Source organism: Parambassis ranga, chromosome 7, assembly GCF_900634625.1.
Source record: "Parambassis ranga chromosome 7, fParRan2.1, whole genome shotgun sequence".
Taxonomy (NCBI): domain Eukaryota; kingdom Metazoa; phylum Chordata; class Actinopteri; family Ambassidae; genus Parambassis; species Parambassis ranga.
In genome coordinates this window covers 6,765,922-6,876,178 of record NC_041028.1, presented here as the reverse complement: position 1 = coordinate 6,876,178, position 110,257 = coordinate 6,765,922, and the positions used below count along the sequence as shown (strand labels likewise).

At 41.6% G+C, this 110,257-nt stretch overlaps 6 protein-coding genes across 8 annotated transcripts; 4 read left to right on the top strand and 2 right to left on the bottom strand.

Moving 5' to 3' along the window:
- The first annotated feature begins 587 nt into the window (after positions 1 to 587).
- Positions 588 to 13,438, top strand: LOC114438031 (sodium- and chloride-dependent taurine transporter-like). Its single transcript, XM_028409056.1, has 14 exons — positions 588 to 827; positions 2,286 to 2,515; positions 2,597 to 2,731; positions 4,614 to 4,848; positions 5,197 to 5,329; positions 5,845 to 5,979; positions 6,131 to 6,234; positions 6,376 to 6,500; positions 8,045 to 8,157; positions 9,263 to 9,400; positions 9,850 to 9,952; positions 11,118 to 11,218; positions 11,297 to 11,467; positions 11,754 to 13,438. The coding sequence occupies exons 1-14, from the start codon at positions 817 to 819 to the stop codon at positions 11,907 to 11,909; spliced, it is 1,890 nt and encodes a 629-aa protein (XP_028264857.1). The 5' UTR covers positions 588 to 816; the 3' UTR covers positions 11,910 to 13,438.
- A 5,503-nt stretch (positions 13,439 to 18,941) lies between these two features.
- Positions 18,942 to 46,288, bottom strand: LOC114438436 (glutamate receptor-interacting protein 2-like). The gene is made up of 24 exons (XM_028409779.1): positions 46,117 to 46,288; positions 41,117 to 41,197; positions 40,033 to 40,171; positions 38,144 to 38,289; positions 37,582 to 37,665; positions 37,428 to 37,503; positions 36,618 to 36,763; positions 35,130 to 35,277; positions 34,868 to 35,037; positions 31,451 to 31,579; positions 31,119 to 31,280; positions 30,201 to 30,387; positions 27,515 to 27,660; positions 27,358 to 27,438; positions 26,947 to 27,010; positions 26,458 to 26,603; positions 25,952 to 26,096; positions 25,526 to 25,665; positions 25,086 to 25,268; positions 24,845 to 25,004; positions 23,604 to 23,718; positions 23,054 to 23,278; positions 21,187 to 21,333; positions 18,942 to 20,390 (listed from the first exon to the last, which is right to left on the bottom strand). The coding sequence occupies exons 1-24, from the start codon at positions 46,286 to 46,288 to the stop codon at positions 20,187 to 20,189; spliced, it is 3,396 nt and encodes a 1,131-aa protein (XP_028265580.1). The 3' UTR covers positions 18,942 to 20,186.
- Positions 46,289 to 47,583: 1,295 nt separating this feature from the next.
- Positions 47,584 to 50,141, bottom strand: rpl32 (ribosomal protein L32). Its single transcript, XM_028410253.1, has 4 exons — positions 50,072 to 50,141; positions 49,312 to 49,412; positions 49,016 to 49,197; positions 47,584 to 47,749 (listed from the first exon to the last, which is right to left on the bottom strand). Exons 2-4 carry the CDS (start codon positions 49,405 to 49,407, stop codon positions 47,620 to 47,622), a joined length of 408 nt encoding a protein of 135 aa, XP_028266054.1. The 5' UTR covers positions 49,408 to 49,412; positions 50,072 to 50,141; the 3' UTR covers positions 47,584 to 47,619.
- A 188-nt stretch (positions 50,142 to 50,329) lies between these two features.
- Positions 50,330 to 55,121, top strand: ssuh2rs1 (ssu-2 homolog, related sequence 1). 3 transcript variants are annotated; one of them, XM_028410250.1, is made up of 13 exons: positions 50,330 to 50,667; positions 50,746 to 50,807; positions 51,315 to 51,419; positions 52,467 to 52,542; positions 52,650 to 52,779; positions 52,915 to 52,975; positions 53,174 to 53,295; positions 53,377 to 53,439; positions 53,518 to 53,600; positions 53,690 to 53,782; positions 53,871 to 53,976; positions 54,339 to 54,446; positions 54,729 to 55,121. In XM_028410250.1, the coding sequence occupies exons 1-13, from the start codon at positions 50,645 to 50,647 to the stop codon at positions 54,867 to 54,869; spliced, it is 1,173 nt and encodes a 390-aa protein (XP_028266051.1). In that variant the 5' UTR covers positions 50,330 to 50,644; the 3' UTR covers positions 54,870 to 55,121. The 3 variants fall into 3 exon arrangements, with proteins under 3 accessions (XP_028266051.1, XP_028266050.1, XP_028266053.1); XM_028410249.1 differs by having other exon boundaries at positions 50,743 to 50,807; XM_028410252.1 differs by lacking the exons at positions 50,330 to 50,667; positions 50,746 to 50,807 and adding an exon at positions 50,818 to 51,080.
- A 711-nt stretch (positions 55,122 to 55,832) lies between these two features.
- On the top strand, positions 55,833 to 68,871 carry dcaf1 (ddb1 and cul4 associated factor 1). Its single transcript, XM_028410244.1, has 25 exons — positions 55,833 to 56,021; positions 56,753 to 56,873; positions 56,963 to 57,039; positions 57,319 to 57,392; positions 57,532 to 57,645; positions 58,040 to 58,177; positions 58,318 to 58,914; positions 59,481 to 59,582; positions 59,661 to 59,819; positions 59,924 to 60,103; positions 60,196 to 60,405; positions 60,551 to 60,720; positions 60,849 to 60,973; positions 61,790 to 62,025; positions 62,460 to 63,532; positions 63,616 to 63,814; positions 64,090 to 64,172; positions 64,904 to 64,988; positions 65,083 to 65,316; positions 65,491 to 65,584; positions 65,974 to 66,078; positions 66,163 to 66,236; positions 66,316 to 66,411; positions 66,498 to 66,780; positions 67,539 to 68,871. The coding sequence occupies exons 2-25, from the start codon at positions 56,761 to 56,763 to the stop codon at positions 67,592 to 67,594; spliced, it is 4,677 nt and encodes a 1,558-aa protein (XP_028266045.1). The 5' UTR covers positions 55,833 to 56,021; positions 56,753 to 56,760; the 3' UTR covers positions 67,595 to 68,871.
- Positions 68,872 to 72,176: 3,305 nt separating this feature from the next.
- Positions 72,177 to 107,184, top strand: LOC114438410 (dedicator of cytokinesis protein 3-like). Its single transcript, XM_028409725.1, is given in 52 exon segments — positions 72,177 to 72,213; positions 78,394 to 78,477; positions 78,657 to 78,697; positions 80,253 to 80,308; positions 81,803 to 81,899; positions 83,298 to 83,446; positions 85,049 to 85,133; positions 86,496 to 86,537; positions 87,809 to 87,963; positions 88,107 to 88,188; positions 88,269 to 88,329; positions 88,400 to 88,547; positions 89,544 to 89,632; positions 90,621 to 90,746; positions 91,722 to 91,846; positions 91,944 to 92,106; positions 92,198 to 92,304; positions 93,049 to 93,220; positions 93,302 to 93,399; positions 93,704 to 93,787; positions 93,876 to 93,976; positions 94,056 to 94,137; positions 94,448 to 94,618; positions 95,265 to 95,457; positions 95,553 to 95,680; positions 95,879 to 96,025; positions 96,117 to 96,215; positions 96,305 to 96,399; positions 96,606 to 96,681; positions 96,757 to 96,857; positions 96,932 to 96,990; positions 97,088 to 97,236; positions 97,328 to 97,413; positions 97,507 to 97,533; positions 97,620 to 97,715; positions 97,802 to 97,862; positions 97,966 to 98,059; positions 99,132 to 99,280; positions 100,825 to 100,911; positions 101,198 to 101,302; positions 102,024 to 102,165; positions 102,431 to 102,597; positions 103,653 to 103,739; positions 103,911 to 104,090; positions 104,175 to 104,258; positions 104,345 to 104,461; positions 104,736 to 104,857; positions 105,103 to 105,443; positions 105,569 to 105,684; positions 105,758 to 105,842; positions 106,204 to 106,286; positions 106,502 to 107,184. Coding segments are annotated over 52 exon segments (6,240 nt in total). The 3' UTR covers positions 107,111 to 107,184.
- The last annotated feature ends 3,073 nt before the right edge of the window (positions 107,185 to 110,257 follow it).

Genomic DNA, 110,257 nt, shown 5'->3' with positions numbered 1-110,257 from the left:
CTCATGCAAAGTATTAGTCACCAGGTTACTACAAGCAAATTCAGAGCACACTGACTGATATATGATGTGTGATGACTGATGTGTTGAAGGTTCTTGTGTGAGTGGCAGCTTGTCATCAGCTGATCTTTGTCCCTATTTAAACCGTGCAAATCCTGCAGTGGAATCTATCAGTTTGTAATTGACTGTTACATGCCAGCCATTGTGAGCTCTCTGAGCAGTGAAGAGTATATCTGAACGGACCACAGCCAAAGCAGAGGAGACATGTTGCCTTATTAGGCAATTGTGAGAAGCTGATACTGTACTCGTTTACATTTCTCAGATAGCAAAACACATGTCATGAAAAGGATTGTGGACAGTGATTCAGAACAGTGAGTGCTGTTTAAAAGTGTGAAAAAAATGAGACAGAAAAACTCTCAATGCTGCCTTCAGTTTGCACCAGACCATAATTCAACCCCAGCAGCTCAGGCTTTCTCTGAAATGTCCTCATGAATAAGAAGCATGTGCATGTGTTGTTTGTGTGACACACACACACGCACACATACTCATCCACCCACCCCACCCACTCAGCTGTGTGTGTGTATGTTGTGGCAGGCAGTAGCAGGGAAGCAGTGGAAATTTACAGTCTCCCATGTAGGTACCTGAGTAGTGTGTCACAGCGAGGCTGCGTCCAATCTCTACTTTGGATTTAATTGTCTTTAGCCAAGGGGCGGGCTTTGCTGTCAGCTCTGCTTCTTGTGACCCGTGTCGGCATAAAGGCATTCAGTACAGAGGAATGGTGACAGCTGAGAAAGAGGAACACTATACATAGTCGCAGCCATGAAGGAAATGTAAGTTTTCTGAATTGCTTTGCTGGAAATGAGACTTTAGTTTTTGCTGCATTTATTCATGATTTTTTTTTTGTTAAATGGGTTTAAAATCTTTAAAATCAAGAACATGAAAATGCTTTGTTTGAACCTATTTCTGTGTTAAATTGTAAGACACACAGTAAAAGGACTGCACATAGGCTTTATTGTTGAGACGAAACAGAAGAACAAGGCGTGACTTTAACTCAGGTTTTTATATGTACAAAAGCTTGAGGAACTCATTGTGACGTATGCCTGGCTTGAATCCCAAGGACAGTTTGCATTAAGTCTTATCTGGAGGGCAGACAGCTTCCTAACACCACTCACACAGGCAGGTGAAAGCAGACGGGGCCAAAAGACAAGAGAGGGAAAGGGATAAAGAGAGAAAACAGGATGAGAAACGAGAGTGCAGGCGAGAACTGATCCAGTTATGTAAGCAGGTTGGAGAATCCAAAGCAGTTGAAGTTGACTTGTCATGCATAACAGGGAGAGAGGAAACGCTGGAAAATGATGGAACACAGTGAACTCTGTGTTAATTAAATGATGAGATGCATTGTTTCCAGTAGGACTGTACGAGATATTTTTAAGAAATCATCTTATTCAAATGAAAATGATTGATCACAGTCGAGATTAGCACAGGCCTTTCTCTCTATAGCATTATTTGTCTCTTCATGTCTTGCTCTTGTTCCTCTTTTGTTTGTTGATTTGTACTTAAATTATATCCTGACACGTCTTATGCAGTCATTACTGTCCTATTAGGGTTACGTTACGTTTCTCCTCTTTGGCTCATGTGTGGAAATTGGATTCCCTGGTCAGTAATAACAAATCCTGTCTTTCTTGGAAAGCCGGGTTTACAGTGTAAACACTCAAGCAACATCAAGCCGCCGTAGCTTCCTGAGGGCAGCAGGCGCGTTACGGCATGTAGAAAGATCATTCCTTTGAACTTTGATAGTGTGTGACTGATTTGTTTGTGATGCATAAGAAGGTAAAACTTCCCCTTTGGGTTTATAGGAGATCTTTGAGGCAAGCAACTGTTCCCTTCCTTTTCCTTCAGTGACAATGTGCCCCCCTCTGAGCAGAAGATCCACCCTGAGACACAGAGTAAAGTTGGGAAGCAGAAAGCATTAGTGCAGCTAATCAAAGACACTGAGGTGTGATCCTTGTTTAGACCTGATGTGCAGAATTTCTCACTTCCTAATTTACTTATGCTCTCTCAATGCAAATCAATGTCTTCTGTCTAAATGACCTCCATGCATCAGTTGCTCAGATTAGCAAGATTAACAGCATTGTACTGTGTATCATGTGCACACACAGCAGGCTGTAACGTGTTCATGGGACAGCATTATCTCCCTAATGCTCCTTCCTATCTGTGTGCTGATGTGTTATCCCTCACGCTTATGTCTGTCTTTGTCTCTTCATCTCGTTCTTTTTCACTGACCACAGCATGGCACAAAAAGAGAAGCTCCAATGCCTGAAGGACTTTCACAAGGACACGCTCAAACCCTCACCAGGGAAGAGCCCAGGCACGCGGCCTGAGGATGAGGCTGAAGGAAAGGCTCCTCAAAGAGAGAAGTGGGCCAGTAAGCTCGACTTTGTCCTGTCTGTGGCCGGCGGCTTTGTTGGATTAGGAAACGTCTGGCGCTTTCCTTACCTTTGTTACAAGAATGGTGGAGGTAGGAAGAAGAAATCCATCACGTGTATATGAAGAATTATTTTAAGTAGATTTACACTTTGATTTGATTTATTTTTCCTAGGTGCATTTCTCATCCCTTACTTCATCTTCCTGTTTGGGGGTGGCCTGCCTGTGTTCTTTCTGGAAGTCGCGCTGGGCCAGTACACCTCTGAGGGAGGGATCACCTGCTGGGCCAAGCTCTGCCCCATCTTCACGGGTCAGTCCTAAAACACACACACACACAGAAAGGGGAAAGCTGAACAACACTTTTAAAGCCTGTTTATCTTGACAGACATTCATTCAATATTCAATGCTGAAGTAAAGGCCTCATTAGTCAACATGTTGACCTAAATTTCTACCTGTTTATCATTTGAATATTATGTTCAGCTGAGGCCTCCCCTCCTCCTTCTCAGTGTCAACAGTCTTGCCTCACTGGTGTTGTGTTGACATCACATGGTAACATGACACAGGAGCTAAATCATGGAAAATCCCTGAAAATGCAGGCTCATGGAGAGTGAGTGATATTTATTTACATTCATCACGGTCACCATGGATACCCAAAATCATTCTGAGATTGCAGATTTGGTGCTTGATAGCCTGAAGATTTCTTGGTTGCCGTGGCAACAGGCTATGGTGGGGGAAAATAAAAAGTCGCCTAGCAATGCGTACAGTCTGGTGCAGCAAGCCTCTGTTGACACAAACATAAATACTGTATGTGCAGTCATGTTTCTTGATCTGAGATCACCACAAACTAATGACACCCTGAGATGCTCCTGGGCCTCTCTTATGTGCCCTCTGTTACTTTTGAGTGGCAGCTGTAGACAAGTTGTGAGGCACCGCACCCTCAGCAGCTGCTGCGACACCCTTACTCATGTTCACACAAGAGACGTCACATGAAAAGAGAGGAAACTGCGCAGCACCGGATCTCTAGCAGCTGCAAGAGGTCCCATTCACAGAACGCTTAGGCTGCTGTCTGTCCATCTGCTGCAGTGTCTGGCACAACAGAGAATGGTCCACAGGTGGCTGCAAAACTGGACAATTTCTAATCTCCTTACTGTTTGCACTCACTCTCCTCCTGTCCCTTACACATACTTTGATGTGTCTTTTATCACACACGGTGAATCAATGACTTTACTCACGGTTTACCAGCACATGCTCACACACCTGTCACAGCATTGACTTGCATTTGGTATGTGGGGAGGTGGGGGTGACACAGATGATAAGTTTAAAAATACTCTGGAGTGGTGGAACAGTACCAGTGATTTCTGTGTCCACGTTAGTGGCAAAGTCATCTAATAATAGCATGAAAACACTAAGGACAATATAACAGTAGATAGTCAGGAAAAGCTTTAAATGTCTCATCCCCACTTTACCTGCTATAACCTGCATTTAAAATAAAGCTCTCCCAGCTAAATATTGTCGCTGGGTGTGGTCAGAAATGTACCCTCAGCTGTACCTTTAGGCCCCGTTCACACTGGAGAAAGTCATCCAGCTAGAGTAGGATTGAATCTGGATAGCCTTTAAGCTGGATACGTTCAGACGTATTTTTTAAAATCTGGCTATCCCACACGCGTGTCTGTGCTCAATCCAGCCTAATCCGGAATCATGTTGCTCAGACTAAGAAAAAAATCTGGATATATCCAGATACGGCCCAAATCTGGATTGATTCCCAGTGTGAACGGGGTCTTACTGTCTATCAACTCTTTGGGATCCTGTTTTGTTCCTCTCACTGAGGTGTTTTTGGCCACAGCTGACACCTTCCAACAATCATAATGGAGATTTTTAGCTTACTAGATGCCAGATAAACCAAATATGGGCAAAGTGGTACCTATCTGTCATCCAAAACAACCTTATAGATATAGCATTAAGCCATTAAGTCTTTATATATAAAACTAAAACAGCTAAATTGTACAACATTTACTCTAGTGAATTCAGTGAACATGGGGGCATGACTCACATTCACATTTATATATTGCAGTATTTGTCGCTTCTGTCTGTCCTTTTACAGCTTCACAGATTGTCACTTGGTAAATTATGCTAATCATGTTTGCCAGACTGAAACAAACTAACCCTAATATGTTTGTTCTTCTTATCTGCAGGTATCGGCTACGCCTCTATTGTGATTGTATCTCTACTGAACATCTACTACATCGTGATCTTGGCCTGGGGACTCTACTACCTGTTTCAGTGCTTTCAGCCTGAGCTTCCCTGGGCAAAATGCAAGCAACCCTGGAACACAGAGCACTGTGTGGAGGACACGGTTCGCAAGAACAAGACCCTCTGGCTGGCTGCCAATATTACCAACTTTACCTCCCCCGTCACTGAGTTCTGGGAGTGAGTACTCACGTACACACGTTCTCACGGCCACAACAAATACACTAACGTAACACTGCCCCTTTAACTTGCTTACATAAATGAAAACACAAACCCCCTGCCAATAAAGTAGTAGATAAACCTTATTTGGTTACTACATTTCAGAAGTTACTGCAGCTCAAAGTTTGACCTTTAATCTGAAATCACATGAGGACACCAGTTTTTGTTATTTTCCTTTACCTTGCTTCTTTCATTAAATCTGACATAGTCATGAACTCGTTTTGTCACATCCTTGTGCATTTGAAAACAGATTTTATTTTGTCCAAAGAACTGTTGTGAACCTGTTGTATGTTGCTGTTTCCTCTGCAGACGCAATGTCCTGAGCCTCTCCACTGGGATTGAAGACATAGGTCCCCTGAAGTGGGACTTGGCCCTCTGTCTCTTGGCTGTGTGGGTTATCTGTTTCTTCTGTATATGGAAAGGAGTCAAATCCACTGGGAAAGTGAGTGCCAAAGTGTAGACACATCCTTTACTTGTTGTGTTGCCTGGTTGCTGATTGGTCTTTGCCTGCCTCTAACAAAACACTGTTGCTCAGAGAAAACCCACATGCTTGGAAATAGGGTTAATATACTTGATTTAGAGACACAAGCTTTCACTCTGTCCTGCTTCTTGGCCAGACACACTGTCGACTGCAAACAGTTGACTGCTGCTCCTTAGCACTGTCTTTGTTTTTGTTAGCAGAACAGAAGCTGGGCTAATGCCAACAGGAGGAACACTTTGAGGAAAAAGTTAACTGTTAATGTGTTTATTTCTACATGTAATACAAGGTCTGTAAATGACCTAAACTGTACCATCTGGGGGACATATGGAAGTAAAAGCTTGTACACAAACCTTATATAATCACAAAGACCAATGTTACCTTTTGTCCTACAGAAAGTAAAAAGGAAGTTTATTCCTATTATTAATGACTCGGAACAGTTGCTCAGTTTTGGCTAATACGTTCTCTGTCCTGTCTAGGTGGTGTACATTACAGCAACTTTTCCATTTGTGATGCTGATCATACTGCTGGTGCGCGGTGTGACCCTGCCCGGGGCGAGTGAAGGGATCAAATTTTACCTTTACCCTGACCTATCCCGCCTACAGGATCCTGAGGTATGATCAAAAATACTCCTGCTATAGTTCACTTCATGATAAGTGTCTCCAGGGATTAATGGAGAGGTGTCAAATATTAATGATTGACATTGTCAATGGAGTCTTTAAGCTTGTTGTTTTGGTTTTATGGTCTACAAATGAATGGTTCCAGGTGTGGATTGATGCGGGAACCCAGATATTCTTCTCCTATGCCATTTGCCTGGGCGCCATGACGTCACTGGGGAGTTACAACAAATACAAGTACAACTGCTACAGGTGAGTTTCTGCCAGGGGAGGGAGAAATGGGACTGTAGTAGAGACAGCAACTCGTGTCAGAGACGGTTGCGTGAAAAGAAAATGGGAACTTCGGTTCCACCTGTGTTCATTAACAACCTCCATGACATATGTGTGACATAGGGACTGTTTGCTGCTGGGAGGCCTCAACAGCGGTACCAGTTTTGTGTCTGGCTTCGCAATATTTTCCGTCCTGGGCTTCATGGCACAAGAACAAGGGGTGGACATTGCCGATGTGGCAGAGTCAGGTACGAGGGTCTAAGGTGATGGCAGCAGTGATGGTGGGCGCTGTTGCCATCACCCAATGTAGAGATATCGGCAATTGCACACTCCTTGATTTAAAAAAAAAAAAAAAGCCTCAAAGAAACAGAATTGTTACGTCAGCGTGCAACATGCTTCCTGAGGACAGATTACATTGCATTGCTCAAGTGCTGTGTGTTTTAGCTGCACAGTGAACTGCGGTGTTATTAGAGCTCCTGTATTTGGGCCATCTTCATGTTCAGGAACGTGCTTATGTCATCTTAGTACCTTTACATCTTCCTGACCACGGGGCATTGCTAAGAAGATAAGGCACCATACTGCACAGTGATATTTCTGACCAGCAGCACTGCACAGTTCTGTTAATAAGCTGTGGATCTCCTGAGGTGGACGCCACCGGATCTGTTTCTGTCTTCATTTTATTTTCTATGTTGACTTAGAAGGAGATGCGGCTTATTTTCAGCATGCTCGCTCTGTTCAGTTAAAAACAAACTCTCTGCTTTCTTTAATATATTTATATGATATCAAATTCAACTGATGATAATGATGATAATGTTTTTACAACAGCCAAAAATCATCAAGCTTATTTTTAAGAGAAATGAAATGCATTCATGCAGCTGTTAAACTGAGGCTCTAGTTAAAGTGATTGCTGAGTCTGTGTTTGATGCTTCTACATATATCCTGTGTAACTGGCCCGGGGCTTTGCTAAATGCCATGTCTGCTTTGTTTAGATTTGTTAGATTCAGCTTTATTGAAATAATTAAAATGTAGCATAACTTTCACAAAGACCAGTTTCTAAAGAGCTGTCATACAAGCAAAACAATACATAAGCAGCTTAGACATGTACAGTAGCTGCACAACCTATAAATAGTTAAACGGTTTGTTTATTTTACAGACAGTGTAAAGAGGAGGCGGTTACATAACATGAGCAGTTAAGGACTGTTGTTAATCCTGTAAGCTAACAGATACAGACAGCAGATACAGGGACAGTTCACCTCAAAATATAGATGTGGCCAGCAGTGATGTTTGTCCATCCAGACAATGTTGTACATGTCACCCATAAAGATTTTTGTTTTTCTTCTGATACATTGAAAACAAATGGTGCGTCTTGTTCTGAGCAATTTAAAGCAGAGCTCTTTTCTTCTTGCTCAACAACAAGATTTGTAGATTTCCTTGAGTAACTGGGTCTTGTGATTGAGTATTTATTGCCACTATGAACACCACAAATTGAGTCCTATTTACTTCCTCCAGATCTAGATGCTTAAATAGCATGGGGCATGGGCAAATAGCCAAAACACCAGGGCATTGGAAAACATTAGCATTTGGATTGAACTGTCCCTTTTTTAACAGTTACGACCAACAATAAACATGTTGGCCACATTAGAATCTGTTTCCTGCTCAGCTTCTCTAGTTCAGTTTTCACATTATATTTTCTGATCCCCTTGCAATGTGTCGTCCAACCTGAAGTCAGATAGAAATGTTAACTCTGCTCTCCGCCCCTTCTCCCCTTCCCTGCCCTCTGTTTTCCTTCCAGGTCCCGGATTGGCCTTTATCGCCTACCCCAAAGCTGTGTCCATGATGCCCATGCCGACCTTGTGGGCCATCCTCTTCTTCATTATGCTGCTGCTTCTGGGCCTTGACAGCCAGGTCAGTGTTTTCACAGTCAAGCTATGAAGTCGTTTGGTGCAGTGCCCAATAATTTTCTGACAGACAACTCCTGGGTCCCATGAGTTTGTTGGCTCCTGCCAGTCCCAATGTGTAAAACACATTTAGGGTCTCTCTGATCCATATCTAAAGTCTCCAAGGTATCAAATAACTGACAGACAAGAAAAGCAACCCATCCCCACAAAGGCACTTTGCTTCCACACACAGCACAGGCACTGTGTGAGGATTACAGCCATATTAATGCCCTGTAATCCCACAAATTAACATTTTTAGAAGTTGGTGGATGCCTGCCAAACATCCTGGTTGCAAAAGTCATTATAACAGCTTGCATGCATGCCATGGTTGCTTTGATATGTGGCAGAACTTTGATTAAGACAAGATAATCTAAGTAGACAAAACACAAGAGTATGCCTGAGGGATTCTCCGGCTGTATCACATTACCTGCCTCCAAGTGTAATTCTACTCCTGTGCTAACTCAGTCCTGTACATGGCCAGCTACCCTTCTCAGCCAACTGCAAGATCAGGCCGACGCTCTAAATTTGAGTACATGTAAATACTCATGCAAGTGCAGCTATTTCCATGAGAGAAATGGTGCCAGTGTGTATGTGGGGGCGCATTTGTCAACCATAAATTTCATGCAGATTTGTAATCCTGAATGCTGTATATTGTTGACATCGCTCACACATACATGCCACAGTTATGTAAGAGTTTTTTGTCTGATTATGTGCAACAAAGGAGCGTTTTGAAGACATTTCACTTTGATGAATAGGGACCATTTCATAATTTTGTTATGACATGTAGCTTATGAGGCAAAAGGAGGGGGGGTTGGACAGAGACAGAGGGAGAGAGTTCCACAGTGAGACAGAATGAGAGGGAGACAGTGATTCACTGTTGTTTTCGTTCCTGTTGTGTCTTGGTTGTAACAAGCCAGTGTGCAGAGAGGAGCCTTGTTGCAGTTCTCATTACTGCTCAACAAAGACAGCTCTCATTCTCTAATCACTGGTTTGTGGAAGCACAACAACGGCTGCTTGCACACAGAAAGAGATTTATTCCTCTGAGAACCTAATAGTTGCTTCTGTCCCCACAGTTTGTTGAAGTAGAGGGACAGATCACCTCAATTGTGGACTTGTATCCAGACCTCCTCAGGAGGGGTTACCGACGAGAGATCTTCATAGCTGTGATGTGTTTCATGAGCTATCTTCTGGGTCTCGCCATGGTAACAAAAGTAAGTCAGAGTCTCTGCACTCACTTCTCACTGCTTATCCTGTTTAGAAAAGGAAAAGGGACTCACTGCATTTGGATCAACAACAGAGATAACGCCACAGATTTTCCACATGCCTGTTCTGCTGCTGCATTGTCACAACCAAATATGGCTTCCTACCACACACGCCACTCACATCCTGTTGGGCTGAATGGAACAATTTGGAATGTGGTTTTCCATTTAGCAGTTAACCGTGCTTCACTGTTGTCTCGGCACCTGTTGAACTCTGCCTCTATTGGTAGGGTGCCAGCATTCTTGTGCCTTGCTTTCAGCATCACCACCCACTCTGCTTTTATGGCCCCTTCTATCTCTGTGACTTTCTTTCTCTTTCAACACACGCACGTGCGCACGCGCACACACACACACACAGCAGAGCGATAATTAATGCAGCTTTCTGTCTTTGGTTTTTACAGGGTGGCATGTATGTGTTTCAACTCTTTGACTACTATGCAGCCAGTGGTGTGTGCCTTTTGTGGGTTGCATTCTTTGAATGCATTGCTGTAGCCTGGGTTTATGGTAAGTGTGATTGGTTTCTATACTATTTTTCAAAGTAATGAAAAAAAGCCCTAATGAACTCTATGGCTGTAAACAAAGGTGTCCTTGTGAATCAGCAGTAAATACATTTAACGGCAGGGAAGTGTGTGGTGGTTTTAAAGGGAGGCGTGGATGAAGTTAGTCCTCTGCTAGATTGTGATTGGCCGTCTAGAGTTGCCTCCTACCAGATGATATCCTACCATTACTAATGGGAAAAAAACAATTAGGCCAAAGAGAAAAACATTGAAAGGGATGGCACAAATTCTCTGCAAATGCAGCAACAGCTGAATTACACACAACAGAAATGAGAAGTGTATTGCATTACAGCTTTTACTTAAGACACAAACTTAAATGCACAAAGTCCTTGGGTGACCATTCCAAATGCTAAAATACACCTGAGCCTCAGCTGCTGGGATGGAGAAGAGCATCAAAAATTAACACCACAAGCATGAAACACTGCCTATATACACGTCTATGCATTATTTTCTGTAAAACTTTCTGCACCCGTGAGGATCTGCAGGGTATGGATGTAAATTTTGACATCTGAGAGTTAGTTTGAGCTAATGGATGTCTGAATATCTGACAGTTGTTTGCATCTGTGGGAATAATTTCATAATGCCATTTACTAGGTGAGCACCAACTGTGCATGGAAGAATATAAAGACAGGCAAATATGCACATACAGCATAACGCCAAGCTTTGTGAAAAGAGGGCTGCGTGTGTCACTGCAATAGACCAAAGACACCTGTGCCTGTGTGGAGCACGGACTCCAGAAGGACGTTAAAGCAGCATAATAATGCATATGTTTGTTCTGTCGGGTAAATGGAGAAAGTATAACACATATCAATAAACATTAGAACATAACAACAAACAAGGTAGGACACACTAAATGACTGCTGTCGGTAGTCAGGAACGATGACCCACTACGATAGCTGCAACCATCAAGGCCAGGACTACTGTTTATACTATATACTACAAATAACACATGACCCAGTGGAAATACTACATGCTGCAAACATCACAGATAAGGGTTCATAAAGCTGCTAAAGCGAAGGTCATTCTGTGATTAGAAACAATCGCACTGATGCTATCTCTGTGCCAGAAATATGAGTTCTCACTTTACTCTTTCTCGTTTTTGTGTTTGATAGGAGTTGATAACTTCTATGATGCAGTTGAGGACATGATTGGCTACAGACCAAACCCATGGATGAAATGGAGCTGGACCATAATCACTCCTGTGCTCTGCATGGTGAGAGATCAGAGTTATACTGACAATAAAGACAAGGATCAAACTTGTACTAAATGCAGCATGTGTTTGTTTTCCCAGGGCTGTTTTGTCTTCTCCTTGGTGAAGTACAAGCCCTTGACCTACAACAAGGTGTATGAGTATCCTGACTGGGCCATCGGTCTGGGCTGGTGTTTGGCCCTGGCCTCCATGATTTGCATCCCAATGGTGATGGTCATCAAGATCTTACAGTCTGAGGGACCTCTGATCGAGGTGAGGCCATAGATATGCACACACATATATCAGAGGCTAATGCATAATAATAACATTACTGGCCCTCTAAAATGGGCTTTGTTTGCTAATTGAGACTGTAGCTCTACATTCAAGTGCTTCTGTATCTGCACTGAAGCATTTCTCACTGTTTAAACACTGTTTAAAATAACCATGCACAGCTACTGATGTTTGCCATCATAAAATTAATGAGTGTCACGTTAGAGTCTTAAACCGCCCGAGTACTGTGACGATCATTAGCCTAAATCTTGTCTCCTTCCTCCCTCAGAGGATCAAAGCAGTAGCAGCCCCGGCAAAGTCAGGCGTGAGCTCTCGCCCGAAAGAGTACAACTTGAAGGGCAGTGAGCTGACACAGCCCCTGGACCCAAACGGGAACAATGGCTTGATGAAGCCCACTCACACCATTGTAGAAACAATGATGTGAGCGCTCTCTGTGAGAGGAATAAAATTGATGTGCTTTCTGTGTTATTATCATATTTGCTAACTTTGATAATAGTAGGTTTACATTCTCCAATATATTGACGTTAGACATACTCTGGTTTGATTTCTATGAGGAGAGTTATATATTATTGTTGTAATTTTTTTTTGTTTAATTTTTCTCTTGTAATTTTTTTTTACTATATTGATGTTACAAATGTTGTTGCTGTAGTTGGCACTGATCTCAGTGTAGGCAGTATTTAGATACGTTCAATGTTTACTACCTTTCTGTTGATTCTGGCAAGATGAGGAATTTGCTTTGTTTTGGTGTAATAGAATTAAAAAGGAAATTCTTACCTCTTATAAATTGAGTAAACTGAAAGCATAATTAACCATGAAAAAGGTAGAAAATGTATGAAATACCACCACGTGGTTGTGGTAGTCTTGTTGCCCTGGGCTAACCTCTAATCTCTTGTTGTTTTATCCATAATGACAATAGATGTACCCTTTTGCTAGGGGCAGACACGAGCCACCAACATCTCAGAGTACATATCCATAATAAATTAAGTGGCAATATGCGATGTATGATGTTGATCTTGCTTGACATCCAGTAAAGAACAATTTAATCTAGGCCTTGGCCAAATACTGAAAGAAATGCATTAATCTGATCATATATAAGGGGACAAAAAAGTAAGGAGAAAACAGAAGGTATTTTTAGAGTATTTGTACACTGCCTGTGCGACTACTCAGTCGCACTCGGACTCAGTCCCAGTGCATTTATTGAAACCTATCTTTGCACTTTATATGTCATTTCACTTTTATTGTAGTGTTTGTTTTTTTTGTTGTTGCAAGGTACTGCAACACATTTCAAGAGGAAATATTTTTAGCTTCTAACTTTTTTGATATACAGTACCTAGTTGTCTGCTTGCTAAGACAATGACAAAATAGTGTAGAAATCAAACATCAGATGTTCAGATTTATCATGATTATTACTGGGAACATCAGATGTTCAGATTTATCATGATTATTACTGGGATTTTTTTTTTTTACACAAAATAACCTGACAGCTCTCTCTCTCTCTCTCGTGCTTATTTTAGTAGCAGGCGTGTTCTGCAAAACTACCACTGGATTCTAGTTTTTAAACTGTAGTTATATTTGTATTGTAGAAATTGAATTGTTTGTAACTCACATATGCCTTTTGTAACAATTTTATACTGTATAGGTTACATCACCTGAACACCATCACTGATTGATTATTTTACTGAAATCTCAACATTTTTTCAATGTACAATATTCAGTCAAACTGTGACGTTTCTGCTCATTGAAATAGCAACAGTAATGAAAGAATTTGCACAGTTAAATATGAAATTTAAGGGAATATTTTTCCTGAAGCATGCACGGTAGCCACCACCATGCTTCCTCTATGTTAATCTGAGAAGTTCAAATGTACCAAAGTATTTTTATCTCGCGGTTGTCCCCTTTCTAGATGCACATTGCATCATTTCTATATAGATTAAATAAACATATTTTTCTTCGGATTTGTTTGTGTTGTTTTTTCTCTTTTAACATGAATGTTGAACTGTTCCTCTGCAATCACTCTCCAAACAGCGTCCAAACAATGTCTCCTGTGTGACATTGTCAAATAAATGTGAGACAAGCCTGCAGTCTCAGACAGATAGATTGTTGTGCGATGTGCCAGACATCGTCCTATTAGCATCCGCAGCTAGTGATTGTTTGTTGAATGTTTCATCAGAAGCTTTATCACCATGTTGTCACTTAATTAAATTAATAAAACCCTGAAGTTTATTTATTAATGATGTATATAAAGGGGGATGAATAAGTTTGTCCGCTAGTGTAGAAGAAAAATGAGTCAAACACTTATTGTTAAATGCACCTGCAGCAGAGTTATAATTGAAACACTCATTGACGTTATATATATTTTTTGTGGACAGTCACCCAGCACCGTAAAATGGAATGCTCAAATTATTTAACTAGTGTTATGTGCTGGTATGAGGCTGTGGTGTATTAACTCAAAAATGTGTACTTGTTATTACCAATAATAATCAATATTATCCCACACAATAGCATTAAAATTATACTGTTAACATACATTTTTGGTTACCGTGTCATGAAAAAATAAAAATATAGATATAAAAAATACCTCTGGAATAATCAATAACTACAAAAAGCCTTGCGTTTATATAAAATAAAATAAAATTGTTTTCACCAGAAGTGTCAACGTGATTTTATTTTGAAGTTTTGTGTGCACTTCCTCTTCTGACCGTCTCAGTTCAAACCTCCCGCTGCGGCTGCAGAGCGTGAACATCGTTTAGGCAAAGAGTTGCCTGAAGAGCAGACATGTTTCTCCACTCAGTGACCCTCGGTTAATTGTAAGTATTTGATTTAAGATTAAAACATGTCGCACGTTACGTATTTGTATAGAAGTTCAGCATGTTTTTCATAGTCAGACAACTTGAGGTACGTTAGCCACACAGCTAACAGTTTAGCTAACAGGCCAATAGAGGGTATGCACGTGACGTCACGAGATGCGGAAGTCACTCACGTTATACGCACTGTGTAGTGGCAAAAGGGGTCGCTGAGCAGCAGCGTTTTGTAGAAAACCGCGGCCCATAAATATTCAGAAACACTTCTAAAAGGAAGAGCTGTTGTACGACCGACTGTGGACAGAAATCAACAAGAAATCAGAGGTGTTTTGATAATTAAGGAGAGAAGAAGCTAAAGGTTTGATGCTGAAGCCAGCAGCCAAAACTTCAGGCCAACATACTCCACATGATAATATTGTATCTCATTTATCTTTTATAAGCCTTAAATACAAAACAGCTGCAATAATGAGTCAATTGTTAATTTAAACAAAGGGAGGGACATTTAAATGTTGTCTGATGTTATCAATACATGCTAAATGTTGATGAAGATTCTCAGTCATCCAGGTCATCATACGTAGAGAAGATTGAAGCAAGGCGTCTGGACTTGTAGAGTTTTCTTGAAGATGTTTCACTGCTCGTCCAAGCAGCTTCATCATTCTAACTGTTTGGTGGAGAAACATGGTTTATATGTGGTTGCAGACCTCAGTGGGTGGGTCTGGTAAAACTTAAAAACTTAACTTAAAAAAAACAATAGCAATAAATGTTTCTATAATTACCTGTGATGATCTGGCTGCCTGGGCCAGGTGTGTCTAACGACTGGCTAACGACTATAAAACTGCCGGAGGGGGACTGGTTGACAGCCCTTTGTTCTAGCTGTGAGTACTTCCTGGGAATGGATGGAATCACTGCATTGTATGTGGTAGAAAGATGATGTCTGAGGCCACCACCTCTGTTAAGGGAATGTTTTTCCAGCTTAACATAGATGGCTTCCTTGACAAAAACTTCCAAACCACTTTTCCTCTCTGTCTAGGATGTGAACATTGTTGTCCTCAAGGGATTGTCCTTTCTCTTTAAGGTGGAGGTGAACAGCTGAGTCTTGTCCTGAGAAGGTGGCTCTCCTGTGCTGAGCCATTCTTCTGTGGAGTGGTTGTTTAGTTTCTCCAATGTACAGATCAGAGCATTCCTCACTGCACTGGACTGCATCACATTGCTGTGTTTCTCCCTGGGAATCTTGTCCTTCCGGTGAACCAGTCTCTGTCTCAGTGTTGTCATTGGTTTGAAATGGACCGGGGTGTCATGGTTGTTGAAGATCCTGCGGAGTTTCTCTGATACTCCTGACACATGTTGTGGCTTTGATGAGTGCCCACTTGGGGTAGCCATAGGTTTGCAGGGCCTTCCTGATGTGGTGTTGCGCCTTCTTCTTGCCCTCTGAGCTGGTTGGTACAGTTTGTGCTCGGTGCTGCAGGGTCCTGATGACTCCCAGTTTGTGTTCCAGTGGGTGGTTTGAATCAAACAACAGGTACTGGTCTGTGTGTGTGGGTTTCCTGTACACTTCCACATTGAGGCACCTGTCCTCCTCGATATGTACTGTGCAGTCCAAGAAGGCCAGATTGTTGTCCCTGGTGTCCTCCCGAGTGAACTTGAATGTTTCCCCACCAAACAGTTAGAACTGATGAAGCTGCTTGGATGAGCAGTGACACGTCTTCAAGAAAACTCAAGTCCAGACACCTTGCTTCAATCTTCTCTACACATGCTAATTGGAAATACATTAATATTCATTACTATTAAAATTGTGTTTGTTGCATTGATATAGGTACATAAGAATCTGGAAATTATTATTCTAGGCTACATGTCAAAGTCTATGGACCCCTGGTTCTTTGGTGAAATTTTGATGGTTGCTGTCTGGTCCGACTGCCTTTAATTTATGGAGCGAATTTTTTGTTTTGCTTCAATTTTCAATGGTTTCCCCGTTTAAGATGGTCTGTGTTAGCAGCTTTTTGCCACACAGTCTGAGTAAGAGGGTGAAAAGTACATGATGATTAAAGTATTTGTCTTTTGCAACTGAAACTATTTTTTCTTAGGTGCAGTAGATGCTAAAATGCTAAAAAAGAGTTTCAGTGAATAAGCAGCCAGAACCTGCCAAATCGTTTCTACAGCAAACTAGATTGTGACCCCCCCCCCCTTGTTTGCTGACCCTTTTCAGACAGAAGGCTTCCAATTACTCCTGGCACTTAGCATGTTGTTACATTTATCTTCAGATATTGTAGTGGCTGGGACTGTTTGGCATCAGGTGTTATTAGTATATTTTTCTCTGACTTTACACTATTTCTCCTTCATTCTGCCAGGATGATGTGGACGAGCCAGATCTTGCATCAGTGACCCTCCTTATACTGTCAGGGACAAAGCCATGAATCCAGTTCAGTACCACCCTGTGAAAACCACTCACATCCCAGAGAGTGATGTCGTGGTCACCCTCCCCAGACTTGCTGATGCTTTCCTGGTAATGTTTGACCTCATCTGTGCACTACATCTCAGCTGTCCAAAGGGCACACGTCTTATGTGCGTAATTCTGTTGCTACCCTGTGGTACAGGTTTTAGGCGTCACTGCCCTAGGTGTAAAGATGCCCAATGTAATGTGCACAAATTTATTGTTTACTACTTCATTCTTATTTTATTTATATAATACTATTTCAAATATAATTAAAGAATGGTAATTCACATGAAACTTGAGATGTTTTGCTTTGTTTTTTAAGTTAGTAATGGAGGTCGACCAATTAATCAGGGCTGATAATTGGTCATTTTTTTCATCAGCTAATGCCAGAATATATAAGGTTAGATGGGCAGGCACATCTGTGAGCAGCAAAGACACAATTGTGTTGGAACACACACACTAGCACTGTTAGAATAGTAAGCCGTATATCAGCCGTGTTTACAGGTGGGGTGGGTCCCTTTAAATTCTTAAAGGCTTTTGTATTATGTAGCAACGACGTTATTGATAGCGGAGAATTTACTCTTCTCCTGAGGCTGCATGTAGAGCGGACATGCCTTCTCACTCACACATGTGCGTGCTGATGCAGAATCGTGTGTCGCTGTGTGTGAGAGAGAGACAAGCTGAAGGGGCAGCATGTGTGAAAGGCAGAAAAAATTTAACTTATATAAGAGTAAGGATTACACTTTACTGGCGTTAATGCCAACAATGCTTGTTTTAAGTGCAACAAGTTGTTTGAAAATGAGGGGGGGAAACATGTCATCACTACTGGACTGTGTACATGCGGCCTGTGTGTCAATGCAGCAGATATGAGTAGCAGACAAAGTAGGCCTCATATGTGTAAATAGTGTTTTATTTTTGTGAACACATCTGATTACAATAACAAATGACCCCAGTTAACTTTGTTTTATGTGCATTAAAGAATGGCATTACTGAATATTTTTTTAATTATTAACCTTCATCAATACCATGTTTTATCTTGACCTCCTGCTGCTTGTCCAAATCAAAACACATCTTGATTCCACTCCTGAAATAGCTTTCTATATTTATTCAAACAAGCCAGCAGTGTCACCCTGACTCCCCCTGTCTCCCCCTGTCCCCCCCTGTCCCTCTGATGGCTCATTGACACCTGTCCTAAATTTTTCAGTGTCCATCTCGTCATCAATCTCATCAAGTGGCAACTGCATTGACGTCTGACTTTCAAAGATGGAAAAGGCTTATATGGACATGTCTTTGGTGCACTGAGCCTATAATGACTTTAATTCACCTTTATGATTTAATCAAGTGCCTGAGTAACAGGGGGTGGAAGAAAGACCTCGTATTTCACTTCAAATTTAATAGTGATCATGGTTTTGCCTAGCTAATTCAAGTCTAGTGAGAAGACCTTCAAATGGCAAATAATACACCAAACTTGGTCTCTCCAAGTATTTTTATTTTTGATAAATTATCATTTTCTGATTCTGTTGTAGAGTCACCAAACTTAACAGTGTGACATCAGAATTTGACTTAAATTTAACAAAAAATGTAATAAGATATGGTAATTAACTTTGCCAAGGCTACATAGAGCTATTAGCCATCTAGTTGTCAGAGAAAAGAAAAGGAAAACATAAAAAAAGACAGGAAGCAATGTTGTCTTTCAGTGTGTCCTCCTGCTGGTGCTGAGAGGTGGCCATTGCCCTCTATCAATGCAATGGACCACAAGCTGTATATAAAGATGGACGACATGACATCACTATGTGGTTAGTTGCTTCTTTTGCCTTGTTTTGACATCAGTCTTTATACAGTTTATGGACTCGGATCAATCTCAGCACAGTGAGGGGGTGGCTCATCAGTTTGCAAGCCGTTTCATGTAGCTTTACAATAGAAACAAGACCTAATAAATTTTCTCATAACTTTATTCAGATAAAAAGACATTTGTTATGTTATAATAAATTAAATAACAAAAATAAAATGATATCCAGTAAATCTTTCAAGTTCTTTTGAACTGACTTCTGACCAAATAAAATGCACATTCAGTTTCACAGCTTACATGAAGAAACTACACTGTATGTGCATGTACTCTCTAAATAAATAAAAAAAAAATGAAGCACTGCATACCATTACAGTAAAATAAAGATGATATACAGCGAGTGAATATAAAACCTTAAAAACAGGCCTCTGTGTACAACATGACATTTAGTAGAAGACAGATCTGGTTATGGTCCCAAGGATTGATAAGCTTCTGCACAACATGCTTACATCAGCCCACATGGAAAATGAAACAAATGTTTTGTTTCCTCAGATTTAGTCAGATCAGCAGCTCACATTTCCTACACAAACAGTTTTATAAAAACACCATGTCATGATTAAAAAAAGGAGTACTCAGTAACTCCAGTACACTTTTATATAATAACCTTGAAGAACTACTGACGGGGAATAAACTCTTTGCATACTCAACATGCCAATTAATACTGCCAGGACACAAACCTATTGCAAATAGAAGAGCTAAACCTAATGAGTGAAAACCTTACTGCTGTGATGATTTGGTGAGAGCCAGCCCTCGAGTCCTTCTGGTGCTAAGCTGCATATGAAGACAGACTCATACAGTGAAAGTGTAACTCATAGACAAATGTGGTTGCATTGGAAAAACCTCCCCAAATGTGAAACTTAAGACAAAAATCATTGTACCGTACATGTGCACAAAAAAAAATCCACTAAGCCAATATAAAACAGAAAGAGTGTCCTCGCAAGCATCTGTGGTGTTTACATATAAGAGCCATTAAAATATAGTTAATGTTTCTTGGCAAGTATCAAGAGAGCCTTATGTCTATTTGGAGGCACTGTCCCTTCTCTAGGGCAGGCAGCAATGGAGGAGAGACTGGAAACCAGGGCAGTGAGCCAAATGATGGCTGGAATTACTCAAATCGGTGCAACATGCCTTGAACTGTGAGTCCGCTAACACCCTGTGTGCATCTGTGAGAGTGTTTTATACAGCATGTGGGTCAGCTGAGTGTAGTTGAGTGCAATCGTGAAAAAGAAAATTGCATTTATGTTTCTTGAGTGAGAGCGCATAGAGAGAGTAATGGTATGCAGTTGAATGTGTGCAGCATTTGATTCTCTCCAGAGCTCAGGCATGTGTGTTGACATCCTGGCTCCGTCAGAAGCTATGACTCCCCTGTTATATAACCACTGCATGTGGCTTTGCCTGTGGAGACTAAAGGGAGGTTGGGGGGGTGGCCTCGTGTAAACTGCATCATGTGAACAGTGACTAAAACTGGCAATCATGAACACGTGCACTTGTAACTTTGTGAGAGATGCCGTTAGGCAGAGAGGTCTGCCTAACAGTGTGAAGGTCTGGTTATAAGGTACAATGTGACACACGTAACCACGTGTAACCGTGTGTGGTCCCAACAGTCGGTGTCTATCTTTGTGATCACAGGGCAATGCTGTTGGTTCTGTGGTTGGTAAAGCAGAACAGTGAGTTTGAGGTACCGTCACAGTCATTGGCCAACTCAGAGTCTACTGCTACCGTTGCCAGTGGATTCCTGCTAATGACCAAGTCCAGGCTGTCCCCGGCCTCCATAATTAGGGGCACAGTTAGACAACAATCCAAGTCCCTGGTCCTCACTCGGTTCACCTAGAAAATCACAACCAATTATGAATGCAACCAATTTTTGTCTATAAATACTGTATGAGCAGAAGCCATGTGGTTTCCTGAGGATAATTACTAGTGAAATGCAATGCACTACCTCATCTACCACTGACTTTTATTCCTTTTAACTGAAGGAACAATAACACACCTGAAACATAAAAACAAACAAGTAGTGTTTAAGCTAGGATTAAGAGTACCGTACTAACAGCTTCTCAGTTAGGAGCCAGTATTGGTTAAATGATATGGTCCAAGAAGGTAGGTCTTTGTAGGTTTTCAAAGGTTAAACTGACCATAGTCATAGACACACTGTGGCCTACAAAGAGCTCCCATAATTTCCCAATTTGCCTTACTCGCCATTGCAAATGATCTACCGTTGACACAGCTGCAGTGACACATAAGGAACTGTTCTCCTTAACCACTGGCTATGCTTAAAACTTTAAAATGTGCCCTATTGCACAAAAACACTTGGGTTCAACATGGAGAATGTAGGATTTTATTTGTAGAAGGCTTGAAATGGGACAGTATGTATTGTTGGTCATCAAATGCAGCTTTTAAATTTACCACAGCTATGAACAGTTTCTGCTAGCCGTTGCCCCTGCCTCTAATTTTAAGCTAAGGTTACTGCTGGCTGGCTATATTTAATGTCAAGTCTTATACTATGCTAGGCTAATTGGCTCCAGTTCATACTGAATAGACATACAGTATGTAAGACAAGTATGGATCTTCTTGTCTAACTCTCATATTTCCCAAAATGTCAAACTTTTGCTGACTTTTACAGTACCTGAAGAATGCGGTCGAAAGGTTTTAACCCAGCTTGGTCAGCTGGACCATCTGGCCGGATCATGTTCACAAAAACCCCTTTTTCCAGGAGCCCATCTGACACACTGAAACCAAAGTCACGGCTCTCAAGGTCCTTTCTTATGGTCACCTGCAAACACAGAATAAAAGATAGAGAAAATCCTGTATGCAGAAATAATAAATAACAAATCCAGTTAGAAAACTATATACCCTAAATCAGGTCCTGGACAAAAATATTGAGTAACAAGAGTACGCTGAGAAATACCTTGACCTGAAAGGTTTTACTTTACAGTATATTTACTGGCTGAGCAGAAGGCTGTAGCCTGGCTTTGCACAATACATCTGTCTTTAATGTGTCTGCACCCTTTATAATCTCTACAGCTACAGTAACCACAGCCACATACCTCCCTGTCATTCGTTTCTGTTTGGATTTGGATGTTCCCTCTAACAAGGTCAGCAGGTTTAACCATGACAGAAGAAAACCAGCATTAAGGTGGGAGTTATGATGACTTTCCATGATATCACGCAAGTTGTGTCAACTGACAACATTGTTCATTTCCACTCTGCAGGACTGCATTGTGCTCCATCAGCGCAAGCCAGTGAAACACAGCAAAGCAAGGTGCTTAGATCACACCAATTGGGCATCTAAGGGTGCATGCAGGCGCAGTCCGGGGTCAGAGCATGTGCAGCTGCTAGTGTTGTATAATGAGTGTTTGTCTTATATCCACTGCAAGTCCTGACTGGCCATGTATCCACTGGGTCCAGTTACTCTGTACAGATAGCACCAACGAGTCAAGTGAAGGAGGTACGCAGGGATAATAACTGCATGTGTTCCCACAGGACACTGTTGTTTGTGCCACGTTCAGCTAGTGTGATCAGATTTCTGCTGAAATGTTTAGGTCCTGCCTGAGATCGTACGTATAGGATATCAGTAAAATATTCATAGAGTACCAATGAGCAGTATGTGTTAGTACAACAGAGGAGGAAACTGCACTAAAGGAACATCTTCTGTTTTTAAATGAGCAAAAAAATACAAATGGTTATAATGCCAGGTAAAAGTGAAAGATGTGTGAAATAGTTAAAGATTATGTATGATGTGATTATATTTCTGTACGTTAGAAGTTTAAATTCTTGCTTGCCTGTAAAAAGCCAGCTCAGACTGCTAATCAGCTAATCTGTATGATCAACACTAAAAGCTGAAGTATTATACTATAGTATTACTTTGGCCACACCTTACCCACTTCATTATGCTACTTGAAGATACTCACGCTACAAAAGTCATCACTAGACATAACTTGCCATGTACAGAGTGCAGCATTGGTACATGACAAATAAACGTTAATATCCAGCAGTTGGCTGAGCTCAAAGATTTTTAAGCCTGACAAAACAACAGATATGACATGTTTCTTCTCAATTCAGTTCATTTTTATAGTGTTGTTTACAATCACAACTGTCTCAAGGCGCTTTACAGAGACCCAGAGCCTGACCCCCAAGTAAGCACTGGAATGCAAACAGTGGCAATGAAAAGCTCCCCTTTAATGGGAAGAAACATTGAGCAGGACCTGGCTCATAAAAGGGGGACCCTCCTGCTGATGGCAGGCTGACAGGACACTGAAGCCAACATGCTAGTAGACTACATACCACAAGTTAGCTGTGTGCTTTTCCACTTTGTATGATGATCAAATGATTTGCTTTATACACATTCCTTACTTTCTACCTTTTGTGTCAAACATGAGTAGGTGTAAATCCTATTGCAGACATCATGCTACAGGCTAGACTCCCCCTAATTTGGAATGTTACTGTGCATGTACTTTTTAACTAACCAGTAGTTTAAGGGTTACATTTTTCACCTTGTGTAGTGCCAGGCCTGTAGGGGACAAGACTTCAGAGGGCTCCCCTTTGAGCCTGGATGGTACGTCTTCGGCTCCAACCAACTTGTTCAGGCTGTTTTTATGTTTAATCTCATTGATGGTTCCTTCTTTTTTTATGGGGCTAATGTCAGAATGAAACATTGAGTCTTCATTGGTTTTGGTCTCCTCTAGGTACAGACTGAGAGCACTACCTGTCATGGATGCCTAAAAGATAAAAGGCCTTGTTAGAGCACATGTGTTAAAAAGAAAAAACAGACCATTACCATTGTGAACACACATATTATTTCTCATGCAGCATACACAGATTAGAGGCCAAGGCATTGTACAAAAGCTTTCCTCGGTCACTATGGCAGCAGGTGCTCAGCTTGTGTTGTCAGTTTTAATAACAGATTACAGGCTGATGATTATCATAATGCTTCATCTGGCATATTAATTTAGGCCAACACCAGTCTGTGAATACATGAGTAGGACAAAGCAGTAGGAGAAAACAGTTGCAGGAGGGTGGGGTGGAGATGACAGGCAGGCCTACCTCCAGCTCCCTGAGAATCTCTGACTGGCCGCAGGTCTCGAGGTCTTGCAGAGCCTGGGACCAGAAGCTGTCTTCCTGGTTCAGGGTACCATGGCAACGAGGGGGGCTGATGAATCTATGACAATGCAGGAACCAGAACATGAGAGCAGCCCTGTTGTTTGGAGGCCGGTGCTGCGTACAAAAAGCAGCATGGGAAATGCAGATTTTTGGGCTGCCAAGCTGGAGAGTCCTTTCGGAAAATCTCTCAGGACCACAAACTGTAAAATTCTCTCGTAACAGCTCAAAAGCTGGGGGGGTCCACTAGATTAGACAAAGCCTTATAAGAGTTCAAATTTATAAAGGTAACGTCACTCTCAAAAAAGCAGGTAATTGAAAGCATGTGACACAAAAGTTCAGGAAAAAAAAAGAAGTGTGAAGAGACAGATAAGGCTGACGTATCCTTGGGCCCTTTGGATGCTGTCTGAGGAAACCTTTTTTGTGTGTGTGGACGGGTCACAGAAAAAGACGGATCTATGTGAAACACCAAAGAGCTCGTGCGCAGTTAGTAAAGCAGATGAGAGAGAGAATACCTGAGAAAGAAGAGAAAAGGACAGTTTGGCAAAACATGTATGAAAGCATGCGACAAAATGACAAAATAATTTAAAGGGCTTTGGGCAATGAATTTAAAGAGCAAATAATTAAAAGCATTTGCTAAAGGACAGACTATTTAACCAAAGAATAAATTAAAAATAAATGACAAAAAACACTTATAGCTGCACTGACATAAAACAGGATGTTGCCAGAAGGGAAAGGGCTCTGTTCCAGAAAGCAGGTAACAACCTTTTGAATGAGGCGGTGGTGGATTTAGCATATGGGCCAGCAACATATACCAAATATCATTGGGATATATTGGCAGATGGAGATTATGCTGACAAATTCATTGGCACATGATTCTAATGTCAATATATATCAACGCCTGTCATCTCATATTCAGAGTCAGTTGGTCACAGAACATAAATTAGAATAATAATTAGAAGTCACTTCACTATCACACATGATATGGAAGCTATTGAACAAAATATTGTTTATTGAAACAAATTAAATTGTAATATTTTCATAAACTGAAATATAAAATAGAAATACAATTTAAAGGGGTGTGTCCCATTTGTCTTGTACAGCTCATCTGCAGCCCCTTCCACAGCTAAAATACTTTCTGGAATAGAAAACACTTTTCCCAAACTCTCTGAACAGACTGCACCTACCCTGGTATCTTATCCCACTCATCTTCAGTGAATCTTCCATCATACAGGGTTGTGTGGTGGACTAAGCCTGCGGAGGCGGAGCTGGTTTGGCTCCTGTGCTTTGGTCGCCTCCAGTCATGTGGATTGAGTAGTATGTCTGATGATTTGTGAAGATATGTCCCTGAAAAAAATAAAATCACAGATAAGTCATAAGGAGAAAGTAACAGTGACTGTTAGACTACACGTAAACAGCAGATCTCACCTTGGCTGTAGTAGCCTGCATCAAATGCTGAGCTATCCCAGGAGCTCATGGCAGAGTCTATACTGGGCACAGTGGCTGAGTAGATCTCAGAGTGTTTGCTGGTCTTGTGGGAGTCTGTCAGTTCATCCTCAGTGTCGCTTAAAAAGGAAGCTTCTCTGTCTGCAGGCCTCCGGCTCTCAGACACTGGGAATAAAGCGAGTTTCAAGTTAAACAAGAAATACAGTTTTATTATCGACAATATTTTCTCTTGCTTTCGTAGGGTGCTTCTTCTGTCTCTTTTCACCTTTCTACTCACAAGCGGCATGTTTTAGGCTGTTAAACAGAAAGGTGAATATTTTACTTTAATGTGGATCCGTATTTTATTTTTTCAATTATGCCTTATTTTTGTGACCCTATTTGAAAAATATCAATCCAAAAAAATAATAAATAAGCATATGTACAATCAGCTTGTTTCTTGATCTTGAGGGTGACGGACTCCCCGGCCATCTGCAGGAGGTGTATGGCTTCGCTCAGTGGCTTTCCTTTTAGGCTGACTCCATTGATGGCCAAGACCCGGTCTCCTATATGAATGGCCCCAGTCCTGTAAGGTTAGGAGAGCAGAGGAGAGATACCAGATTATACCAGACAGTACTACAACAGGCATGCCAGGAAGCCTGTCAGGCTGCCAGCGCGCTGACCGAGTCGGAGACAAAGAGGCTTCTTGTTATGAAATGAAAAGACGAGACATCCATTGTTTACTGTTTCATTTATTTTGAAAGAATTCCACTCAGGACTTTAATTGGCTTCTGCTTAATGTGTTGCCATCTTCTAAAATTATTACATTCACTGCCAGCCTGCCATTCCTGACTCTCACCCCAAACTCTCACCTCTCAGCCAGACCTTTCTTGGTGAGGCCAGAAATGACGATGGGGTCGAAGGGCTCTTCTGTGCCAGATATTGTAATGCCCAGCGGTCCATTATATCTCTTTAGCTCTACTGTGTATATTATGGAGCCGGACATCTCCAACTCATCTACAACACACACAAAAATTATATCAAGGTTGACAATAAAATTAATTATAAAGTTAGACAAGGAGTGTTAAACAGAGCAGTATGTTGTAGATCACATAATGTAAATGTCTGATGAGGGTGCTGATAACATAAGATTGTTTGTACTGATGCTACAGCATGTATGCAGCCTTTTATTTAATTGGCGTTACTTTTAACTAATTTACATGTACTTGTTAATTTTAATGCTAATGTAATAGATTAGATGTATTTCATTACCCTAGTTTGCTTAGTTTATTTAGACATTGCTTTTGGGATAAACTTTCCAGTACTGCGTGTGAACGGGATAAAAGGTTATATTTGGGGTTTTAAGGTATTTGTGTACCAATGTTGTCCTCATCTTTCTGGATTCGTAGCTTCACCATGTCCTCAGCCTGTTGGAGGACATGCATGGCGTCCTCCATGGTGCAGTTCTCCAGGCGCACAGCATCGATGGCCAGCAGCCTGTCTCCAGGCTCCAGAGTGCCTGTTCTGTGTCGGACATAAGAGCGAGAGAGGATCATAACTATTAAACTGGGACCAGAAAGCTGCTGCAGCTCCTGACTCATCATTAGAATCCTATTAGCCTAGTGTCTCAGTGGGATCCTTGGGGGTGACCGTAACCTCACCCTCAACCTAATAAACACTGAGTCCTTCTGTGATGTAGCTGCTCTGCCCTACTGATCCAGTTTTGATAGCTCAATCCAATTAGGCTTTTGTTACACAGTGGACATAACATTTCTCACATAAGGCAAGAAAACCTTGCTCCCCCTGAACCCTGAGATAGTGACAAAACATGATCTTGTCATCTGTCTGATGTTATGATTGGACATACCTGTGTGCTATGCTTCCCTTCCTGATGTCTGAGATGATGAGGGGCTTCCCGGGTTTCTTACTTGCTGGTAAAACAAGACAAAGATCAAATGTTTAGCCTTTAATTCAGTGTCACAATATCCGAATGAAACCATGTTCATCTCTGACTAAACATTTTAGCTCATTCTTTTTACTAAACTGCTTATACTTGGCTTCCGTTTCATGTTTTTCCAGAGTGAGTTAGAACACACAGGGTGATGATGAATGTTAGTACAGGCCAGTATTATTCAGAGATAATGAGGTATGCGCCTTTCATGCTTTTGTAAGCCTCAGTTTTATGGATCACAGAACACTGATTCAAGGCAGAGTTAAATATATCTAGTATTATTGAGCAATACTGCCCCCTGCTGGATATCACATTGTTGAGGCTCACCACTGATGGTGATGCCCAGTTCCACTCCTCTCCGCTTGGGTAGTTTAACATGGAAGGTGCCACTGCTGGGAACTACAGACTCTAACAGAGACAGAGGAAAGACAATGTCAAAGCAGGAAGGCAAAGAATAACCAGATATTATTTGTTCTTATGATACCTGCGACATCAAACTCGATCTCCACTGTGACTTTATTAGCCAAAGCTGAGTCTCTGAGCAGCTGATGAGCCTCCTCCAAAGTACCATCTTCAGTAGGGATCCCATTGATAGACAAGAGCCTGTCTCCAACCTGCAGCAGCCCACACCTTCACACAAAATACAAAATACACAAGACAAACAGTCTGACTTTTTTCTCCTGAAGAAATAAATAACCTAATATTTGGGATAAACAAATCCAAATGACAAAATGTAAAAACAAAAGATTGTAGACATATTTTTTAACCTTTTAACATAGCACACACAGAGCACATAAGCTTTTCTTTAAAAATAATTTACTTTCAATCATCTTTAACAATAAAGCCAGATTTACAGATGACAAGCTTGTCAAATATCATGGCAGGACTAATAGTTGCAGTAGGGGATGTAATGCTTGGCATGGCCGTTTGTCTGTAAGCATATGCCTCATATTAGTAGCCTTTAGTTGACTTCACCTTTACTTTGTTTACCATGCTTACTGTTGTATGTGTATACCTATGCTGGAACCATTGACAGTAAAAACTATGGACAGAGCTTCCGTGACGTCACCCGTTTGTTTCTGAAGAGCCGTTTTGAGGCTCGGTGGGAGGTTCCGGGACGTGATGACCGCCGCCATGTTGGCAGCGTCACGTCCGCCAAAACTCTCAAATATGGACAAAGAGGGGGAGCACGAGCGGGGTTTAGGGGGCGGGCGATCGTGGGAGCAGGAAACTCACGCTGTGATACGTCAACTGTCTGTCACTCAAGCGGCAACGCCCATAATTAGGCGTAATTTTAAGTCCGAATACAATTGAAACGAGTGAGTTGTAAAAAAATTCACCCCCCGTACAACTGACACTAGAAGAGAACCTATCATCTGAGACCACAGTGATTTTTTGTACCAGGCTGTAAACATGTTAATTTCTGCTGTGAAGTCGGCCATTTTAACATGGGAGTCTATGGGAAATTACTCGCTTTTGGAGCCAACCCCCAGCTGTTGCAGCGTGAATTACAAGTTTTGACACTTCCGCATGGGCTTCAACTTTGTTCCCCGAAGGTTGCCGCTTGGCTGGAACAGGTACACAAACATTTCACTATGCATTATACTATGTACAACTGTGTATGTGACACAACACTTTAAAATGGCAAAACATTGCTCAAATGATCAGGATTCATTTCAGCTCCCTGCGACCATCAGCATGTTAGGTTGTTGGACTTTGATGGGCGACCCCGTCATTAACTTTAACACTGTATGTCACAAACAGTGAGTGTTTAAAAGGCCATTATAAAATGAAAGTGGCCCCTCGGCTTGACAAACAAAGACATTTTGACTGACCTTTTTTGAACTTTGAAATTACCTCTGTGACACATAAAGAAGAGGAAAGAAAAAAAAAATCACATGTAACACGTTTAATCAGACCCCTAATTGTGAGGGCCAACACTGAAGCACTGTCAACTGACATTAATTCACTAAAGCACTGCTGCTCATTAACCTTGTGCGGAGGCTGAGACACCCACATCACAGTCGGATGCTGCACTTGAGTCACTCCTGTCCAACTGCTGCTGCCGGACTCATTATGTTACAAGACCCAGGGGACACGGCCCCACACTGCCGGCAGACACCTTCATTAATCTTGCAAGACAGCAACTGACTCTGGCCTTGTCTGAGCTTTGCGTTAATTAGACTGCAACATGTAGGCTCAATCAATACAGTACAGGATACTACAAAGGGATTTTAACCATTAAGAATTCAGTAGCTGTATCAACACCTCATTTAGAATGCGTGATAAATGGACTTCCACCATGACTTCATTGCTGAGCTTCAAAGTTTACCAAGAACACACAACAAACTTAAGTTGCTGACCTTATCAATATCTGACAGAGTCTATTGGATTGTCTTTTAAAGATGAAGAAAAACAAGATACTATAGAGGAAAATTCAACTTGTGAGCAACGGGCCAAAAGCAAGTTAGGAAAAATCTCCCCTTTCCCTTCTTTAGTGTCAAGATTTAGAATCTGTGGTCTCATTCTCTCTCTCATTGACATGAAGAGATAGGAGACCCGTTGCTAGCAGAGAATAATCAAAAATGAACACCAAAGACTTATTTTATTAGTGTCACCCGAGTTTTTAAATCACTGCAACGCCTGTTTAGCAGTCCTCAGTTTGTTGACTGCGATGTTAGAAGTAAATGAGAAATACTGGTATCACCTCATATTCACCTAACTGCATAACTTCTAATCAGACAATCAGACAAACTCAGACAAAAAAACATCTGAACAATCCAAAACACATCACAAAACCCCACAGACACATATAGGATTGCATTTAGCCCTGCACACAGCACTGTTTTATAGGTTTGGTTGCAAAATATACAGCTAAAAAAACTGTCCAGTCAAGCTGTAAACCATAGAGGTAAAATAGGCAAAAATGCAAAATGTCCTGAACCTTAGTTTACAGCTCACTATAGAATAATGTGTGTTTTATAGTGAATGAATGAGAGAACACAGTGGTGATTTGAAACACTGCCACTGAGACTGCAAGCTAAAATTAGCCTTTTCTTTCCACATGTGTTGTTTCATTGCCAGGCTGAATGATTAGCGCCAGGGCCCTCCAGATGAAGGTGACTCCATATATGATATTTGTTTATTCGTTAGGTGTCTCATTGTGTTACCTCTCAGCCGGGCTGTCGGGCTCAATAAAGCGGATGACTGGGGGAGCAGACAGGGTTTCTGTGGCAAAGACACCCCCCTGCAGCTGGATCCCAAAACCTGTGAGCGGATCCCCCCTCAGGACGACCTCGCTCGTTTCCACATGAAAAACCTGCCCCCCTGGGCCGACAGAACTGGACGCTAGAGATACTGAGGGGAGAATAGAGGGAGGGGAGGGGACACATCAGAGAGAGATATCAGTGCAGAAGTGGCAGATAAATGGAGCAAAGAGAGGGACTGTGGGAGACAGAAGAAAAAAAAACATGGAGGAGGGTGAGGTGAAGAGACATGCGCCCACAGAGACGACATGAGAACGGAAAGGGAATGAGTCACTTAATCGGAGTTTACGTCAGTCATGTTGACGTCAGTGATCAGTCAAATCTGTTCACCCACTGAGAGAAACAGGAGGAGAGGTGGTTTGCATTTAAAGGGCTCAACTTTAAGGGATGGTTCACCCTAAAATGGAATATTCCTGTTTCTCATGTGGCATGCAGTGCTTTTCATCCATCCTGACTGCTTCTCTGTCAGATTGTCTGGATTTTTGACTGACTTCCGAGAAGAGATATTGCTTATTGAGCTTTTCAGCTGCAGTTTTTTAACCCAGTATCTCTAAAACACACATGCAAATAATCTAGATGTGTGTGTGTGTGTGTGTGTGTGTGTGTGTGTGTGTGTGTGTGTGTATATATATATATATATATATATATATATAAAGGCTGCACAGGATGGTACAGTTTAAGGCAATGTATTACATTGCTGTCAAGCAGAGCTTAATCACAGAATGATTACTTAATCCATATTTTGCTGATTTTTTCTCTGTATTTTGACTGAATTGAGTCTTTAAATGTAGCAGCAAATGGAGGAAGACACATTTGTCATACGTGAGCTCTTGTGGTCCTTCTTCCTGTTCCTCCTCTTGCCAGTGGAGCTGCGAGGGCTGGTGGGGGCAATGGGAGGGATGGGGCAGGGTAGTGTATTGCTCCCCTGACTGCTGAAGCCTGACGTGGCTGTGGAGGAAGGGGAGAAGCCACCACTGACCAAAGCTGAAAGGAGACACAGCACTTCATGTATGAAAAGGCAGTGCAGGCAGAGCAAAACGTAGCAGCATACACCCATGGGAACGTGCAGCAGAAAGATTTAACAATCGTATTGAAGAAAAGGCTCCTGCTATGGTGTCTCGCCAGCAGCAGTGCTGTCACAAATGATAACTTACATTTGCAGTGGTCCTGCTGGTTGTGTGGGTGGCTTGGGCTGCTCCATGTCTTGCTGTGGCTGGCATGTGGGGGATGGCAGTAGTTGCTGCTTTGGTCCCAATGATGATGGTTGCTTTTCTGCACTTTAACTGCAGTAGTGGAAAAAAGGAGGAAAACACATCCATTAAAACAAGACAGACTCACTCTGCTGTTGGGCAGTTCTCTGGAAATCTACCCATGAAATCACACTTTCTAAATTAGAACCACACCACAAACAGAGCCTGGAGGATGATTCAGAGCAGAGTAATTGATATTTAATGTCTTTGTCATGGTACACTAAATTAAATCCTGTGGTTTAATGTATTTTGATGAACATCAAAGACTCAGTTAGACACAAGGAGCTGTATGGGAAAGCAAAATAATCTTACTTTTACTGGCAACCTTCCGAAAAGCTGAGTGCAAACTGAAGATCATTTTTTTCACTTCATTTTCTAAAGAGCCTGTAGGTGCACAAATAGACAGCTGACCTCCGGGCATGATGAGGAAGTCTGATAGGAGGCATGTGGCCTGACCCTGATTGGACACAGCTGAAAGACTGATTGGTGTTAATGCAAAGTCTGGCTCGGCATCTGATTGGCTGTTTGAATGTGTTTTACTTTCATCCATTTTGCTCTTGACAGTGAACGAAATGGAGATATTCAGAGTTGTTGTTTATGCTGAAAGGCATCTTATCTGTCATGTTAGCCTGTGTACTACTAAGCATTCAGTCAAACTATGTTTCTAAATCCTTCAAAAGGAAACAGCTGACCTACTGTACGCGACACACCTCAATAATTAGCTTTCTTTTACACATTCACACAGCTAAATTTGTCACTGAATGTTACATGTGACAGTAATCCTTGCTGCTTCATTTGCAGGGGTCTAATCTCCGACAACTTGATCACATGAATGGAGGATTTGCTGGAAACATGGATGATGGCTGTAGCGCCTGCACACACACACAAGAAACCTGGTTTCATCCAGTTGTATATAAACAGAACACATGTAGGAGAACCTATAGACCCCTTTCCATGAAAACCAGTTCCTATCTGACTCAATCAAACCTGCAAAGCGCTGGCTCTGAGAGCTTATGTTAAGCTCACCTAAGGGAATCTCTCCAGGAAATGATGCTTTCAATCTATGATGGTAGGAAAGGAAACATTAACTCCTAATCTCTTACTGGCCATATCAGTCTTATTAAATCCCCTGAGCAGATTAGACAAATTGCATCTCATAATCATGCCTAATCCCGAGGGGGAAAGAAGCTGTGAAAATATTGTCTCATCATAGCGCCTCATTCAAGAACTGAATTGGAATTTTAGAGGAAAGCAATGTCTTTGCTGCAATTTGAATAGAGGCAGTCCAGTGATCCACAGGAGACAATGTAGTTCAAAGAAGTAGCCAGAGAATGTTCTCCTTTGTAGTTCTGTGAAATACAGTGCTGTTTATCCATTTATATTTGTATGTTTTAATGTGGGTTGCCAGTAAGGTCCATCATCCTAAAAAAAAAAAATCAGAAATCTTTTGCGGTCGATATCTCCTAAACTCACACTAAAGCTATCTACTGCTGATGGATAAACAGCACTGCAGGCCACAGTAAAAATATGAACACATGATTTTTGGGTGAACTGTCCCTTTAAATTAATCGCTGCAGTATGTAAAATGGTCCTACTTCACTTCAATCCCTTTTACTCCAGACTACACATTGTTTATGTTAAGAATTTAAAGGATTTAACTATAAATTATACGAAATACATCAGTAATAATGATGACAATAGGACACTGCCAGCCAAAGCTAAAAGAGGCCAACAGAAAGAATTCAATGATCCTGTGTAGGATTAAACTCCTGCTTATATTCTTGCTGTCATGTTCTGTGGTTCCTCCCATGCCTACATGTTAAGGAGTCCCTGCAGCTGCTGACCCAGAAATAAGTTTGCAGAATGTGGCAAGAACATGATCTCTGACAGAAAAAGTGTGTGTGTCTGTGTCTGTGTTTGTGTGTTGCTTGTTGGTATGCATAAGAGGCCAAGCGTGTACCCAAAGCCAGAGGGATTGTGGCCGGCTGTGAGTCGTGCACACACATGAACACACACAGGCTGATTCAGAGTGCATGTTAGAAGGCAGCTGGGAGGCAGCCAGGCTCTTTACAGCTGTAGGTAAAGTAGCTAAAAGCAGAGCAGTCATAGCATATGTTGAGGACAATACACTGGAACTGCATGCAAGGAAGACATCGGCTTTAAATCACTTTGGCTGGCTGAATGTGAATTAGTTTTAAAGTGTTTGATGATGCTTTGATATAGACTTTGATGGTCTTATTTAAAGAGATGGGGAGTCAGGCTCCACATTTGCAGTCATGCAGCCAAGTTCTGCTAATGATCAGCACTTCATGATTTGATCAAAAGGTGTGTGTTAACACAATGCCAAGAAGCAAAGAAGTAAGCAATGGAAAGCTGTTTGTAAAGCATTTAGGACAGGGGTCCGTCCTCCCAGTACTGGACATCCGAGCAAATTCACCCCAAGGTCAGATTGTGCATTGGTCAGAGAGAAAAAAAAACAAGAGCTACATCTCAGAGCCTACAGGCCTCACTGAGCATGTTAAATGTTATATGTTAATGTCCCTAACAGCACAATTATAAGATTACTGAACAAGTAGCCTACTGCTTTTTTGGAAGGGCTGCCAGGATAAACCCTCTTCTGTCTAAAAAGCACATGGAAGCATGACTGAGGTTCACAAAACTGCATCTGAACAAAGCAGAACACTTCTGGAACAATGTCCCATGCACAGATGACAACAAAGCGGAGTTATTTGTCATTTTCATCAATTATAATGTTAGGTAGTTCTGGGACAGATACGCAGCTTACAAATGACTAAACTGCAAAATTTGCCAGGTTACTCTGAGTTGGTGGGTGTTCACGTAGACTTTCCCAGTTGGGCATAAATGTTTCTGACATGAACATGACACATTCTGTCCTGGTCATCTGTGGCTTCATTCCAGTGTCCACACTAATACTTTTTACTTTTATTACTCATGACAGCTGCCCTTAGAAAGCACAGTGGTGTCTTCACCTTTGACCCTGTTACTCACGTAGTGTAAAGATGAAAGTGTGTGACTAAAGTGGTTTGTGATAGTTTTCATTTATCTGATAGACAACAAAACAGCACTTCTGCTGTTGTTTTATAATGATGTCTGCTCTATTGGCTGCTCAGTCATGTGATTAATCTCTGTCTGTGAAAAGGATTGTGAGTAATAACAGCTAGAAAAGTGTGCTGGCTAGAACACACTATGAAATGCAACTTTTGGGATATAGCACCTGACATGGTATGTGTTGGGACACCTGTTTTTGCTTGGTGCTGATTGTTCTGCTAGCTTTGTAAGAGACTTTTTTGCAGATCATACCGGTGTCTTGCGGCCTGACGAGAAGTCTGCTCTGACTGGCTGGAAGAATCTCTAACTTGACAATTTCCGAGGTGCTGGCGAGTAGCTGTGTCGCCTCCATGAGAGAGCAGTGCTCTGTGCTGGTCCCATCTATAGACAGAAGGATGTCTCCCACATGCAGTGCTCCACACCTGAAGAGAGGGTGGCAGCAGAAGAGAGGCGGATTATGTCACAAAGTTTTCTGTCAGGAGAGACGGTAATGCTTTGAAAGTTTTGTTGTCACCTCTCCACCACGCTGGCTGGCTTGATCTTGTCGATGATAATGACTTGTTTGTTCCTGTAGATTGTGGTGGTGAGGCTGATTCCCAGGGTGGATGAATGGCCTTTCACTATCTCCACCAGCAGAGGGCCTGAGGCTTGCTGCACAGCCTCTGAAAGAAATAAAACACACAAATACATCAGAGTGCAGTCATAACAGGGAATAATAAAAGCTTATATGTGACTAGATTTGGTGTGCTTCCCACAGCTGCTGATGGTCAATGTATGCTCCCATACAAACATCTGCCATATATTTAACTTTATAGTATATAGTTAACTATAACTACTTCCTGTGAAACAAGAGGAATTTTGACCTTGTTGTGTAACTGAATGTATTGTAAGTCCCAATGAGAAATGACGTAAAGAAACATAATTCATTGTCCTGTCATTTTGACATTTAACTGTCTTGACTTCAGCAATGACAAAGGGACACGTCATCTTGTATATATAGACAGAAAAAGTTAAATGTTTTGAGTAAGCGATGATGTTTTGTAGGACAAAGTGTTGTACTACTCAGTGTAAAGACGATGTCTTTGCTGTGACCAAGCAATTAAAACACAATGAACGGACTAAATATCTCGTTTGGATTTCTTAGATTTTAATTGTGGAATGCGTTTTCTTATCACTGTGAACCCTTAGATGAGTTCAGTTTGGAGGCAGGAGGTCTGCATGCTCAATTCCCCCACACAGATAGATAATGTGTGTCAACTGTCCTTGGTGACCTGCCCTATTTTTTGCATAGACTAGTGCAAAGTGTGCAATCTTGAGAATTAGTCACCATGACGAAATGGAGGTTATAATTAGGCTTTTAGTCATGTAGTGAGCTCCACTGTTTGGTAGCAAATTTTTATTCCTTTCTAACCCAATGATGAGGATATTACGCTCTCATGCTGACTTATTTATCTTTATAGACATGTTCTATTGCCCCTTTAAGTTCACCGACCAGTGTTTCTGTTGTTACAAACCTATGCCTTGCATCCAGACCTTCATCAAACACACACTGAAAATAGATAAAAACTTACTTTTAAATAGTTGTCAATGTTTCCAAAGACTGTGTCTGTCAAACTAAAAGTTCATTTTAATATTTAAAGGGGTGCAAAAGACTTCTAGAGTATTTCTTTTTGATGAATCCATATAAAAAATGTATGGTTTCATTGTATTCATAGAGGATATAGTGCTACTTTTTCTGGCTCATGCGTAAACTTGATAATGTAAAGCCTGAAAACGTACTTTTTAAATATGTTTTATGATTTTGGAGTATAAATAATAGAATATGACCCATCTACCCCTTTTCTCTATTGAAATGTGCCCTCGGGCCCGTGTGACTCCCCTGGTGGCATCTCCAACACCGACACTCAGTCACATCCACGCAGCCAAACGGCTGCAATATTTACCCTCAGAGCAATGCAGACCTACCATGCCTGCACATGCACGTGTGTGGGTGTTAGCTCACCCATGACAGAGATGTCATACTCAATCAGGAACAGAGCTTCCTGGCTGCTCTGCATCAGCATGGTCAAAGCGTCAGCATGCCTCTCTCTGTTCAGAGGCATCCCGTCTATGCTCAACACTCGGTCTCCGGCCTTCAAAGTGCCCTCTCTGGAGATGCACAGAAGGATAAAAAAAAGGAAAAATAAATAAATAAAACACAGTCAACCAGCAAAAAGATGCTCATGCAAGTGTTTAAGCACCAGTCACAGTAAATGATTAAACTGTTCCACATGAGTGTTTCCTCCCAGGTGAGATGAAGGATAAAGGAGATAAACGGCTGTAAAGTCTTTGATGGTGAATTATGTTTGCTCCAGTGTTTTGGAGCTTTTGGTTTTCATGGGGAAAAGTGCAGTGTTGTAGTCGCCTCGGGATGAGCAGTGCCCTTTTTGCTTTGAAGATAACATACTCTATATGTGTCACAGCCACAATTATAAGCAGTGGCCTGAGCATGAGCTCATAGAAAATAAATAATAATATGCGCATGTAAATGTTCTTCATTTTACATCATTTAGATGCATTATTCTTAAAAATTCTTAAAATATTCCACATGAATATCAGCAGATGATTTAATAAAGCAATTAGTAAAACACATCCACGAGGCCATACATCTGCATTCACACAATACAGCAACATGCATGCATGCACACGCACAATAATGTAAATAGGCTCATTCAAGCATGCTGACATGCATACAAGTCACAAAAATAGCTACACTTGTATATACGTACACAAACACTATGTCTAGTGGACACTGCATTGTCCATATCCTCACCTGTCAGCTGGACCCCCGGGCCGGACGTACGTAACCACCAGAGGACGTGACCTGCGCCAGTCTTCATGGAAGCCTCCTGTTAAAAAAAGGGAAGAAGCAGTAAAAAAAAGACACAGTGTGCTATAAAATAAAATAAAACATCCCATTGACTCACCTCTCATCACAAACCCAAAACTGTTTCCTTCTTTGTGTAAACACACCTCTATGGTTTTGGTTAGGACTCCTGAAGGTGTCTGAACTAAAAGAAAATGACATAATTAGTCACTTCCATAATCCCACAAAGCTATAGATAGAAGCAAATACTAGAGATATATAAAAAGCACCAGTGTTTGATTTTACTAACATTTGAGAAGTGCTGAATGAGGCGAATGAACAAATTGTTGTGGAGATATGATTTAATTAAGCTCTGTGGGTAACTTGATTCTCTGTGTTTGACCCATTCTAATGATTCAGAGCGATGGTGCAGCACCCGGGGACAGACTCTGTCTATGAGGCCCAGCAAGGAAACCCAATAAGCATCGATTTAGTAATCTGCAGGTGGAAAGATGTTGAGCTTGAAACCGGGCTGATTTTGCTGAAAAGTTTTAGGTTCAATTGTTCTTTAGCAAGGCTGAAATTTCACACTTTTACTTTAAAGATACTCCCTGAATATCTGACCATTTTCTCTAAATGGTAAAATTGTCAATCAAAATCATCATCTTGCGGACTTCACTTACCAAAGGGAGGCAGCTCATACTCTACCTCCAGCACAACTCTCTCCCCAATGTTCTTCAGCAGGCTGATAATCTCATCATGCCGAAGCTTTGACAGGTTGATGCCGTTCACTGACTTGATGTAGTCTCCTACATTCAGCTGGTCACTCCTGTGGAAAATCATGCACAGACCATTAGGATTCATCTACATTCAGTAGCATACTGAAGGAAAGCAGGCAGCTCCAGCACAACAACTATGGTCCCCCCGAGGTAGCACAAGTGAAAATGGAGCCTCACTGTTGTATCAGCTAGCAGATATTATCACGCTATTGTACATAGTTTGATATACACAGTTATACAGTGCAGAAAAGGATGCTTGGAGTAACTTGGGTTTCTTAAAGAATCATAAGCTCAGTGTGGTGGCTCCACATATCTCCATTGTGCTAGCCGTTTAGTTGACTTTCTGCTAATCCATGATGGGACTCCCACAGTTGTCATTATCAGGAAAGTGTCTATACAAACCAACTCTGTCTTTAATTGTTTTGTTTTAACATGGAGTTCTGCGTGGTGGACTGAGTCACAATTGGAGCCAGCCTCAAGAGGCCACTTAAGGAACTGCACTTCCATGTTGGCCTCATTTTTCAGCCCCAGAGATTGCTGCTTTATCGCCATAGATCTCTGTGTCATCAGAAATCTCTGGCCGTGGTGGTGGAACACAGAGCATAATAAGAGTAAGATTGAATTGCTATTTTTTAACCAGAAATTGGTCCAAAAAAAACAAAACAAATATATATATATTGAATGTATCATGGAATTTACATCTTGCCCATTTTCTAGTCATCTTAATCAGGAGTCTATTTTAACACCTACAAACATGTGTAAAGTGGGAGAGCTTTTAAGCCACTTTGAGTGACTTTACGACACGTCTGTGTAATCTAAATTAATGTTTAAATTATATTTACAGAAAAGATTATAGTTGTTAAATCTCTGTCAAGGATTTTAGGGCTCCAGTATAGAAAGCACCCAGGATTCAGGAGTGGGATGACTGAAAGCTTCCCCTCATCAAAGGCTGTCAGGGATGGTGTCTCACATCACATTCTGAGTAAATGTGCTGCTCATTGGAGAGCTAATTAATTAAATAGATGTTCTGCCCTGCTTGCCCTTCTCACCTTTGGGCTACTGCCAATCAGCAGTGACAGCAGACAGAGAGATGTCTTAACCAGCGGAGGCTGGACGGCCTGTCATCATGGTCCACTCTCGTCACACTTTATGTCATTGCCCAGTCGCTCTCCTGTCTGTCTGCATGTCTCTCCACCCAGTAAATTAGCTAGCACTTCCACACAAGCATGAACTCAGCTGTGGGAAGACAAGCTGCTTGGAAGAATTAGCACAGTGTCTGTCTTAAAACCTCCTTGGACTTGACAAGCGGTGGCATATTTGGCCAAGACATTTTTTTTTCAGGGGGGGCTGTGTCATTCTTACAAAAAATATGTGTGTGCGCACATTGTACTTCAGTCACATGCTACTTAATCATCATCAAATGTGAGTCTCCCACTACATTTCTTTTCATGTGGTTGATGTTTTATCTTAATAAGTAATCACTGAATATATTAAAAAAATCAAGCTCACAACCATTCATAATGAATGAAATAATAATAATGAAATAATGAATTGCCATGATACAGTCAATTGAAAATCTACAGCACCTAAAACAAACAGTTCATGCACACATCTGTCACGGGGACTTAATGCCACGTTATTAGTCTGAGTTGACATCAAGCGGATCTACCAACCCGCCTACGGTTACTGGTGTAAGTTTGCGACACGTGAGCATTTATTGAGACAGAGAAACAAGTCCGGACAGCTTGCTATGGTTGTCAGGCTTTAGGTGCCTCACAGAGCAGAGATCTCACCTGGCAGCTAGCCCACCTGGCCGCAGGTTTGACACTCTGGGCTTGCCATCCTTATCAGACCCTCCGGAGATGGTGAGGCCAAGGTTGCTGCCTTCCCTTTTCATCAGGTCCACTGTGGTCACTCCTCGATACTCTTCTGCTGACAGATACAGATGCAGGCACAGAGCCACAGTCAACATTAGCATCTGCTTGACAGAATCACCTTGTCTGAAAGGCAATGAAAGACTTTTTTCCTAGATCCTTTTTTTTTTTTTTTTTTTTACAGAAATGCTCTCTGACACATGACCCCTAACTTTATTTTCTCACATTCCTGTCTTTTCCTTCAAATCTCTCCTAGTGTGGGAATCTTTGTGACAGCTACACAAGGAGTACTAATATTGATGGTTGAAATTTATACACTGTTTAAAAAACTACATTTACAATCAGTTTTGTAGCCAGTGCATTACAGGTAGGAAATTGATTTAAAAAACTAACTAGACACTTAATGCGGAAATATTCTTTTAGTGGATAGCGGCATAATTCATCCAAACCTACTGGGCTACCATTGCCAGTAAATTGCTCTGACCAAAGTACTTTTTACCTTATGTCATGGATTATGTTCAGATCCATGCCGTTTAGTGAAGTTCGAGGTAGCTGGCAAAGCTCTCTGATGCCATGTAAATGGCACAAAGCATATTCATATAGCTTTCTTATGACCAAGAATCATGCAAGGCAGAGATGGTTAGCCAGTTAGCTGTGAATAAAAATAAGTCTGACATCAAATGATGGATATGCAGTTACGTAGTGTCATCAGAGGACTCATTCTGTCTGCTCCACATTGTGCTGTGCTGTTTCTCAACATGAAGTCTACCCACTGTGCTTTAGTACCAATGACAGGTGTGCCACACAAGCATTTTTTAACCTTATCTAAGCATTCTAAACAGAGCAGCATCAACCAAAACACAGCCGACACAGGGCTCCACAGGCACGCAGAGAAAGACAAAGATGGCATGACTCTTTCTCTTTTTTAGGTCATAGGTGTATTGAAAACAGTTGCATGAATCAGACAACAGACAAAACAAAGTCAGATTTGACTGTATTGTACCTGAAAGGCTGCGCCTCCGGGATGAATGTGATTGGTCATTTGCCCCGGAATCTTTGCTCCCTTTTGAGTATGGTCCTTCATCTGCGGAGACAGGGGGAGGATATGTGTGGAAAAAGGCAGCAGAAGGCTAAATGAACATGGTCACCCCATCATGACAGCAGCCCACACTTAAATGCTTTGAACTCCACCCCAGGTAAAGTTGGGGGCTCTGCGTGCAGAACAGCCACATCAGTCAGGCACTTACTGAACCAGAGTGATCAGCCTGAACTCAGGAGCCTGAGAGGGCATTCCTCTTTGTTTCCATGACAATCGGGTCATAAGTTTAAAATAGCTCCTCTGTGTCTGCAGAAAAGACCCTTGAAAACCATTCATTTGTTTGAAATATGCGACTGCTAAAGCATGGGAATTTTCTTAGAGGAACAGCATGCACTTAATGGACTATTCGTGCATGGAGAGGAAATCATCATTTTCATGTCATTTACAGCAGCTGCTACAGAAATCCGGGAAGCGTTCAATCTGCTCTGAAGGAAACTGATTTTTTTTTCACCCACAGTGGGACCCATTTCTGACACAGCATAGGGCTGTCCCCAGATTAGAAGAGCCACCGTCCAGCCATCTAAACCTGAATGCAGCCATGCAACCATGTCAGCAGTCACAGTGATGAGGAAACTGACTTAGCACTTCCATAATCCTGTCCACTGCAGATTACCTTTTCAGCTATCCAGCACGGTGATTGAACATCACATTATGAACTTAAAAAAAGAGCTGTGCCAGGAGCTCTTTTTCAAGAAGAGTGAACAGGGCATGTTAGTTCCATATACTGCAGCTGGAATGGAATTTCACAGTATAAAGTAATAAGACATAGTTGTTGTCATTATATACATAGTCACATGTGCTGTATGCTAAATCGTTGTGCTGTTATTGATGAAGTGTGAACAAATATGGGCTGAAAAGATGGATCTGACGTAGTATTATCCTACATCCCCTGTAGGACAAAGAATGTGAACCTAGATATCAAATCTGTTAGAAGTAACATCCCTGGCCTGTGAGTATCAGTTGGACATGAAAAACACCATTTCAGTTATTCTGACATTCTGTTTTATCTGTGCTGATTTGTATAGACTGAAGTGGGGGAAGGAAGTGCTCAGAGGGCATCAAACCCACTGTTTTATCTCCGTCCACATCACGTCTGCACATCTGTCCAACTGAAGCTGAGGCCCTTAGACAGCTGAGAGGCATAGATCTTTTGTCATACCTCCACTGACCTGAAACCTTTGAGCAGCTCCAGGACACAAGGAGCAAAAGAAGAAGTAGAAAAATCAGCCCTCATGCGCCAAATGAGTCAATCCCTTTTCCACAGAAATACCTCCATTGGACATGCATGTTATGGTGATGTACAGAACATCTCTGCATAAAGATTGTGTCTAGTAGCTATGAGGCATGCACACACACACACACAAAGCGAGTGACACATCACAAACACGTTAGGCTAGGCAAAAGCCTTGTAACCACACAGGTTCCTGGGGGCCCTGACAGTCCAGCAGCTGTCATTGCAGTCAAAAGGCAACATTTGCTCTGGGTTACGCGGCCCCAACATGCTGCACGTGACTTAACGCCATACAGTACCATGGAGCCATCCTCCCCCCCAGCTTAAAATAACCATCACACACACTAAGAGCCAGAATTAAGCAGATTAGAAACAGCACCATCAATGAAACACCTAATCAATCTTAGCTCTGCTGTCTTCGTCTTTGACTCTGCATCTAAAGTAACCTGCTGAGTAAAAATAAAACTCTCCCTCACTGCATAAATATGTAGCGAGTTAATTAACTCCTAAGTTAATTCAGGGCGCTGTGTATCTCTGATATCCAATCAGAATGTAGGTTAAATATGGGGGCAGTACTGACAATGACAATGAAATCATAATGCTATTTTAAGATGTAAAACTTTATTTATAAACCAGGCCCTTCCAGACCCAGTTTGTGTGGCTATATCTGCCCTAATTACACATGGCAGGACACTATGAAGAGCTGGTGGTCAAGTCCACTGACATTTAAATCTCTGGTAATCTTTCACTGCTATGCTATGATGCATGTGATGATTACCACTCACAGAGAAACTACAAAGATAAGCAGCTTCGTACAGGTGATCAGTGACCTGCTGCGGCTATGAATAAAAATCACAGTTTGGTGCTCTTACCAATGCTGTTTTTGGTGTCCCTCCTCAAACCACACAGCATGGCTGGTAGTTAAGTCAGCGTAGCCACCCTCTGGACGTAACCTTGCTGATCTTTAAGTAGTGGGCAGAGAGCCGAGGTTCCACCTGAGGGGGAAAAAAACTAGGCGACCCAAGAGAGCAGGTCTCAGCCACTCAGATAAAACAAAAACGTTTCCATTTTGTTATTCCTTTGCTCCAAATCCAACATTTCTGGAAGTCTGTGGAGCTGCAGAGGGCAGATTCTACTACTGAAATACACTCTGCTAAGCTTTGTTCTTCTATAAAATCCAAAGCAAGAAGGGAAATATTTCCTGTCCTTTTCTTGCCATTTCGCTGTGGTCCCTTTTCTGAGCTATTCTTACTAATCGTTGGTCTTTTTTTCCAGAGGATTTATCATGCCCTGTTCATACACTCACATGAGCTCACACATAACCCCTCTCTCCCTCACACAGAGCTAGAGTGTGCTCTCCCTCCCTCTCTCCCTCTCTCTGCCAGAGGGGTTCAGTGAGGCAGGCACACACGATAGTCACTCCCTCCCCCCCCTACACACACACATACACACACTTTATCCATTTCCCACCATCCTCAACCCACACACACTGAGACTAGACACGACAGAAACGGCACACACTTAACTCTCTGCACAATTAACACCACCTGCACATTCATCGTCAGGCTCAGCCCAGCACAGTGTCACGTTTTTCTCACATAGAGACTGCACCCATTTCACAGAATCTACACAAAGCTACAATCTTTCTCACACTCAAGCACATACTGCATATGCAAAATTCCTGTCCAGAACAGCTGCCTGCTTGTGTTGCAGTTAAAACTGATTTGAAAATATTATTGACAGGCGTGGCTGACACATTGAGGTGATTGCTTGAAAATAAATGAATGATATTCAGAAAGAAGAAAGGGAACACTTGCAATCTTGGGAAAAGTAGAAATGAGGTCTGGCCCTCTCATATTTCTCCCTAAGGAGGGTTTAAGGGCTTGTTGCTAATCTTTGGCCTCCACCCAAACACAGAGTGCTGCACCTGTCTGACCATTTGTCATGGACACAAGCCTCGACGCCTGCCACTTCCTGACCTGTCACTGCCGCCACTGGCGACAACAAACCCTCTTCCAGCTTTACTGGCAGAGGGTGTGAACCTCATCTGTGTCGGTATTTGCTTCAATAATAGTTGTACGTACTGATATTTGGATGCAGAGGATTAAAAAAGATAGAACATACACAACAGATCATATAATACAATGAATATACCCTTTCCCACAATGGCCTTACTACAGATGTGTAAAAGGACTACAAAATAAATGTTTCCATGTTTCTACCTGCTGTTGCATGAAGCCTAATTAGTCAGCTGTTCCAGTGGACACAATACTCTTTGGTGTAGATAATTTCCTCAGAGACTTTTGTCCTTAATACCCCATTTACAATGTGAGCGAGCGTAGTCTTTCAGAGCGAGACTAATTAATTTCTAGCAGAGTATAGAGAATCAAGAGATGGAGCAGTGTGTTGTGCTGATAAAAACCTTTGGGAACAGGCAGCAAATGTTTGATTATAATAAAAATGTACTCTTTTATGCTTAATCTTAGCTAGATGTGGTATGAGGGATAGAGGCCGAATATTTGCTTTGACCTTGGCATGCAAACAGAAACTGAGAATGTGCAATGTGAAAAAGCAAATTAAATCTGAATTTGAACCTTATGACATATATATAATTCCACTTTTGTAAAGCAAGCCTTCTGAAAATAGGCAACATTTTCACTTTACATTCACACATTCCAGACAGGATAGTCTGTTATCTCAGCTTCTTCATTGATCAAATTACCCACACTGCCATCTGATGGTGATTGGTGCCAGCTGCAAGCTAATGTCAGAGGAGCAAAATGACAAATTCAGACAAGGCACAGAGGGATCAATGTGTGACAGAAGAAAAGAGCCAGAGGACAAAAATGTCCCACACAAACTCACGTTTAACCCCTGAGAGTGAAAATTCAAATGCTCACGTTAACACTTTTTATGCACAGATCCAATGTACTATGTTGATCTGTAACCTAATCCTACAGTAGTTGCAGAAGCAGATGTAAAGTGGAGCAAAGGGGAACGTTTGCACTGCCTGTTCTCCAAATTTTCAGTTCCTAAATTACAAAAAGGACCATAATGCTCAGTAGAATCCATGTAGTGGCAACAGTGGGTGACACACTTCATCAAAAGCAAGGGCCACAGATCTTTTCAGACAACCCAACACTGGACGAAGCTTTGTGTGTCACAGACGGCCTAGATATCTATACTGATGGAGGTGGATGCCCCATAAGCCGAGGCTATAGCTCTCACAACAGCAGTGCAGGTTCAATTTCAAAATTTGCTGCACTTAACTCCCCCATTGTTTTCCCCTCTTGTTTCACTCTGACTCCACTGAGTGAAGTCCAAAAAACACTTGCTGCCTCTGCCTAGTGTGATGTTGTTTTACATATTGTCTAGCCTACTGTAGGTCAGGGCTACAGTAAAATGTAATAATGCAAGAAAATAATGCAGACAGGACAGAACTGAGAGGAAGAAGAAGTGAGAAAAAGAGACATGCAAGAGGAATTCATCCATACAGGGGCATTCTTCCTACAGTGCCAAAACATCTTGGCACCCCAGGTAAAAATGACTAGATTCGCCCCTGGTTATGTGTAAGATTTTGGTTGCTGAAGGATTAAGTTACAGATAAACACAGTGCATTGGATCGTACAACAATAAAAACAAATCTTTTGTTCATTTTTTCTGTAGATGTTACCTTTGGTTCTCCCTCTGATGATGCCCAGCCGACACCTGAGAGAAAAAGAGAACATCCTCCTCTTTCCTCCTGCGGAGCGGGCACCTTTCCTCAGGGCCTCGGGGAAGGCAAAAGAGAGCTGCTTGGGAGTGAGGTGCCCTTTTCCAAACACAACCCTTGCTGACATGTTCATTTTTTGATGAGTAAAGAGGAAAAAAACTGATTCTGTGTCCTCTTCCTGACACTTTCACCATCTCTTAGACATCGCACTGTCTGCCTGCCCTGCTGCTGCTTGCACGCTCTCCTCCCTCTCTGGAGAACATCCAGTCCTCTCAGGTGAGGCTTCCAGGCTGCTCCACAAACAGGTGCAAGGTTTAAAAAAAAAACAAGATTCAGATCCAGGACTTTTTCCAAAACATTATTGGTAACTCACTTCTACATCCAAGCAGCCACAAGCTGAATGGCTAAATAAATGTTATTTTTCTGCATCTCTGGCAATGTCGGTTTTAGAGGAACAGATGGCAAAGGGCTCAGGGCTGTGGGGCACAGCTTGCCTGCCAGAATGCAATGGAAACTTTCTCTGCAGGGAGCCGGCTCTGAACATTGTAAAATTGTATACAATATGAGCAGGGCCATTTCAGGTAATGAATTCTGATAGCAACCTCTTTAATCTATTGATGCAACAATTATATCAGCAGATGATTTGATTGAAAATGCCACAGACAACCTCTGGAGTCAGTTCAAGGTCCAGTTTTCTACTTTACCAATTCATACCAGGAGGTGGCACTAATTAGATACAAGAAATGACCTTTCAGTGCAGTTTCTGCAAGGTCTTTGCTGCTCCTCTGCCCAACCAAGTTGTGGGTATTATGATCAAAATCTCTTAATACTTGTATACAAACCCTACATTTAATGTCAAGTACTATTGAAATCCTTCATGTATGTGGTTATGCACAACTGCCATTTGAAAAGCACATATTTTCCACAGCAGCTGTGGGCATCAGGCACTTTAGCCAGGGCTCAAAGTGATTTTACTTAAACCTGAATTGAGCCCAGAATGTTCTTTGAGAGAAAACGGCCTCAAACTATGAAGTATGTACTCTTTCAAAAGCTACCCCAGATCACCTCTCAGAGGGAGAACAGCATTTATACAAAGTTATATGACCTCCTCCATTTATAATACAGGTCAATGCTCTTCTCCAGGCGTCGAGCCCCTTTTGTTCTCTTCCAGCATGCACTTATCTGGAAGGAGGTGAGGGGAAAAACCCCCTTTTACACTGTGTAGCATTACTATAGACTCACACTTAACTTCATGTTTTGACAGCTTCACAACTTTTGCATTGCTCACATTTGTTTAATGGCTTGTTTTGTAATTTAATATTACCACTGGTAATATTAAATGACTGGAAAATGTTTATAACACAAGTGCAACAATCCTAAAGACATGCAAAGAAATGCAGTATAAAAAAATAAAGATTCACCAAGTCATTTCTCATTTTAAAGAGTTTATTATGAACAACGAGTTTATTCGTTCTCCTCGCTCCTGAGCCTGGCGTTGGGGTTGGTGATCTTGATTGCCAGCTGAGCTGCCCTCTCCACAATCAGCTTCCTGTTCTTGGAGGAGACGTTGTGGGCGATCTCAGCACAATGAGTCCTAAAGAAAAGAACAGCATTCCATTAAGGACAAGATAGTTTTTGTCATGTCACAATTTCAGAGTAAGACTACCAGATGCGAATTAAAGAAAACAATACATTATTAGAATAGACATTTTAACACTGCAGTGAAAAGAAAGGTGAGAGCCACATTGATTTTTAAATCTGATTGCAGCTTATATGAAAAACAACATTTGTTTCTCTGCAAAGTTTTACTTGTAGCCACATAAAGCAGCTTAAGCAGGTAGGAAAGGTACACACTAAATCCAAAGGCAGTTGAACAACAGGTCTGTTTACAACACAGCCATTTGACCCAACTTCAGTGCACCTGTACCTTTTGTTTCCTCTATTAGGTAAAAACTGATAAAACTAGCCAGCTACCACTGATTCAGTATTATTGATAGGCCGCTGGCTTTAAAAACAGAATAATGAAATGCAGACACCCACTTTCAAACAGACAATTCAATTATGGTCTGTAGTTAATTTCACTAATTTCCTGTATTAGTTACTTTCTTTCTTAAAATATGAGTTAAGACATGGGAAAGTGTGGAGCCTACAGTGCATCTTTGATCAGCCAACACTGCAGTGTTTACATTTTGAATCAAATAATCAATCCTATTCCAGTGCCTGTAGTTACTCATTCTCTGGCCAGAAATTGAACTGTGTGTCTGATATTGGGTTGATTACTGGTTTCCCTAGTAAGCACAGTCAGCTATCAATAGATTTCTGACAAGAAAGTATCTCCAAGTTAATTGTGCAACAGATGATGTCCATGTCAATAAAGCCCTTTAGAACATAGTTTTACACAATTATGCCTAAAGACAGGAGGGTTCTTATTCTTGCTACTTGAATGATTGGCTTTAAGGAACCCCCAGTCCTTTACACCTCCTTTTACCTTTTCAAAGCCTCACCTGAGAATTCTGCTTCAAAAACAGCAATATAAAGCTATGACATTTGGATCTCAATTCAACTATTATCAAGTAATACAATAAATAATGTAGTTGCTTCCTCGTTTAAGTTCCTGCTTAAAGTTCAAGTTCCTGCTTAAAGCATCTGCGTGTATGTCACTGTTCAGATAAACCATGTAAATTTCAATTCACATGGATGACCCAAGCAAACAGTATTTAACCCATCTGTTGGCTGTTGCGAAACCTAAAATTTTCACCTATTTTAAACAGAATTTAAGTCTACCCACTTCAACAATACAAACATTGTAGCCTTATCCACATTACAGTTGCTTCTTATGTGTAATCCGTGTTCAGCTTACTTGTTGCTCATCATCAGGATCTCAAGTTCTTTGACATTGTGCACCAGGAACTTCTTGAAGCCGGTTGGCAGCATGTACTTTGTCTTCTTGTTGCTACCATAACCGATGTTGGGCATCAACATCTGGCCCTTGAACCTCCTGCGGACCCTGTTGTCAATACCTCTGGGTTTCCTCCAGTTTTTCTGTTAGCAGATAAAAAAAAATATATATATGTCAAGGAATTGTAACTTCCTAATCTGACTGCAGATAAAAGCAGTTTCCCCAACAATTGTGGGCTTCATACTTGTCACACTTACCGCAATCTTAACATATCTGTCAGACTGGTGGCGAATGAACTTCTTGGTTCTCTTTTTGACAATCTTGGGCTTTGTGAGGGGCCTGAGGGCTGCCATGGTGACTGAGGACAACGTTAAAACAAAAACAAGTTAACCACATGTCCTGCATGTTAACTTCAGTGTCGTTGTACTACACCTTACTGCCTGGGTCCTACCAGTATGAATACATTATTTTAGCTTAGCCTGCAAAGTGTGCAGGTGCGTGAAACGGAGCACTAGGGTTCCAACAAACTGTCGTAACTACAAACTATCTCAGTAACATTACGACTGGTGGCAATTGACCAAGTTTGCTGCTTCTCCCGTTTGGCGTCATCCTCAAGGTAAACGTGTTGACCAATGTTAGCTTGTTAGCATTTGCGGTTCGTGATGTTTAGCTAGCTAGCTCGTCAGCCATGCTACTCCACTGCATTCCGTGTCAACCTAAACATACATTTCACTAAACATTCACGTTATAAAATGTTACTTATATGTATTTAACGTCTGTACAAATATCACGCTACACAGCCGGCCTTCAGTGAATACTACAACACCATTTCACGGGTATGGCAGCCGGTCCGCTGCTTTAGTAGCTGCACTTTGCTTCAGAAACAGATTTTAAAGATGTAAAACGCTAAATTTCAGTCAGAATATATAGAACGAGTGTCGATAGTTGATAAATAATGCACTGATTGTCAAATATAGTCATAAATCGCGTAGATTAATTCAGATTGTAACAACTCACCCGCCGATGTAAATCCGAAAGGGACTTCAGCAACGGCGGAAGGAAAGAAAAGGACTTCCGTAAGACCTGCAATGCCTTATGGGTACTGTATTTTATCATAAGTGCAACAGGCAACAATATTTTGAATTTTACACCGTTTCTTTGTGTTAATAGAGTGTTTAATTGTTAAATAAATAACAATATGTACATTATGGCTTTTAACATACATTAGCACACAACCTATACGTCCTTCCACATGTTTATCACACACTTCCTGAAAGGCAGGCTTTTCATTGAGTGGACTTCTGTATGATGTACGCAGAGTCTACACACTGTTTAAAACATTAATTAATTCAAAGACTATTTCAGGCGTAAGCGCCTAAATCATGGACAAAAGTTTTTATTTTGCGTTTTACTGACAGCAGCGGAGGCTGTAGGAACTGAGAGCAAAGCTTCTGGAAAGGAAACGTGGGTGTGGCGTTATGTGGTAAATTATCGGTTTTGTCACATGATGATTTGTAATATATTGGCCTGCTTTGCGTAAATAGAAGGGCGGTTTTGCCTTCCAGTTTAGTTGCTTTCGAGCTCTCTGAAATGGAGCGTCAGCCTATTTTCAGGTGAGCGTCGAGTCAGGATTTCATGCCAGGTTCACGCTCTTCATCGTCCTGACTTTGGTTTTCCGTTATTTACAGCAGTGGTGGCGCACATTATGGAATTGCCAATCCTGGTTATGTACCAGCAGCAGAGGGTGCCGCTGGTAAGACTTGCGAATTTGAGTTTTTTGGGCTTTAATGGCAAGGTGTTATGTAACAAAATCTACACACGTAAATTTAAGTTTTTGGTAAAGTTGCACACTTCCGGTATGAAGCAGTGACGTCACTTCAGACGCAAAGATTCTTAGGACGACTGACTGCGTTGTAGTGTAGTGTGGTGTAGTTTAATGTAATGTAGTAGAGTTCTACTGTACTTAGAAATGTCTGTAATTGTCTGGAGTCTTTTATTAACATGTATCTTCACGGGGAGAGCCAAGGTAAGCCTTCAGCTCACTGATTGTGTTGATTGTTTTCAAGTACAATCATGTAACAAACTTGACATAAATTCAGCTTGGTTTTCTGAAGTGGAGTCTCAGTGGAGTCTCTAACAGATTGACTTTCACAATGGTTGTGTTTAGTGTAAGCTCTGAAAAGTTTTAAAAATATATTTTTATAAGATTTGAAAGTCTAAAGCTTTGAATGACTGAACTGGTTCTTCTGGTTTGTTGTAGCAATGTTTGCCCCACCTGTGGCAGCGTCTCAGGGCCCAAGCGCTCCTCCGGCCAGCATGTTTGACAACATGCCTGGCTACGAAGGAACCGTGGTAGGAGGAGAAGGTACTATTCCTTTATTTATCCCTGTTGGGAATTTTGGAAACAGACAAGAAGTGAAAGATGGCAAAGAATTAAAATATAAAATATAATAAATATTACTGTATTTGCCTTTGCATGGTAAAGAGCATGGTATACAAGAACATACATATATTACCCGTCTACAGTGTCTGTGTGATCGTTGAACTACAGCGCTCTGTAGATTAATTGTGACAAGCATGAATGAATTCCTGTGTCTCTCAGTGGTGAACTGTGGGAGCAGCAGTCTGTTGCAGTAAGCTGCACATATTCCTTGGAAGTCACTCCACTGACAGCCTGTACAAGGACCTCTAAGCATTCATTATATAAACTAAACACAACATATACCAACTATCTGGTGACCTGTCCTGGGTGTGTACCCCGCCTCTCACCCATAGTTAGCTGGGATAGGCTCCAGCCCCTGTGACCCTGTACTGCATGAAGATCCGGGTTACTATATAATGGATGGATGGAAAATCCACTATTTAAAAACATAAGACATGTAAATTAACAATGTCAGTTATTTACATTTATCTTTATGCTTAATCTATAATGAAGATCACATAACTTGTTAGTCAGACAGATCAGCTAGGTTACACTAAATAATTTAAAGTGGATGTTGGTTCTGTGTTTGCCTCAGAAATACTTTAGAGCTTTTGTTTAATGTTAAGGTGTTATGTAACATAATGTACAGAAGTAATTTCATTTTTAGTCAAAGTTTCACGCTGTGTTTGCCTCAAATACTTTTGACTTTGTTGTGACTGTTAAAAAGAGTTTTGTGGCTTGAGAGGCACATGACGCATGAATTGCTGACAGATAAGACGGTGGTTACTACACCAATTAAAAAAGTGACAAGAATGACATTTATCTCACAACAATAATGTTGTTTACACTACTGTATGTGGTACAACACACTGGCAATACAAAGGTAGTGGTATTACAAACCAGTGCAGAACAGTTTATTACTGACATTGTAGGTAATGTTATAATGAAATGTGGTTCTAATGGTCCTGTGTTACTAAACATTTGCTAAAGGTGGATTCCTGCCCCCACCCATGCCTGCGTACCCAGTTCCACAGCCTCACCCTGGACCTGAACAGCCCCACTGGAAGTAAGGCCAGAACCTTTTCCTTTATTTCAGCATGATCGCTGGTGGTGACTTCCTTTTACAACGTTAGCCCGTATGACTGACTGTATCACATTCTTTCACTGCTTCAGCATTCCATCCATAAGTGAAGACACTGCTCGGGATGCCTTTGTCCTGTACGCTTCCAGCAAATGCTGCTACAGCTCTTCCCCAGCCAAGGATGGTGTCATTACTGCCATGGAGGCATTCAATACCTACAGGGTAAGAAGTCTTTTTGTGTATAAGTATATTTGAACAACCTGAGTGGGCAATACGTCACTAATCTTTCAGGACATTACAATGGGTAAAGCAAGAACATTACACGTGTTTGTTTCTTCCTTGCATCATTTATTTTAGTACCGCCTGGAGACCTTCACTGAATCAAGATCTACAGAGTGGAGGCATGAGCCTTACAATGGTAAATTGCTGTTACTTTTTCCAAACAAACACAACACAAACTTATACTATACAGTTTTAGGAATAAGGAGTTCCTCCCCTTGTCTAAAAGACACACTTTTACTTAATTAAAATATGATAAATGTTCTGTTAAATGACTGAATGGCTATATAGCATAAATTCCCAGTAACTGTTTCATATTTAATTTAATTTTGTACAGGCCAGCCAGTGGATGCCTATTCTCAACAACCACCAGGGCCTTGGGATATTCCTGCACAGACCCCTACTTTTTTTGTGGACGGCAAACAAAATATCAAAGTTCCCTACACATCATCTGTGAAGGTAAAGTTTCTTTAAATATCACTGGCAGAAAGAAATATAACTCCTAAACCTTTATTCTGATGAAAATAATTTCATTCACAGCCCTGTCATTCCTGCGTGGGAATAGGACGAAAACCGTGTAAACATTGTGCCGGTGCTGGCAATGTAAGTATTTTCCACAAGCCTCAGAGAAAGGTTTACTTGAAAGGAGGTGGTCATAAGCTCTCTCTGTTTGCTCTACAGAAAGTTTGTTGGGTGTGCAATGGGAGTGGTTATCGCCATGGAAGCGATCAATGCCACCATTGCAACGGCAGAGGGAGGGAAAAGTGAGAAAGATCATTGATTAAGGTGAATATCACAAAGAAAAAATTTGTTATAAAACATACTGATGTTATTTCACATTATTCTGTCACAGCTGCAACTTCTGTCATGGGCAAGGATCAAGCCAATGTGAAGAGTGCAAAGGAAAGCAGCAGCTCCTGGTCTACATCAATCTTACTGTGAAATGGTACTCTCTATAATAATAATCAACCACATTTATGCTCACCTTTTAATTGTTAAAACCAGAAGTTATTTTTTTGTATCTATTGTTTCAGGACTAACAACTCTGATGCGTATGTTGTGGAACAGTCAAGTGGACTTAAGGTGGAAAATCTCAGCAAGGTGTCGGGCAAGGAGCTTTTCAGAGACACTCAGTACATGGTAAATGACGGGTTCTTCTACATAGTGTATATTGTGGGAGCCACTATTTATAAACTGCACAATAACACATTGAAATTGCTGGCCTGTCCGCGTAGAATCCTAATGAAACAAGCGGTCTGCAAACGATGTTAGTGTTACATACAACTCCAGTTGTATTGTATTGTGTATTGAACTGTGACCACTTTGAAAGTGTGTGACCACAAAACTCACTTTCTGAATAACAATTGCAGAAGTTGCAGATAGATGACTTTCACCATGCAGCCTGTGCAGAGGCCTGTGTGGCTTTCCTTAAGCACTTCCACTTGTTTGACCCCTCAAACTATAAATTAACTGGTGACCTATTGCGTGGTCATTCTTTGCAGGTGTACCCAGTGATGGGGTTCCCAGACCCTGCAGTGATGCAAGCTTCGCAGCGCTTTGTGACTGATCACCAGGGCAAGTACTGCAAGACATCACGCATTCTGCAACAGGTATCCAAATGATTCAATATAAAAAATATTTTGTTTGTAGTGGAGAATGTTTCCAAAAGTTTAAATCGAGGCAACTGGACTCAAGGATTGTTTTTTGAAGATGTTTCGCCACTTCCCCAAGAGTGGCTCCCCCAAGTGGCGAAACATCTTCAGAAAAAAATCCTTGAGTCCAGTTGCCTCGATTTAAACTCTTGGAAATGACTACAGATATGTAGTGGAGAATACTTTCTGGATCATTTTGTGCTTGTGTAACAAACTCATGCTTACCCTCGTTGTCTGCAGCGTCAAACCATAGAGCTGATACCTGTCACCAAGGTTACCTACACATGGAAAGGGAATTCTCACCTTTACTTCGTCTATGGAAATGAGTTCAAAGTTAATGCAGATAACTACCCTGCTACCTGCTGCTGCACTATCATGTAAATGTTATGAAGTGTTTCCTTTCTAAGCCTTATATGAGACTATGATGCTTACAATTCAAATACCTAAAGGGATTTTAATGCATGGCCTTATTCTAAATCTCTAGTTACTGATAAAGTTCTTTTCATATTTTGTATGTCATTTAAAAATACACTGACACAGGAACAAATGTGCAATTAATCTTTTTTATTATATATTCGCCATGTTTACCATCTGTAAAACTTACTTTTTTAATGAAAGACAATGTGATTATAATTATTTGTAGTTGTGTTATGTTTATGGTTGCAATGTGTATGTAAATGTAATCTGATAACAAGTTTGATTGCTATAGCTGAAGCATTGCTTTAAATGCTGATGTGAAGGATTGCTCTGAATTGCTGGAGAATCAGAGCAATTCAGAGCTTTGTACGCCTCTATGTGTCAGCTTGTCACCATGGTAACATCAGAGGAGACCTCAAACACCACCAACTCTTAGAGCCTGGCGTGCGAAAACGATTCGGAATTAGAAAATTCTGAATACAAGTTTGATAGAGCAGCATCTAATGAGCGTTTTAAGACTAAAATGGAGTCTGTAGTTCGAAATTTGTAGGAGGAGATACATTTGGCAGATCACACCGAAATTGCTTAATATTTGAAAACCTATAAAAAAAATTGAAGTTGACCCGGAATGTCTTCTGTGAGGCTGAAATCGGTCAATGTATGCTGAAGATACGCTGCGCCAAACAATTTACGGAAGAATAAAAAAGAAGAAAGAGGTGCATAACAAGAGTTTGATTGCCTAGCAACGGCAAACTAATAACTAAAAGCATTGTTTTTGTGTTCTGTCAATCATTGTGTATATTTTATAAGACATATTTTTAATTGCTGCTTTGCATTTTTTCACCTATTTGATTAAATCTTGCCATTTCACCAGCGTTTTTTCATCACGTCATTAACACTCGACGGTCGCACGTTAAATGACGCAAAGAACGTGTTCGCCATAATGATAATAAACCGTGAACACAAAGCTGCAATAACGCAAATTTAGCGTTGGGTGTAAAGGGGTGATCGATGCGTTAATATTCACCCAACAGCAACCAAGTTTGGACTGATATCGGTGGATTAAAGAATTGGTAAATCTGACTAAACCAAACAGGAACTGAGCGGAACAACGAGGTAAAGTTAGCATGCTAGCTAACTAGCCAGCTCTACCTGTTATGGTTCTTGCTAGTTCCTCAGTGCTGCTACGCTACATGTGCAGGCAGGTTTTGTTGTTCCGACTATAACAAACAACACACAATTAGCTGCACATGCCGGGACAGCGAGGGGACAATGAGAACTATAGCACTGTAATTAAAATGTGGCGACTTAAAAAAGTAGTGCTAACGAGCGAACATTGATTAGCTTCCCTGTGGTCTAGCTAGCCAAACACCGCAACAGGCAGAGTCTGACTTTCCTGCTGCCTGTATTTACCGTATTAGTAAACTAACATGGGAAGGAGCACACAATGTTTGAGTTGACGTTGTATGCTCCAGACGAATCTAATAAGGTGCTCACTATATGTTAAGTAGCATACAAACTTGAATACTACTCTGACAGTTGCAGACAGTCCCTGGAGGACAGCTGCACCTGCACGCTCAGTTGTGTGTATGTGTGTAAAGCGATGGAGCGAATCAGTTTGGTCGCTCTTTGTACTCCCGACTAAAGCGAACGCTAATTATGACCTTTCAACATTGAACTCCAGTCGTGCTTCGTTATGTTAATGCCATTCGTGCTTTAATGATTCCAAGCCGCGGCAGCAGTTTAGGTTGATCACAGTCCCCTCTAGCCTCTGTGTGGGGACTGAAATGTAAAGAATGATTCAATAACGAAGTGAAAACATATTGACTGACATGTCCTATTAACAGGCTGTGCTATGGCGTCGGCATCTGCCAGTGTAGACTCCAAGGCAGAGCTGACTGCTTTACTGGAACAGTGGGAGAGGGAGCAACAAGGCAGCACACAGGACCTGGTTAATATCCTCACCAAGTAAGTACAGAAGCAGGGCATCAGTACTTGGGCATCAGTTGAAGGTGGCTTATAGAGAATCAAATAGATTAAGGTGCTTTAACTTTCAGGATCTCAGAACTTGTTGAGAAGGAGACAGAGGAGTACCACAAAGCGGACCCTGACCCTTTTGATGATCGACATCCTGGTATGAAAAAAACACATGCTCTCTGTTGCATGTAGACTACACTTACAGCACTAACTTGGGCAAAATCATGCATGTAATGTCAGAATTTTTAGTTTGCAATAATGCTATTTCAGTCCCCAAGAATTTAGTATTTAAACCTAATAGGTTTATTTTTTTTTCTACTTAATTGACATTACTATTTGTACTACCGTCTTTCACTATCACCTGATGGCATTAATAAACGATAATGTTTTCTTCATTGTGATGTCATGTTTTTGATGTTTCCCTTTTGGCCACTAGGGAGAGCTGATCCAGAATGTGTGTTAGGGCACCTCCTCAAGATTCTGTTTAAGAACGATGACTTCATGAACACAGTATGAACGAACCACACATTTCAGAATGTATTTAGTAATCTGTATATATATATATATATATATATATATATATATGTTGTCTTAATTTTTAGCAGTTCACTTAGAAAATGATTTTAAAACATCTGTTTTTGTTTAACAGCTGGTGAACAGCTATGTAATGACCAGCAGAGAATTTTCCCTAAATGCTGCAGCTTGTCGCCTACTTCAGAACATAATGCCTGGGTTGGAGACAGCCGTGGTCTTTCAAGAAAAGGTAAAGTAATTCTGATTTTATTATTAGATAAGTGTGAGTCTGTTTCTTTCTTGAAAGACTGATATACTTTATTCAGGGCCTGCTGACATAAATATTATAATAATCTACCAACACAAGAAAAACAACAGTTTGACTGAAAGAAGCTGAAATTGGATTAACGGGAGATGCTGAAGACAGTACAATCCTTAAAGTATAATGTGTTATTGATAATTCTACTTGACTAAAGTGATCAAATGTACGGAACAGAGACCACTTCAGTTGTCTTATGTCAGTTGGGTCGTATTATATTTGCCTACAGTTAGGAGGGACAATAATAAAATATGCTAACCATGTATAGTATTTTTTTCTAATTAACACAATAGTTTATATGATTATGTCTGTTCACTTGTCTCAGGAGGGCATAGTTGAAAGGCTGTTTAAATGGGCACAGGAGGCTGAGCAGCCCCTCAGAATCTATGCCACAGGCTTGTTGGCAGGTGCCATGGAGAACCAGGACATTGCAGCCAACTACAGGGAGGAGAACTCTGTTTTGGTCAGTAGGTGTTTGGCCAATTTATATTGAATGAGAACTCTACATAGTGAAAGATATCACATCAACTGATACAATTGTTTATCATTAGGTGGTGTGAAGCAGCAGCTGCCCAACTTGTTTTTCATACTTTATTTTGACAGGTGCCTTTGATGCTCCATCGGTTGCGTGAGCTTCAGGATAAGGATGCTGAGAACAAAAGGGAAATCAAGCGGCCAAGCCCCAGGAAGACACTGGGTGAGCCTTTGTTACCTTTGGACGAGGAAGCTGTTGATGGAGGCTTTGAAGAAAAGCCCTTCACACCAGGTCGAAACGGAGCTGAAAAGGAGGGGACTGGCCTCGGGGAAGATGGAGAAATTCCCTTCTCAACCATTGAGCCCGAAAACGAGCTTTCGTTCCGTCTCAACTCTCCTCATAAGACCAGCAGCCGTGCCAACTCGGCTGTTAAAACCATGATGAAGCCCATGTCGGCCCCAAGTTTGCTGACGCAGCAGGGCATGTCTGATGGCAGCAGTTACCTAAAAAGGAGAGCAGAGAGGGAGAGTGGCAGGACCTCAAAACAGAAGCTTAATTTCTCTTTGCCAGAACCAGACAGGAACTTCAGTGAGCTTTCCAACAGCAGCTGGTCTGAGATGAGCCCCTGGGTGATTGGCAACAACTATCATCTGTACCCTCTGACCCCAGAGATCGAGCAGAGGCTCATCTTGCAGTATCTTACCCCCCTAGGGGAATATCAGGAGGTTTGTTCAATTTTATTATCTAGTTGAGTATGTAGCCCTGCAACAAGCGGCAGATCAATATATATCGGCAAAAAGAGCATTTATAGATGTTTTGATTAGTGAATCAAGCTATTAAAATTTAGTACTATGACATGTATGATGGTTCCTGGCCATCTTTGAATTTTGCATTGATAGTCTTCTTGGGCTGTGGATAATTATACATTGCCAGTACTACAAAATGCTTTTTTGTTGCAGCAATAAAATTGTGCCATAAAAACAGGATAGAAGTGCCAGAAAAAAGCGTTTGGTCCTTGTAGCTGTGCTGCTTCAGACAGTACATGTGCACCCCTTGTCTTGTATATAATATACCAGCAGATGTCACTCTTCAATAATTATGATCAAAGAAATGTTTTGAGGGGTCACCTAATTGCTTTTCAGTTTATAGAGGAAACCTTAAAGATAAGCAATTTGTAATAATGAATTGAAATGAATAATGAATTTTAGCCACTAGGCATTTAGAAATGTTTGCAGTGAAGGAAATTGACTTGATTTGTGTGTTTTTGATGTTTGTTTCTGCTCTCCTACAGCTGCTAGCAGTGTTCATGCAGATGGGAGCTCGTGAGCTACTCATGCATTACATGGATCTAAAGCAGACCAATGATGTACAGCTCACATTTGAGGCCCTGAAGGTAAACAGTCTCTCCTGTAGTTGTCCAGGTGCTGAGACCCAATAACAGTTTCTTCCATCTCATTCCTTACTTTCACAGTATTTAGCTTCACTGCTGTTACACAAGAAATTTGCTGCAGAGTTTGTTGCTCATGGAGGAGTTCAGAAGTTGCTGGAGATTCCCAGGCCATCTATGGCTGCTACTGGAGTGTCACTGTGCCTCTACTACCTTGCCTATAACCAGGATGCCATGGAAAGGGTATACAACAGACAGATCAGTAACAGTCTCATAATGTTGTTTTTGTTTCTAACAATATCATGCAGGTCACATATGTAATTATGGATGTGTCTTCCACTCCCAAGGTGTGCATGCTGCCCCACTCCATCCTGTCAGATGTGGTTGGTTACACGCTGTGGCTCCTGGAATGTTCACATGCATCCGGTTGCTGCCATGCTACCATGTTCTTCTCCATCTCCTTTTCGTTCCGTGCTGTTTTGGAGCTTTTCGATAGGCAGGATGGGCTCCGCCGCCTTGTCAACCTGGTAAATATGCTCAGAAGTCAAGACAGTGTCACATTATGCTACAACAGATGCTGCCTGTGCACTAATGTATGATTGGAACTGACTGCTTTCAGATTAGCACACTGGAGATCCTGAACCCTGAGGATCAGGGAGCGCTGCTGAGTGATGATGAGATTTTCTCCAGCAGGCAAACGGCCAAGCACACCTGCATGGCTCTTCGCAGGTACTTTGAGGCCCATCTGGCAATCAAGGTGGAGCAGGTGAAACAATCGCTGCAGCGCACAGAGGGGGGCGCCCCCATTCACTCTCAGCCCTACTACAAGGTACACAGAGAATAAGTGAGATAAATGTTGCTGGATGATTTATTTAAATGTATTGCACAGTTTTGTTCTGAGCTGCTCAGTCTGTTTGTGCCTCAGTTTTTTTAAATAAATTGCATATCTGTGACCTTCTCTTGTCATTCCTCAGGCGGTCAGCTATAGCCGTGAGCAGGTGGTGGAAATGATGGAGTTTCTGATAGAGTACGGTCCACTCCGTCTATACTGGGAACCAGCAGAGGTCTTTCACAAGCTGTCATGTGTCCAGCTCCTCCTGCAGCTCATTTCCATTGCCTGTGACTGGAGGACGTATTATGGCAGGTATTGACAAAACACTAATTTCCTTGTCTAAACCCATATCTGATTTACATGATGTAGCAGTTTTCACCTAGATATTGAGTACTTAATTATACTGTTGTATAGTAATGATCATTTTTCTTTCCCTGTAGGAGTGATACTGTTCGTTATGCCCTTGACATCCTAAGTATCCTCACAGTCGTTCCAAAGACCCAGCTGTTGTTGTCTGAGGCTGTTGCTGTGCTTGATGAGGGAGGAGCCACTGTTTCCACTGTTGGTAGGTGTTAATCAAAGTATGCCAGTAGTTCAGTTAAAGAGGAACTTGCTCATTTACAGCGAGCTTTGTAATTTAGAGAATGGGTAGTATGCATAAACTTGACATGACGCTAGAATTACTGCTCACACTGTAAATCCTAATTCTGCATGTTCACTGTGGACTTAATAGCTCAATGCCTGATTTTGTGGCTACTTGTATGAGTAGAAGGAATTAGGCACAAATAGGAAGAAGAGATTATGACAGCTGAAAGTCAGGCACTACCATTTGGTGAAGACAGCAGCGCAGAGCAGCCTTGTGCCGGGCAGGGACAGCTGGTAGAGTCACTGTATGCAGCGATCAACATTTGGGCCACAAATAGATACTGATAAGACATGAAGCCAACACTGTGCGCTAAAGAGACTTAGTTCAGAGTAATGGAGCCAGCAGCAGTGTTGTGTTATTAACAGTAACATTACTGTGAAAACCAATACGTTTTTGATATTATGCTGTTTGACCTTACTTTTATACATCTGCTTGGCTGATTTAGTCCCTTCAAACTAAAAAGGTAGTGAGAGCAGAAAATATGTCAATAATTCCTGAATTCACTGTGGTGGTTTCTCATGGTGTGAGCATGAAAGTGAGTGAAATTGACTGTGTAGAGAAATGTGTCATATTAAAGTCCAAATCACATTCACTGTCCACAGAATGTAGTAACAGGCAGCAGCTTTGTATTTTTATTCCAGTGTAGTCATTAAAACTGTGCCCAGTCCTGCTGATGAGTGGCTTGGCTGCAAGTATTATTATTTTTTTAATTGCTCTGGCTTTTTTCTCTTACAGGGATGAGTATAGTCCTAGCAGTGGCAGAGGGAGAAGTATTTGTGAATGACGCAGAGATTCAAAAGTCAGCTCTGCAGGTTGTCATCAACTGTGTATGTGCCCCAGATAAACGCATTTCCAGCATCGGCAAGTTCATCGCAGGAACCCCCCGTCGGCGCCTGCCACAGCCGACCAAAGCCAGCGAGAGCGTGCTCACTAAAATGTGGAATGTGGTGCAGTCCAACAATGGTATCAAGGTATAGCTGACATACATTACTTACCAGACATTTCTCAGCATTAAAGAAAGGTAGCCAAATGACACTAAATGCTGATACTGTGATACTATATACTGCAGCAGTAAATAGACTGTATTGATATAATGATGTTTTCACGGTACATTCTTGCAGCTGCCACGGGAGGTTTTATCTGTGCATGTGCATATATAGACATATATATATATATATTGTGGGACAGCAAGTTTTGTTGTGCTCTCTTGCAAGTTGATGCTGAGTCACTGAGTACTGTATGATAATTGAGGTATCAAATGAAGCCCTGCAGCACTTACCTTAGCATTCACAGAATTAGTCATCCTTATCAAGGTAGCCATCCTAATCTTTAAAACACTTTTCAGACATGCCCTCAGTTCTGTTCAGCAGGTGTTTTTAACTTGCATTCTATGACTGTCCTCTAGGTGCTGCTGTCCCTGCTGATGGTGAAGATGCCTATTACAGATGCAGATCAGATCCGAGCTCTGGCCTGTAAAGCTCTTGTGGGTCTGTCTCGCTCCAGCTCTGTCAGACAGATCATCAGCAAGCTGCCTTTGTTCAGCAGTGGACACATCCAGCAGCTCATGAAGGAGCCTGTGCTCCAGGACAAACGCAGTGAACATGTCAAATTTTGCAAGTTTGCTGCAGAGCTGATAGAAAGAATCTCAGGGAAGCCATTGCTGATCGGTACAGATGTGTCTCTGGCATGGCTGCAGAGAGCTAGTGTTGTCGCTCAGTCCAGGATCAGTTTCCCTGAGAAGGAACTGCTGCTTCTTATAAGGAACCACCTTGTAGCCAAGGGCCTTCATGACACGGCCACGACGCTCACCAAGGAGGCGGATCTCCCGATGGTCTGTCTGTCTCATTCTACACATTCAGCTTCTCCTTTCCCTCCTGTCGCTCCTCCCCCACCCGCCTCTGCTGTCACTACTCTGCCCCGTACCCCACGGCTGGCCAATGGTGTCGGGTCAAGACTCGGAACCCATCCCTCTCATTCATCCACCCCAGGATCCAGCCATCCACAAACTCGTCCCGCCACATCACAACCCACTGCATCCTCTGCTGCTTTTCCGTCAACATCTGTCCCTCACTGCAGCAATGGCTCTCCGTTGATTGGGCGAATTGTTTTCTCTCGTGAAAGGCAAACTGGGTGCAATACAGTGTCCTGCAAGAAACCTCGGGTGCTGCGGCAGAAATCTGACCACGGGGCCTTCAGCCAGAGTCCAGCCATGAAGAAGCAGTTTGACAGGCACCTTCCTTCCCCCCCTGCATTAGACAGCATTATCACAGAATACCTGAGGGAACAGCATGCACGTTGTAAAAACCCTGTCGCAACCTGCCCTCCTTTCTCCCTTTTCACTCCCCATCAATGTCCCGAACCCAAACAGAGACGCCAAGCACCTATCAACTTTACATCCAGACACACGCGGAGGGTCATATACCCGAAATATGGAGGTGTAGACGGGGGATGCTTTGACAGGCATCTTATCTTCAGCAGGTAGATAGTGTTCATATTTCCTTCCTAAACAGCCTATCCTTCATAGCATGGTCTCTATATTGCTTTCTTTTCTTTTTGTCTAGGTTCCGACCTATCTCCGTGTTCAGGGAGGCAGATGAGGATGAGAGTGGATTCATGTGTTGTGCTTTCTCAGCTCGTGAGCGATTCCTGATGCTTGGGACCTGTACGGGACAGCTCAAGCTCTACAATGTGTTCACAGGCCAGGAGGAAGCCAGCTACAGCTGCCACAGTTCAGCAATCACTCACCTGGAGCCCTCACGGGTCAGTAGAGAGACACTAATTAGTTACCGTGTGTTTGACCTTCACTGTGCAGAAAGAGTTTAACACACAAAACCATGATAACCATGGTTGGTATAGTACACTGAGAATGGAGTTTTCAGAAGAAATTTTACATTAATTATGTTTTGAAATGATGTGTATTTGCATACTGATACATTCAGGATTTTTTTTAATGAAAGAGAAGGCGTACATACATTTTAAACTCATTCTAAAAGTATTTTAAAACATGTTCTAAAGAGGATATTTTGTATTTTCAGGATGGTTCTCTGCTCTTAACATCTGCCTCTTGGAGTTATCCTCTCTCTGCATTGTGGGGCATGAAATCAGTCTTCATAATGAAGTAAGCAAGCTCGTTATTGCTCACATAAAATTTGAACCGTTAAATAAAATATACAGACTCCTGACGCAGTATGGAATTTGATATAATTAATCACATTTAACTGAATATGCACGTAGTCTCAACGTGGATAAGTTCATATCTTTATGGGTGTGTTAATTGTCATTTAATGTTGATAAATACAGCAAAGACATGAAAAGTTATTTTCACCTTTTCAGGTTTTGTCTGTTTGCATGTGTTATTTAGGTTACAATGTGTTAAACATCAAGCTGTTTTAATCTACACTAAGGTCAAGAAAAATATTAAGATTTAAGCATGGAATTGTTTTCACATGTTAAAGGAAGACATTGCCAAAAACCCCCAACATATGACAGTAATCAACAAAGTTGAACCAGGAACTGTGCCTGTATGTGATCTGAATGCCACCATGAACTGTATGTGGTGTTCTCTGCTGAATGGTACAGCAGCTTTATTCTGTTGAAAGAAGGAGCTGCCAAAAAGAGATGACATGCTGTTTAATTATGCACGCTAACAGCCTCAGGGCTGCAGTCTTTAGTTCATGAAACACAAGCTTTTGGCTCTGTTCATCTGCACAGTTTAACCAAGGCAATACATGGACTCTGCTGATTGTTTCAGAGTTTGTTTTACAACATTTTTATGGTGTAATGCAGTATAAAGTGCTCTGATTTATTTATTCAATACTGGTGCAAATTAAATGTTGCTCTCTTCGTCAGGCATTCTTTTTTAGGGGACCATTATGTGGAGTTCAGCAAGCTGTCACAAGATCATGTCATTGGGACTAAGGAGCATATGGCACGCGTGTGTATCTAAATGATTTTTAAACTTTTAACATTTCAACAAAAAAGTTGTGCAATAAACTGGTCAGTGCTCACTCAGTGCTTTTCTTCTACAGATTTATGACATTCAGACAGGTCAGGTAACTCTGACTCTAAACAACCCAGACCTGGCCAACAACTACAAGAGGAATTGTGCCACCTTCAACCCTACAGATGACCTGGTACTAAATGATGGTGTGTTGTGGGATGTGCGCACGGCTCAGGCTATCCACAAGTTTGACAAGTTCAACATGAACATCAGCGGCGTCTTTCATCCCAATGGCCTGGAGGTCATCATAAACACCGAAATTGTATCCTTCATACTTAAACTTTTAGCTTGGTAACATTGACAAGGGATTAAAGTAAAGTCTCATTTCATTGCTAAAGATTAAATATGTATTACACTTGCCACAAGGATGGAACTGAACTCACAGCAGATTTAGTTGATCCTAATGAATATCATAGTCCTTAACTGGGACTTTCAGTGGGATCTGCGAACCTTCCACCTCCTCCACACTGTGCCTGCACTAGATCAGTGCAGGATAGTTTTCAACAACAACGGCACTGTCATCTATGGAGGTAAGTACCGAAGCATTTGGCACGAAGCCTACAACTCACCACACTCTGCATGTGAAGTGTGTGAAAGGTGTGTTTGAATGAAAGACAAAGTAAGCATGTGAGTATTTTGAGAGAGGTGTGAACAGGGATAGTAGCGGTAAGTGTCTAGTTGTGTGTGCGCTGATACCACAGAGTCTGACACAGCCATATGGGCAGAAAGCTCAATGTTGGATTGGCAACAGAAAGAACCAGCTGGTTCACGGCACCTCACAGGAGGAGCCAGAGCGTAATGGCTCTGCCTGTACAACGACCATTTCAAGCTCCCAAGAGCCAGAACCACAGTGAACCAGCTTGCTGTGCTCAGTTTTTATTTACTCTCTTTCTCTCTCTGTGGCTCTTTGTTTTTGAAGCAATGTTGCAGGCTGATGATGAAGATGATATGATGGAAATGCAGATGAAAAGTCCATTTGGTTCATCATTCAGGACTTTCAATGCCACAGACTACAAACCAATTGGTGAGATTTCTTTAGGTAGTCATAATTTTTAATCAATGTAATATTTTGTCTTGACTCTTGGTTTGTTCTTGCTTCTGTTCTCAGCCACTATTGACGTCAAGAGGAACATATTTGACCTTTGCACAGATACAAAAGACTGCTACCTGGCTGTGATTGAGGTACATTCTCATTTGTTATCACATAACTTCACCAAAGGTTATAATAATTTGTCTCACAATACATGAATCTGTCCCACAGAATCAAGACTCTGTCAACACTGACACAGTGTGCCGGCTGTATGAAGTTGGTCGGCAGAGGCTTGCAGAGGAAGAGGAGGAAGACGAGGAGGATCAGGTTCTTGCCGGGGTTGTTTTCATAAGTATATCTGCAGGTTCTTCAGAATTAATTTTAAATGACATTTTCTGCAATCTGTGCTCCAGGAGGATGATGATCAGGAGGAAGATGATGATGACGACGAGGACTCGGATGATGACGTCGATACAGATCCCCTTATCGCTGAGCTAGAAAATGAGAATGGTGGAGAGGATGAAGACGATGAAGAGGAGGACGATGGGAATGATGAATTCTCTCCCTCTGATGAGGAGGTAGCACGTCTTCTTGAAGAAGACGTTGATGTTGGGGATGAGGATGATGACGATGATGAGGATGATGATGACAATGACGAGGACGACTCGGATAATGTGGATCTGGATGGAGACAATGGTGAGTTCACACTGTAGAGTCTGCAAGTTTGTAAATAAAGATGAGTGAACCTGTGGTATGTGTGTGGTGACATTTATGTGGTGACACATCATGTGTTTTTAACCATAGGAATGGTAAAAAAGCCAGTGATTACTGATTCAGTGGTGATAAGGGGGAACTGTGTGGTCTGTGTTAGCACCTAGTGGTGTTAGCGATTACTCAAACATCCCAGCACCAATCCTCAGATATGGGTTGGCTTATAAAGTGTATGTCATATTGGTGTAATTAATCTCACTGACTGAAGTTCTGCACTGTATGCAGTGTATAATGTAGTAGTTCTGTGAAGCAGTGTGCACTGATGCTGTTCCTTACTCGTGCATGTCCAATCACATCATCCACCCTATATTGATAATGGTTTCAATTGTCTGCTCATATTTTCATATCATTGTTGAAGATAACTTTTTTCCAAGATTATTTTATAGATTATCTACTATATATGCTTTCGAACAACCTGCTTGTAATGATATTAATAGGATTAGTTTATGTGTATGTTGGCTGGCATCATGTTTGGTCCACAATTTTATGCTTGTCTGGTTACTGTCAGGAAATGTTCTCTCTCCCTGTGGAAGTGAAAACCTGCTGACTAAGTTTGTTTAGACAGTGACAGAATAAGCAAAATATGGGCCTATATGTAGAGCTGCTTTTTACTCCTTACCCACTGACCCATTCAGCACAAAATCCCTCATTTCTAAATCTGTGTATGTCTGTTGCACCAACAGACAGCTCTGACAACTCTGACCTTGAGGATGACATCATCTTGTCCCTGAATGAGTGAGGAGCCACTTGACGTCCAGGAGACGTCCAGGATTGAGGAACCAGTCGACATGTCAAAGACTTCTGCCTCATGGACATTTGAGAAGCAGTGGCACAGATATGCACGAAAGGAGGGTAATATGAGCAGAAAATGTGGGAGAAAACTTGGAGCACTGCCAGTTCTAAAACAGTAGGTGTCTGCACACTTTTCAAGCGGCAAATTGAAACTGAGGAAGAAGCTCAAAAAGATCTAAAGGAGAGGAGAACAATGCACACAAATTGAGTTTGCGTCTGGCAAAATGATTGTATGTGATATAGTTTTATAAATACAAAAGTGAGCTTGATGATGAGTGAAATGAGCAGTGTGTAGATGCGGTGAAAAAAGTTTTATATTGTACCACATTAATGGCTGTTTACAAGCCTCTTCATTTGATATTGATTCACTCAATTTGTAAGCCTCTGTTTGGTCACAGATTACTTTTTGTAGGAGAAACGGCTTACATGGCAGGGCTGTGGGTTCGCAAGTGTTTGGCTGAGGATACAACTCTCTCTGAAACTTGTACTTAGCCAGACCGCCTGGAATAATCACCAAAAAGTACTAGATTATTGAATTAGGCAGCTAAATTAATGCACAAACACGTTGCTTGACAGTTCATCAAGCCTCACCCTCAGGTGTTATTTTCACCATAAATTGGTGACCAAAAAAAACCCCACCCCCAGACACAGCAGTGCCATTCGTGAACACCACCCTCTGATTTTGTTATGTAAATAGAGAAATTAAATCAGCCTGGTGCTCTAACCAGTGTGGACACTGTAACAAAACCATTGACACACCAGCTCACTGTCAGCACGACAGTCATAAACAGGCTTCCACTGCTCTTTAGCATTATTTCACACCTATTTAGTGAGAAACGCAAGGATTTGACTTCTCAAAAAGATTGCACAGCCGATCATACAGTGGGAATAGAACAAAAATTATACCAGAAAAAATGAGCATCTATCACTGTGACTTTGGTTCATAACAAGACTGACAAAGAAACAGGGTAGTTTTTGAACATTCTAAGTGTGAAATGATAAAAATCGAAAGTGTTTCCTTTGATAGACAGAACGGAAAACTTTAAATAGATGCCTAGCACATGCACACATAAGTGCTGTGCAAACATTTCATGATTTTTCAGATGATTTTGCCTTTTATCTATTCATTTTACCTGTTCTTTTATGTTCAGTTTCTTGAAACGGTTTATGTACAGCTTGTATGTATCTAAAGTATTTTTACTATAAATAAAGGTTCAAAAATTATTTCTGTGCTTCTTCAATGAGGCGGGTAGGAGTGTGCATCAGAAGCGAAATGGGAATCCAGATAATGCTTTGCAGTCTGGACGGATGTTCTTCAAACGAGGAATCATTAAGGTCAGTATTGTAGTACCAGCTTTGCTATTTTCAGTGGGAAGAAAGTGACAAGCTGTTGCAGTCAAACCGTAGATGTGACCGACTGATTAGTTACCCAGTGACAAGTCTTTGCTATCATCAAAACACTAAATAACACTTAAAAAAAACCTCTTCTAGAATCAGTGTCAACGTGTACTCAGCCGTTCAGGCTGCACTGCTGGTAGATTTTTTTTTTTAAGAATTTGTATATAGATAAAAAAATATGTGAACTAATGATGAGGGTATTTTAAGGTTTACCAACTAAAATCACTTCTTTTTGTTGCCTTTTATTGGTATGGGTCAATGAGATGAAAACTGCAGGGACAGAGAGGAGGGATGACACAATGTTTGTGCTTGTCTGTGGAGACATCACCTTTGGGTTGCTTATTCTCTAACGAGATAAACACTGTCTATTTCTAAAGCTTCCTGAATGTACACAACAAATGTTTGGAACAGAACTATTGCTGGTTATTCTGTCAACAATATGCCTCAACTGTTAGGATCGAGTATGTCAGATCATCATGACCCTACCCTGAATTTGCCACTGAATATGGCCTCCCCTCAGTTGGTAATAGAAGGCATCATAATAGATGCCAGAAACACATTAAAAGGATCATATAAGTCTGTGTGTCTGCAAAGGCATGTGTGTGTCCATGTGTACAACATAGAATGTTTGTCTTGGGAGCAGAGAGTGCATTAATGTATGATCCTGAGGAGTGTAAAGAAATAAGTGTGTGTGTGTATATGTGTGTGAAAGCAGATGATGGATGAGATGGTGGGACATGCGTCTTATTACCTCCTCTGCTGCCTCTTATTGTCCGCTGGCTTTGGAATAGCAGCTCTCAATGGATCAGGCAGAGGAGCATCCTCACAGTGCTGCTAAATGCAGCCACAGCATTTTAGAAGTCACAGTACCATCAAACAAAAACCCACACTTTGACCATGTGGACATGGTTGTTTGCCTCTCGCTCTTCTGTTTATTTTTTTTTTCTTTCTTTAATGTTTATTAGCTGGGATGCATATTTAGCTTCTAAAACGCCCCACTCTCCCCCGGCTTTATGTATGTATGATTGGAACACCGCCCACAGTGTTCCACTTGAAGTAATAGACAGATGGGAGTCAGTCACAGCGTCGCTATGGTGGAGAGAAATTACCCTGCTGAATACTGCCCTCCCTCCCACACTACATTAATCTCACTGGGCGCTCAATATTCAACCAAAATCACTCTGTTTAACCAGCCTGGTCTGTGCAGGACAAGACGGCTTATTGCACTGATATGATCAGACATGCACTGCTTAAAAGTAACTTTCTACACAATCAAGGTCTGATGAACATTTAAAAGTCAGAAGCTTTAGTGTCATTTAAAATATTTTACTTTGTGAAGTATGACGTGATGTGGTTTAAACCCTCTACAAGCTTTATAGAAAATGGATGCTGCTCGTGTTACTCATTACCTCTTCCATTTTAACTGCAGTGACTCACTTTATGACACCCTGTTGTGCCATGAAGTTGGTCACCATGTTGTTTTGTGCAGCTAAATTCATTGCATCACACACACGTCACTACAATCCAGTTCAGGCAACTTACAGTAAAATGTATTTGATCTCAAAGTGAATAATGATGCACGGACTGCTGCTCAATAGTTAAGCCTTTTATGGGTTTGGCAACATGAAGGCAAAAATGAACTCTACAGTTTATGGTTTTATAAACTAAGTTCATGGAAAAAAATAAAAAACACTCCTAGTATACTGTATGGATAGAGGCTTAGTGTGTCTTGGAACATTGTGTCATATTGACGTCATTTAAAATGTACATGTTGCTAGAATACCTTATTGATTATATTGTCACAGTGCTCCAAGAAAATGCAGTATTTCAAGAGTTAGCAAAGAGATACATGCATCGCCAAGACGTCCCAGTGCCATGATACTGGTGCATCCTGTACAGTTATTGGAAGACCATTTAGGAGCAACAACCAAGGCCTGTTATTGCTATGTTAATATTATGAAAGTCAAGTTTCCCAGGCTTTTCTGTCTTGGTGAAAGTTGTCAGTTGCCATCATTTATTTTGTTTGAATGGCATCTCTGCTATAAATCAATCTGCGGTGGTTTTAATGGGAAATCCAAACCTATCAAACTCAAAGGTGGGGGAATTGGCCTTTAGGAATTAGTTGCATCTCATGTGTGTGGGAGCATGACTGCACTATGACAAAGCACGGCTAGTAGTGGGTCTGTGAGTATGGATCCTTTGAAATGACTCAACCAGGAGAGAAGGTGTGCCCCCCCCCCCCTCCTTTTTTTATTTTTACTTCACATGCATGGGCTGACCGTGTGTAACACCCGGAGCTACTTTAAGGACATCAACAGCACTCAAAGTAACACATTTAGTCAAGAGTAAAAAAAAAGAGGGGGAAGAGGCTTCCAGCAGCCTAGCAGGGGAAAATGCAGTTTGTTTGTGATGGATGAAAGTGCTAAGCAGAGAGAGAGAGAGAGAGAGAGAGAGAAAGAGCGAGAGATATTTGCAATTGCTTGACACATCAGTGTTGACAAAACGAGTCATGTGACAGCCACGAAGATGGCGCAGCTTATGGTATAGCGCAGCTTTCTCAGTATTTTCTTGCACCAACTCGACAGTTCGGACCGGCGAACAGCATCGCGACCTATTACCCACTAATTACCGAGCGGTTCAGCCCGTTCACGCGGGCTGCGCAGCCTATTGTGGATCGGGTGGACTTGCGCGCGATTGGCTGAAAAACAAGGAAACGCAAAGAAATGAAATAAATGCGCTTTTTCAAAGGAGATAACGCACAGAGGGATCTTTATTTTTCTTCGCTGGCTGCAATAACACCTTTTTCAAAAAACCGTGTGCGTTCGTGCGTCCTTGCGTGTGCGTTACATTAGGTGGACACGGAGACTGCATCAGACTGGAGACACACACACACCGGGACATAATAGAGCAGAGATATCGTGGCTTTCTTTTGATGGTCCTTCCTTCCTCCCCCCCCCTCTTCTCTTCTATCTATCTGCACATTTAAACGCCAGGATACCGATTCCGGTGGAGACATGTAGTCCCATGTATGAGGACAATTTGTAGCTTTCAGCTCTCGTCTTATTTTAGCAGCATCATATCACGATATCGACATAATGTGGCTTGCTCTACCGGAGGGAAAATAACCAAATATGTGGATACCTACAGAAGAGGAGAAAATCGGAGTTGGTGAGTCAGTGGCACCTCTTTATTTTCTTTTTTCTATTATTGCTAATTAACGGCGCTGTAATGTCACATTCATTCAGCATTGAAAAGCCATTTCCAGTAAATGATAAACACTTATAATGGCTGATTGCTACACACGGCCAGAGACTGCATAGATAGAGAGAGAAATTGCGTGGGATGATACAGCCTACAGCCCCACCACCTTTAAGGATGCCATCGCAGCCTGTAGCTACACAACCGCAGGCAGGAAGTGTTGTTAAATCACGCTCTTACTCTTTACTGTTATGTGTGTGTGTTATTTATTTTATTTTATTTTTTTACAAAATGCGTCAGTGTAGCATTTTAGCATTTTTTCCCCTCTCTCTCTCTCTAGTATCTGGAGGGGGAGGAAAAAAAAACGCGATTCGTGTTAAAACCACGAGGGGGCATCGTGACTGCGTCCCTCCAACAGGTGTAGGCTGAAGTGAAGCTACCTGTAGACAATAAAAAAAACTGCTGCAGCTGCAGCGACAGTGTCTGCACGCACTGTACATTTGCTCTCATGCATGCGTGCACTTTGACCTCAAGTGACGCTTTGCATTTCTAGAGGATGAAAAAAAGCTGATCTTTCGCAGTCTGAGAACAAAAAATAGCGCCATACGATGCGCTATAAACTGACTGCTGGTTCCCCACAGTCGCTCCAAAAATGTGTGGATGATGACATTATAGAGGGGTTTTCATTAGAGGAATGAGTCATGTCCAGATGCTCTATACTTGCAGGACTACTCATGCTGGCTTGCACATGATGATGCCTCCCCCTCCTCTTCCTCCTCTTCTTCTCCTTCTTCTTCTTCCCACATGCACACGCCCACACATATAGGCTACACTTTTGTTAGGAGGCATTGCATTCGTCATGATCGTTTCATAAAGACTGCAGCCCCCATGAGAAGAACCCTGCTGTGATATCGCCATTCTGAGTGGCTGCATCGCATTGTACGTTCAGTCATCCATCTGCTTTAGAATCACTGCAGTTCTTTTTTTGTACTTCAAGACCATATACATGGTTGGTGATTTATTTTTTCAGGGAATGTAGTGTTTTGTGTCTGTGTGTGTGTGGTGGAAGCGCAACAGTTCGGCTCAGCCTCCGCATCTAGTCTGTGCGGAGTGACCTGGCGCTGTCCGTGGTGCTGAAATGTGAGGATGACGCTGTCCACGGTGCTGAAATGCGGGCCGCTGTATTACCTACACAGGACATACTGTACTGTACTGCGTAAAGGCAGCCCAGAGATGCTTGGTTCATCGTTTCTCCAGCATCATTGTAGTTATAAGAAGGCCGGTCTGCTCACAGTACACCCTATAGTATCACCCTGGTGCTTTCTCTCCATTCTCATCTCATCTTCTTACCTTATTTTGTCAAGGCAGTGTAAATTTGTCTCTCATATTACCATATCACCGAGAGCTGTGGTCTGTCAGCAGCCAGCCATGCTTTTTTTACTTTGCCTCCTAATAGGCTCCTCTGTCTAGAGGAAACAGTTATAGACCACCTCATGAAACGTTAACGGCTTTCTTAGAAACGCTGCCTATTCATTATTTTGTCCTGTGTTGTGTTTATGCAGCAGATATTAGTTTGTGCAAATCACTACAGTGGCAGCAAATGCCTTGTAATGATGATTATTGTAATCACCCATTAATCTAGTAATCAAATGCCTAAAGTACAAACATGTTACACAAGCTAACTGTGAAACAGATGATCAAAATTATATCCATTCTTCAATCAATCTTCAGGCCAGTCTTCTTGTTTGCAAATGTGTCAGTGATGGATCACTCTCATATACGCAGCAGCAGTTCTTTACACTTTCACTGGAGGTAGCTCAGACTCTAAGCTGGTATCTGCCCACATGGGAGTGAAATAATTCAGACTTCAGCTTCTTCTGTGGTCACATAAATGTGGCTATAAGCTTTAGCCCACCACTACCTGAAATAAACAACTTAAGGCTGGTGTTCATGATGGAACCAAAGATAGAGCTACTGTTCAGCTGAGAGAGTGGCATTTCTCCAAAGTTGTAGCCACCATTTTAACCTTTTTTTATCTGCAGTGAAAAGTTTACCAAGCCTCATTGTGTCAGAAATTCTGTCTATCTCTTTACAGATACGACAGTCAGTAGTCCTGTAGTTTCCTGGTAGTGTCGCATGTATGACAGTTATGCACAAAAGTCTATGATAAGGTCATGATCTCGCAGCTATCCACACTGCAGTTTGGAGGCTTGAGTAGATTTCTGGGACACTGATTTGGAATCAGATGTAGTAAAATGCTCCTCTGCCTCTGTGGCAGAAATCCCTAGCTTCGCAAGTCCTGGGTGCAGTAATGTGTCTCAGTGAGTGAGCGTGCATTCAAGTCGTGCTTAACTACATGACTCAGAAGGCGAAGCCCAAAAGACCATTGTGTCATTTTTTAACTTAGCCAGTTTCATAGGACAGAAAAGCCGTGCTTTCATGTTCCACATGCTCACATTGAATAACTAAATTGGTTTGAGGATGCACTCACTGTCTTTCAGTTTGTGCTCCCTGTGATCAAGACTGGAAATAAGAAGATACCTTAGACAATAAGTTAATCTTAGTGCTGTAGAAGATGTGTCCTGTTTGATAAAATGTTTCTCAGTACAGTGGGGCCATTAACACTTTGAAATTACATAAGTCATATAAGTCATAATAGAGTTTATTGTTGTTATGGCAGCTTTTAAATGACATCTCCCTTTTTCTGCGGAGTATTTCTCCCCTGTGGCCCATTGTGCAGTAAGGTGTTGAATGTAATTCTGAAGGAAGGTCATCAGGCCATACATGACCAGCTTCACTGTATTACATCCATGAGTAAAAACGTTTTTCAGAACATGACAGTGCGCTGTAGTGGGTGGAAGCTCCTCCCCTGCTGGACAAAGAAAACTAGATTTCTAGAGATATAACCTTGTCGTTCCTCTTTACAGGAAATAGGTAAGAGATGAAAAGATGTAAGGGAAACAGGTCAAAGGTCAGGCTCAGTAGTAGAGTAGATTGAGTAGTGTGAAGTGAAATATGTTATTTACAGGACATTTAGTGTCAAGTGACACATAGTAATTATGACTTTCAGCTTTTTAACGTGATGCAGGTACTTTTGATCATAACAAACATTGAGACATATTTTAACACTGTGGAGGTGCTTGGTATTGCCACATTTACCTGCAGTCATTGCATAAACACTCCAGGATTCAATCAGGAGAATTTAAGTGTTCACTCATTTGCTTCCTGTTTTTAAAAAGACACATACTGTTCCACACATGACATGACTGCTTTGTTTTTATTAGCCCCCCCACACACACACACACACACCATGGAAGGCAACACTGTTGGTGAAAAGCAGCGAGTTAGCGAGTTAGAAAATAAAGGCAGGACAAGAAGAGGAGTGTTATTGATTCTCATACAATGACTTTAAATCTTATCTTACAATGGAGCACCATTTTATCTTGAGTTCACTGTGTCTAATGCTCACTTTAAACTGTGATGCTGGATACTGACTGATGTGACCAACGTGATGCCTTGACTTGGTGGCTCAAATATTTTTGCATAAAATGATTTTTTTTTTCACACACGAGCTGCTGCTGGTGGTTACTAGGTGCTGATACAGAAGATCTACTGCAGCTTCTGTTCTCACTTTACGCCAACACAGAAAAACTGGATTCCTAAAAGATTTTTTTTCACACTGTTAAAACTATCATAGATACTTGAAGCATAAATCAGAGCAGAAAATAGTCCTGCCTGTTGATAAGATCTATTCTACTACTTAAATCTAATTAAAATTGCTACACTGCCAGCTTCTGGAAGAATGACACCACGCTTTGCAATGCCTTGTTTTTGTTCAATTGATCATTTTAATAATTACAAATGAAGGCTTTGGATTTTAATTTTGCTCCTTCTGAAAATTACAACCTCATTTTTCAAGGAAGCAGGCCCATTGTGTTGCTCTAAGGGTCTCACTATGGCATATTCATACTATTCGATCAATATGGCCGTGATGATACAACAAATGTTATCCTCACCATTATAAGTCTATCACAGACACATCCTTGACAAGCATTTCTGTATTAGATATAGAATGTCAGTATTAGGGGGCACATTGATTTTTTTGACCCGTAATATAGGCTCTAAACGGGTTTATTTCCACGAATGGGTTAACCTTTAGACAGTAACCTTTAAACAAACAAGTTTACCTTCATGAAAGAGATTAAACCCATCTATATTGTATAATGCTGTTGAGCATTTTAACATTAGGATCTATGATGACTGGCTCGTTTTGGTCTGAACCTCAAGAGGCCAGTTAAGGAAAAGCCCTTCTGTACTGTACCTACTGTACTGTTTCTCAGATTCCAAGGTTGCCACTTGGACAGTCACAGAAGGTGTCTAGACTTAACTATGTTTTGTAATGTTTATGTTTAGTTCCATGCTTACATTTTTGATATAAGGAGTGGATTGAACTATTGACCTTCTTAACAAATAAAATAATACATTTGATCCTTTTCATAATCAGAACCCAGCCAGAGGATTTGCAGATAAACCTTCCTCCAGTTAACAGGAGGGGAAAAAGTATAGCCAAAGCAAAATCACCAAATCACATCATCAAAAATCACAAGTGTGTTTGATAAGTAAATGAATGCAGGTGGTGTTTGGGTTGCAAGTGTGTCACACATGGAACAGTGAAGGTACGAGTAAAGTGAAGGACAGCAGGAGTCTCCTCCTGTGCTCAATCCCCATAATTCCTTCCAGTGAGTTACACAATAGCAGCCATCAGATGCTGTGTGGATCATTATTTCAACTGAATAAAGGGACAGCCTGGACCGATATTACTGTTGCTGAGTAGAAATGTTTTTGCCAACATTTTTATCTCCCCGTCCCGTCAGTCGTTCCAACATCCTACGTCCAACATGTTAAAGTCTAAAGATGAATTTTTGTCTGAGGATATGTTAATGCTCTGCACATTTTAGGCACAATGAAAGAGTGTATTTTGGAGGTTTTGTGAGTGAAAATATGAGATGTGTGGCATGCTCAAAGATGACAATTTCAGCTTGTACTGGTGCGGCTTCTGCTGAAGAGTTTTTAAAACAGTGTGAGTGCACGTTTTGCAATTCAAATGAAATAGAGGCCATTCAAGAACAGGACTCTCAAATAGGCAATACTTAGCCGTGGCTGGAAAGGGGCCTGAGGCAGACGGAAAAAAAGTGACAAGAACTCTTGTCACTCCATCTCTTGTTTTTAATACACGACGAGTACGCTTGATTTGAACTCCAGTGCTATGCAGCATCCATAAGCTTGCCATTTTAAAATGCCCAGATCCCTGCAGCAGTTACAGTGAAGAAAGCCCTCCAGTTTGTAGATGATCTGTTGCCATAGTTACCCGAGCACAGGAACTGAGCGCTCGTTACCCTCAAACAGGCAGCGGAGCTCCTCCTTCTCTTCCTCCCCCTCACTGGGTCCCCTGGCTAGTTCATTAGCATAATGATTCACACCAAACTCTCCTTGAAGGGCCACCATTTGTAGGTTTTTAAAATCGTCAGTGGAGCGCCGTCATTATTAAACAAGTTTGTCTTCACAGAGGCGTGTGTACAGTTTGTTGCTGCAGTGCTGCACAGATTAAAAACAGGCTCCAGAGGCAATGCAGTTGTTAAGGCCTTTGCTGTGGCATCAATCCCCTTAAGAATAATCATGTCATCAGTCTTTGAGTCACAGGATGTTTCTGTGTGTGGTCAAAGACTGCATGGTGGCGCGGAAGATTTATGCTAAATCGACTTACGATAAATCAGCATTACGTGGGCTCTATTTTGGGAGTCTCTTCTATTAACTTAACATTGCACAAAATCAGGCCGCTTAAGATTTAATTGCCTATTAAAATGACTACCTACTTCAGGGTGGGAGCTTGTTTACAGTTCACTAAGCAGTGGTTCCTGTGTGACACTGTGTTTAGATGTTTGCATTAAACAGATTATTTAATAAGCTGCAGTAAACTGTCCTGCTGTAACCTTAGAGCACATGTTGTGTGGAAGGGGGGGTGCACCTTGCCTAATCAGAGGTCACAAAGATAAAACCAAGCATACGTCTTAGTCAGCTGTGTGATTTCTCTTGACAGTACTATATGGTCTAATATTTTTGACCCTTGTCTTTTGTTTCTTTTTTCTGCAGTGATCTGCAACTTCCGGTCGCCAATATGTCAGGCGCTGGTCCTGGAGATCGGGGAAACTGTACAGATTTTGGAGAAGAGTGAAGGTAAAAGCAGTCAAATTTTAATCCAACATCTAAATGCCTTCATCAGGGTTGTATCCTTAAAAAAACATTTTCAATTGTGACTTTCTATCCATTTAAATGTATGTCTACATTAGATACATTCATACATTACAATAGAGTTGCTTTGGGATGTTTTCTGATGCACTTTGCTCTCTCTGTAGGCTGGTACAGAGGCTTTTCCACCAAAAAGCCTTCTATCAAGGTAATTATAACAACATGCACAATTTTCATTGACATTGTGTTGAGTTTGCTTTCCTAAAATTCATTGGGTGAATAACTAATGCATCACTAGAGCTGCATCTGAAGCACACAAACACAAAAAAAGCAATATAGTTTCTAGTAACTTGACTTGAAAAGTCTGTTGTGTTTTTGTAGCAATGTAGCGCTTTTTATTTGATCAAAGGTTAGATGAGATTTCATCACATTTGTTAAAGTAGCATTTTGATTTCTACATGAAGCTTTTAGCAACATCCAGTGCATTTTTGTGAATGATAATGTGATGTCAGAGATGTGCACCCCTGAAATAACTTTGTCTAGACAACAACGGCTGATTAATTTATTGAATAGAGCTTTGATTTGAGCAAAAAATAGAAGTCTTCTGACCTCTATTTCAAGAAGTGCTTTCATAAAGGTGCTTTTTAACTCAGTTCTGCACAGAAAAGTACCTGCTTGCATCTTCAGGATGTCATTTACAAATGGAGAAAAAAACACAACCTATATTATGACAAGAGACAGGAATACAGTCATCACTGTTTGGTGTGCTGTTTTCCTTCTTGGGGAAAATTCTCTGAAAAAAAATTGATTTTTTTGGTCCTTTCAGCCAGCAGATGGTGCAGTTATTAATCTAAAAGCTGGTTATTTTACCAAAACAAGCTTTTTAAAAAATAAAATAAACTGAGCGTTTCAATTGAACCCATTACTGATTTCTGCTGTGATTGTTTCAGGGCAGATGTAACAATACTTGTTGTGTTGTTACGCCTTTGATCAAGCAGAGAGTAAGATATAGAGGGCTGCACTACAGTATCATCAAAAACAGAAATATCATGCAGACATAATTAGATGTATGAAAGCGGCAGGTATTGTCAGAAGTTCAAGTGTTATATGATGCAGCTGAATTTTTTTAAGAGAAAGCACAAAAGCTGTCCAGTCCTGGTAAATGTAGGTGTTAGTGGCTACATGCTGTCCTTATCTACTCTCATCAGCTATTTACAGTTCTTACTAACACCCCTCCATTTTGTTATGTACTCCGCTGCCCACATAAAGTCGCCCCCATACTCTTTCTGCACTGAGAGAATTAGTTGTGCTCACTGTGGCCAATTCTTCACATCTGGCAGATTAGAATAAGAAAAAAATGAACTGCAAGGGTGGCAGCTGGCACCGCTCAGTCTCTCATGCCCTTCCCCTGCTAAGCCAAGCCACAATAGGGATGTTGCACATTGCTCTGCCTCTCCTATCTCTGAAGTGTGAAAACAGTTTGGGCTTCACATTTTTTTTTCATAGAGAAATGTAAGGACACAGCAGAAAATGTCAAAAAGGAAGCATGATCCTGCACTTCCTCCTGCATGTACAGTTATTTGTCACCAGCAGAATTGTAAAATCTCCTTTTTTAACAGCTGCAGCACTCAACATGTTTTTGGTCAGACTGTTAATAACACACAAATATAATTCTGTACATGTTTTGGTCATGTGCTGTAGGAGAATGTGAAATGTAATCCTGTCACACACAGTAACATCTCTGCTCCTTACTCCATCCACAGGGTATTTTCCCTGTCAGCTATGTCCACTTGAAGAAATCTACAGTGACTAACAGAGGGTAAGTTGTATGATGAAGCAATATTATAGGAGCATGTGCAGCATCATAAGCAGGAGTACGCAGGACAAATGGTTTATATCTCTACAATTACAAATACATCTAACAAACTATGAAACACTGAGGTCCTTGTTTCTGAGTTCAGGGATGGTTTCCCCATACAGATTTGTCTGGTCAAATTACTGGTCAAACCTTCTGAATCTGATGGAGACTATGGAATTTTCTGTCTTTCCTTACATAGCCTGTGTGTACAGGAAGCAGGTCCTTTGTTGATACAGATTCATCGGCTGATCAGTGACAGAGGATGTGTGTCCCTGCCTCCTTTGCTATCTAATTTTGCCTCACCACTGATTAGTGACAATCCAGTGTTCAAGAGAATTACCACCTGACAGCTGTTGACAAGCACACACACACACACACACACACACACACACACGGTCATCTACATCCATCTTGTTGTCACCATAACCGACCAAAATAAAGACAGAAACAGGCAGCAGAGCTCTTCATCGGCCTGATGTAATGTTCAGTCTGCAGGCTTAGTGTGGGCTGGGAGTTTCCTGTTATATCACCATGCTCCAGTTGAGTTACCACATTGCAGAAGGACTATCGTTTGAACACAAACAATTAAAAGTGCAGACTTGGAAATTGACATTATCATACGTCCTCGCTCCAGGAGCTGCACTTTGGGAAATCTGCTTTGCTGTCTCATGGAGTTAATGAGGTGACACTCCTACTGCATCTGTGGTGCTCTCCCAAAGCGTCCCCGCCACAGACAATGGTCCTGACTGAAGGGATGAAGATACTTACTTTGTTCCAAAAACATTATTTTTAAACATTGTACAGGCTGGAATTTGCAGGAAAAGTGCCACATAAGATTAACCCTTCACTGTAAAGTTTCACTTTGAATGTGGTCACTCTGAAAAGATATGTTGTGTTTTGTTTTTTTGTTTTTGCTGGTCAGAAAATGACATTATTCCTTAGAAAGAGACCTTTTTTGTCATTTTACAGCCTGTTACATCCATCAAAAGAAATGACATGCATGTAGATGACTTTGTGTGTTTGGTACATTGAAGTAATTCACAACAAGAGCTGCAAGTTTAAAATGCAGGCAGCCTAAGGATCAAAGGTAGTCACTGACTATCAACATGCTTAGCTCAGCTTAACATAAGCCCAGTGCCCATTTCTCACCATTAAACTGTGAACTAAACCAGAGAAATGCAAAATTATAGGCATTAATCTAGTTAATCTAAGGCCCGGATTAAAATCTCCAACAGCAGTATTGGTAGGATAGGTGAGATATAAACATATAAACAAATTGTTATTATTCTTGGCACTCAATAAAGAGTCTTCATGTTACCAGGATATTATATTGACCTATTGTTTGGCATCGACATCCCTGATTCCTGAAGAAAAAGACTTTGTAACAGCAGTATTGACGTTTCGGGGATGGATGTCACCTTCATGCATATGTGTGTGTTTTTTTTTTTGCCTCAGGCTGTGTGAGACGGTGGTGCCCCTGGAGGACCCTATAATCACAGAGACCACCTCCACACTGCAGGAATGGGGCGTCTTGTGGAAGCAGCTCTATGTGGTGAGTATATTACCATTCATGTCACTCACATCAGAGCAAATCACAAAGCAATAAATGACAGAGCGGGATAACAGCTTGTGCAAAGAAATGGTATCTACTGTTGTTTCCTTTGCATTCTTCAGAGATGTCTGATGATTTCTATGCCTGCACACACCACACCAACACCAGGTATAACTAGCTCTGCCATCAAGAGAAGTGATTCCCTGGAAATTTAGTCCAAACATGCACTGACAGCTCCATTCGATTCCCTATAGCATGTCGTTCTGACTGTCACTCTGGATTTTTATGTACTCTCTACAGTATGTAGGAACAGAAAGTGTGGTGGGACACAGATAATGGCCTGCAGACCTGTCGTATGTGATTTCATGCTGTCTCATTCAGTCATTGATTGATCTTGGCTTGCCTCGAATAGATCCTGCACCATCTTAAGATCCTTCACCTTCAAGTCAGCCTTTGCTTGCTGGGCAGAAGTGATTATTGCAAACCTAAAGCATCCTTAATCCTGCTAAGTGTCGAGGGGCCAGGCAGAAGTGGTTGGTAGGGTTTTGAGTTTGGAGCTGAGTGGCTATGTTGCAAAGCTGGCAGCAAGTTTTTACATAACCTCTCACTGAGGACTGCTCATGCTTTGAGCAACTAAGCAGCCCGAGGCACTGGTGTGGTGATGTAACTTCCTCTGAAGCTCGACTAATATGAAGCCCTGATTTAACAGAGCTGGTTTCGGTGCTCACCCCCTTGTGTGATATGGGCCATCTTGCCACAGTTGTATCTCTTATAATCGGATGTAGCATTAGCTAGATGTTGATGCATTTCACCTTTTTTGAGGCCTATTAGATTTCATGGTATTGCTTCAGGGAGCAATGGTCTAAACATAACTGTGTATCTGTTATAATGTCTGTAATTAGCCCTGCAGAATAAAGATCCGAAAGGGCTCATCAACCCTGACAAAAATCTTTGTTTTCAGCAGCTAGCAGCCTTTGAGAACATGCAGTGTGTTTATCCTCATTAAATTTACATGGGCATTGTGGCATTGCTTAATCTTTGCATTTATGTAAACAAACCTGCGTGGTAATGTGGGCTTGTCATACCATTAGGGAGAACAGAGAGAATGCCTGAATTAAAAGTGTTGTCCTTGGTCTGTGAGAAATGCTGATGAAATTCATTACTGTAATAAGGTCAAAAAGGACCTGTAAGAGAAAGATTTTTTTTCCTCATTAACAAAGCCAGTGGGCTTAAATCTCAGTTGCAACACATATTGTTCTGCTGCTTGCACAATCTGGCAGAGGCTTAGCTTCATACCTGCATGTAAAATAAATAAACAAAATCCACAGAGGAGTTAATTACTAATATACATACATGCTACAGGAGATAATATTACTTTATTTTCTGTTACTTCCAAAGAAACACAAGGTGGATCTGTTCCATAAGCTGCGTCATGTGATGAATGAGCTCATCGATCTGCGCCGTCAGCTGATCCAGGGTCACCTCGCCCAGGACCAAACTCGTGAGATCAAGCGGCACATCACCGTGCGGCTCGACTGGGGCAATGAGTGAGTAACACCCCCCAACACACACACACTGAGAGAACTGTATCAGGAAGTCATGCTCCGAAAAGAATACAATATTTCTCTGGCGCTGGAGAGATCTACACTGCTGGATTGAGTGGGTGTGTAACGGCATTTTGCTATGATGTAATTTTATGGTCATTTAGCAGATGAGTGCGTCTGAAGCAGCTTAAAGTCAATGCAAATCCCCCTGGAGGAACTGTAAAGCCATATTCTTTAGTGTTGCCAGTTTCAAACTCCATCCAAGTGAGCTGTGACAGACATCCATAACAGAGATAAAGATGCAGGGGCTCGGATTCAGCTGAGGAAGAGCTTCACGTGGAGGCACCATCTGTCAGTTTAATATAAAAATTCAATGCACAATTGCACATAAAAGTACACATACATTCCTGTTGAGCTACACCACTCAACTGGTCAACAGGAGTGTGCGTCATGCTTGAACAAAAACCACTGAGAAGTCTAAACTACAGGATTGGTGCATGTTGAGGTCAGAGCTGCAGTGATGGAATTTCATGGTCAAAAGATCATAGCGGCACAGTTAGCACGTGGTGATTGGAGGCTGCACAATTAAGTGAAGAGTTACAGTATGATCTATATAACAGCATGATCTAATGTACAAGACAGCAGTACTTAACCCCTGCATTCCATTCGATGCTTTAGTGGGTCTCTGTAGTACAAACTCATGTAGAGTTGGTAAGCACAATTCAACCATTACACACTTCTGGAGCTTCCAGAGATACCACAAAATGTCTTGCTGAGTTGTATTGATGCAAACTGATTTATATTTTAACTCCAGTGAATTGGTATTGTAAATATTGTACTATTATATTTATCTAGCAAATTTTATGTGAGGAAAACCTTAAAGCGGCCTCAGAATGGGTGCCAGTCATCCAGTATAAACCTGTTGGTTTTACATTATATATATTATGCTTGGGTTTAATACTGAATATTGACAGTAGCACTGGTTGGATAGCTATTAGCTCCTGAGCATATATAGCATTGCAATGTACAGTACAATGTAGCATGAGTAACAGTACCCTGAATTTATTCTTAGAATCACATTGTGGAAGTTTGTGTATTTATAAGAGATGACATTGAAAGTAAGGATGCTACATGCTAACACCAACATATTCAAGTGAAACAGGGCAACATCTTTGCTTTGAGATTTTTCTACTTCATCATGCATCTGTTTTAGGAAATATGAACTGTTATCTTATATTAATCAATCCATCACTGCATCCCTTGTATGTGGACAGGTGTATCATCACAGTGGGGCGATGAAACCTTTTTTTTTGTTATGCTCTTAGCTGGTTATCTTAGTTTTTTTCCCCACAGGCTGAACTGTGGATAGCTTTAAACCACATTCTGTGATTCGTCACCTGCATTCATTATAATATGTACATGTTGACATTGTTCATGTAATTACTCATGTAAGGAGGAGATAAAAGGTTCGACTGTAGCTTTAAGGGCAGTGTTTAATTCATTCATACTGGGTCATATTCATGAAGGATTTTCAGGTGTAGGCTGCTACAGTAGATGCTGTTCTCTGTAAATCTTCCTCATCCACCCTTACCCTTCTCTCACCAGGCACCTTGGAATGGACCTCATTCCCAGAAAGGAGTTTGAAATGGTGGATCCGGATCAGATCAGCGTATCAGAGCTATACAAACTGGTACGTTTACTGGGATTACTATTGAACCCAACCGTGCACTACAAATGTGTCCCTTGAATTATTAAACAGAATAAATTCATAAAGTGAATGGGTATTCCCATGATGGTAAATGCAATTAAACATGTCTCTGCAGCATGCATAACTATATCCTTAGCCATGATTCACACGATGAGCTTCTTTACATACTGTGAGCCTTTTTTTTTCTTTGCTCGGCTCTAGTTCTGCATATAGGAATGTGTTGTAGGGAGTGTAGGGATGTGCGAATGTACCGATTATCAAATCATCCATAAGAAGGTGTTTCACTAGAGAGAGCACGATTCAGCTGTTAGAGCTGCCTCATGTGAACTGTTCTTTATGCTTTTCTTACCGCCATATTGAGTGTGTCCCTTGGTGTGCAAGGCACGTGACTCTCGCAAGTGTGATTGTTTCCTAGCAATGCAGACATAATGCAAAGTGACAGGCCCAGGTGAGGCCATGGGAAAGAACATACAAATTCATTTTTTATCTTTTTTTTTTTTTTGTAGAATAAATTACACATTTTAGTCTTGCTTGCTTTAAACCGCAAACCAGGCGAGACACATATTTTCATAAATAAATCATGTCTCAAATGTATTTTGGTTGTAGTGATGTGGGACTTCCAAAGCAGTACACAGAGAGAGAGAGAGAGAGAGGGAGGGAGAGAGAAAGACTTTCTTAAGAAGGAAGACATCTGCGATCACAGCACTGATGTTATGAAATCTAATGTAATTCTGCTGGAGACTGTTATCTGGGAGGGAGATCCTTTCTGGACAGTAGCTGGAGCTCCATATGCTGATGAAAACAGTCTCCAACTGCCCTGCAGCCTCCCATTATCCCATTGCCATGTTTCTAAGCTTTGCACGCAGAATGTTTGTGCACTAAATGCCCTGTCCAGAAACAACAGCGTGACTCCTTCCTGCCAAAAAGCCTCCTGACTCTGCCGATGAAAGTGAGCTTGTCTTTGGCAGGGCACGAGGCCTTGGCACCTCCTCAGGTATGGGAGTAGAAGAGTTCTCTCAGGCTGCTGAGCAGAAAGGGGTGTGTGTGTGTGTGTGTGTGTGTGTGTGTGTGTGTGTGGGCGCAATACAGGCTTTGTCCTCTTCCCTCCCACATGCTCACGTTTTGCCTCATGTGGGCTTCTTTTAGCACAGTGAGAACAGTAGTATAGCCACTCAGCAGTGTTCACGTAGGTGAAATTTTGTCAGATTTTAAACATGGACTAAGGCAACACTCAGGTAGTGTGTGTCTGAAGCTGCTAAAAGGTAAATAAGCTCAGAGCTGTGTGGGAAGAGTAAAGAATGGACTGACTGATCTGACATCTTTCTTTTCAACACTCTTTTTTAGCATGTATCCAGCAGACACTGTGGTCAGCAAAGCACAAACCAGGTACAGTCATTTCAAAGCTGCTTGTTCATGGAGTCATCACACCTTTCATGCTCTGCCTCTCACTTCAACTCCTTTTCAAACACACTGTTCCAGGCTATGGCACTAAAGCCTGTCACTTTTAGATTCTATTGGTTGGTTATGTTCCTGCTCATTATGCTCCATTAGAACCTCACACCAACACTGTCAGGGTGTGAGGATCCATTCCCACTGGGATCACATATGTCCCAAAGTATGCACAAATGGCACTGTAGGCCACTTTGAGTCACTTTGCCCGTTGAGTTGGTTTGTATATATTGATTCATTTCATTGATAGCATCTCCAATGAAGACCAAATGGAGCTCATTTTTACTCAGTGAAAGTGTTAAATTACAAAGATAATACAGAAACTTGAAACCAGGAGTCAGTTACCATTAGCCAGAAAGCTAACCTAAATCTCACCTATTAGCTCTATAAAACCGCTGTGTCTCATTTGCCACTTAAAAAATATATATACTGTATATGTGTTAATTAGTGAGTTGTAGTGATGCAAGTAATTTCTAACTTTCCATGCAAAATGATCACTGTAAGCCACGTAGTGTTTTTTTTTGTTTTATTGTTATAGCTGTAAAGTAGACAGTGCTGGTCAGTCACAAGGAGTGATTGATAGGCACTATTTGATAAGGTGGTTGATTATTGTAGTTTGATTTAGCAGCTCACTTCCTGTCAGAAGGAGCACCCTCCTCTTGTGTTTTCTGCATGTCCTTGTTAGGGGTTGGTCCTTGAGTCTGACATAAATATAATACTTTTTTTCTGAGTGATACTCAATGCTCACTGCAGTGCTCACCAGCAACTTTGGGTGAGTCGTGGCCTGGGTTAAGCCAGATACTGAACCATCAAAAGGGGATAACCCACTGTTACCATCTGAGCCATAGTCAGCCAAGGATCTTTTTTCTTGAGCTGAACAAAAGCTAATAACTTGATTTTTGTTTTACATAATCACTCAAGAAAAAGTTAAACTGAACGTTCATGTCACAACTCCTCCAAACAAATCCCCCGGAGTTTCCCACACACGTTTGCATGACATCCTCTTATTTGTCACAGAAAGGCATCCTCTCTGCAGCCTTGCATTCCACATTTTAATAGACTTTAAATGGCTTTTATTCATATATACATGTATCAGTGAATTATTAATCTTTCACAGTAGATCCATTGATCTGTTCAACAAGCTTATATTTGGCCCTGCTCACATGGTAGAATTGTCTTGATTTCGGCTCTCTCCTCTTGGTTCTCAGGGTGATAGCGTGAAACAGCGCCATGGTGACGGTTGCCGTGTCCCTGTGTCGCACCACCTCTTCATCAATCTGAAGAGCTTTACTTACAACAGCATCAGCGAGGATGCCGACGTCTTCTTTTCTTTGTATGACAGTCGTGAGGCCAAACAGATCAGGTACGAGCTGAGGAATCTCATAACAGCATGCATAACATCGGTCCTACAGCACATAGTGTACACACACATCTGCACACACTCTGTCTCTGTCCAGCAGATTGGCTGTGGTGTTCTGTGGTTGATAAATGCTTCTATTTTTTCAGTGAGAAGTTCATGGTGAAACTGAACAAAAACGGAGGACCAAAGAATCCAGAGAAGGTTGATTGTCTGTGTGCTCTCTTCACAGTAAGATTTTTTTTCCTTCTCAGTATTATTCTAAAATTCAGCTCATATTTGTATCCACTAACATCTCCTCTCCTATCTAGGACCTAAGCAGTAAAGACTTGAAAAGAGACCTGTACATTGTTGCACATGTCATCAGAACTGGTGAGTAAAGTACAGTGTATGGAAACACATATGTTAGTGTTTGGTCTAAGTGCTACTGTTTTGTTTCCAGGCCGTATGCTGCTTAACGACTCAAAGAAAGGCCCGCCGCATGTGCAGTATAGACGACCTTATGGCTGCGCTGTACTTGCAATGAGTGATGTTTTCCACACTATCACAGACCTCAAAGAGGAGAAGGACTTTGTGCTCAAAGTTTATACGTGAGTATTATTAAATATCCGTCTTACACTTAAGTTCCCAGTTGGTTTCTAGTTGTGTCTGTGCAGCGATGCAGGAGTGTTCTGAAAATGTTGTGCATGACAATGTATCGCTTCACTGTTGACGCTTGGCCTGTTTTAAGCAGAATGATAATGAAGTGTCCTCTGGAAAATCAATAGCTGCTCACCCTGGGCCTGAGATACGGTACTTGGCATGTTGTGAATCTGGCTGCTTCTGTTAGACTTCGCCACAGAGAGCCACTCCTGTTCACAGGCCAACACAACGAAAGGAAGGAGACACAGAGAAGGAGAGGGGGAAGAGCCTAGGAGAGATGACGCGCACAGATAATTGAGCAAAGTTAAAGGACAAAGCGAAAGAACAGCATGCTCAGCAGATTTTCTAGCCAGTCAACAGCTAAAATGTCTCCTTGTGTTGGCACTGTCCTTCTCAGCATCCGCTCTGGGTCAGAGGTCATTCATACACTTTGTCATTCTGTCACATGATATTTTTCTTGTGTGGTACTTCTGGGGTAGCTACACAGCTTAGTGTGAAATAGTTCTGGGGTAGCTACACAGCTTAGTGTGAAATAGACATTTCTGGAATAGAAAGCTGTCGTTTTTATTGGATCTCTACATTGACGCAAAGAGCCCTTCCCTTTAAAAAGCAAGCAGTGATTCAGTGCTGAGCTGCCTCCAAACTGTCGCCTCCTATAATGCTCCAGTCTGTGCATTTCCCCATGCCTTTCCCAGGGGCCTTCAGGCCCACAGTAATGAAAAAGGCTGGTAGAGAGCTGGCTGTCAGGTTTGCTTAGTGTGCTATGCATTTGGGCTAATGTGCTGCTTGATAGCGCCTCCCCCTGCTGCTACCTTTTCTCCAGGAGGAAATCGGCTCTGGGACACATGCTGTTCCTGTAGTCCCCCATGCACACAAATCCTGAACCCTCCATCTGGATCCGCTAATCGGTGCGTTGTTAACAGCCTGACTGTATTTCTCTCCAGATGTAACAATGAGAACGAATGGTACCAGGTACACGAGAACATCATCCGCAAGTCCAACACCAAGTACTCAGCCCCCAGCACCAACTATGGTAAATATGCCTCTACAGATTTGTTGCCTGTTTTTATCATGAGCAGCTCACACTGTGTGTGGGCAACAGTCTTGATGTTTAACAGTTTTGGGTGTATTTTTATCCAAATTACAGTGATGAATGAAGTTTTGTTTTTTAGGACTAATGCATTATGAAAATTAAAATAAAATGTATTTAATTAAAAAATAATGAAAAGCCCACAAGTCCAATTCAAAGAGGTGTTTTTCATTTGTCCCTTGTAGTGATACAAGATTAGGCCACATGGTCATGTGACAAGGAAGCTATTGAAACACCAAATAAACACCAAAATTAAAACACCAAATAGTCACTTATAAGGCCTAAGGTGATAAAAAAAAAAACGGGAGACTGCCCTCAATCCTTTTGATTATCCAAAAGCAAATAATGTCCTCTTTGTCGCATGTTAAACGATTTGAATAAACAGAAAAATGTATATTACCAATCCCTTTGTGATAGATCTGTAACTGTTCATTCCAACGTGTTTGCTCATATGAATAGATTCCTTTGTGTCTTTGGTGTTAAACAGTCTTGCTGTGTAAAATAATGGCACACACTGTAAGAGTGAGCTTTCTCCACTATCCACTATCACTTCTCCTATTATCAGCATCGCACAGGTTAAAGTATGACTCATGCCTTACAAAAAAAAAATATGTTACTAGTTTTGTGCAGTACCCATGTTTTCTGTTGTTTCTTTGTGTAATTCCACAACACCATTTCCCTCCCTCCTCTCTGTTCTGGCTGTGATCACGTCCCTCCATCCGCTCTCCTTGTCTGTCTTCTTCTCCCCCACATTCTGACTAATGTCCTTTAAATACACCCCTGTCCCTCCCTTCTCTCTTCTCTCTTCTTTTCTGTCCACATGCTTTCTTTCCTTACATCCCACAACCCCACACCTCTTCATTTGCCCCTTTCCCCCCCTACTCCATTTACACTAACACGTGCCTACCACCCTGTTGTGTCCCCCCCAAAGGCCTCATCATTTCCCTGCAGCTGCTGCGAGGTGAGCTGGAGCAGATCAGACGGGAGAACCAGGCAGTGTTCAACAGGGCCCTGGCGCTCACACGCAAGCTGGGTTTCCCAGATGTCATCCTGCCAGGTGAGGAGGCAAAGAGACAGTAGGTGGTAATGGGGACAAGGGATATTCAGGGAGGTGGTGGAGCCCACAGGCCAGATGGCTCGGAGAGGGTGGCCACAGATCATGACAAAGAGGAAGAAGGAGGAGAGGAATGAACAGAATACAAATAATCAAGATTTAGTGCAATTTTTGGTTAGCATAAAATACCTTTCTTCTTCCGCTGCTGGTATTTTGTAGACTCTCTACCCCCTTGTTTTCATGAGCTCGGCATGTAGGTCAGGTGCTGAGCAAATTGCAAAGAACAGAGGTCTTCAAAGAAAACTCAAAGAAAGAGGAAGGGAGAGCTGTGTGTGTTTATTTCGGAATATTTCATCAGCTGACATTGCAGTGCTTTGTGTCTACTGAGAATGTATAATCCTCTCCTCTCCTCTCCTCTCCTCTCCTCTCCTCTCCTCTCCTCTCCTCTCCTCTCCTCTCCTCTCCTCTCCTCTCCTCTCCTCTCCTCTCCTCTCCTCTCCTCTCCTCTCCTCTCCTCTCCTCTGCTTGAAATACCTCCTAATATCACTCCTTCTGAGTCATATGTCCCAAAGGAAATGGCTTGGATATAAATAACTATAATCTGATTTTATAAATAACTGCAATATCCTCCTCCACTGTTGCCACTGGTATTTATTCCATTTATTAGTGACCTCACTAAAGGTGCTGAGCTACAGTGTGTTACAACTCACTGGGGTCATTTTGAAGTACACACGTCTTAGTCTGCGCAGAAGCCTAATTTCTGCTGTTAGTTTAACTCTGGAGCAGAATCGGACATTATTGCTTACAAGGACATGAGAAAAGAGGAAGCCAGGGAAATGTCAATCACATGTAACTTACCGGTAATTTTTTTGATCCCTTGCTTGTAGCTATACATTGTGTTGTCAATAAGCAGTAGTTCTCTGTTAACAAATGAGTGTTTTTTTCTTGAATAAAGTTTTTACTGGTTAATTATCTAAGGTGACACGCGCAATGACCTGTATCTGACCCTGGAGCGGGGAGAGTTTGAGAGGGGTGGCAAGAGTGTCCAGAAGAACATTGAAGTCACGCTTTATGTGCTCTACGCTGATGGGGACACACTCAAAGTATGACTCATCCATGCGCATCATCACGTGCCATCTCATCAGAATGAATAATAGTGAGTGTAACTTCTCTCCTTCCCATCCATCCTTCTCTTCAAAGGACTGCGTCAGTTTGGGCAGTGGGGAGCCCAGCACCTGCGACTATCGCTCGTTTGTCCTGTACCACAACAACAGCCCTCGCTGGAGTGAGATGGTCAAACTGTCCATACCCATAGATCGTTTCAGAGGATCACACCTACGCTTTGAGTTCAGACACTGCTCCAGTGAGTCACAGATGCTGTCAGACTGCTCTGTGAATGTATATTTGGTTTAGTAGGTATGATGCATGATATGATGATATTTTTTTTTCCACAGCTAAAGACAAAGGGGAGAAAAAGCTGTTTGGTTTTGCCTTCACTCCTCTGATGAGAGAAGATGGGACCACGCTGTCAGATGAGAGCCATGAGCTCTATGTGTACAAGGTAGGATCAGGTCTCATACACTAGGTATGTGCCAGTTGATAGAAATGATTGTAATAATGAAGGCTAATTGATAAGTTTAGAAGGAGATGAGTTACACAGGTCTTACCTCATGCCTGAAGAGCAGCTTTGAAGCTCAGTACGGAAGTGATGAACATTGTACCGTGCTGCAGACGTGTTTATTTCTGCTGCTTTGACTCTGTCTACCCTTAGCTGCAGACTTATCAATCACACTCGGCTGTGCCTCTAACTTTTTGTAATGTTTTATATTTATCTGTTATTTGTCGTGATGTGGTGTACCAGGTTGTCTCTGTGTCAGCTGCTGGGAGCTCTCACCACATTTTATTGGATTTTCTCAACAGTGAACACAATAACAACATGTAATAATGAATTCCCCTCTTTTTTTCGGCTCTCCCTCACCAAAACACATAACAATGATTGATGCAACAATATTATAAAAACTGTTTTGTCCACAGTGTTTTCTGGCCCGAGCCAGTTTTTTTTATACTTTGATCTCTCACCATCCCACCATCTCCTGCTCGGAAACATGGAGGTGTTCACATTCCACCCTACACTGTGAGAACTGCAGGTCACATATCCAGGGTTCCTGACCCAGTATAAAGCTTAAAAATAATATCCTGAAATGATTGTTACAAGTGAGCTCCCAGGCATTAATAGGCAGTTGGTGCTGCAGCATTCTTTCTTTCAAATCTAATCTTGCCTGACTCTAATGCACCCATCCTCTAGTGTGATGAAAACACCACCTTCAGTAACCAGGGTCTGTACCTGAGCCTGCCCTGCTGTAAAGAGGACTTCAACAGCTGCCCCAACATGCCAGCCAACCTGCCCTTCCAGCGAAGCCCCAAAGAAACCCTCTGGGTCTCCACCATACTCTGCTCCACCAAACTAACACAAAATGGTAATCTAACACCTCTCCAGCTTCTCTTCTGTATGCAGGATGTATGCAGATAACTCAGCTGTGATTTCACTCTGTCTTCAGTGGACCTTCTGGCTCTTCTGAACTGGAAGGCCCATCCGGACCGGGTGTTGGACATCCTCGGTCGACTACGTCAGATCAGTGGGGAGGAGATTGTAAAGGTAACTGTCATTAAAGATGAGCAAGTCTTAAAATGTGTCTTAATATACTTTTAATATACTTTGAAAGCAGTTTCCTTTTCTTCAGTATTTAACCCTAAATGGGTTATTAACTATGTTGTTGTATATTCACATTTATACACACACTGTATATAAACTTAAAATTATTAAGTTGGATTTATTCCTGTGTTTTTGGATGAAGGGGCTATCCTTTCTTCTGTTTCCCTTGTTTCTATTTCAGTTCTCAGTCAGGCCTTTAATGTGATGACTGTTCTGTGATTTGTTCTGGGTTTTTTTTCCCACACAGTTCTTGCGAGATGTCCTGGATACGCTCTTCTGTCTTTTAGATGACAACACTGATAAATATGGACCGCTGGTTTTCCAGTCTCTGGTAGGAGAATTCATGAAATTAAATTATGTATGGTGTATTATGTTTAGACAGTGAAAGTAATAGATATAATGTATCTTTGTGTGCGCAGGTGTTCATCATTAACCTGCTCAGGGACAGCCGTTTCTACCACTTCAGACCTGTCATGGATGCTTACATCCAAAACCACTTTGCTGGAGCTTTGGCATACAAGTACGAAAATACCTAACTCTTTAGTAATATTAATAAACTTTTTTTTGCCAAGCCTCTTAATTTAAATCTTGTTCTGCAGGGAGCTGATTCGATGTCTGAAGTGGTACATGGACCGCTCGGCAGAGGTCGTCCGACAAGACCACATACAGGAAGCTATGAGGGTAAAGTATCACGGTCACTTCCTTCTGGTTCTGTCTTGGCTCCTTCAGCAGGGATTAATCAGCATGGTAGGAGGCAATGGTCAAACTGAAGGGTTGATAAGAAGTAATGTGACAACAGGAAGTGAATTTCCTGCTGAGAGAAGAACTAATAAAAGGAAGTTATCAGAAACCGCTGCAGATATTGACGCGTAGAGTGCAGTATCTCCATGTGGTTTATTCTACGTGATGAGATCCTGTAAAGAGATATTATGTTACAATACTATACTACAATACTAATACAAAACTAATGTATTGATCTTCCAATTTTCAGGCATTGGAGTATCTGTTCAAGTTCATCGTGCAGTCTAGGATCCTGTACTCAAGAGCCACCTGTGGGATGGAGGAAGAGCAGTTCAGAGCCAGCATCCAGGAGCTCTTCCAGTCCATCCGCTTTGTCCTGAGTCTGGACAGCCGCAGCTCAGAGAACCTGGTGTTCACGCAGGTCAGAAAGTTCACCTCTCAGGAGTAACACTTTCACTGTCTTCAGTTTGTCACCTGCTCAGAAGTCTTTTTTATATTTTGTTTTTCCTTTCTCTTTTATTTGATTTCACTCATTTATATTTGTTTTATTTCCCATTTCATTCTTGTGACTTCTTTTGTTCTTTTACTTACTACGCCTCAATTCGTCGCCCCCACCCACTGTTGCTCCATCCTTGGCCAGTTTAGGGGTGTGATCAGCTGCATGCCTGTCTGTGGTCATGTTTCTGGGCTTTCATCCGTCTCAGTAAGTCACAGCGCCCCCCTGTGTTGATCCCACAATGCAGCAGACGCTGTGCAGCCGCCATCCTGCTGATACAGGATGATGTATTCTTAAGTAACTGATGGAGTTAATGGTTTTGATTTGGCTGTTTGTGCTGCTCATATGAGACTAATTATGGAGAAAATGAGAATCACAGCTGTACATCTTGATGTCCTAATCTTGGTTTAATAGCAAGTTAATCTGGGGTTATCTTTGTGTTGTGTCACACATTTCTCAGGTGTTTTGTTTCAATGTTTTTAAAAATGCATTCATAACTAGTTAAAAACCGTATATTTAATCTATGTGTACACTAAAATTGCTTCTCTGGTTCCTTTGTTTTCCCCTTAAGGCGGCACTGTTGAACAGTTTCCCTGATATCTTTGATGAGCTGCTGCAGATGTTCACCGTTCAGGAGGTGGCTGAGTACGTCAGGGGCACCCTTGGGAGCATGCCCAGCACCGTGGATATTGGCCAGTCTATGGATGTGGTCAAACTGCAGTCCATTGCACGCACAGTTGAGAGTCGCCTCTTCTACTTCCCCGGTGAGATTTGTCTTTCTCTGAGAATACCAAAACAACACTATGGCATGGAACCCGATCCGCTCACTTCATGTGTGTCTGTTTCTCTTTTCCCTCAGAGTCTCGTAGTATATTGCTGCCAGTGGTTTTGCATCACATCCACTTGCATCTGCGCCAGCAGAGGGAGCTGCTCATTTGTTCTGGGATCCTAGGCAGCATTTTTTCCATTATCAAGACAAGCTCCATGGTACAGTACATTATTCTGTATGGATACAGGAAGCAGGGCAAAAATCTATGATCCTAATTTAAGAACAATCTATTCTGACAATTTGATACGCAAAAATGCTTAGAGTGATCAAAAACCCTGCATCAACACCTATAATTAAGAAAAAGGAAATTGAGTAATCAATTTGTGTTTGCAAATCGATTTTTATCTGCTCTTCAGGAGTCTTCTGTTCAGGAGGAGGTGGAGATGATGGTGGAGAGCTTACTGGATGTGCTGCTGCAGACCCTGCTGTCCATCATGAGTAAATCTCACTCTGTGGAGACGTCCAGAGGGCAGCGCTGTCCCCAGTGCACGGCTGAGATAACAGTAAGCTACCACTAAAAGGTGCCACTTTGATGTGCAATAAAAATATTTGGTTTTGAGATGATCAACCCCTTTCTCTATGTGTTCCCTGCAGGGGGAGTATGTTTCCTGTCTTCTGTCTCTGCTCCGACAGATGAGCGAGATTCACTTCCACCATCTTCTCAACAACTTCCATAGCAAGGAGGAACTGAAGGTATGAAACTCTCTGAGTCTCAGAGCTGAGCGAGATTAGAGCTATGGCTTACTTACTACAGGACACTGCTTGCACATATTCCTCTGCAGGAGTTCCTGTTGAAGATCTTCTGTGTGTTTCGCAATCTGATGAAACCGACTATCTTCTCCCGAGACTGGAGTGTAATGCGGCTTCTAACCAGTCAGTGAGTCTGCATTTTTTTTTCTTCCTTCCTGTCAAACAGTCTTTGTCCCAGACATGGTAAGGGAATACAGCCAACCATTAGATCAGGTTCTCTTCAGATAATCCCACTCTGAAGGTGATGCTTGTGTGTGCAAAAAGTTTTTCATCTATTTTTGGCTTCTGGCTGATTTTGTATGCTGACACTGTAATGTTTGTTTGTTTTTGCAGCATCATCGTAGTGACAACGCAGTTTCTGTCTCCGGCCCTGCACAAGAACTTCTCAGAGGCAGATTTTGATTTCAAGGTGTGTATGTGTTTATTTAAATGTCCTTCAGTGTTGATTTATTTTCATCTTTTGTTTCTGTTTTTTGTTTTTCAGGTGTGGAACTCATTTTTCAGCCTCACTGTGCTGTATATCAACCAGCCCAGTCTGCAGCTGGAGGCACTTACTCCTGCTAAGAGAAAGAAAATCCTTGACAAGTGAGAGTCTTTCTAGTTATTGTGTACATTGCATTCAGATGCTGTGTTAATCATTCACTCCATTTTCTTTGTAGGTATGGAGATATGAGAGTTATGATGGCATATGAGCTCTACAGCATGTGGCAAAAATTAGGTGTGTTATCCCTCCACGTATCACAGAGAAGCATTAATGTTTCGATAAATTCAGTGCAAACAAACATGTCTGTCTGTGTGAATCCGTATATATACAGGCGACAACAAGCCCCACTTCATCCCAGGAATGATGGGCCCCTTCCTCGGAGTCACTCTTGTGCCTCAAACTGAGGTTCGAAATATTATGATCCCAATTTTTCATGACATGATGGATTGGGAGCAGAGGAAAAATGGCAACTTCAAACAGGTGATTATGACATTATTATGCTATGAAATACAGACACTGAGCCGACACCTGTTTGCCACATTACATACCCACATTTTTTGTATTTGTGTAGGTGGAAGCGGAGCTGATGGACAAGCTGGACAGCATGGTGTCGGATGGAAAAGGCGATGATAATCACAGAGAGCTCTTCAGTCTGCTGTAAGCACCCAACCTGTGTTTATGCTACACAATGTCATACTTTGTCTGTTTCTTTCTAAAATGCTATTCTTTTCTTTGGTTGTCACTCCACAGGACTCAACTGTTTGGTCCTTATCCAAGGTGAGGTGTAATATATTGATCACTTTACTGCACTTCCTGTGCTCATCGGCATCAGACAAAAATATATTTCTGTGTTTTCTCTGCAGCCTGCTGGAGAAAATTGAGCAGGAGACCTGGAGAGAAACAGGAATCTCATTTGTCACATCGGTCACACGACTTGTCGAGAGATTACTGGATTACAGGTACGCTCCTATAATTAAGATGCACATCCTAAACCTTTTGGTGTATGTCAGCAAACTGCAGTATGTGAACAAAGCTTTATTTTTAGGGACTGCATGAAAGGAGACGAGATGGAGAACAAGAAAATTGGTGGTTCTGTCAACCTCATGGTAAGATGTTCATTTCTTTGTTTATTTTTGGAACACATCTATGAATATTTGCACACATGGAAAGAGATTTTAACCATTTGTTTTCTTTTTATTTCAACATCAGAACTTCTACAAATCAGAGGTCAACAAGGAGGACATGTACATCCGTTACATACACAAGCTGTGTGACTTGCATCTCCAAGCAGAGGACTTCACAGGTAACTGAAAGGTCCATGAGTTGAGACGATGCTGATTACATTCATGACCATGACACAGATCATTGACCTTTACTCTTCACTAAAAGTCAGCTGGTCATTTGAACGGATTGAGACAGAAGAAGAGAAAAACATTTGACTCATTTGTAGCTAGAAAGTGGCAGAAACAAAACACTCTCTCATCACTGTATAGGACATGATTTGGACACTTCTGAGCAAAAGTACCTAAAAATGGGTTAAAAAAACAGTCCCTCTAAAGTTTTTTGTTTCACAGGCCCGGCATACAGGGCTAGTAGGTGAACCTGCTGGAAACTGCACCACACCAGCATGGATTCTTTGCTTTTCAGTTAAGGAGGGCAATACTTAGAGAAATACAGACTTAATATCACACTCAGTGTGGATAAACTGTTGGTGAAATTTACATTTTAACATGAAGACATATTATGTCTGACACTATTCTGAGATTTATCTCACAGTAGACACATTTTAAATGGCTGCTAACACCACTCTCACTCATCAGAGGAGGTGGTTATTTTATATAACTGTGGCTTTGTTGTGTGCACATAAAAGTTGCCAAATATGACTAATTGAAGGCAACCTTATTCATCACTTATATAAAGCAAACAACAGGCAGCTGGGAAGATAATTAAAATGCAGGGTTGGGTGTGATTGCACATGTGGTTACTGTGTGAACTGTAAAAGATAAAGGACAAAGAAATCGTATGTTGCTGCACCAGTTGTTTACAGTAAGAACCTCCATTTATTTTAATCTGCAGATGACCTCACAGTAAATTATCTCATTGTAAATGGGGACAGAAAAGGGCTGATATGATTTTAACTGTGCCAGTGCTCTTTGCACCTCTGGTCACTGTTATACTAAAACACACTCACCGCGCTCTGGGCGACTTTGTGCCACTGACCGCGCTTTGTGTCATGCGCCATCTGTTTGCAAAAAAACTGGATCCAAAATGTCTGGAAGGTATCAGTTCATCACTGTGCAAACTGCCCCAACATCTGAAGCTTTGTTACAGAGGAGCTAAGTGTACACTGCCTTTTTTTTCCTCCTCGATAACAGAGGCGGCGTTCACCCTGCTGCTGTACTGGGAGCTGCTGCAGTGGGAGGACCGGCCCCTCAGGGACTTTCTCCACTATCCCTGTCAGAGCGAGTGGCAACGCAAGGAGAACCTGAGCCGTAAAATCCTCCACTACTTCAACAAGGGCAAGGCGAGTGATTCTTTTTTTTACAGCTTTGTCTCCTCCTCCTGTTTTCATGGGGACATTAAAGGCCTATCATTTCTGACCTGTGTGGCCTCACACGGAGTGGACAATGAAGTTAACTTTATAGTGATGGATCAATATTAATAAGTAATGCTGGACAGGAAACTAAATCAGCTCTGATAAATGGAAGTGACATTAAGTTTTATAGCTTGCTTTTTTTTTTTTTTTACAATGTTGAAGAGGCTGTTTGTTCTCATCTGCAGTGCAGCTGTTCCTGAACACAATTAAATTTTACCCTCGTTAACTTTGAGAGTGAAGCACAATCTTGTAGTCTTTGTTTTTAAATCTTTCTCAAAGTTTTGTAGCACAGTTTTTACCTCACTTACCAGCCCAACTCAACATCTAGTCTAATCAAAAATTACCCGTTTGCTTCTGTTACAGTAAAATATACTGTGGTATTTAGATCAGTGTGTGTCTCGTATGTAGAAATAAAATTCAAAACTTTTATTATATTGCATTAGATCACTCCTAGGTGAGTAACATCCTTATTATTGCAGTTAGCTAAATTTTAGAGTAAGTTGTGCAAACTATGTTATCTTAAGTAAAAGTTAAGGTAAGTTACCACTTATATTAATCATATTTTGTATTCAAATACTGCTACATAAAATCCTTTGTACACATCTATTATGTATGTTCTCGTACACGGTTAAAGTTAGTCAGGACTTCTTAGTACTAAAGCAAATACTGTGTATCATTATATGAATACAGAATCCCTTGCTAACACTATAATACTCCTCGGTGAGGGTCGGATGTCTCTCCAAATGTGATTTGCTTCCCCGAATCACTCCTCCCTGGCTGGTATTCATCCACCAAATTAAATTAGTTGACTGGTCTCTGTGCTTTGGAGAGGACAATGCCCTCTGGACTCTGGGAGCAGCTGAGGAGGAAATAAAAGTGGCCTCCTTCATTAACTCTTTGTCATCTCTCCATTTTTTATTGCTGCTCTTCTATAATAATAATAGCTGCACCCGGTGGAGTCCCATGCTGCTAGAATATATGTGCTTTATGAGCAGTTTGCAGAACTAAAGCTGAAAGCGCTTCCACATGGTCACTATACAGATCCAATGTGTGAGGAACCAGGGGGAATCAGGTGCAGGTGTCTGTTGACTAATTCACAAATATCAGACAGTGACTGCACAACGTTCAGGTTTTCAAGTTGACTTTCAGATGTGCTGCTGATGGTCATGAAGCAGCTGAGTGACAGCCACACAATTAAACACTTGTGTTTTACTTGGATATCGCTTAGATGTCGCTGTGTACTAGTATGTCTGTACTTGTACATGTGACAAATAAATTCTATTCTACTCTATTCTATATTATACTTCTTCTACTTGCTTTGGTTTTTCTGGTTTAGATACTGCTGTATAATTTTAGTTCTGCCATTTGTTTGCATAGGTCACAGTCCTTTATCCTCCAGTTTGGCCCCTTCGTTTATCATGATTTTTTTTTCTTCCATTTTTTTGTTTTCTCATTTCTATGTGACTTTGCAGTGCTGGGAATATGGGATCTCTCTCTGCCGGGAGCTGGCTTTCCAGTACGAGACTTTATATGATTATCAGAGCCTCAGCTGGATACGGGTAAGTAAAGCCTCCAATGCTCCCTGTTTCTGCCATTATAATCAAACAAGCATCCTCTGTTATGCTGGAAGATGAGATTTTCATCAGCCTCCGTTGTTGACATGCTCACTTATGGGGGGAGGGGGGTGGGGGAGTGTGTGAAGCGACTGCAGTGACTGTAGATGCGGTGTTCTCATTACCTGTGCACGCCCACACTATTCAGGAAATGCACAGGAATCAGTAATACGTGTGATTGAGTCATTATTCATATCATGACTTTTTCTGGGTGTTTGTCATCGTTTGACAGAAAATGGAGGCAGCGTACTATGACAACATCATTGAACAACAGAGGATTGAACCAGAGTTCTTTCGAATGGGCTTCTATGGCAGGAAGTTTCCCTTCTTCCTCAGGGTAAGACAGAGCTGGTCTCATTTTTTCTGTGCTGACACAGTTACTAGATGATCCTGCTGATGTGCACAGGCATCTGGAAGACACACTGTTCACTAGCCTGTACTATACAGTAGTTATGGATATATATATGATATATACTTTTTTATATATATAATTTTTTATATATATAATTTTTTTTTGTTTTAAGCTCTATAAGGTTAATTCTGACTTTGTTCTTAGCACAAAATGAGACAGAAATACTGCGCAAGTGTCTATAAGTGGGAAACACAGAGGAGCTTTAGTGATTGCATTTATTTCAATTTGGAGTTATGTGGAGACCAAAAACAGCTAAAGAGAGTCATTCTGGATCCCTGGCTCTAAATGAATGATTGCATTGCTGCTTAATTGCTTTGTTTTATTTGTTCGCTATGTGTGTATTTCATCTACTTAAAAGGTGACAATGTTTTGTTCATTACTCAGCTCTCCAAAAATCGTCAGCTCTGTGCAAGTTAAGCAACACGACTACACTGTTTTGCTGGTATATCTACTAATAAAACAAGTAATGCTGTGCTGCTAATACTGCTGTTACAAGGGCTAAAGCTAAAACCAATCCAGAGGGCAAGGTCACTCACAGTTACTAGTTTATTTGGCATCTGAGTCATGTGTGACACTCATCAGCCTGATTTTCTTCAAGATGACAGCGGTTCTTTGGCTGAATAATTGTCTCCCCCCCTCTCTGTAGAACAAGGAGTTTGTCTGTCGGGGTTATGACTACGAACGGCTTGAGGACTTCCAGCAAAGGATGCTGGGAGAGTTTCCACAAGCCATTGCCATGCAGCATCCAAACCAGCCGGATGATACCATCCTACAGAGTGACGCTCAGTGTATCCTCATAGGTTTACCACGGCTAACACTAATTGTTTTTGTTTTATAACGCGAGTGGCTGTTTGTGTGTTCGTTAAGAAGAGCATTACTGGTAGAGATTATCATGAATTAAACAAAACAATAAAATTTACATTGAAAATTAATTTCCAGAGTCAGATGGTAAAATTAAAAAGCCTATGTAAGCATTTCCTCCCACTCTCCCCGCTCTGTGAATATGCATGCATGTCCTCTGTGTCTGTCACTTCCTTGACACTCGGTTTTCAGACTTGCAGATCTATGCGGTGACTCCAGTGTCAGACATTTCTGATGTGCCTCAGCTGGAACGTGTGCCTGAGAGGATCAAGAGTTTCTACCGCATCAACAATGTCAGCCGCTTCCACTATGACAGGCCTTTTCACAAGGGGCCCAAGGACCGCGAGAACGAGTTCAGGGTACGAGGAGCCAGCAGTGCCACTCTGAATTCAGATGTAACACTGCTTAAAAAAACATCTAATGGAGCAGCTGTAACACCCACAGTTTTGATGTCCTTAAAGCCCTTGAAAGCTTAGACCCTATAAAAAAAATACAATTTTCAAGAACTGATTCAGGAAATGCATCTTTAGACATTTTTAACATTCAACCAACAGAACAATCAACTTTGTCAACATGACGTTAACATAGGCTCCTTATCATGCAGCCACACAGAATGTCAAAGATTTGAGATGTTTTCCTGGTACATTCGAGCTTTTGTTGAGATTGTAACACAAGTATTCATCCAAACACCATCTCGCCTCTGCAGCAGCCTGTGTTTGTAACCTAACAGTGTTCCCCTCACTGAACTGCAGGTACATTAGTCATCAGCACTGCAGAATGATGTAAAGTGTCAAGGAGAAACTACAAATACAAAAACACCACACAAGCCAGATGTAGATTGATATTTTACAAAAACACCATTAAATTGGATGACTTCGAGTTGACTTGTTATAAAATGGCTGTTATTCACAGACAGACAGTGATTATTTTCATTATTAGGTGATCAAGTTAAGAATTTATCAGTCTAAAAGTTGATCCCTAGTTGATCCCAAAAGGTCCAGAGGCCTGGTTAAGCTGTTCATGTGCCACATTATTCTGGTTTCTTTCTGAGAAGCATGCCCAGGTTTATTACAGTGTGCTATTGTCATGAAGCAAGCCTCAACTACACAACGCATAACCACAATACTCCCAAAAACACTGTTGGTAACCAGAATATTTCACATTAAAAATGCTTACAGTGCAAAGAAACACACAACCGCCAGGGCTTTAGAGACCAGGCGTGATACTGTACTGTACTTTTCTCTGACACAGTAACCCAAATCTGAAATCAGACCACACAGGACGTCTCACTTATGTGAAGTGACCTACATGCTGCTCTATGAGCCTTCTGTTATATACACAGTTGGTTCTCAGCTAGCTTTTCTTTGAGAGGGGACAGAAAAACCTCACTGTTGTTCGTCTTCCTGTTTAACAGAGCCTGTGGATTGAGAGAACAACCCTGATCCTCTCCCGTCCTCTCCCTGGGATCTCCCGCTGGGCGGAGGTGGAGAGGCGAGAAGTGGTGAGAAACATTCACTTCACTCCTGTATTGCTTTCTGACAAAGGACTTGTGGTAGTTTTTTTTGTCACTTTACTTCAGAGCAGTGTGTGAATAAATATGTTTTGGTAATATACACTTAAAAATTCTCCTTGTTTATCATAATTTGGGGTGAATTTGTGTATTTATTTTAAGGTGGAGGTGAGCCCTCTGGAGAATGCCATTTACGTGGTGGAGAACAAGACCCAGGAGCTGCGGACTTTGATTAGCCAGTACCAACACAGACAGCATCATGGCAACATCAACCCGCTCAGCATGTGCCTCAATGGCGTCATAGACGCTGCTGTGAACGGAGGCATTGCCAGATATCAGGAGGTAGGGGGCGGGGGTGCAGACTGCAAACACGATGAACTGAGGATGTGAGAGGTTGTTAATGTTTTAAATCATCCTCCGCAACAGGCCTTCTTTGATAAGGACTACATCAGCAGTCACCCAGAGGACACAGAGAGGATCACACATCTTAAGGATCTGATGCAGGAACAGGTCACTTTAAACACATTTTTACTGCTTAGTAAACATACTCACATGTTAAATATGATATGAATAAAGTAATTGTTCCTCATCCACAGGTGCACATTCTTGGAGTGGGACTGGCTGTTCATGAAAAGCTGGTGCATCCAGAGATGCGTCCTCTACACAAGAAGCTTGTAGACCAGTTTCACATGATGAGAACAGGATTACACCATGTGAGTAGATCTAGATGTGACTGCAGTGTTTATGTTCCTGCCATAGCCTGCATACAATCACGGACAGTATGTCACCACATACTTTTATTTCTGAGATATTTTGGGGAGCCATGATGACATCCACCTTTACACACAGTGAACACACACACGGTGACACTTTTGCAGTCCAGCAGTTATGATGTGTGTTTCATGCACTCATAAGTGCACAAACTTTGGTTTATGTAAGCATGAGCAGTGTAAATATTCAGAGCAGTATGTGTTTGGGTCTCAGCAGGGCTTGCCCGGCGTGGATCGATTCGGCCCAGCAGGCTGCACGGGGGTCAACTCTCCTAGAGGCGTCTTGTCCTCCCACAGTCACATGAGCCCGGAGAGTGTGCGCCTCATACACAGACACAGGTAAGTCAGTCACGCTTCAAATTCAGTCTAAGGTGTGGCCAAGCTGAAGCAATATGCAGAGCAATCTTACTTATCTTACTGTGGTATTGTATGTGTTTTGTGACTTGTTAGAAGAAAATAAAATGTGCCGCTTTAATACTCCTGCAGTCAAACAGCATGAGTCAAAACATCTGTTCCTCAAAATGTAAATGTGGTGAACACACAGAGAGTTCTTCTCAGTCTTCATCATTATCTCTGTCCTGCAGCCCTCTGAACCTGCAGGGCTCGATCCGTCACTCGTCCTCCTCTCTGTCCTCTCACACGTCCAGTGAGGCAGGAAACCTTGTTATCATGACTGACGGCCTCATGGGGGAGCACCCTGAAGAGGCATTACACATGCAGGTAGGAAAATAAAAAAATGCACACTGACACGAATTAAACTAAACTATTAAAAAAAAACAGATAAAAAGGATTTCTATTGTAGATCAGTGCTGTCATAGTTTATAAATATATTCTGTTGTGCAGCCGAGCCCCTCCTCCTCCAGCCTGAGCTCCATCCGCTCCAACTCTTCACAGATTAACAACTCTGCTCCGTCAAGTGCCAGAGGTGAGAAACGCAGCTGCAGAAAGTCACACCTGGGTCTAAAATGATCATTTTTAGGACAACAAAAACACCTCTTTTACATACATGAGTATAAATATATGTTGTTTCCTTTTCTATTCTCCATCCAGGCTCGCCATCTTTGCCCGACAAGGCCAAACACAACCGAGATGTGATGATACTGTTGCCGTCTCACCGTGAGAGGGCTAATAGCTCCATGTACTATAACATGGCAGAAAACGGACAGGTAGGATGGCATCATGATGTGTCAGCGTGCAAAACTTTTGCAAAATATGTTCACTTAAAAGTTTTTCTTTCAGAACAACCACATGCAGCGTGCCTTACTTCAGCAAGTTAGCCCCTGTAAGCCTTGTGAAAATCCTCACATGAATCTACCAGAGAAAGGTAACAAACAAGGTGTAATAGGTTATGTACATGAAGTGTTTGCAGTGTGTTGATATGATTTTGTGTTGTTCCAGTGTTTCCCAATGCTCCCAGCAGCTGGAGTCTGGATGGAGAGAACAGGGAGCAGGTGTCCTACATCCCAGCTTCTACTGGAGGGGTAATCATGCCCCCAGTCCCACCCAGGTCCTTCCCACCAGGTACTCATCTCTCATTTTACTTCACATTCATGTTTTAATTGGTGCCTAGAGCATGTATTTACATTTCATATTTATTTTATACACCTGCCTGACACCTGCTGGCACATACTGAGGCTGCAAAGTTTAGACGGTCTTCAAAAAGTTGGTTGAACTTCTCTTTGCAGGACATTTCCTGATGCACTGTGATGCGTATCACCACCAGAACAGCGACCCTCCTCCTGCCCTGCCTGTGCGTTCTCTGAGAAAGGTACAATAATAAGATCAGACTTTACATTCTGTAGACCATGTACTACTTCACACATTCACTTCACAAATTCAATACTTCATGTCAGTCATGTTAACTCTTCTTCTTTGTAGTATTTCAGTATTTTTTTTTTCTGACAGCTCGTGAAGGCAGCGTTATGAGTGTGAGTGCTGTTGAGAGCAACACACTTGTGACACTCACTGTTTCTCTCTTCCCAGTCTCCTCTCCACCCAATCCCTGGTTCCCCCACCAGTCCTCAGTCAGCTCTGGGGGGCAGTAACTCCACTCTGTCGGGCAGCGCCAGCAGCGGCGTTTCCTCTCTGAGTGAGAGTAACTTTGGTGGTCAGTATCCAGATCCTGGCCCCATCAGGAACGATGCCTTGGAGCCTCTCCCCAGCCACCTGTGGTCTCCTCCTGACGAGTACCTGGCATCTCCGTACCTACACATTCACTACGGCGGACCAGAAATCGACTCCATGGACCCGGTACGACCTTTCCACTACCGCAGCCCCACTTCACACCCACATAACCACCCCCACCCTCACGCTCATGCCCACCCTGGGCTGGACAGCCACTCCCATGGGCCACCTCCTCATCATCATGCCCCCACTCACGGCCCACATCATATCCCTTACCGCAGGCCTCAGCCTCCTGCTGTGCCCCCGAAACCCTACTTGAGAGAGGGCTGCATCCCCGAGGAGGATTTGCCACCTCAGCCCATCCCGCTGCCTCGCAGGATCTTCCACTCCCCTCACGGCCACAGGGAGGACCAGGGGAAACACGCCTGGGAGCAGTGCATCAGCGAGGAGCACGAGGAGACACAGTGATGTAGAGGCTCTGGCTAAATTTCACTTGAAAGCTTTCTTCTTGTCCTTCTCTTCCTTCCTTCATTTGCACTGGGTTAAAGGAGCAGTAAAGAGGATGAGAAGCAGCAGAAGATGGTCACTTCTTGCTGCGTTTTAATTTCAGTGCACATGAAGGAAAGAAAAGAAGGAGCGAATCCTGATGAAGCTACAGGCACAACTGCCGCTGCTGCTCCACGTGGCCTCGTAGAAAAGAAAAACATCTGTCGAACACTAAGACAGATTAACTCAAAAATTGATATTGATTGTACACAATTGTACAACTTGTCTGTGAGCATGTTTTTTTCATTTGAGAAAAATACGACAACAGTTTTGTGAAATGATCATAAGCAACATGATCCCAGGTGCAGTATAAGCTCTGAATTCTGCTTCTCGTGTCATTTTCACACAAACACAAGGAAACAACAGAAGGTTAATATTCACAGTGACTTCTCTGCTTTAAATGCTTCATATATATGGATTCTTATTTTGATAAATTTGCTACATTATAGTGTTTTCAAAGGCTTATTGTCCATTCTGTTTTTAAAAAACAAAAACACTGTTAAGTGCTCCTTAATAGTGAATCATATCAAATGGCGCACTGTAATACGTGTTGCTGCCGGGCTGTCATCAATCGCTGGTTGAACTTGCAGCTCTCCTCTTGGACCGGCATCTCAAGGGACGTGAACTTCAGTCACTGACGATTCCACATCCGTACCCTGCGTATGGAAACCCACGTGAATGTATTCAGATGAGATGTTCTACTTTATTGCACAATAGCTGCAGTCCTGTTTTTTTTCTCCTTTTTATTTAAGTGCTTTAAGTTCAATCTGTGTTGAACAAGAAAAAGTCTATATTTGTCTCTCTTTGTGTGACAAAGATATCTCCAGAGGAACGTTCAGCAAACAACGACACACCTGCCAGCTTTCATGGACTCTTCACTACTTTACACCTCAACCACCTGCTGAACTCTCAAAATTAACACCAACACCACCCTCTCTGTCTCTCTTACCCCTCTCTCCATCTTTTTTCTTTCTCTGTAACGGTTGTTAAGACCATGTTGAGCAGTGAGGGCTGAACCTGGACAGCTGGGGTGGGAGCAGTTGAGCTCTCACAAACACACACACACAGAGAGTGTTGGAATCGCCTACCTGCCTTAAGTGCACTCAAATGCAGTTTGACCTCTCACCTGGACTGTGAGAAGCTAATTTAGTGACGGCCATTCTCCTTTTCATTCTGTTCACTCTCTGCTCCCTGAAGGAACAAAAAAATCACACAAAAAGATATCTACCTTAGTGATGTTTCAGTATGTTTTTTTAGTCCAGCTTTGGTTCCAGGTTGTTGTTTGGTTTGTAGTGGTAATATTTCCTATTCTGCCTGCGGCTTTTTTCTCAATCACCTTCTGCTGTTTGAAAACTGATGAAGAATGCTGAAGCCCGGACTGACAGAGAGGTTTAACTTTTATCAGTGGAGCGCTGTTTAACTGTGGGGTTGGAAGGATATAGCTAATATTTTAAGATTTTTTTTTTTGGTATTTTTTATTTTTTTTTTGCAGGTGGACGCTTTGTGTTACTGTACATCAAGTTGTCAGCTGATTAGACGACATCTATTTTTGTATGTGAGATCATCAGTTGTGTGAACATATTTCAGAAACCGTACCAAGACAGAAGGCCCGGGTCCTGCTGCTGTTGGCTGCTGTTCTTTGTATGGAGTTGAAGTTATCAGATATTCTACAGTATCTCTTTGTGAGCTTGATGGCATCGAGGAGAACTGAAGTGATACTCAAAATATAGGTACAATAGAATTTTTCAATGTAAATTCTGTTATTGTACATACAGCAGTATTGTGAAATATTTTTGAGAATTATTGCAGAAGCCCCTCCTTAAAAAAAGTTTATTGTTGTTTTGTGTATATACATGTACTCCAGAGATTAATGTAATTGATAAATATCTATAATCAGTGTTTGGAAAAAGGACAAATCCATTAGACTGTGGCTGTCTCCACCGTTCTTGACTTTGAGTCTTCTCATATAAATACTTTATACACTTTTCAATGTGCTTTCCTGTACATATGGTGTTAGCATGATCGAACAGTGTTTGGTTGTAAAAGTGGTTTTCCTACTCCCATAACTGCTGTGGTATGGAATTCATTAACAATGCCAAACATTAAAGACAATCTTTTATCAGCTCTAACTCTATATTACCTTTTTCTGTACTATGCTTGGTCAACAGTAGAGGGTGCTGTGTGTCATAAGATTATATGAAGAGCCCTGAAGTGGTAAGAATGCAGATACTGAAATGACAGCATGTCACACAACCCATAGATGAAAAAACACACAGACAAAAAAGTGACAGCTGAGGTCTCACCAGCTTCATTATTCTGTCACTTAGATCCCAGTTTTATATTCTAATGAAACATATATGGTTGCATTTGATGTGTGGTGGTATAGCAGGGATTTCAGTGAAGCTTTATATGCATGCATATTAGAAAAAAAGGCTTACAGCGATGTGTGTTCTTGTGTGAACATGGATCGGCCAATTGCTGGACATTGTTAGAAAACATCAAGTTCTCATTATCATATCTAGAATTCACAATAATTCATCAACGATCATAGTAAATGTAATAAAATCTGGGTGGCAGCACCTTTGCTTTCCATGCAGGCTAGATGAGAATAATGGCCTGTGACATCACCACAGTCTAATCCAATGAAAAATCCCTAATAGTCCACCATTTGTCCACCGTGAGTAATGTTTGATTATTTCCTTTTATTAATTCCTGCACTCATATATTGAACTGTGTCTTCTTTCTGTTTTATAGCAGGTGGACTCCAGCTCAAAGCAGCATGATTAGCTGTGTCCACCAGATACAGGGGAGGTGAAATATTCATGATCTTATAACATACAATGTAGGTTTATTTTAAATGGTAATTGGCAATACAAGTCTATTGTTTATCATAGATAGATAGATAGATAGATAGATAGATAGAATCGATAGATAGATAGATAGATGTTTATCTGAAAATATGACTGTGTCTTTGGTACCAGTGCTGCTGTGCTCTCTCTTAGTGTCTCACATTTCCATGATGCAGTCACAGGAAGGAGGAAAAAAGAGAAGAGTTAGGATGAAAGGATC

Coding starts and splice junctions, on each gene's coding strand:
- LOC114438031 (XM_028409056.1), top strand. Junction 2,516..2,596: donor TTGTTACAAGAATGGTGGAG/GTAGGAAGAAGA, acceptor TATTTTTCCTAG/GTGCATTTCTCATCCCTTAC. Junction 11,468..11,753: donor CTGAGGGACCTCTGATCGAG/GTGAGGCCATAG, acceptor TTCCTCCCTCAG/AGGATCAAAGCAGTAGCAGC.
- LOC114438436 (XM_028409779.1), bottom strand. CDS start 46,288: ATGAACATGTCAGCAAGGGTTGTGTTTGGAAAAGGGCACCTCACTCCC. Junction 27,439..27,514: donor GATCGAGTTTGATGTCGCAG/GTATCATAAGAA, acceptor TGTCTCTGTTAG/AGTCTGTAGTTCCCAGCAGT. Junction 25,666..25,951: donor AAGAAAGGTCTGGCTGAGAG/GTGAGAGTTTGG, acceptor CTAACCTTACAG/GACTGGGGCCATTCATATAG.
- rpl32 (XM_028410253.1), bottom strand. CDS start 49,407: ATGGCAGCCCTCAGGCCCCTCACAAAGCCCAAGATTGTCAAAAAGAGA. Junction 49,198..49,311: donor ACAGATATGTTAAGATTGCG/GTAAGTGTGACA, acceptor ATCTGCTAACAG/AAAAACTGGAGGAAACCCAG. Junction 47,750..49,015: donor ATCCTGATGATGAGCAACAA/GTAAGCTGAACA, acceptor TCTTTTCTTTAG/GACTCATTGTGCTGAGATCG.
- ssuh2rs1 (XM_028410249.1), top strand. CDS start 50,645: ATGGAGCGTCAGCCTATTTTCAG. Junction 51,420..52,466: donor AACCGTGGTAGGAGGAGAAG/GTACTATTCCTT, acceptor CATTTGCTAAAG/GTGGATTCCTGCCCCCACCC. Junction 53,783..53,870: donor ATCAATCTTACTGTGAAATG/GTACTCTCTATA, acceptor CTATTGTTTCAG/GACTAACAACTCTGATGCGT.
- dcaf1 (XM_028410244.1), top strand. CDS start 56,761: ATGGCGTCGGCATCTGCCAGTGTAGACTCCAAGGCAGAGCTGACTGCT. Junction 62,026..62,459: donor AGTCCAACAATGGTATCAAG/GTATAGCTGACA, acceptor ACTGTCCTCTAG/GTGCTGCTGTCCCTGCTGAT. Junction 65,585..65,973: donor CGGCACTGTCATCTATGGAG/GTAAGTACCGAA, acceptor TTGTTTTTGAAG/CAATGTTGCAGGCTGATGAT.